The sequence below is a fragment of the Gorilla gorilla genome, chromosome 8, assembly GCF_029281585.2.
Source record: "Gorilla gorilla gorilla isolate KB3781 chromosome 8, NHGRI_mGorGor1-v2.1_pri, whole genome shotgun sequence".
Taxonomy (NCBI): domain Eukaryota; kingdom Metazoa; phylum Chordata; class Mammalia; order Primates; family Hominidae; genus Gorilla; species Gorilla gorilla.
Window position 1 is genome coordinate 145,424,367 of NC_073232.2, and position 109,462 is coordinate 145,533,828.

General features: G+C 58.4%; 1 protein-coding gene and 2 pseudogenes across 2 annotated transcripts; 1 reads left to right on the forward strand and 2 right to left on the reverse strand.

The window, feature by feature from the left end:
- Positions 1–31,352: 31,352 nt before the first annotated feature.
- Positions 31,353–89,492, forward strand: ADGRA1 (adhesion G protein-coupled receptor A1). Of its 2 annotated transcripts, XM_063710593.1 has the most exons (16): positions 31,353–31,637; positions 32,428–32,569; positions 33,295–33,665; positions 38,860–38,954; positions 40,083–40,357; positions 40,915–41,071; positions 41,146–41,257; positions 43,220–43,444; positions 47,229–47,402; positions 52,675–52,939; positions 55,286–55,413; positions 56,673–56,800; positions 58,350–58,473; positions 62,170–62,312; positions 85,172–85,270; positions 86,287–89,492. In XM_063710593.1, the coding sequence occupies exons 1-16, from the start codon at positions 31,416–31,418 to the stop codon at positions 87,467–87,469; spliced, it is 3,843 nt and encodes a 1,280-aa protein (XP_063566663.1). In that variant the 5' UTR covers positions 31,353–31,415; the 3' UTR covers positions 87,470–89,492. The 2 variants fall into 2 exon arrangements, with proteins under 2 accessions (XP_063566663.1, XP_004050349.2); XM_004050301.5 differs by lacking the exons at positions 31,353–31,637; positions 32,428–32,569; positions 33,295–33,665; ... (5 more) ...; positions 52,675–52,939; positions 55,286–55,413 and adding an exon at positions 46,196–46,490 and having other exon boundaries at positions 47,060–47,264.
- Positions 44,042–45,865, reverse strand: LOC134759256 (uncharacterized; annotated as a pseudogene).
- An 8,090-nt stretch (positions 89,493–97,582) lies between the features above and the next one.
- On the reverse strand, positions 97,583–99,275 carry LOC101141442 (large ribosomal subunit protein uL18-like; annotated as a pseudogene).
- Positions 99,276–109,462: the final 10,187 nt, after the last annotated feature.

The following is a 109,462-nucleotide window of genomic DNA, read 5'->3' on the forward strand; positions in this document are numbered from 1 at the left end:
GACGTCGCCCCACACTGCTCTCACCTTCCCGCTTCCCACAGTGACCTATGACCCTGTCATGACTTGGTGCCAGCCCCTTGGAGACACTGGTATCCCTCCAACCCCACAGCCCCAGGGGTCAGCAGAAACGGGAAAGAGTAGAGCACAGCCCCCTCTGCCCGCCTGGTCCCCGGAAGCCCCTCTGACCTGGAGCAGCAGCCGCTCCCTGCAGCCTGTCCGGGAGACCAGGAGCCGCCAGGGGGAGGCTGGAGCTGGGCCGGGAGGCTGCTCTGCTGGACGTGGAGTCTCTGAACCTGCTCGGTGCATGCGCACGCTCCCCTGAGCCCCACTGTTTTCCTTGCAGGACCCTGTTCTCATCACTGGGTGGAGGTGCAGAGAGGCTCAGCCGTTTGCAGGACAGTCTGAGGAACAGAGCCCTGTGGCTTTGAGACTCTGCAGATCTCCGGGACCTGGGGACTGGGTGAGGTGGGTTGGGGGCTCCCTTCTGCAGCCCTGAGATTGGAGCAGACCTCAGGGGAGCCCCCCAGGGCCAGCACTTCCCAGGCCTGGGACTGGGGAATGGGCTAAGGGTCCCATCTGTGGAGCAGCTGTGAGGCCCCTCGCCAGCCCGTGTGGACGCTGGAACACCGTGTGCAGAGGCTGCTGAGCAGAGGGGCTTCCTGGTCCGCCTCCGTGCTGCCCCCAGGGCTCGTCTGCCCGACGGCCTCCCCAGCCAGGAGCACCCAGGCTCCTCCGACACCCTGGGACTCAACAAAGTCTGTGTGGAGTTGAGATGAGATCACGGAAGCCCCAAGCCCCGCTGAGGCAGGAGAGACGCGGCGCCGCCCGGAATAGGGGTCTGTTATCAAAAGCCCTTGGCTTGCGGGGTCATTAGGGATTCTGTGCACACACCTGGAGTGTTGAATAATGAATCAGGCTGCCCTGGTGTGATGAGATTTCATAAATGAGCAATTTGCATATTGTGATTGATCACGGAAGCCTCTGGGGCTGGAGCTGGAGGAGCCGGTCAGGTGCTGGCTTCTGTGTCCTCAGCGGGTGCCTCAGTCCTGCCCCAGGGGCTGCAGGGACGCAGACTCCCCAAGGTGCACGGACCCTGCCCTGGGCAGCTGCTGGACTTGAGACTTGGGGTGGAAGCAGGCCGTGTCCCTCTGAAGGTCCCCGCCTTCAGGGTCGGTCCTCAGCGTTTGTGGGAAGCAGCTGGTGTCCTCTGCCCAGGGGCTGTGCCCTTTCTAGCCGAGGGCTCAAGCCCAGAGGTTGCTGCTGCCACCTGGCTCTGGCATTCTCACACCTTCTGGAAGAATTCCAGCTGTAATGATGGCAGCTGCTCATAGAAAACCTGGGGCAGGCCGGCTCAAGGCGAGTCAGGCCAGGCAGCTGCAGGACTTAGCATCTTCCCACCTGGCCTGAGCAGCCTGGAAACTGCATCCGCCTTCACGCAGCTGACACCAGCCAGCTGTCCCCGAGGATGTGGGATGCAGTGAGGCCAGAGGCACCCTCAGGACAGGAGGGGCACGAGGCGCAGGAGGCCATGAGGCTGCTGAGTGGAGGCGAGAGGGACCCAGGACACGAGTGGCTCCGTGCAGGGGGGCTGAGGGTGAGGTGGGGCAGGGGGCGGAGTCTGTGGGTGAGGTGGGGCAGGTGGCGGGGGGGCTGTGGGCGGGGCAGGGGGCGGGGTGGGGGAAAGGGGGCAGGGGGCGGGGGGCTGTGGGTGAGGTGGGGAAGGGGGCGGGGCAGGGCTCTTCTCCAGAAGTGGACACTGTGACATCCACCGGGGGAGGAGACATGGCAAATCCAGGTCTGAAAGGAGCCCCAGGCCAGGCACCGTGGCTCACACCTGTAATCCTGACACTTTGGGAGACTGAGGCAGGTGAATCACTTGAGCCCAGGAGTTTGAGACCAGCCTGGGCAACACAGGGAGACCCCATTTCTAGAAATAGTAGAAAGATTAGCTGGGCATCGTGGTGCCCGCCTGTGGTCCCAGCTTCAAGGGAAGGTGTGGAGGGAGGAGTCCTCACGCCCAGAAACTGCAGTAAGCTGAGATGGCACCACTGCACTCCAGCCTGGGTGACAGAGACTCTGTCTCAAGAAAAACAAAAGAAAAGAAAAAGGAGGTTCACTTCCTCACAAACCAGCGGAGCAAGGATCAGGGCTGAGCCATTCTCTCTGGCCTTCTCAGGGATCAAGAAAGGGAGCGGGGCCAGCATTGCCAACCCTCAGCCCCGGGTCCAGCTCCCTTCAGGGGTGGGGGGACCCTAGACCCATCCTCCTGGGAGGGGCTCCTTCACGGCAGCCCACCCCACCCACCACGCCTGGTCCTGGACACGTGCACCCTGTGAAACCCTCACCTCCAACTCCCTAAGGGCCGGCAGCTTTCTAGCAGGGCACCTGGCAGGAGTCCGGGAAGGCAGGGTCCGGGAAGGCAGGGTCCGGGAAGGCTGGGTCCGGGAAGGCAGGGTCCGGGAAGGCAGAGTCCGGGAAGGCAAGGTTCGGGAAGGCTGGGTCCAGGAAGACTGGGGTCCGGGAAGGCAGAGTCCGGGAAGGCTGGGGTCCGGGAAGGCTGGGTCCGGGAAGGCTGGGTCCAGGAAGACTGGGGTCCGGGAAGGCAGAGTCCGGGAAGGCTGGGGTCCGGGAAGGCTGGGTCCGGGAAGGCTGGGGTCCGGGAAGACTGGGGTCCGGGAAGACTGGGGTCCGGGAAGACTGGGGTCCGGGAAGGCAGGGTCCGGGAAGACTGGGGTCTGGGAAGGCAGAGTCCAGGAAGACTGGGGTCCGGGAAGACTGGGGTCCGGGAAGGCAGGGTCCGGGAAGGCTGGGTCCGGGAAGGCAGAGTCCGGGAAGGCTGGGTCCGGGAAGGCAGGGTCCGGGAAGGCTGGGGTCCGTGGGTACGGGCAGGGTCCGTGGGGATGGGCAGGGTCTGTGGGGACGGGCAGGGTGTCCCACACGATGCAGCCTGTCCTCATATGGGGACTCTGAGCTCTGAGACTCCCTATGTGAGATGTTTGGGTGCAGAGCTGTGAAGACACAGAAGGAAACGTTGCCATCTGCACCAGGCTCCCCACCGTTGGTGGCCCTGTTTTCCGTGGCCCTGTGGCCTGTGGCCCTGTCTGGCGAGGCCACACCACATTCATGTGGACAAGCACCATGAGCTCCGGGTCAGATGAGAACACTGTTTCCTCCAACCTGACTGCCTCTTTGCCTGGCAGTGTCTGAGCCAGCATCCAGCTGGCCTCGGTGAGGATGACACCAGCATCCCCTTGACCCTCCAAGGTCTCCTGTGACATTGCCCCAGAGGCTTTTGCTGTGGGGCCGTCCAGTTTATGTGGAGTGACCTGCACCCTGAGCACAGCCCAACAGTTGGCCACACCTTGGGGGCCCGAGGGGCTGAGTTCTACCCAGAGCGGCTGGAGGCTCACAAGGGACTTTTCCCACCTTGGAGGGAGCCAAGTTCCCCTGGGGGGCAGGTGGGCTGCTCAGCTCTGAAAGACCTCAGTGCCGTGGAGCTGCGCTCTGGAGGAAGGGTACTGAGCTGATTCCCTGACAGTGACTGTAATAAAGATGGCTAAATAGAGCATATTAGCACATTTTTAAACATTTATCAAAGCGAGCCCTGGCAGACATCCTGAAAATGTAATTTTCCCTCTCACTGAGCGTGTCATCAATCCCGGGCCACGGCCGGAGCTGGGTCGCAAGGGAGATGGCGGCTCCACGGCTCCCCGATGCTGACAGAGATCGCTGTCCCCTGCAGCTCCTCGAACCCCTGAGAGAAATTTGAGGGGGAGCTTTGGCAGCTCTCTAAACACCTCCAGCTCAACTGGAGCCCTCTGAAGTCAAAGTGAAATCTTCCGTCCGGGTTCAGGACGGGGAAGCGTGCTGTCCAGCTCTGCGGCGGGCAGGGGACAAAGCCTGGATGTCAGCATCCTTGAGACCGGCCTGGACGGATGCCCCCCTGCCTGGACACCCCTTGAATGGACATTCCTGTGCCTGGACACCCCCTTGCCTGGATGCCCCTGTGTCTGGACGCCCTCCTGCCTGAAAGCTTCCCTGCCTGGATGCCCTCCTGCCTGGAAACTTCTCTGCCTGGACACCTCTGTGCCTGGAAGCTCCCCCGGGCCGGGACACTGCACTGCACTGAGTTCTGGGCCACATGTCATGCGCACTGACCCTGTGACCCTGGAGCCCAGACACCTTGGAGAGGCCTGGGGAAGGTCAGGTTTGGCCCAAGGAGCAGGCATGAGGCTGCAGCGTCGCAGAACTCCTCCACTCAGAGACCTGGTGGGAAGTCACGGCCCACGCTCACGTGGGCGTTGACCAACACAGCTGACCGTCCCCCGGGTGCTGTCCAGGCTGCCCCACCTGCCCTGAGGTCTCCTTGGCCAGTGGGTGGGTTGGGGAGGTGGAGCTGGATGACCTGAGGGAGTCTGGGGTCAGGGACAGCAGCCAGGCGGTGGGGGCTGTGACCTTCCTTGTGAACGTGGGGACTGGAGACCCCCAGGCCCCCTGCTTCCAAGCTGTATCCCCTGCAGCCCCCTTCCCCACCCCCCAGCTCCCCTCCCCTGCCTCCCCTCCCTGGGGCCTGAAGCTGAACCCCACAGCAGCATCCTAACACCACCCTGTCCCAGGGACTGGGGCCTTATGCCTGCCCCGTCCACCACAGCACAACACAGGGACTCACCCTGCCTCGGGTGGAGGTGGGCGCTGTCCAGCAGGGTGGAGGCATGAACGGGCCGGAGCCACCTTGATCCCAGGCAGGACCTGGGTGCACACGGGGAGCCTCATCCTGAGGCCCCTGGGAGTTGGGGTCAGTCATCGTAGGCGCTGACCTCCAGTCGTCCTTCTCAGGCGCCTCTCCGGAGAAAGCCCATCTGAGTATTCGGCCACAAGCTCCTCGGTAGGGAAGAGCTCCCGCTCCCAGCTCCCGGCTTCTCTAAGCCCAGATGAGACACAGAAGCTCATTTTATTCAAATGCAAACTTTTAATGGATGAAATTCTTCAACAGTGACTTTTTGGCTTTTCATAATGAGAAAAAGATATGTTCTCTCCTGGCAATGTTCTAAAATTTTGCCATGAGACAGCCTTAGAGCCTCAGAATCTGAGGCCGGGGGAGGCTGAGCCATCGTCACACCCAAGGCCAAGGCTGCACACAGGAGGGGCCCAGGATGGGAAAGCCCGGCCCCCCTTTCCCACTGAACTTTCAGGGCGGTCAGTGGAAGGATGGCGGGAAATGGGGGCAGCAGGGGAGGGACGGGCAGCTCAGCTGGACAGTCAGGTCCCCGCTGGCCCAGAGGGAGGCTGCAGCCCGACAGGGCTGGAAAGGCACTGCCCCGGATCTGATCTCACCAGGCCACGGCAGCCACGCTTGGCTGTGCAGGGTGGCGCCTCCCCTGTGCTGGCTGGAAACACCCGTTTGTCAGAACAACTCACAATTGGGCCTGGCCCTGGATCTTGCCTTCCCTGCCCCCATGTCTCTTTGTCCTCCAGGCAGGGGCCCCTCGTTCTGACCGCAGGGCATCTGGCTGTCCCTCAGGCCACCAGCTCACTGCTCCCCAGCTCCTGATCTGCCCCCACCCCATGGCCCTGTCCAGGGTTTGCTGTCCCTCACACTGTCAGGTCACTGCTCCCCAGCTCCTGGTCTGCTCCTGCTCCGTGGTCCTGTCCCGGATTTGTGAAATCATCACAGACCGATGACTCGGAATCAGATCAAGATTCATCATGTCCTGTGTCCCTTGCTCTCTGAGTGGCCTGGGGGTGAACACATGAACCTCTTAAGGCCTCAGAAATGTGGGGAGAAGACATCAGCTGTGACACGAGGAGTCAAGCCGTGGACTGAGGACACGGGGCTGGTCCACCCCCAGACACTGAGGACACGGGGCTGGTCCACGCCGAGACACTGAGGACACGGGGCTGGTCCACGCCCAGACACTGAGGACACGGGGCTCGTCCACGCCCAGACACTGAGGACACGGGGCTCGTCCACACCCAGACACTGAGGACACGGGGCTCGTCCACGTCCAGACACTGAGGACACGGGGCTCGTCCACGCCCAGACACTGAGGACAGAGGACACGGGGCTCGTCCACGCCCAGACACTGAGGACACGGGGCTCGTCCACGCCCAGACACTGAGGACACGGGGCTCGTCCACGCCCAGACACTGAGGACACGGGGCTCGTCCATGCCCAGACACTGAGGACACGGGGCTGGTCCACGCCGAGATACTGAGGACACGGGGCTGGTCCATGCCCAGACACTGAGGTGCCCTGAGCTGTGGTAACACCCACCTTCCTGCTGCTCAGAAAACACATGAAAGCTTCCTCTCTGCATGCAGCCCTGTCCTGCTCACCTGGAGCTCCAGGCCTGGCCCTGGTAGCCAATATCCAAGGTCCGCTCACTCAGAAACTACATTCAGCTGCCCTCTGGGAGGAGCAAGACGATCACAATGTGTGCGTGCATGTGTGTGAGTGCAGGTGAGTGTGTGTACATGCATGTGAACGTGTGCATGCGTGTGTGTGCATGTGTGTGCACATGTGTGCACGTGGGTGAGTGCAGGTGACTGCATGTGAGTGTATGTGTGCATACGTGTGTGCATGTGTGCATGAGTGTGCATGTGAATGTGTGTGCACATGTGTGCATGTGTGTGCCTGTGTGTGCCTTCTGTGCATGCGTGTGTGCATGTGTGAGTGTGCACAGCGGGTGTGCATGTGACTCCTGTGAGTGTGTACAGCGGGTGTGCATGTGACTCCTGTGAGTGTGTACAGCGGGTGTGCATGTGACTCCTGTGAGTGTGCACAGCGGGTGTGCACAGCGGGTGTGCATGTGACTCCTCTCCTCCCCAAGACAGAAAGTCCCCACAGGCTCCACAGGAAAGCGCCTCGCTGCACCCCACCCGAGGATGGCCCCAAGGGACTTGGCGCCTGGCAGGTCTTCGCTTCCTGGAGCAATCGTACATGCCAGGACATTCTAGATTACTCTGCAGGGATGTGTTAAGCTTCAAAAGTAAAAGGAAGAAAAAGCCGCAGGGCACAGTGGGGCATTCGCTGTTCTTTTAAGCAGGAGTCTCTTGAAAGATTCCCGCCAGGCGGGCACAGTCGCCCATGCGTGGTCTCCAGCCTTGGTGCTCAGCGCAGCCACCCGGGTTCTGCCCTCCTGACTTCCTGGAGCTGTCTCCTGCATGTCCAGCCTGCTTGGGCGTTATCTTGAGGAGTGAAATTCAAACTCCAATGACAGCCGCCCGGGGGCCAGCTGGGGCTGCTCAGGTGGTTCTCACAGCAAGTCCCTTCCATGACCTGCTCCACCGCCAAAGGCTCTCGGACCTCGGAACAGGGGCGTCTGCTCTCCCCCGCCCATAGCGTAGCCCCCATGCTGGTGGTCCTGGGCCCCCGAACGAGGAAAACAGCTCCTTCACCTGATTGTAACTCCATGCCTGGCACTCTCAGCAGCATGAGGCCTCTTCAGAACCGGCGGAGCACTTAATTGAATCTGCTCCCAAACTGCCAGCTAAATGTGCACTAATTAAAGTTGCCATTGAAGTGAAGACGCAATTCCATGCGTCGAGGTCCGTGCCACGGTGGCCTATGAGGTGCATCCCAATCGGGGACTCGGAGGCTCCTCCTGCACCTCCCGCCCTGTCCCGTCTCCCAGCTGAGTCACTGGACTCTTCAAAGCTCTATTCATGTCAGAGATAAATTAGCTCTTTTTTTTTTTTTTTTGGTTTTGCTTTTTTCATGGGAGGAGAGCATCTTCAAATGAAAACTGCTTTAGCAAATTAAGTTCAAATCAAGGAATGAAGCTTGAAATTAATTTTTTAAAAAGCCTTCCATGCATTATTGTTCAGTGCCCAGGCTAACGGAATGCAGGGGGCACCGCACGAGGCTGATTTGGGGCTGGCTCAGGAATCGGTCACCAGGAAGGGGGCAGCTCCAGCAAACTGGAGCTTCTGTTGTTCCCTGGAGAAGAAGTCTGGAGGGCTCGGCTCACCTCAGAGACCAGTGGCTGGGAAAGCCCCAAAGCGAGGGTTTGGTTGGATCAAGGAGTCACAGATTTGAGAACGATGCAACTATTTCCGTGTCGAAAGCACAGAGATGGTTTTCTCCTTCAGAGCTCGAGATCCCAAAGGAATTGACCAGGGCGTCCTGGGCAGAGTTGGGCAGTTCTTGGGGAGCAGCTGTCACCACCCAAGAGTCTCAGTGTCCCCCCGATGTGTCCTCCCAGGCGTCCCCCCAGGCATCCTTTCCAGGTGCCCCCGCAGGTGTCCCCTCCAGTCACACCTTTCCGGAAGCCTCCCCACGCAGGAACACAGGGAAGCACGATCCGCTGAGGCCTGTGTGCATCGCTCCGGGTCTCTGTCAGTTCTGAATTTTGATTATTTTCTACTCAGGGCCTCAGAAGCCACCTTGTGATGCTGCCTTCCTGCAGCTAGCTCTGGCCAGCCCCTACCTCGGCTCTGACGTGGTCCACACCTGGAGTCCTTCGGGATAGAGCCTGCCCAGTGCACACCCAGCCCTCGGGCCCCCACTGCCCACTGTCAGGACCGGGGTCTGGACGCCTGGCCACAGCTCCAGGACCGCAGGGCCCAGCACCCCCCACCCCCGGCCCATGGGAGGCTCTCAGATTCTGACGCGCGACCAGCATGTGGCCTCCTGCACCCGAAGTAACGTCCTCTCCCTGCAGAGGCCGACCGCGCACTTCAGCCGCCCCCCTCCAGTGTCACCGGCCAACAGCGCCGGCAGCACGGCTCCATCCGTGCGTGTGCCCGGATCCTGCCTGCACGTAGCCCCATCAGCTATGTCTCAGGCTTCTCAGGGTGCGGCTGTGCGAGCGGCGGCCTCTGAACACACCGTGGCCCCTGCCTGTCAGTGCAGAACCGACTCTAGAGACTGTGATGCTGATGTTGATATTTATCGACGGGGCCATCTGTCAGTGACATCACGCCATCCGCAGCAGCGACATCTTCCCGGTGTGGCCTCTGTCACTCAGTGAGGCCTTTTGCACACAGGACGGAAGCGTCAGCTCCAGCTGCGAGATGCGTTTGAACCCCCAGCGGGGAGCACAGACCCGGGGGCCTGTTTCTGCCTTGTCCCTCCCTGGCCTGCTCAAGGCCACCCTGCACCCAGCCACTGGCTCTGTTCGGTTGTTTCTAACATCGGGCAAATGATTAAGAGGCCACTCACGTGTGGACAGGAGAGAGGAAGGAGCTCACTAGGGCCAGAGCGGGAACTTTCTTCTCTAAGTTCCGAATATCGACTGCACACCAGGAAGCCCGAGCTGAGACGGTTCCTGATTCAGCTCAGAGGCAGCAGGGACTGGGCTCCTGCCCCGTGACCCGGGCTCAGAGTGCAGGCATCTGAAGTGCTCTTGGCAGCTGCTGGGAATCCCACCCTGCACCGCACGACCTGTGCCCCCCATAGAGGTGCTGCTGGCGCAGAGCTGGCAGCAGAGAGGCCCCGGCCTCCACAGGGGCCCAGGCTCCAGATTGCAGGTCCCACCTGCAGGTGCAGCTCTGTGGCCTGGAGGGTGGAGGCAGCAGGAGGAAGCCGTGGGACACGTGGGCTTGGACCTCACCCCCGCCAACCCCACCAGGGACACAGAGCCTCCCTGTGTCCTGAAAATGCAAAAGCTCTGCCGTTCACATTCCCGTCTTCACAGCAGCTTAAATACTCCTGAACATGTCTATTTGTCCTTTCTCATCATCCATTGATGTGGTGGTTTCCTCCAGTTCTGACTGACAAGAAACAGGCCCTTCCCCAGCTGCTTTCCCGGAACAGCAGGCAGAGGAGGGGAGGACACCACTGCCCACCTCCCTCAGCCGGATGCTCCTGGGTGCAGGGCATGGGGTGAGAGAGAACAGGACCCCCGGTGTCAAATGTGTGAGCAGAGAGGGGACAGCGGGGTCCAGAGGAGCAAGGGGCATCCACAGAGAGTGGGTCACACAGGAAGAAGACGGGGCCATGCCTGCGACAGACACCCCACCCCGGAGCTTGCTCCACAGACCCTAGGCTTTCCACAGCTCCGCAGCCCTGACCCCGCACCCCACCCGGGACCCCCACACCCCACCCGGGACCCCCACCCCACCTGGGACCCACAACCCACCCAGGCAGGGAGCAGCAGCCATGGAGCCAAGCCCCCAGGCCCTCATCACCACGCGCTGAAGCCCGTCTCCTGTAACCCAGGGCCTGGACTCACATGGGACTGCAGCAGGAAAGAGGAGCATTCTCTCTCCTGTCTCCCCAGTTCTACCCAGCGTGAGAACCTCCGTGTCCACCTCCCAAAGCAGATCCAGAGTCTGTTGGTTTCCTCTGCGCCGGGAATGCCAGTGTCCAGCCTCTTCCTGGGAGGCGTGGAGCAGATGCTCATTCACAGGGCTCTGCTGTACAAACGCACGTGGTTGTGAAGTTACCGGCTCTGCCCGCCGCCCGTCAGCCCCGTTCGTCCTTCTGAATCAATAGGCAAACCAGCTAACCCAGGGACTGACTGGGCCTTCATTCACCCCTGAGCTCCCTGGGGGCCGAGGGGAAGGGAGAAGCCAGCGTATTAACCTCAATGTACCCTGGAGAGACTTGTTCACGTCCTTCTTCCCTCGACTGATGGTGAGGGTCATGTTGGCCACAGCCACGGAGCAGCCCAGCTCCTCCAACACGGCGGACAGTGCCTGGCACAAAGGCCCTTCTGAGGCACCTCGGGCCGGCCCAGCCTGGCAGGGACCTTGCCCTACAGCAGGGGTGGGGGCCCTGCTGCAGGTTCCTCCTTGAGTCTCCGCCTCCACCGCCTTGCGGACCTACCAGCAGCACTGGTTCCAGGGTCTGGCCCGGACTCTCTTCTCCAGCTCTGGGTTCCTCTCCCGAGAGTCCTCTCGGTATAGGCTCTGCAAGCCCCAGAGGGGCCATGTGCAGTTTGGAGGGCCCTCAGCAGACCAGGAAGTGAGGACCCCACCATGGGCCCGCCTCCCGAGGCTGCACCTCCCAGCTCAGTGCCCGTTGGCGCTGGGAGAGGCCTGGCCCCATCCACGATCTCCCCAAGCCAGCAGGGCTAGGGAGGGTGGCTGAGCCCCAGCTCCAGGAAACCGGCCCTGGGTGGATGGGTGGTCCCAAAGGCCAGCCATGCTGCAGAGGCTTAGCTGCCCTCCCTGGCCATTCCTGGAGACCCTTTCAGCCCAGCTTCCGGGGCCGTGATGGCTCGGAGAGATCGTGGATGGGGCAGGGCCCCTCCCAGCACCAGTGGGCACAGTTTCAGGGCATGGGTGAGGCAGTCAGCGCTCCCGAGCAGCTCTCAGGGCCTCTGTCAACAGAGCTGCCCACCCCCGCCACATGAAATGAGGGAGTTCCCATCTATGCAAAGGGCCCTAAGCCCCCACCTCCACACCAGCGGGCAGCTGTGAGCCTCAGGTGGACAGGAAGCGGGGCTGGCACTCCCAGTTCAATCTGGTCTAAGTCCCCAGAGAACAAAAACTTGATGGACAGATTTACAAGGACACGATGCGCTTGCTGTGGGGCCAGGGCTGTTGGCCAGACCGAGGGCCTGGCCCCCGAGGCAGGGAGGGCGGTGGCTCTGGGTGAGGGAGGTCCCCACTGACAGCTGCTCCGCAGGACGGGCGGGGCCGGGCTGCAGGTTCCCTCCCCAGCCTGGAGCCGGCTGCTGGGCTGGGACTTTCTGCCACCCAATGCTTTCTGATGAGGAGGAGGGCAGGGGGCAGATGCTTGGAGCTGGAAAGGCAGCAGCCTTGCCAGGTTGCAGGCCTCCCCCATATGCTTTTATCAGGCTGGACGGCAATTCAGCTGGGGTCCCGGTGCTGGTGTCTGAATTCCTGCACTGATGTGGGGTCCCGGGCACTGGTGTCAGGATTCCTGTCCTGATGTGGGGTCCCAGGCTCTGGTGTCAGGATTCCTGTCCTGATGTGGGGGTCCCAGGCACTGGTGTCTGAATCCCCGCACTGATGTGGGGTCCCGGGGGCTGGTGTCAGGATTCCTGTCCTGATGTGGGGTCCCAGGCACTGGTGTCTGGATTCCTGTCCTGATGTGCTGTCCTGGGCACTGGCATCTGGATCCCTGCACTGCCTCTGGGACCAGGCTCAGCAGCTCCGTGGCTCCGTTCTACAGGCTCAGCAGCTCCGTGGCTCCGTTCTACAGGTTCAGCAGCTCCGTGGCTCTGTTCTACAGGCTCAGCAGCTCCGTGGCTCCATTCTAGGGCACAGAACACCAAGCCCCTTCCACGTTCGTTTGTCCTCTCCGGACTCACAGCGGTGGCCCCGCATCAACACTGACCACGGAAGTCCAGCAGGCCTGGAAACAGGGATGGGTGGGGATGCGGGTCCTGCTGGGAGGTTGGCCGCCTCACTGTGCTGACTCCAGCACCGAGGTCAGAGTAAGTTATCTCCTCATTCAAATGCAGATTTCACGTGGAACCAAATCATGTTCCTCTTAAGAAATTGCCAGCCTAATAGTGCATGCTAAATTAGAGCAAGATTATTCCAGGTTATTTGAAATCACTTTCTCCATCACGGTTTTCAGAGGAAAAGAGGAAAGCTGACGAGAGCCCTGCCCAGCCCTGAAGTGTGTTCCCGTGTGGCAGGACCTGCGACTAAAATCTAACCGCTGGGCTTCCCAGGACGGAGCACTGAGTCCCCCAGGCTACAGACAGAGGCCCAGCAGCTCCCTGAGGAGGCCTCCTTGTTGGAGGCCCAACCAGGACACACGCTGTATTCATCCATTTCACACTGAGACCAGCCTACCCGCCCCCAGGACACACTCTGTATTCGTCCGTTCTCACACCAAGACCACCCTGCCCCAACCAGGACACACTCTGTATTCGTCCGTTCTCACACCGAGACCACCCTGCCCCAACCAGGACACATGCTGTATTTGTCCGTTCTCACACTGCTATAAGAAATACCCAAGACTGGGTAATTTATAAAGGAAAGAGGTGTAATTGACTCACAGTTCTGCAGGGCTGGGGAGGCCTCAGGAAATTCAGTCATGGCAGTAGGTGCCTCTTCACAGGGTGGCAGGAGACAAAACGAGAACCAGCCGGGGAAATGCCAGACGCGTATAAAACCATCAGCTCTCATGAGACTCACTCACCATGGTGAGAACAGCATAGGGGAGACCATCCCCACAATTCAATGACCTCCACCTGGGTTCTCCCTTGACACGTGTGGATTATTATAATACAATTCCACGTAAGGTTTGGGTGGGGACACAGAGCCAAACCGTATCACACGCTCTGCCCCCAACCTGCTGCCTGAGAGCCCCGGTTGCTGGAGCAGGCGGGCCCAGCCGCTGGTGCTGTGTCTTGGGGGTGTCAGACAGGAGCTGGGGTTCTCTCCCGGCCAGCCTGGGGCTGTGCATTTACACATCAGGCTCCCGGTGGGCAAGGCAGCTCATGGGGGTGCCACATCGCGGAGAACCTGTGTGATATTGGGCACACCGCTCCCCCAGGAGCATCCGAGGCCAGTGTCCTGGGCCTGCCATTCTAGCTGCCTTGGGGGCCTCACCAGCACCCAGCTCCTCCCCACTCAGGTGGGAAGCTGCCAGCAGCGTGGGGCCCTTTCCTCTCCTGAGATGTGGTGGGCAGAGCCAGACGCGCCCTCAGCCCTCAGGCTGGAGGGTCTGGTTTCTGCCTCTGCTTTAAACCCCAGCCCAGCACCTAACGATCCAGATCAAGACCCTGCCTGGAGCCACCAGGGGCCCATTTGCAGCACACATTCTAGGCCCCACCCCAGCCTTGCAGAAGCAGCTGCCAAGGAAGGGCCCCAGGAATCTGCATGGCTGACAGCCCCTCCCACCTTCAGAGACCCCCAAAAAACTTGAGGTGTTACCCAGCCTTGAGGTCACCTGGCTGCCTCCTTCTAACTGTTTGAAGCATGTTGTGTCAGAGAGGAGAGAGGTGTCACCCTGGGCTGTGGTCCCAGCTCGTCATGACCCCGTGACCCCACACAGGACCCAGCCATGACCTCATGACCCGTGAGCAGACCTGGGCCCAGCCATGAACCCCAGGGCCTTGCACAGGCAGATGAATCAGGGAAGGCAGCTCATGCTTGGGACCTGACTCGAGCATCCAGCCTTGGGGTTATTTGCCCCAGCACAGGGGAGCAGATGGGCTCTCAGATGGGTGGATGGGGTCTCAGGTGGGCAGATGGGGTCACAAATAAACAGATGAGATCATGGATGAACTAATGAGATCTCAGATGGGCAGATGGTGTCTAAGATGAGCAAATGGGGTCAGAGATGAGCTGATAGGATGTGCAGATGTGCAGATGGGGTCATGGATGAGCTGATGAGATCTCAGATGGGCAGATGGGATCTCAGATGAACAGATAGGGTCACAGATGAACTGATGGGATCTCAGATGAACAGATGGAGTCACGGATGAGCTTATGGGATCTCAGATGGGCAGATGGGGTCACAGAGGAGCAGATGGGATCTCCGATGAACAGATGGGGACATGGATGAGCTGATGGGATCTCAGATGAACAGATGGGGACATGGATGAGCTGATGGGATCTCAGATGGGCAGATGGGGTCACAGAGGAGCAGATGGGATCTCAGATTAACAGATGGGGACACGGATGAGTTGATGGGATCTCCGATGAACAGATGGGGACATGGATGAGTTGATGGGATCTCAGACGGGCAGATGGGGACACGGATGAGCTGGTAGGATCTCATATGAACAGATGGGGACACGGATGAGCTGATGGGATCTCAGATGAACACATGGGGACACGGATGAGCTGATGGGATCTCAGATGAACAGATAGAGTCACGGATGAGCTTATGGGATCTCCGATGAACAGATGGGGACACGGATGAGTTGATGGGATCTCAGATGAACAGATAGAGTCACGGATGAGTTTATGGGATCTCCGATGAACAGATGGGGACATGGATGAGCTGATGGGATCTCAGATGAACACATGGGGACACGGATGAGCTGATGGGATCTCAGATTAACAGATGGGGACACGGATGAGCTGATGGGATCTCAGATTAACAGATGGGGACACGGATGAGCTGATGGGATCTCAGATGAACAGATGGGGACACGGATGAGCTGATGGGATCTCAGATGGGCAGATGGGGACACGGATGAGCTGATGGGATCTCAGACGGGCAGATGGGGACACGGATGAGCTGATGGGATCTCACATGGGCAGATGGGGACATGGATGAGCTGATGGGATCTCAGATGAACAGATGGGGACACGGATGAGCTGATGGGATCTCAGATGGGCAGATGGGGACATGGATGAGCTGATGGGATCTCACACGGGCAGATGGGGACATGGATGAGCTGATGGGATCTCAGATGAACAGATGGGGACACGGATGAGCTGATGGGATCTCAGATGGGCAGATGGGGGCATGGATGAGCTGATGGGATCTCACATGGGCAGATGGGGATATGGGTGAGCTGATGGGATCTCACACGGGCAGATGGGGACACGGATGAGCTGATGGGATCTCAGATGGGCAGATGGGGACACGGATGAGCTGATGGGATCTCAGATGGGCAGATGGGGACATGGATGAGCTGATGGGATCTCAGACGGGCAGATGGGGACATGGATGAGCTGATGGGATCTCAGATTAACAGATGGGGACACAGATGAGCTGATGAGATCACAGATGAACTGATGAGATCTCAGATGAGTTGATGGGATCTCAGATGAACAGATGGGGTCACAGATGAGCTAATGGGATCTCAGTGGTCAGTCTCAGATGAACAGATGGAGTGGGATGGACATATGAGTTCTCAGATGAGGTCTCAGATGAACAGACGAGTGTCAAGTGGGCCGACTGGGTCACTGATGGGCAGATGGGATCACGGGTGAACAGTGGGCTCTCGCGTTGGTATATGGGGTTATGAATGAGCAGATGGGGTTTTAACTGGACAGATGGGATCACAGATGACAAATGGGTTCTCAGATGAACAGATGGTATCTCAGATAAACAGATGAAGTCATAGATGACAGATCGGGGGGTCACATGGGCAGATGGGTTCTTGGACAGACAGATAGGGTCTCAAATGGACAGATGGCGTCTCAGATGAACAGACGGGATCTCAGGTGGACAGAGAGGACCAGGAATGGGCACTGAGGCTTCAGATGAGCAGATGGAGTCTTTGGTGCACAGATGTGGTCACTCATGGCTTAATGGGGTCTCAGGTAGGCAGATGGAATCTTGGAGGGACATGTGGAGTCATATATGAACAAATGGGTGAGATGATCGGATGGGTTTTCAGAAAGATGTGGTGTCAGATAGGGAGACAGCATCTTGAATAGACAGATGGGGTTTTGGATGGACAGATGGGGTCTCAGATGGAGCTTCCCACAGCCACACACCCCACGGTCACATTAATGACGCAAGAGTCTGATTTATTCCCGACGCCGCAGAGAGGGCACGCTGAGCGTCTGTGAGGAGAAAGGTTTCTGCTGCTCACCTGGCTTCTAGCACCTGGACAAGTCCACAGAGAGGTTGACCTTGGTCCCGTGTTCCCAAGCAACAGCCACACGGCTAAGCACTGGAATCCTTTTCAGACCTTCAGTCCTGACCGCGTGTGCACAGCAGGTGTAGCTTCCTGAGGAAGCCTCCTGGGGTTGGGGGTAAGCAGGGCAGGGCAGAAGCAGGAAACCTCCCCTCTGCCCTGGGCCTTTGCTGTGACTCCCTGGATCTCCCTGGTTTCTCTTTTTTCCTTTCTTTTCTTTTTGTTTGTTTTGTTTTGTTTTGTTTTTGTGTTTGTTTGTTTGAGACAGAGTCTTGCTCTGTTGCTCAGGATGGAGTGCGATGGCGCAATCTCGGCTCCCTGCAACCTCCACCTCCTGGGTTCAAGCAATTCTGCCTCAGCCTCCCAAGTAGCTGGGATTACAGGTGCCCATCACCACACCCAGCTAATTTTTTATATTTTTAGTAGAGATGGGGTTTCACCATGTTGGCCAGGCTGGTCTCAAACTCCTGAACTCAGGTGATCCACCTGCCTCGGCCCCCCAAAGTGCTGGGATTACAGGCGTGAGCCACCGTGCACTGCCAGGGTCTCCCCGGTTTCTAAGTGCCCCCAGGACAGGCTGTGGTCTCCTGTGCTGGCATGTGGGGGACAGCATTTGCTGTGCATCTCTGTATAATCCTCATAGAAACTGCTTTTTGTGCAGTGAGACCTCCTGGGAGAGGACCTGCCACTCCTGAATGACCTCACTGAGGAAACAAGAGGCCCCTGCAGGAATGTGGAGCTGAGAGCTGCCACGATGTGGCTTCCTGAGGGCTGAGGGCACCGTCCGGCCTATGTAATTAAGCCAGGAGGCTAAAGGAGAGACTGAGAAGCCAGGATGGCATCTTCCATGGCTGGGCAGGCTCAGCTGCTGTGGCCAAGGGACAGCAAGGCTGGCCCCATGCAGGCAGGTCCAGGCCCTCTCAGAGGGAGGGGAGTGGATGGGGTTCTGGAGAGTGGGGTGAGAGGGGTCTGGGAACAGTGGTGAGTAGAGGGTCTGCATCCAGCTTGGGAGGTGAGCTGGCCACACAGGACCTGTGGGTGCAAGTGCTGTTGGAGCTGAGAGGGGCTGTGGTCTCCACGTCGAGCCACGAGGAGGCTCTCTGGCCTCCCCCACTGCGTGGGCCAAAGCCACACATGAGGCTCTTTGTTAGATGTAAGGGTCCTAGGAGCTTCCGAAAGCAGAATGGACGCTGGCCCCCAGGGCACAGGCCTGAGGCTGCAAGCTGCCCAGTGAGCTCTGGCCCCTCAGAGCCCCCCTGATAAGCACCGGCCGTCAGACCGGCAGACTCTCTCAGAGATGGCCTGGGCATAGCCTCACAGCTGGGGAGCCGGGGGACTGGGGGCCACAGGCCCAGGACCCAAGGTCATGAGAATGGCCCCCACAGAGAAGGCTATGTCGTGGGGACCCACTGCCCACACACCGGCCGTCCACAAGCTTGTCGCCCACACCAAGCCCCAGCACCTGTGCTGGAGACCAGGACACAGGAAAAGAGGATGGGAGAGAAGCCTGCAGAGGGTGGAGGGTGAGAACATCATCTGTCTCCATCTGTCTAGGACATCCTTGCAAAAGGTTTTCAGCTGAAAGGGCTAATTTAGAAGGAATAAAATAAATGATATCCACCTTGGTGAAAACCTTGTCCGAAATGATTTTCCACTGCCTTTGCACGTCACTTGGAGACTTTGAGGCCCGAGATGAAGGGAGGGGCAGCTGTCCAGGCCACATGGCCAAGAAACCTCTGGCCAGTCAGGAATCCATCACCCAGCGGCCACGGGTCCAAGGGGGCAGCCACGTGGCCACGGGTCACAGGCTCCCTTGCCGCTCTTTAGGAAAAGAGAAGATGGGAACAGAGCCAGGCCTCAGGGCGGGTGCCAGCCGCGTTCTGTGCTTCTTCCTGCACGTGCCTGGGGGCAGGGGGCACATCAGACATGAAGGGGAGAGTGGGTCTGGATGCCCAGTCACAGGGGACCCGGGGGGCAGCCCTTCCGGGGTGGGGCAGGCTCAGGCCCGAGGAGAGGAGTGGCCGTCATGGACATCCAGACAGTGCCAGGCTGCGGGGACTCCAGGGCATCGCCACAGACTCCTGGGGCCTGTGTGAGCCCAGGCTGTGCGCTTGCACCGGTGGACAACCCATCAGCTCAGGGCCTCCCTCCCAGGAGGCTGGCTTCACCCGCAAGTGGTGATGCCCTGTGGCAGGTGCAGAGGCAGGTGAGGAGGGCGGGAGGAGGAACCCCGGCAGGATGAGGCAGCCCCAGACCAACTGGAGGACAGCTTTGAAGGGCTGAGGTCAGCAGCGACCAGCGGGTGGAGGTGCAGTTCGGATGCAGGAGGGGCCGAGCATCAGGTGACCAGCACAGGGGCCCCACGGCCCCTTCCAACCTGGAGCATTGAGCAGAGGACGGAGCAGGTGATTTCACCCCAACCCATGCCCTTCACAGGGAGGAGGGCAGGGCAGGTGTGCACTTCCTGGAGAGGAGGGCAAGGCTGAGTGAGTGCAAATCCCCCTCCACCCCGACAGGCTCCTCCCTGGCTCCCAACTGTGGGCTGTGCCTTGATTTTGACTTTGTTTATCCAGGGCCTGGGAAGAGCGACTTTTAGTCCTATTCATCAGGAATCACTCAAGGCACTTTCTGAGAAATGGTGTATCAGGAGATACATTTTCTGTGTCCTTACAAGTCACACAGTCCTCGTTCTGCCACAAACTTAACGGATTGGTTCTCAGAACCTCATGTCCCTAGATAAGAAGCCAGGCTCTGGTGCCTATGGCCCCAGGGCAGGTGAGAGTATGTGCAGGTGAGGGACCGGGCAGGTGAGGGGCCCCGCAGGTGAGGGTATGTGCAGGTGAGGGACCGGGCAGGTGAGGGTATGTGCAGGTGAGGGGCCCCACAGGTGAGGGTATGTGCAGGTGAGGGACCGGGCAGGTGAGGGTATGTGCAGGTGAGGGACCGGGCAGGTGAGGGTATGTGCAGGTGAGGGACCGGGCAGGTGAGGGTATGTGCAGGTGAGGGGTCCCACAGGTGAGGGTATGTGCAGGTGAGGGACCGGGCAGGTGAGGGTATGTGTAGGTGAGGGACCGGGCAGGTGAGGGTATGTGCAGGTGAGGGACCAGGCAGGTGAGGGTATGTGCAGGTGAGGGACCAGGCAGGTGAGGGGCCCCGCAGGTGAGAGTATGTGCAGGTGAGGGACCGGGCAGATGAGGGTATGTGCAGGTGAGGGACCGGGCAGATGAGGGTATGTGCAAGTGAGGGACCAGGCAGGTGAGGGGCCCCGCAGGTGAGGGTATGTGCAGGTGAGGGGCCCCGCAGGTGAGGGTATGTGCAGGTGAGGGACCGGGCAGGTGAGAGTATGTGCAGGTGAGGGACTGGGCAGGTGAGGGTATGTGCAGGTGAGGGACCGGGCAGGTGAGAGTATGTGCAGGTGAGGGACTGGGCAGGTGAGGGTATGTGCAGGTGAGGGACCAGGCAGGTGAGGGGCCCCGCAGGTGAGAGTATGTGCAGGTGAGGGACCAGGCAGGTGAGGGTATGTGCAGGTGAGGGACCAGGCAGGTGAGGGGCCCCGCAGGTGAGAGTATGTGCAGGTGAGGGACCAGGCAGGTGAGGGTATGTGCAGGTGAGGGTTATGCTGGTAAGTGTGGGTGCCGGTGAGGGGCCCCGCAGGAGAGGGTATGTGCAGGTGAGGGACCAGGCAGGTGAGGGGCCTGTAGGTGAGGGTTCTGCCTGTGAGGATGGGTGCAGGTGAGGGACTGGGCAGGTGAGGGTATGTGCAGGTGAGAGGCCCCGCAGGTGAGGGTATGTGCAGGTGAGGGACCAGGCAGGTGAGGGGCCTGCAGGTGCTCCCTTGCCTCCTCTGGAGTCTCCTCTGCCCTTTGTGGTGGTGCCTGTGGGTTGGTGGTTTTCCTGGGGGGGGCTCTCCGTGCCCTTGGGTGTGGAAGTTCCCGTCCTCACTTCCTCCCTCCCCTCCGTTCCTTTGCTTGCCTGGGTGGTGGCCCCTGGGTCAGCCCTGCAGCGGCCTCGCCCTCTCCTTTCTGGGAATTTCCTGGGATTTCCTCCCAGCCCCTCCACAGGACGTTTCTCACTCCCACAGTTTAATTTTTGATTTCAGAGAGCTCCTTCTTTCTCTGACTTCTCTTTCCTGCTCACATCTTGGTTTTGGTTTGTGGTTCTAACATCATCCAACCCTCGTGCTCTTATGAAGGGTGTGGCTTCTGTGGGTTTTGTTTGCTTGGGGAAGGAGCTTCCTTTTGCCCCACCAAGCTCCTGTGTCTTCCATGCACCTTTTCTGCGTTTTGCCATCAGAGGCTGGACACTGCTGAAGCCAGCACTCCCGGGGTGCCCCTCCCGGCCTCCTCAGGGTGTGGGGCCTGCAGCCTTGACTGACACTGTCACCCCATCACCAGCCTTTTGGGGGATGGGAGGTGGAGGACTTTGATGTGTGTGGTCAGCCCTCCTCCCTCGTATATCATGGCTCTGTTAATATCATCAATTAAATTGCTGATTGAACTCAAAATGTCATCCAGCCTCACCCACTGCCTCTTTACCAGCCCTTTACACAGAAGGGCCACTCCTGCTCCTGTCACTTTGTGTCATCACCGTGGGATGTCCCAAGTCTTGTCTGGAGTCAGCAGCACCAGTTACCTTTATTTCCATTTCTTTTTCCTTTTCTTGAGTCAGGGTCTTGCTCTGTGGCCCAGGCTGGAGTGCAGTGTCACAATCTCAGCTCACTGCAGCCTCGACCTCCCACGCTCAAGTGATCCACCTGCCTCAGCCTCCTGAGTATAATTTTTTATGTTTTGTAGAGATGGGGACTTGCTATGCTGCCCACGCTGGTCTCAAGCTCCTGGACTCAAGTGTCCACCCACCTTGGCCTCCCAAACTGCTGGGGTTACAGGTGTGAGCCACCACGCCTGGCCTCCATTTCCATGTCTTTTCTTTTTATTTCTTCCCAAATGCTTAGTGGAATTTAAAGTGGGATTTACCTTTCCCTAAGATATAGAGCTCTCTCAGCCCCAGGTGAACATAGTGATTTTAAATTACCTGGGGAAAGTGGAGGGAGCTGGGATTTCTGTCCAGAGGGGCCGGACTCCCAGACTGTAGCCAGGGCTCTGCGCCTCCGCCTGTGTCCTTACCGTGTTGAGCACCTCCAGGTGCCGAGGGGGCAGGGCGGGGGGACTCCGCCCGAATTTGGCAGCTGCCCCCCCCCCCTCAGCCTGGGTCTCAGGGCCCTCCCTGAGGGACACGGGTCTGGGGGCATCCAGTCCACCCTGAGGGACTTCTGGTGGCTGCTGCCCACACACGCGGCCTCTGCCCGGATCTTTGCTCCTCATCCTGAAGGAACAATCCGGCTCTGTGTGTGTGGCCGGGGCCGGGGACCTGCTCGATTTTATGTGCAGGGAAACAGAGGTCTTCCAAAGTTACCTGCCCGCCGTGCCAGCTCACTTCCAGAGAAACAAACACACCACATTCACTTTCCATCTTTCACGCTACACTTTGCAGTAAAGACACCCCCCTAATGTACACGAGCTGGGGCTTCAAGGTCGTTCCTCCGCCCCAGGCTCCTGGTCGCCGTCTACGTGGGCAGGTGGGCGGCCAGCCTGGGTGGCAGGAGGACCTCTCCCCAGCCTGACAGCCTGCGGTGCCCACCAAGCAGGAAATTAGGACTGGGAGCCAGGAGACACCCAGCAGTAACTTCCGGCAGGTTCACACCCGCCCCGCCCCAGTTGGGCCCAGTGCAGGGAGACTTGCACGGCCTCTTCGGAGACTCCCCATGCAACACCTTCGCGCAGACAGCAGGTGGGCTCAGCGGCGGATGGTTCTGGTGACTTCCAGATGAAAGAAAGCTCCACAGCTGGCACCAAACTGGCCGTTCCAGAGGCCCAGCAAGGCCACGGGTCAGGAGGGTGGGCAAGCAGGACCTCCGACGCCACTGCCTCAGGGAAACCCTCCCCATGAGCCCCAGGGATGGCTGCAGCTCCCAGTCTGCCCATCACTGGCCTCCCCGAGGGCCGAGGGCCAAGGGCTGGGCAGGGAGCCTCGCTGGGGAGCCCACAGGCGCCAAGAGAGTGCAGGCTTACCCTGCAGCCCAGACCAGCCTGCTGCAGGCTGGGGAGGGCCTGCCCCTTCGCTGAGGGTGGGACCACCTGTGGCCGGCTGGCCGGGTCTGCAACACAGGCCAAGGTCCTCGACCTCTGGGCACACTGACAGGGTGGTCCATGGCCGATCGAGTCACACTGCCTGCCTCTTGCTGGGCACGCCATGCGTGGCCCTGTCCCTGGGACTCCCAGCACAAAGCTGAGCCTGCCGCCCCTCTCAGCTGCCCCTAATGACCCCCAGTTGCCAGCCAGGTCAATCTCAAGCCCCCCAGCCAGCGCCCCAGGCCTCCACGGTTGGGTCAGGCCTTTCCCCTCCTCAAGTCTCATGACACCAGCCTCCCCTGTCAGTCCTGTGCCCTCCCAGCGGGGGCCACCCACAGGCCCCTACGCTTCCTGCCTCTGTGCCCTCCTAAGCCAGGTGAGGGCCCTGCAGGTGCTCCAGGCTCCACGCTCGTCTCCAGGCTCAGGCCCCTCGACCAGCCCCCCTGCCCGGCGTGCAGTGAGTGCACAGGTGATGTTCCGTGTTGGGGCAGCTGCGTGCTCCGTGCACAGGGGAAGACAAAGGCTCTCAGAAACAAAGCCCACGTCAGAGTCCAGCCTCACAGCTGAACCCCATTAAGAGCTCAGTCATCTCTGAAAGTTAAATATGCTGCTGCTTAAAAAATATTCCTATTCAGCTGTTTAGATTTAGGCACCAACAAAAGTTCTGCCCAAGAATGTTCTGTGGCTTGAGGTGGGCCACGCTCCCCTTCATGCTGAATCCTGAATCCGAGGCCTCCACTGCGACCCTCGCCTCCACCCGGCTGCCGGCTACAGAGACGGGGTTTCCTGCTGAAAGTCGAATGGCCCGCCACCTGGCCTCACCCCCTCCTCACAGACAGCAAGGTGGCCCCACTGGCCAGAGGGGCCTGTGGGCGGCTTGGCAGGGCCACTGAGCCTCTCTCTGCCTCACACTGTTTCTCTTCCAGCTTCCAGGCACCTGTCCTCATCCAGGAGCCCATTTGGAGGGGTGGGCCAGACCCTGATTTGGGGAGGGTTTTCCCACAGCCGTGGCTGCTGGGCTGGACTCATCATCAGCAGAGCTGCACCTTCGGCGTGCAGGTGGCTGGGGCTTCACGCTCCCCGTTTTTAGCCACCTGGCCCACAGGCAGAAGCATCAGACCTGGGCCTGCCCAGGGTCACCCTGGAGTGTCACATGAATGGGTCCCATGTCGCAGGCCCTCCTGGGGGTGGAACCCATCCCCGTGGCGGCCCCTTTTCCATTGCTGTGTGGCACTCCCCATGTGCGTACGCCCCAAAGCATTCATTCCAACACTGAGCATTCAGGTCACTTCCAAATGTTGGCTTTTAGGAAAAATACTGATAAGAACATTCATGTCCCTTTCCTTAGCAGACATACGTACTCATTTTTCTTGGGTGATTTCCCAGGATTAGAATTCGGGTCACGGGATATACATAGCTTAGCACCAGTAGACACCACCAAACGCTGTTTTCCAAAATGGGCGTCCCAGCACACACCGCACGAAAATAGCCAGTTCCGGGGGCTCCGCACCCGCGTAGGGGGCGTGTCGGTCCTTTCCATTTTAGCCGCGTGGGGGAGGGTGTTGGCGGCACCATTGTGCTTTCATTCCACATTTCCTCAGTGATTCAACATGTTAAGTAACGTGTCACGTGCCTGCTGGTCGCCGCCGTCCGCTCCTGGGAAGAACCTGTTGACTCAGTTGCCGTTTTACCTCGATCATCCGTCATCTTTCTCTCGAGATAGAGTTCTCCAGGCTTTCTGGACCCGGACACACATGGCAACACGCCCTGCGTACAACCTTTCCCAAAGCCACAGCTTACTTTGTAACTCATCATGGTGTCTTTTAATAATCAAAAATTCCTAATTTTAATGAAGTCCAATATTCCTGATGTTTTTCTGTTACAAACAGTTCTTTTTATGCCTTCTTTTTAAAAATCTTTGTCTTTGCGACTCCTCAAAGATGAGTCGTCTCTCGGTTTCCCCAGAAGCTTCTCTCTTGTCTTTCCCATTATATCTGCAAGCACCTCAGGCCAGTGCCAGGGTGGTGTGGAGTGGGGCTCAGCCCTTTTTCCGTGGGACTCGGCGTGGGTCCAGGGCCCTGGGTCGCAGGCCCCTCCCTCCCCAATCCCACTGTGTGTGCGGGTCAATTCCCGGCCGTTTCCTGTCCCTTTCGTCAGCAGCACGTATCTCACTTCCTGCTGCGTTAGAGGAAGTCTCGGTGTTTGCAAGTAGAAGGCGCCTCTCATCCTCTAAGGTCGTCTTGGAAGCAAGCGGGGTCCCACCTCCAACCCGGGGTGTTCACCCTCGAGAAGGCGGCATTCCAGCTGGGTGAACACACACACCCACTCGAGAAGGTGGCGTTCCGCTGGGTGAACACACACACGCACTCGAGAAGGTGGCGTTCCAGCTGGGTGAACACACACCCACTCGAGAAGGCGGCGTTCCAGCTGGGTGAACACACACACGCACTCGAGAAGGTGGCGTTCCAGCTGGGTGAACACACACCCACTCGAGAAGGTGGCGTTCCGCTGGGCAAACACACACACACACTCGAGAAGGCGACGTTCCAGCTGGGTGAACACACACACACACTCGAGAAGGCGGCGCTCCAGCTGGGTGAACACACACATCCACTCGAGAAGGTGGCGTTCCGCTGGGCAAACACACACACCCACTCGAGAAGGCGGCCCTCCAGCTGGGTGATCACACACACACACACTCGAGAAGGCGGCGCTCCAGCTGGGCGAACACACACACACACTCGAGAAGGCGGCGCTCCAGCTGGGCGAACACACACACACACTCGAGAAGGCGGCGCTCCAGCTGGGCGAACACACACACACACTCGAGAAGGCGGCGCTCCAGCTGGGTGAACACACACATCCACTCGAGAAGGTGGCGTTCCGCTGGGCAAACACACACACACACTCGAGAAGGCGGCGCTCCAGCTGGGTGAACACACACACGCACTCGAGAAGGCGGCGCTCCAGCTGGGTGAACACACACACACTCGAGAAGGCGGCGCTCCAGCTGGGCGAACACACACACACACTCAAGAAGGCGACGTTCCAGCTGGGTGAACACACACACCCACTCGAGAAGGCGGTGCTCCAGCTGGGTGAACACACACACCCACTCGAGAAGGCGACGTTCCGCTGGGTGAACACACACACGCACTCGAGAAGGCGGCGTTCCGCTGTGTGCAGGGTTCAGCATATGTCAAGTAGGTCAAGATGGTAGGTCAAGCTGTTTAGTGTCTAGGTTCTTAGTGATTTTCTTTCTGTTGTTACATTGTGTACCCAGCTCCACTTGCCTTTTCACCCTGTCTCCTGCCAATCTGTACCCTGACTCCCAGGCTTCAGGGACCCTCCCCTCCTCGGGCTGGCCACTCCTCTGCTCTTCCCCCTCCCAGCTGCAGCTCTGTATGTTTCCCCTGTCCACAGGGAGAGGGTCCTTGTAAAAGGGCGGGTGGGCAGGTGGGTAGATGGGAAATGGAGACATATGGGTGGGTGGGGGATGGATAGATGGGTGGGTGGGTGGGTGGGTGGATGTATGTATGGATGGATGATGGATGGATGGAGGGTGGATGGGTGGATGGATGGTGGATGGATGGTGGATGGATGGTGGATGGGTGGGTGGACTGTGGATGGGTGGATGGATTGATGATGGATGGATAGATGGAGGGTGGCTGGGTGGATGGGTGGATGGAGGGTGGAGGGGTGGAGGGGTAGGTGGGGGATGGATGGAGGATGGATGGATGAGTGAGTGGATGGGTGGGTGGATGGGTGGATGGAGGGATGGATAGATGGTGGATGGGTGGATGGAGGGTGGAGGGGTGGAGGGGTAGGTGGGGAATGGATGGATGGATGGATGGATGAGTGAGTGGATGGGTGGGTGGATGGGTGGATGGTGGATGGTGGATGGGGGAGGGGGGAGGGGTGGAGGGGTAGGTGGGGGATGGGTGGATGAGTGGGTGGATGGGTGGGTGCAGGGATAGGTGGGTGGTGGTTGGCAGGCATGGACAAGAGGAGGAAGAACGAACAAACAGATGGCTGGAGAATGGACAGGGCAACAGAGGGAAAGGAACACAGGATGGTTTCACCTTTCAAAAAAAGAGGAAGGCTGGTTCCAAGGAGCAGCAGCCTAGCCTTAAGCATTTATTTTTCCCCGGAATTCATTATGCCTGTGAATACTGACACACGGGGCGGACATTTACGGATCCACATCATAAAGAAATTGTTCTATAGAAATTCCAAAACTGGACGAAATATTAGGAACAAAATTATGTTTTAAGCTCCCCGCAAAGAAACATTAGCTGATAAGTAACAAAGAAGCAGAGGGGCTGGAGGAGGGTTTTCAATTCCCTCCTCCTGGATCAGAGCGCAGGCCGGACTCTGGCGGGGGGGACTCCGCGGCAGCAGCTGGTCTCAGAAGGCCGCACTGTGCAGGCGCAGACGCTGGGTTCAGACGCCAGGGCAGCTCGCTTCATGGAAACCACTGAGAAAGGGAGGAGAAAACTGTGAGAACAAATGTTTTCTCAGTAACTTTCTCTTAAATGAGGTTAAGTATCATAAATATACAAATTAGGCTAACAAAAACAAACGTGTTTGGGACTTCCTCAACTACTTTGTGAAAATTATTCTGGTTTTATGTAAAGAAATGAAAGGTTTAGTGCTGTTTCTAAAAATGGCCATTACTGAATAAGGATGCAAAAGGCAGTGACAGAGCAGTCCGGAAATGCCTGCGGTTCCCACAGCCTGCAGGAGCCGGTCAGCGTGGGTGTGCGTGAAAGACGGACACACACAGACAGGCAGACGCATGGACACATGGGCACGCGGACACACAGCGGGAGGCTTTGCCCCACACTTCAGGGTGCTGTGGCCTGGTGCGGGCCGGGGGTGGGGACTGGGCCGCTTCTCCCCGTCCTAGCTCGGGATGTGCTGCAGTGGGACCACCTGGGAGATGCTGGACCTTCCTCCCGGGACAGTGAAGAGCAGAGCTGTGAGCCCCTGCCTGCCTGCCCCACCCCCATCCCCAGCACTGTGCTGGCCACAGCAGCAGACACGTGTCATGTGTGCTAGAAAGCCTGCTCCCGGAGCCCCCTGCTCCCACCCCCAGCCACCTTCACTCATCAAGTGCTGGCCATGACCCTAGGCCAGGCTCGCTCAGGGACAGATGGTTGGGTGGAGGGAGGCAGCGGCATCAAGCCATCGGGGCAGAGGCCAGGGGCACCCTGGTCTCCTGCACAGCCTGGCAGGTGGACACTGGACCTTCTTGGCCTTCACAAAATGGCTCCACTTAGCCCCACGACACTGGCTGCACCTCACACCTTGGCTGGCTGTGGGTTTGACTCTGCAATGGGAGGGCTGTGCGGCTTCTTAGCCCATTGGCTAAAAGCTGGGAGAGATTCCAGAATGTTCTGCACCAAGGGGCAGGGCACCTGTACCTGGGCAAGTATCCAGTCCAAGCGTCCATGGTCACACAGACGAGAGGCCCCGCCCTCCCCTGGCCACAGCATGGCGCAGCAGAAGCCCCGAGAACTCGGCTGAGAGTGAGCCCGCGCTGGGGTGCACGAAGGGGTCTCTTTGCTCCGTGGGTTGTCAGCTCTCTGTGTCCTGGGAACAGTCACCCAGGGGTCTGCCCCACATCACCCGAAGGTGGCTGGCAAGTGCTGACCCTGTTCAGACCACGCTGGTGTGAGGTCCCTGTTGGCTGCCACCAGGACTGGCCCTGAGATGAGGATTGGCCCCGCCATCTGCCCGGGCTCCCGGCACACCCGGTGCTCTGGGCAGCTCCAGTGCTCAGAGAAGCCTCCCCCTGGGTGTGTGGGGGCCAAATCCCGGCCTGTGGCCCCAACTGTGCAGCTGAGCCTGGGCCCTGAGTCCCAAATCTGCCATTTCCCTGAGTTCTCTGCAGCCCCTGGGGCTGTCATCACTTTATTCTTTTAATTAACTCTGCAATTACAGCCTCCTGTCTCTCGTGCAGAAGCAGATTTGGGCTCTGTGGGGAGACAGGAGAGAGCTCCTCTCTGTGGGTGCCGCCTCTCAAACAGCACCTGCGGCCGGCGTGGCTGGGTTTTAATTATTGCAAAACCCTTTGGTGGCTTTTCATCTGTTTCAGACCAAAACCAATAAACACATTCACTTATGTCTGAGTGAGGCCAGCCCCAAGGGCTCCGTGTGGTCATGGCGCACAAGGACCTTTGGAGAAACCTCATCGTGCCCTTCGCTGGCCCAACCCCTGCGGATCGGCCGCCCCAGGCCTGGTTCCAGCTCCTGCCGGCTGCTGTGAGAGGCCTCAGACCCTGGGACCCGCAGCTGGGAAGCTGGCAGGGAGGCCGAGGGGCCATCAGCAGGTCTCAGGCAGGCCTCTGGGGTGCTCACACCAACCCTGTCCCATGTGTGACCTCAATGGAGCGAAGGAAGGGGTGGGAAGGCGGCTGACGTTTTTCTAGAAGCACTGGGAGATGTACTTGGCGTTCTGTTGTGTTTACAGAGGACGTCCATGTTTTCCTGGAGCAGTGTGAGGAACCTCGCCCGCCTCTGCCCAGGGCAGGCGTGGGAGGGCAGGGGGCCTTAGGGTGCAGAGCCAGGGGCCCTGGGGTGCAGAGTCAAGGGGCCGTAGGGTGCAGAGTCAGGGGGCCATAGGGTGCAGAGTCGGGGGCGTAGGGTGGAGTCAGGGGGCTTAGGGTGCAGAGTCAGGGGGCCATAGGGTGCAGAGTCAGGGGGCGTAGGGTGCAGAGTCAGGGGGCGTAGGGTGCAGAGTCAGGGGCCGTAGGATGCAGAGTCAGGGGGCGTAGGGTGCAGAGTCAGGGGCCGTAGGATGCAGAGTCAGGGGGCCGTAGGGTGCAGAGTCAGGGGCCGTAGGGTGCAGAGTCAGGGGGCCCTGGGGTGCAGAGTCAGGGGGCATAGGGTGAAGAGTCAGGGGGCCCTGGGGTGCAGAGTTGGGGGCGCAGGGTGCAGAGTCAGGGGGCCCTGGGGTGCAGAGTCAGGGGGCATAGGGTGCAGAGTCAAGGGGCCCTGGAGTGCAGAGTCAGGGGGCTGTAGGGTGCAGAGTCAGGGGCCGTATGGTGCAGAGTCAGGGGGCCCTGGGGTGCAGAGTCAGGGGGCCATAGGGTGCAGGGTCAGGGGGCCGTGGGGTCCAGTGTCAGGGGGCCGTAGGGTACAGAGTCAGGGGGCGTAGGGTGCAGAGTCAGGGGGCGTAGGGTGCAGAGTCAGGGGGCCATAGGGTGCAGAGTCAGGGGGCCCTGGGGTGCAGAGCCAGGGGGCCATAGGGTGCAGAGTCAGGGGGCTGTGGGGTCCAGAGTCAGGGGGCCGTAGGGTGCAGAGTCAGGGGGCCCTGGGGTGCAGAGTCAGGCGGCCATGGGGTCCAGAGTCAGGGGCTGTAGGGTGCAGAGTCAGGGGGCCCTGGGGTGCAGAGTCAGGGGGCCATAGGGTGCAGAGTCAGGGGGCCATAGGGTGCAGAGTCAGGGGGCCCTGGGGTGCAGAGCCAGGGGGCCATAGGGTGCAGAGTCAGGGGGCTGTGGGGTCCAGAGTCAGGGGGCCGTAGGGTGCAGAGTCAGGGGGCCCTGGGGTGCAGAGTCAGGCGGCCATGGGGTCCAGAGTCAGGGGCTGTAGGGTGCAGAGTCAGGGGGCCCTGGGGTGCAGAGTCAGGGGGCCGTGGGGTCCAGAGTCAGGGGGCCGTAGGGTGCAGAGTCAGGGGGCGTAGGGTGCAGAGTCAGGGGGCGTAGGGTGCAGAGTCAGGGGGCCGTAGGGTGCAGAGTCAGGGGGCCCTGGGGTGCAGAATCAGGGGGCTGTAGGATGCAGAGTCAGGGGGCTGTAGGGTGCAGAGTCAGGGGGCCCTGGGGTGCAGAGTCGGGGGCCGTGGGGTGCAGAGTCAGGGGGCCCTGGGGTGCAGAGTCGGGGGGCCCTGGGTTGCAGAGTCAGGGGGCAGAGGTGAAGCCACGCCCTGGGATGTTTGACCTCCCTGTGCCAAGGAGGTCTCCCCACAGCCCCAGGCTCCTCTCCACCAGCAGCTCACCCTGTACTGGGGAATCTTTGAGAGCACAGCTTTTCTTCTTCTAGAGACAGGATCTCACCCTCTCACCCAGGCTGAGTGCAGTGGGGCGATCACAGCTCACTGGAGCCTCAACCTCCTGGGCTCAAGAGATCCTCCTACCTCAGCCTCCAGAGTAGCTGCTAATAGAGGTAGACACGACCACGCCTGGTGAATCTCTCCATCTTTTATTATGTAAACATGGCGTCTTGCTATGTTGCCCAGGCTGGCCTAGAACTCCTGGACTCAAGTGATCCTCCCACCTCTGCCTCCCACAGCGCCGGGATCACAGGTGTGAGGCCCTGCGCCCGACCAGAAGCTCTGTTCTGACCTCATTTCCCTCTCTATCTCTGCCCGCTGGCCTTTGAGGCTCGGAGGAGCTGGCCCCGAGGCCCTTACCACTCACGGACTCGCTGGTGTTCCTCGTCACTCTGCCCTGGGCCCTTCCCACGACTTCTCTCCTCTCCTCTTGGTTCCTATTCATCTTTCAAAGCCGCCTCCTCCAGGAAACCCTGCCTGCTTGCTCCTCCCTTCCTTTGCCTCAGGCGAGTGCCTGTCCCTGGTGACTTGAGCCACAGCTATTTCTGTGCCTGTCTCTCCTCAGGGGCCGCCCACCAGGCTCACATCCTGCGTGGGACTTCGCCCATCCACACAGGCCAGTCACCTAGTCACCTATTAGGAGGCCCAAGGAGCAATTTCAGAGATCAACTCCTCCATTGCTCTGCAATCTCGGATCAGAGTGGAGACACCCCAGCCTCTCGGGGGGTGCAGTGGACCCAGGAAGGGGCACCTGCCCGGCAGATGCGAGGCCACAGGAACCACTCGCGGCTGAAATCCAGATGTGCTTCTCTGGGCAACGTCCATCACCGCCAGGCACAGATGGCGCACGGTGCACACTGCCGAGGGGGCCGGACACCACAGTCACCAGACAGCCGGGGCCGAACCGCTGAGGGCCGCACCCGGGACAGATGGACGTACGGGCCCATCGGGGCCCTCATCAACGTCAGCTTTCCCGGAGCAAAGGTGCTGCTGGGATCTGTGGCAGCTTCCCCCACGACCCAAGCCCCAAAGCCTGCGTGCAGAGGCCCTTCCGAGGTGAACTCACACCAAGAAGCCTCCCAGCCAGGGAGGAGAGAGCACGGGAGCTGGGGAGCTTCCAGCACAGAGCTAAACCCTGTCCCTCCTGCTCTCCCTCCCTCTCTCCCTCCCTCCCTTTCTCTCTCCCTCCCTCCCTTTCTCTCTCCCTCCCTCCTTTTCTCTCTTCCTCCTTCCCTCTCCCTCCCTCTCTCCCTCTCCCTCCCTCTCTCCCTCTCTCCCTCCTTCCCTCTCTCCCTTCTTCCCTCCCTCCCTCCCTCCCTTTCTCCCCTCCTCGGGCCTCCCCTCTGTTCTGTTGCTCCCCCAGGGTCAGACTCAGTCGCCTGTGGCCCCCCAGTCTCACACACCCTGAGCCCTCAGTAGATGTCATGAACCAGTGACTTTAAAATGAACCAACTGACTCTCACCCCAGCGGCCAGGCACAGCGGATTCCTTAGCCTGGCTACTGCTATTGCTCAGGGTCACTGGCTGGCTGTGGCTGAGAGTGTCCAGCCACACACTCCTTCCCCAGGATGTGGCCTCCCAGCTCGGAGGTCTAAGGGGGCTCTGAATCACTGGCAGAGGGAGGGCAGCCCTGGGGGCCTCGGGAAGCTGTGGGGTGGAGCACAGGGCAGGGCGATGCAGGCCTGGCCCCAGCCCTGGAGAAGGAGGGGCTCCACAGCTGCTCTCTGGGCAGCAGATGCCCCTGCCAGACATCACATGCCTCCGGGCACCTCAGGGTGGGAGAACGGCCGAGGGCGAGCCCTCATGGGCGTGGGTCTTGAGAAGTGGCTATTTGCAGAGACAGGCTCTTCCTGGGCTTCCCGTCTCCACCCGAGTGGGTGCCTGCTGGTGGCAACACCATCCAGGCAGGGACTCAGGTGAGGCTGGTGGTGCCAGGGGCCTGCAGATGAGGCCCTTCCAGGAGACTGGGGCAGCCATGGGGAGAGTGCGGCCCAGACAGCACCATGGGCCTGAGAACGTCCTCCCAGGCCATAGCCTGGAAGCAGGATGCCGGAGATTCCTGCTGAGGAAGGGGCAGAAGCCTGGACTCCAGAGGGCCGCCCACAGGTGGGACATCTGCCCGGGGAAGGGCCTGCAGGTCCTGGTGACCAAGGACACCCGGGAGCCTCTTCACTGGAGGAAGAGTCGGCTCAGGGCGGAGCCTGGCCACACAAAAGCGGCGTATCCCCCAGGGAGCCCGAGGCTGTGACCAGGAGGCCTGCAGCTGCCACGGATGCTGACGGACCTGCACTCACCACAGGAGGTCCGGCTGGAGGGCGGGTCCGGGCAGGGGCCACCGGGTCTGTCCTGCCCAGGGGACTGCCTGGCCCTGCCTGGTTTGCCCCATCACTGGAGCGCCCCAGTTTGGATGCCAAGTGCCGAGCTGGCACGGGTGACTCTACCTCGCTGAGAACTGAGGAACCGTAAGTGGTGCATTCACAGAATTCACACATCAAGCTTTTTAATTTCATTTCCAATTTAATATCATCTATCTCAGTCTGTTTCTCCTGTAACACAGTCTTGAAAGTTAAGTGGGCGCGACCCACTTAACTGTTCCCACCCCTTCCGGCACGGCACCGGCGCCGTCCTGGGCGCCCCTCAGGGTTCTTGGGACCTGGATTTATTGACCTGCTCAGAGAGGAGCCCAGTGGCCGTGCAGATGGGAAGGCAGCTGCTCAGAAAACAGGGCGTCTTTATTTGTTCCCGACTTTCCTAGGCAACAAATTACCAGAGGCCGCCGACTCGTTTGGGGAAATTGCTTCTGGGAACAGTGTTATTTTTACCTCCGTCTTGCAATCCTCTCACCCACCCGGCACCCCACCGCCCAGCGCACGCAAGCCAAGTCCCGGAGCTGCCATGCTCGTCTGTGAGGAAACGCTGGAGCTGGGTCCCCAGGGCTGCCGGGGGTCCACGAGCCCCCAGGGCCAGGCCGTGAGCTTGGTCGGTGGGCCTATGGCCGGAGGCTCCAGGCTGGTGAGGACCCTGGGCAGCAGGAGCCCCCATTGCCTTCTGGGATCTGGGCTGATGCTGCAGCGCTGGCCCAGTGGCCCCAGGTGGCCTTACGGCCTCAAAGACAAGTGGGTGCCAGAGCCCAGGTCTCCCTGGAGGTCCCAGTTACAGAGGAGTCGCCGAGACCAACGGCGGGGCCTTTACCCACACCCCGTGCAGGCATTTGTTCACAGGTCCCCCTGCTAGTCCTGATAAAGGGCAACGTGTGTGCACACGCGTGCACGGTGTGTGAGTAAAGTGGCAGAAAGAGAGTCATGAGGCGGTGACACCACCGTCCCCACAGCCACCCTCATCTCGCTGACGCCTCCCTGTATGCATTGCTAAAAGATAACGGCTGTGATTTCTTCAAAAATTAGCAATAAAATTCCTGTTTGATCAAGTATTAAGCCTAGGTTCCCATTTTCTGGGTTTTCTTACACTTTGTACAGTTTATTTGTAAAATCAGGACCAGCACAGGCCCCAGGTGTGGCTGGCTGATGTCCCGCCCTCCGTCTGGGCCTGCCGGCCTCCACCAGCCGCCGTTGTCTCCCCGAATACTCTTTGCTGAAGAAACGCCGGCCGGCATCCTCCGGCCGAAGTTCACCCTGTGGACTCAGGGGTGGTGCCCACGGTGCTGTTTACAGGGTCTTGTGGCCCCTTGTCTTTTTTTTTTTTTTTTTTCCCTTTTTTAAAAGACCAGGTCTCACTCTGTTGCCCTGGCTGGAGTGCAGTTCCGTGATCTCAGCTCACCGCAGCCTCAACCTCCCGGGCTCAGGTGATCCTCCCGCTTCGGCCTCCTGAGTAGCTGGGATTACAGGCACACACCACCACACTCAGCTACATTTTGTATTTGTGGTGGAGATGGGCTTTCACCATGTTGCCCAGGCTGGTCTCGAACTCCTGAGCTCTAAAGATCCTCTTACCTCGGACCCCCAAAGTGCTGGTATTACAGCGTGAGCCACCATGCCCAGCCCCTGCGTGTCTTACAAGGTTGTGGCTGTGTCTGAGGTACTGACCGCTCAGAGATGGTGGAGTCTCTCTTCCCACAATGGCTGTTGCCACATCCACTGACCCAGCAGGGGTCAGAAGGCCAATCCCCTCATCTCTTTTTCTTTCAGTGGCCCTGTAGACGCCTGCACAGGCCCCCGTGGTCCGTGGTCACTGTAGACGCCTGCATGATCTCCCGTGGTCTGCGGTCCCTGTAGACACCTGCACAGCACCCCCAGTCCATGGTCCCTGTAGACGCCTGCATGATCTCCCCTGGTCCGTAGTCCCTGTAGACGCCTGCACAGCCCCCCCGGTCCATGGTCCCTGTAGACGCCTGCATGATCCCCCATGGTCCATGGTCCCTGTAGACGCCTGCACAGCCCCCCGTGGTCCGTGGTCCCTGTAGACGCCTGCATGATCCCCCATGGTCCGTGGTCCCTGTAGACACCTGCATGATCCCCCCGTGGTCCATGGTCCCTGTAGACGCCTGCATGATCCCCCATGGTCCATGGTCCCTGTAGACACCTGCATGATCCCCCCGTGGTCCGTGGTCCCTGTAGACGCCTGCACAGCCCCCCGTGGTCTGCGGTCCCTGTAGATGCCTGCATGATCCCCCACGGTCCGTGGTCCCTGTAGACACCTGCACAGGCCCCCACGGTCCGTGGTCCCTGTAGACGCCTGCACAATCCCGCGTGGTCAGTGGCTCCAGAGTCCTCCCGAGATGATGTCAGCAGCAGTGGCCCGGATTTCTGGTGCTGCTGGCCCCCGGCCCCGACACACTCTTCCTGATCCAGCTGGGCATCACCATTGTGCCCAGGGCTCCTTGCAGGGGCTGTGGGCTTTAGAGACCACAGAGTGTTTGCCCAGAGTGTTCACTGAGACTGGGCTATTCATTGTTTAACTGGGCAAACTAGGAAACATGGCGGCCACCAGGGCTGGGGACCCACACTGGAGTGAGGAGTGTGGTGGGGATCACAGGTGCCGGCAGCCTGTGGGGACCTTGGCTCAGGGTGAAGCTGGGAGTCGGTCTGAGGATGCAGACCTAGGACCCGGCCATGCACTCAGAAGCAGCTGCCTCTCAGGAACCTCCCCTCCGATCTCTGTCATGAGCTCCCTGGGGGTGGAGCAGAGGCTCCTGCTCTTCACAGGGCCACCGCAGAAGCCTCAGGCCCCAGCCCTGGCCTGTGGTCACAGCAGGGAACAGCCACAGGCCCCGAGCGCTGCAGCCCACAGCACGCCCCGCCGAGGCCCAGCAGCTGACCTCTGTGACCTCTGTGCCGAGGCTTGGCCGACAGCACCATGTCCAGCCCTGCTGAGGCTTCCGTGTAAACTCCTCAGAGCACGCAGCCCCTTCACCTCCCACACAGCACAGCCCAGTCAGGGAGCCCCAAGTCCACACAGGAACCAGCCATTTTCTCCGGGCGAGCACCCCTGCTGGGCAGGTAGGAGAGGGCAGAGTGGCGGTGGCAGGGCCGCCCCAGGCCACGCCAAGCTGCATGGAGGGAGGAGCAGGCCCAGCCAGGAGCGGTCGCAGTCCCTGTCCACCTGGCAGGCAAGCTGGGGTCACGTGAAATCACACGTGGGCGCCCTCGGTCAGGAAGACAGCACCCACGGGCCAGGGAGTGAGCGTGTTTCCCTGCAGCGTTGCCCTGGGAGGAGTGGACGCTCGGGTCTGGTCCAGGAAGCAGCTGGGGCTGGGGCGGCCCACGGGCAGCAGGGCTGGCAGGAGGCTGGGGCCTGGTCCTTGTGTCCTTCCTGCTGGCCACACACCCACTACCTGGGTCCTGTGGCCCTCGGGGTGTCCTGGGCATGGTACGACCAGCGTGGGGAGATACTGCTAAACCTACTGACTCTTTGAGGAGTGAAAACGGAGGGCAGAGATTTGGGGGAGGAATTTTAAAGTCAACTTGAAAGGCTGGCTTAGTGGATCTGGCTGAGTCCAAATTGCATTTGGAGAAAATTGCTGTGTCAGGAATCTTTTTTTAACCTGCGGATGAGGAAATCTTGTTTTATCCGTAGTTTAGGAGTGACAGGGTTGCGCTGTGTGATGAGGTGAGTGCAATGCTGGCTCCTCATGCCCCAGTGGGGAGCCCCTGGCATCCGTGGGGCCACAGGCAGGGTCCTGTGGGGGTGGCCCACACGGGAAGATGCTGCCTTTTCTCCACCGAGGGCTGCGCCTGCCCCTCGCTCCCCCAGCATCACAGGCCAGAGGTCTGGGACTGGCCTGGACACCACTCCTGACGTGCTGGGCAGCCTTGGACCCTTCTTCCCCCACCCCGGGCACCCTCAGGGCATGGCACAGGTGAGGGGCAAATAGGAGCAGACCACCCACAGCATGGATCCTGCAGATGCAGGCACAGCGGGCCACAGGGTCCAGGAGGAGGACACAGCAATGCGGGGTGCATGGGCTATGGGCCGGGGGCAGCATCTGAGCAGGATCCACCACCTCCGAGGGACACGGGGACTCCTCACGCCCTCTGAGCCCCATCCCTGCACCTCGCTCACCCCTCCGGGTCCTCATGCCCACAGCCCTTGCAGGGCACGTGAAACCGGTCACTGTGGACCGGCCTTCGCCTCCGGCTCTGCCTCTGCCTCACGCCTCGTCCTGCGAGTCTCACGCCAGCTGCTCTGTGGCTGTGATGATGGCTGAGCATACAGACGCACTGGTCAAATATTTGGAGTTTGTGAACTGTATTTTGAAATTAATGAGGATTTTGGCTTTCATAGACTTCCAAAATACATAAACATGCCAGCTTCTGGGGAGGATGTGATCCACCTGAAACCAACCCCTTGTCAGCAGGGTGTTTGTTCCTGGGTGGCGCCTTTAGGAGCCGAGGGTGCCGGGCTCTGCGGCCGCGTGTGCTGGTGCCCGTGTCTCAGGCTCTGCGGGTTCCCCTGCCTCCTGGGTGACGATGTGGTTCCCAAAGTCTCCGCATCTTCTGGGGAGGATGCCTGCGCTGCCGTGGCCACCTGCCCAGCCCAGATGGAGCCGCCGTGCTCAACACCAAGCCCCAGGGCCCCTGACCTGGTCTCGCCGTCTCTGTAGCACCAGCCGCTACCCACAGATGCAGTCGGTTCAAGTGCTTATCACCCCCCAGAGCAATTCCTGAGAGCAGGGCCTTCCGGTGGTGTACCCCCCACCCAGCCCAGCCCAGGAAGGTCCACTTGCTGCTTGTATGGGAGCCTTGTTTGGGGAGAGGGGCTTGTGAGGCTCTGACGAATGCCCTCGAGGCCCCGGGCACACACCGCAACCATCTGTCCATGGCTCTGCGAGCCACTGGCTTCTCCCCTTTCCACAACGCAGGGAGTGGTCCCCACCGAGGGCATGAGTCCCTGCCCCCACTTCAGGTATTAGCTTGTTCTGGGCTTCGGCTATTACCAACAGCTCAAAGCAGGAATCACTGGCTCAAAGATTATTATAAATTTTTAAATAAAAAGATTATTTTTAGGCTCAAAGATATTTTGAAAGGAGAGAAAGCAATGTCTTAAGACACAAAGAACTGAAAAACTGCCCCTCGGCGTGTGAGCAACTGCCCCGCGGTGTGTGAGAAACTGCCCCTCGGCGTGAGAGGAACTGCCCCTCGGCGTGTGAGAAACTGCTCCTCGGCGTGAGAGGAACTGCCTCGCGGCGTGAGAGGAACTGCCCCGCGGCGTGTGAGGAACTGCCCCTCGGCGTGAGAGAAACTGCCCCGTGGCGTGTGAGAAACTGCCCCTCGGCGTGAGAGGAACTGCCCCTCGGCGTGTGAGAAACTGACCCTCGGCGTGAGAGGAACTGCCCCTCGGCGTGTGAGGAACTGCCCCACGGTGTGCCAAAACTGCTAATCCTAGAAAAACCAGCGACTCGGGAATATTAATTTTCAAACAAATAATTATTTTAACAAAATTGCCAGGTGGAACGACTTGCTTCCGACCACATCTAATTTGGTAAAATTGCTTTGGCCCGGTTGCCAGAAGCCTTGGCAGGAACCAGGCTGAGACAGCTGGGCCAGCCATGGAGGGGAGCGCAGCCGACGCAGGCAGGGCCGGGCAGCACCAGGCGGCAGGTGTGATCAGACGGAGCGGGTCCCACAGAAGGGCCAGGGCTTGAGCTGGACAAAGTCTGGGCCAGTGGGTGGGCAGGACCTCAGGGACCAGGCCTACTCCAGGCAGCACCAGGGACAGCTCCCAAGCCGCTGCCGGCTCTGGTCCCCAGGGAGGGGCTGGCTGCACCATGGGCCTGTTCAGAGTCCTCCAGGCCAGACGCCCCAGGGACGGCACCTGGGCTGACCCTCGAAGATGCTCCAGGTGGGTAAGGCAGGGAAGGCTTCATGAATGTCAGGACAGGGAGGCCCCATGGGTGAGCCGGAGGCAGGCGAGGGTGTGGTCGGGAGGGAACGCGTGCTTCGTCCCTCCTTGGTGGTACGGAGACAGGATTGTGGGGCCGCCTGCTTCCTCCTCACTGGACCCGCCCTCTTGCCTAAGCAGGACCCCGAGGGGTGCGGTGGGGGCTGGATCCCCATCCTTCTTGTGACCACGGCCCAGGGATGGCTGGCCAGACGGGGATGGCGTCCCAGCCCTGACAGAGCAGGGACAGGACCAAGAAAGGCCCCAGAGCCACCCCCACTCCTGGGAAGACCCCAACGATGGACTTGGCCCTGGAGGGACCACCAGGCTCCAAGAGGCAGCTCCTGACCCCCAGGATGGAGGCTTTTGTGAAAACCAGGTCATGTGGCTGATTATTCACGTCTGGAAACCAGAATAGTCCCAAAAATGTAAAACCATCTGGACATTCGGCTGTTTCTGTTTCAGCCTTTATCCCACGTTGAGATCAGGGTAGACCTGGGAGACAGCTGTGCAGGCAGCACCACTCTGATACAGAGAAGCTGGAGCCGCGGACCTGTCCCACGTTGAGATCAGGGTAGACCTGGGAGCCAGCTGGGCGGGTTGCGCCACTCTGATGCAGGGAAGCCGGAGCCTTAGACCTAGATGTAAAAGCTCTGTGTTCACAAATCTTCCCGGGGACCCACATTAACTTCCGAGTCGGGAAGGAATCGTCTGCATGAAATCGGGGGTTTCACGGTGCTCCCGCATCTTGGCGAAGATGGCGTCTGGTGGCCGTGGGCTTCACCGTCTGAATTCATGGACGTTAACGGGCAGGAGCGCATGCGTGTCGCTGGTAAGATTGGCAGTGCGGCTCTGTGGTTCCCTGTGATGAGCCCTCATTACAATTCCGGGCTGCATGTGGTGGTTTCTGTGGCAGAGTTTATAAGAAGTGTCCTCGCCCCACGTCTGTGGCCGGGTGCCCAGGCCGCGTGTCAGCCCTGGGAGGGGTGGACAGAGACTCACATCGAACACTCGTGAGCCTGCCTGGAGCAGCCACAGTGCTTGGGGTGCACCGAAGGGGAGCCCTCCTTGGTCTGCTGAACCCTGACTCCTTGTAGAGGGCTCGGGCCTCACCAGGGCTGCCCTTGTGAGTCCAGGGCCATCGGGGGTGGAGGAGGACACCAGGAGGGCAGGCTGCGTGCTTGTGGACTCCTGGAGGTCGTCCACCCACAGAAGCCGTGTTCTCATTATCAACACGCCCTCTGGCAGGACGCCCTGGAGCCAGGGCTCCCTCGGCAGCACCGGGCGCTACAACCAGACCTGGGCACCAGGCAGCCAGCAGCGGGGGCCGTGCTTGGATGCAGCTCTATGCGAGGATTTTGTGCCAGGCGCAGCCACTGGCTGGCGGGGACACTGTGGGTTCCCAACTACTGTGGCCTGGCCACATCCGCTCCCTTCCCCCACTCAAGTGTCCAGACAGAGGCTGGTGGAGCTCCTGGGCTGCAGAGGATTTATCCATCAGTGCGCAGCTGAGGACGTCGGAAAGCCATGTCTGGGGTGGGGCCTGTGGGGCCTCGGGGAGAACGGGTGAAGGCATGTCACCCCCAGTGTGTGAGCAAAGCTACAGCATAGCGGTTGCCCCAACAGCCAAGTGCACTCCTGCCCCTCACAGCCCCCGCCCCTGACACCTGCCTGGCTCCCTGGCCTGCAGAATGAGCAGAATCCCACACCCATCCAGCCCTCCCCACCTGATCCCAGACTGCCCCAGGTGCTCTCTGCCTGGGTCCCGGGTGGGCTCAGTGAGAGAGGAGGCCACGTGGATCCTCTGTGGCCACCGGCAGGAGCCAACAGGAGCTGTGGGGGCCCCAGGCCACACCGGGGACCCCAGAACCTTGTAGGATCGGGGCTTTGCATAGGGCCTCCCTTCCCGTGAACACCCACTCAGAGCCTACTCCTGCCTTCTTTCAATATCCTCCACAAGCCTTCAGCAAAACCGAGGTTCGCGACTTGGGGAGGGGAGGCCTTTATGCCTTTTCCAAGGAGGAGAAGGTATCTGAGGCCCAGCGGTTAGAGGCCTACGAGACCCACGGCCTTGGCCTGAGGTGGGCATAGGATGCTGAGACAGAGCACACCCCTCACACAGCCGGACCCCTGACACGCAGAGTCCGCCCCACAGTACAGGCCGACAGAACCCTGTGCCGTCCCCCTGCAAGCCTGGATGCGTGTGCCAGGGCCTTGCGCTGGACGCAGAGGCCTGGCCGAGGCACCCTGGACGCAGGCCCTGTGCGGTGAGGCCTTCCAACGTAAAACCCACCCAAGGGGCTCATTCTGCGGGGGGGGCCCACAAGCGCCAAAGGGCCTGTTCGCCACACGTGGTGGTCAGTGGGAGCCATGTGAGCTTCCCCGGGGGCCTCCCGCCTCAGAGGAGGGAGACTATCCTGGCCTTGTGTCCTCTCGGGGGCTCTGCTGAGTGCTTATTAAAGAGGCGGCAGCAGTGAGGAGATTTTAGGTTTGTTAATTTTATTATTTGGTTCTCAAACAAGGCTTCACCTCAGGGTAAGCACGAATCTGTTGGCTTGAATCTTGGCTAGGAATGGTCTGCACAAATTCAAACTGACGCTGGGGGGAGATGGCTGGTTGCCGTGGCAACCAGAGAGCCGTTTTTAATTCCGCATGGTGAGTGGCGGCTGCTGCCGCTGTGTCGGGAGGACGGTGGCCCTGGGTCCCGCGCGCTCTGCGGCCAGGCTGCCCACTCCCCGGAGGCTGCCATTTCCCCTCTCGGCGGGCTTCTAAGTTCAGGCTCTCAGAGTCTCCACCAAATGGCTGGAAACGAACAAACGCAAAGATCTCGAAAGTGTTCCAAAAAGAGGCAGGTCCTGCCCGAGATGCCAGTGGCGTGAGGCCGTTGTTGCTCCAGAGCTCCGTATTTACAGCAAGCTCCTCACGCGAGTCCCCGGCAGCCACGGCCCCTCCAAACTCAGGGCTGGGGAGGGGCTCACCCCTGGCGAGGGAAGACGGGGCTGGGGGCTCACCCCTGGCGAGGGAAGGCACCCATCAGCGTCCTGAGCCTCAGGCGTCGGCCTGACCTCCAACTCTGTTAACCTGCATGAGGCAGCGTCATCTCTGGGACTGTTTCCTGTTCTCCCACAAACAGCCTGCAGAACCCAAAGCTACGAGATGCAGAGAAACGTGGTCCCCTGGCTGAGGCCTTGCAGGCAACACGGCCCACTCTCTCTGGGTGGGGCGGGCCCACCCCGGGCCCACCCCCCATTGTTCCTTCCCTACGGAGGCAGCAGCCGCAGCTCAGGCCCCAAGGGGGACTGTGGCAGGAGCAGGCGGCCACCCACGGGCGCCCCACATCTCGTATCCATCAGGACGTCCCCTCAGAGGGAGGAAGCCCACATCCACTACTAAGAGGGCCGAAGGCTCCTGGCGGGAGGCAAGTCTTCAGCCATGGCCCCAGTGTTTCGGAGGAGGTCCCAGTGGCCTGCCCAGTTAATGAGGCCAGGTGGCGGCCTGGCCCCTCCCAGAATAGAACCCCAAACTGACCTTTCCAGAAGGGAGGAAGAATCGCAGAGCAGTGGGAAGGGCTGGGGGGTCCCATGCACCCGAGACCCTGTGAGCCTGGGCCTCGGGTGCCAAATAAACAACAAAGCCCTCAAGAGTCGCGCGCCTCAGAAGTGGGGCTCTCGTTGCTGTCGGGCGGCGTCCAGCAGCTGTTTCTTTGGAAGGTCAGTGTTGAAGGCGTTAGGATTTGCATCAGGAAGAACTGCCCCCACCCCCCTGTGCCAGCCCCACCTCCACCAAGGCCAGCTGGGCTGTGTTCAGACTGCCTGGCCCTCCACAAACCCCTCCGCAAACCCAGCCATTTCTTTTGAGAACATCTTTCCTCCCACAGTGAGGCAGGAGCCACATGCCTGCTTCTGTGTGGACTGTGAGCTGCGTGTTCTTACAGTTTTAAACCATCAGAAAAAGTCAAAAGAAGAATAACCCTTCGTGGCACGTCCATGGATGACGCTTCGTGGCACACAGCCCCACCCCTCGCTGGTGTGCTGCCTGCAGTGCAGAAGCCAGCAGGAGGCTGCCCTGATGGAGAACGTGGCTGGAGGGGCTGCGGTGGTCGGCCCTGGGCATCCGCTTGGCAAGGCTGCTGTCTGCAGTTTCCCATCGAGCACTCGTGGAGTTGCTGCTGAGAAAGGGGTGGTGTAGATGCAGTGGCCATGACCAGCACTTGGCCGTCTGCGCTGTAGGCCAAGGAGGCCTGCCTGGGCCCACCTGGCTGCACGGGGGAGCTGAGCCTCCCTGAGGAGAAAGGAATCGCACCTGGGGCAGCAACAGCAGCTCCTGCCTGGGTCCCTCATGGCCGCATGAGCCGCTTCCTCGCTGTAAAGCTCTTCACCTATGTAGCTATGTATCAATGTAAACAGGAACGTATCCTCCGCCTCTGCATCTCTGGTGAATCCGGGCGATACGTGGTGAGACACCTTAATAAACACCTAGATAGACCTTGCCGTGGTGAGCACCTGCCTCTGAGGGGCAAGCACGGGGCATTTTCCTGGCTAGGAATTCTGTCTTTCTCACCACGAGACTCTTCATGGACTTACGTTTTGAAACAGCATGTTTGGGTTTGTTCGGATTTTTAAATTTCATTCTTCTTTGTCTTGTTTCCATTTCCTGGTCTTATCTTTTTTTCTTTTGTTTTCCTCTCTTGGGGAGGTAAGAGTCAGGGAGGCAGGCGGCACCCTCACCCGTGTGCCTGCAACATGGATGAGACGCTTCCCTCCAGTCGGGACTGGAAAGGCGGGCCCTGTGGTCAGCCGGTGCCGCAGCCAACCCTGCAGTCCAGAAAGCAGACGCTTTGCTGATGAACAGCGAGCAGAGGGCCCGGGGCAGTGACCTCTGGTGGCAGGGCAAGTGCTGACGTCCCCGGGCTGCGGGGCAGACGGCCGCCGGCTCACCTGCTGAATGCCACCCAGAGGCCTGCGTGATCCTCCAGGGGGGCAGCTCCTCATCCTGCCACACGGCGCCCGGAGACTTCTGGAACACACAACCTCAAGTGGGGTCTAACCTGCAACTGGAAGAGCATGTGACTGTCTGTGCCTCGGTTTCCCCATCCCACAGATGTGCTCCCCAGGCCACCACGTGGGACTGTTCAGGAGACAGTGCCCGGTCCCCAGCACCACCCTGGAGATGAGACCTGAAGCAGGTGCCCTCCAAGGGCAGCTCCAGGGAGGGGCTCGCAGAGCAGCGGGAGAGGGGCCCTGGGGGGCAGCTGTGAGTGAGCAGGAGACACCCGGTGCCCCCACCCCTCACAAGGCCGAGCCCCACAGACTCTGCCCGAGGGCAGCTCTGGAACACGTGGCAGTGCCAGCTCCCCCGGGATCTCTCTCCTTCACCTAGGTTAGCACTAGGTGTGGAATGGGGCGGGGGGGCAGCCCTCCCGGGTCCTGACCACCACGTGCGGGGGCAGGAGGACATTTGCAAGCCAGTGGACCTGTCTGCCTCAAGTGCCGGACCCCAGGGCCCCCACAGCACCTGGTAGCCTTCTGTGTGTCCTACCCGGATACCAGCGGCCTCCAGGGCTTTCCCTTGGACAACCTTTCCCTTTGGAGCCTGTGGGGGCCCAGCCCAGGGCCCAAAACCAGCTAGGACTGAGGTGGGCAGTGGGAGCTTCTCTAGGGCCTCCCAGAGCCTGGCTGGCTCCACCACCTCCCTCTGCCCCCACAGCACCTTCGAGAAGTTCCCCCGCAAAGTCCCCATGGGACTCAGGGCAGGGCTCCAGTCCGTGTGCAGGGAAAGAGACAAGCCAGGGCCCCCCGCCCACCGGCCGGGGCCTCCTCTGGGCCCCAACTGTGATGTGCCAGGAGCCTCCCAGGAGACACAGGCTGACCTGTGCTCAGCGTGGTACCCTCACCTGGAGCAGTCTCTGTGGTGGGAGCCACTGGGTGCAGGAGTAAGACGTCAGGGCAGAGCCCATGGGGACCCCCGGCCTGGGGACATCTGGGGCAGAATCCTCCCCTTGCTGTCCGCCTCTTCCCAGCCCTCTTGTCCAGGACCATCACCCAGGGGACACCAGGGGGCTCCGAGGTTCCAAGGGAACGGTGTCCAGGGAGACAGGGCAGCCAGGTCCTGGGGTGCCTGGAGCGTCTCCAGCTGGGAACTAGACCGTCGCCTGCCTGGACCCCGTGTCCCTCAGCTGGAGTTCAGGGACCAGCACAGTGTCCCCACAGAGGGGCTCTGAGAACACCAGCTAGATGGGGCAGTGGGGCCCTGAGCACATCCCGCTCAAAAGCCCCATAATGAGAGGCCGGGGAAGCGGAACGCTGTCACCCCTGCATCTAATTCTGCCTCTGTGAGTCTTCATGACAACCTCCCAATAGTACATCCTTCAGGCCCCTCAAAATTCATGGCAGCAGGGCCTGGGGACCCCCTGAGCAGGTGCCAGTGTCACAGAACCTGGGGCAGAAGTAGCCATGCAAGGGTGGAGGCCAAGGAGGGAACAGGTGGAGGGGTGTGGGGTCACCCAGGGCCAAAGGGGGAACAGGTGGAGGGGTGTGGAGTCACCCAGGGCAGTTCCTGAGACTCTTGCTGAGGCTGCCACCAGGCCAGCACGTGCCCCAGAAAACGGAGTTTGTGACGAAAACTGGAGTGGACTTGGACCCACCTTGTCGGGTAGGAGGCCACTGGGGGCAGGATAGGGACCTGTGGGCTGTGTGCAGAGCCCAAACCTCGCTGCGGGTGGGAGGCTGGGCTGCGCCGCCCCTGGCACCCTGGCCTCCACACTCGCCTTGGCTCTGGATGCCCAGCTCTGTGGCCCAGGATGCAGGAGGGTTGGGGCAGGGGAACAGGGACGCTTTCTGCACAGCCACAGGCCCTGTCTGTCTACACGGGCTGCGGCTGCCCTGCTGACTCACACTCAGACGGGTTCACGACAGGTGCACCTCGGTTCTGGCATATCTGGACTTGAGAATGTTAAATAAAGGATGGAAAATTCCTTCCAAATCCATTTTCTTGTGTATATTTCTGTTCCTGCAGCTTCTCCACGGATGGAGATTGCCTTTGGGAATAACACAGGGTCGTGCAGTCCGCCCGGCGGCGTTTTCGGGCGAGGGTCTGGTGCTGGGGAGCGAGCGCGGAGCGAGGTGTCTCTTTAAATGCGCTCTGCAGTGTGACGGCGGCCGCCCGGCTGGAAGAGCCATCCCCACCCTGCGGCAGGAGCCCGCCCGCCGCCATCGCCCGCCCCGGTCCCCATGGTTACGCGCCTGCCTCCGGCCCCGGGTCCCCGCTGTCGCCGCGGGAGGTGCGCGCAGAGGCGGCGGCGCTGCTGGCCGGGCTGGGCCGCTCGTGCGCGGGGCTGTGACTCACCGGCCGGCGCCGCAGCCCCGCAATCTGTTGATAACTCGGTCCCAGCTCGGCCGCTGCCCTCGCGAATGGAGAGCGGGTCCCCGGCGCGGGGAGCGCAGCGCGTCTGTCTCCGGGAGCGCGGCCCGGCCGCCCCGGCAGCCGCTTCGGCCACAGCAGGTGGGAAGGACGCGTGGGTCTGGGCGGCGGGAGGGACGCGCGGGGCCGCGGCTCGGCAGAAAAGCTCCCGCCCCGAGGTGACGCCGGCCTCGAGGAAAGCGGCTCCGAGTAACTTTCGGCTCCGCTGGGGCGGGAGGCGCCGCGGATAATCCAGGGCCCCCGCCCCGCGCGCCCGGCCCGGAGCTCGAGCCACATCCAGGCAGAGCAGGCGCCGCGGCCGGGCTGGGGCGGGCGGGTCACTCGGTGCCGGTTCCCGGTGCAAACGCCCCGGCGCGCCTCTGGCTTTGTGCAGCCCGAGATGGTTGAGTTTGGCTCCGGAGCCGGGAGTGGGGCGCAGATTGATTTTTAAATATGGAGAAGGAGACGCATCTGCCGCTGGCGCGTTCGGTCCGAGCCCCCCACCGGTCCCCACCGGCACCGCCTCCGCCAGCCCCAGGCGCAGCCCCCAGGCCGCCCGCGGAGGGGAGGGAGCGACAGGGGCCGCGGCTGCTCCCTGGCGGGGTCGGTGCTGCGAGCTGCCCTCCGCGGGGACCCTCCGCCCGCCCCGCTGACCGCTGCTGTCTTCGCAGATGGGAGCAGCTCCCGGACTGCGCCCGCCCCGCCGCGGTCACCCTGAGGCCAGGGGCCCGGGAGCGCGACCTCCTGGCCGCCGTCTGGGACTTTGACCTTCCGGAGGCCATGGAGGCTGGCGGGGAGCAGGGCGCCACCTGATCGCCTCCCCCTGGACGCCTCCTCCAGCGGCGCTCACGCTTCGGTAACTTTGCAGCGCTCATGGTGAGTACGGGGGTCCCGGGGGTCCTGCAGCTGGGGGCTAGGCCGCTGCGGGGGGGCGGCCACCCGTTCGGGGACTCCCAGGCTGGAAAAGTTGTGGAATGGCGAGCTGGTGACTGGGCTTCCGGGCTCAGTGCCGGGGTGGGAGGCTCTGTGGAGTGGGGGCCGGGGACAGGCCGCGTGTCTGGGCGCCTCTGCTCCCGGCGTGCTAGGTGCTGATCATACTAATGAGTTGCAGGCATATGGCAATGTGGAATCATTTAATCAATGGAGGCGACGTCCCTCCCGCAAAGCTGGCATCCGTGCCCTGTGAAAACCTGGTCTGTGCCTGGGCTAGGGTCCCTGCCACCCCAAGCCCCTCCACCCTGGTCACCGGCCTCCCCCACGCCACCCTGCCGGCCCCTTCCCATCAGAAAGTTGATGAAAGGCAGTGCGGACAGACGTAGGTGGGCTTCAGCAGTGGAGGCTGTGGCGGAGAGAAGGCGGCCGCGCACACGGCAGGCACGGGAAGGGTGTTTCAGCGGGAAGGGGCTCGTGGCTGGCAGCTGGCTGGATCGGCTAGCCGGGCCCACGGTGGGTCCCTCCCTGAGGCACCAGCAAGCTTTTGCTGCAGTTGCTGAAGGTCTGGGTTCCGGAAGGGCTGACAGCTGAGTGAACAATGCATTGTGTGTGCTGGTAAGGGACAGCTGACAGGCGGTGAGGACCCAGGGCACGTGCAGAGAATGCCAATGGCCTCTAGAATGTGCGGCCGCCACAGACGCCGGCTGGCGTGCTTCGGAGCAGACCCAGTGTTCGCTGCATAAGGAGCCATCGGTCTGAGTCACTTGCTCATTTTCTTCTTGTTCCGTTCGAAATGTCCAAGCAAGAGAGATGCCTTTGCCAAAATTCAGTATCATCTTCCAGTGGCTGCTTCACCTCTGAGGCTGGCTGAGGTCTCCGCACTTACCTTTCAGACACCTGACAAGGTTGTGTCTCCAGCACCGGCAGCACCTCAGGGGGCAGCAGGCCGGCCCCAGGGCTCCTGCCTGCCCCCAGGCTCCCACCAGCCTCAGGAACCATCGCTGTTGCCCCACAGGTACCACACCCAGCGCAGCCCCAGGCCTCCCAGTTGGCAGGATCTGTGGCTTTTCAGCCTCAAATTCAGACCCTTATTTGCAAAATGGAAAACTGTCATTGACAGAGGACAGTGAACGGAGAAGGGCTTCTGAAGGTGGGGGTGCTGCCGCAGCCCGGGGGTCCCTCTCATCCCCTTCCTCGCCTCCTCCTCTCTAACCCTTGGCCCTTCTGCGAACAACTGTGCAGGGGCCTCCCCAATCCAAGAAGGGCACCACCCCTCGCAGGCTGAGCCTGTTCGTGCACTCTCCTCTCAGCTCCTGGCTCCTGGTGGAGCTTCCTGCCAGCACCTCCTCGGCCTGGGGCCACCCGGTCCCAGCCGGCCTGGCAGCCCAGAGCTCCTGCTCACCCAAGACTGTGAAAGCCTGCTGAGCTCGATCTGCCTGGAGAGTGCGGCATTTCAGCAGCTCACTGTTTTTATTCACGACAAGTAACATTTGCACCTGAGAAAATCTCTGAAAGTGTGAGGAGTTGCCCTCCTGTGCTGCATCAATCTGGTGCAGCATTTTTCTGCATGTGTCTCCAAGTTCACAGCGTAGATACCTGGGCAGGCTCACCCCATGGCCATGAGGTCTTGAGAAGGAAGCCTGGAGGCCGTGGGCAGGGCAGGGTGGCCCTGACTCTGCCTGCCCCACTGCTGTGCTCTGGGGGGCTCCTGACGCCTGCCAGGGACAAGCTGCCTGCTGAGCTCCCAAGTGTAAGGGCATAGGGCACAGGTCACAGGTCAGATTCTTTGGTGGCATCGCTCCTGGCCAGGCACAAAGGCATGAGTCAGCCCTGGATTCTGAGCTGCTGTCCAGCAGCTTGGCTGGGCCAGGCCGTCCTCTCAAAAGGCTGGTTTATCGGCCCATGGTGCTCTACAGGATGGACAGTTTGCTCCCCTCTGGAGGACCTGCAGGCCACCTGTCCAGTGGTTAAAGCTGGGGCACCTCCTTCTGCAAGCTGTGTCTCCGTCACCACTGTTAACAAGCAAAAGCAAACGTGAACTTGCCTGTCTCCGCAACGGGTGCTATCAGGACTTACATTCCAGCAGGCTCCGAAATGAAATAGGTGTCACTTCGCACCCCGTAACTTGCAGTCCGCACACTTAACTCAGAGAACAGTTGTTCTCGAGGGCCTGAATTTGAGGCTGAAAAGCCACAGATCCTGCCAACTGGGAGGCCTGGGGCTGCGCTGGGTGTGGCACCTATGGGGCAACACCTGCGGGGTTGGATGGTGTGGCTGATGCAGTGTGGTTGCTGTGGGATAGGGTGTGGTGTGAAGATGTCGTCTGGCCCTTTGTGGCTACTTTCATTCTACAATTGCAATATTTAGGTGCAGCTGGGAGCATGAGATCATCCTCCCTTCCGGGTTCAGGCCCCCTGCCGACTGTCAGTCTTCGGAATTAGATAAAGCTGCAGAGCTTTTGCTTTCCCTGTGACCATTTCCCTCAGAGGATCTGGGTCTGGTGGCCTCACTGAGGCACCCCACACTCGGCACAGGCTCTCGCTCTCCTAGTAACACTGTTTGTGGTCAGAAATTAAACAGAATAATAAGATTGGCATGACTGATATGGTGTGGTGTGTGGTGTGGCTGGTGTAAGGTGGTTGCTTTGGTTTGTGGTGGTGTGGGCTGGTGTAGGGTGGTTGTAGAGTTGGGCGGTGTGGCTGGTGTAGTGTGGTTTTTGTGGGATAGGGTGGTGTGGGGTGGTGTGTGGTTGCTGTGGGATGGGCAGTGTGGCTGGTGTAGTGTGGTTGCTGTGGGATAGGGTGTGGTGTGAAGATGTCGTCTGGCTCTTTGTGGCTACTTTCATTCCACAATTGCAATATTTAGGTGCAGCTGGGAGCATGAGCCCATCGTCCCTTCAGGGTTCAGGCCCTGTGCCGATGGCACCATTGCCTGGTTAGCATCTGTGTTTCTATGTGGTCATCTGTGAGCTGCCAGCTTTCTGTGAGTAGGGTGGAGGCTCTCAAAGGGGACTCAACCGAGCCCCTTCCAGCTCTCAATTCAGGGCTGACTCTTGGTCATCAGAGGCGCTGTTTGCTGCATCCTGCATGTTCTCAATGCCCGGATTGAGTGCGAGGACAAGCTTGGGCTGGGGGACCCCAGAGACCTGGTGTGTGTAGGGAGCTCCTGGGGTCTAACACTTCCTTCCCCAGCTTCTGAAAGGACAGAGTGCCTTCGAAACCTCCAAGGAGACGAGGCGGGTAGCCGAAGGGTGAAGACCTCCAACCGGAGGGTGACAGGCCCAAGGTCAAGGCCAGCCTCCTGGCGGTGCCCCCAGGAAGGGGAGTCTCGGAAGCCAAGAGTGAGGAGGAGCCTGCAGCTGCTCCCCAAGGCCAGACCCATGCGAAGTCCGCCCTGAAGAGAACCAGGATCAGGTCCTGGCCCAAAGGCAGGCTGTGGGAGACTCGGAGCTCTGAGTTGTTAGGAAGTACGTGAGCCCACATGAGGTGGGTTTATCTCTGCTCAAATTTTACCCCTTGGCCTCTGCCAGGAATGGGCATTCAGGAGGTGGGAGGGGCCCGGGACGCACGGCCTCTCACAGGGCGTAAGGATGGTCGGTCGCACTTACGAACATTTCAGAGCTGTACTGAGTTCTTTTCAGCTAGTTGTTTTTTAGTCTAATATCTAAATTACTAAAAATGGCTACAGTCTACTTCCTTCATCTCACAGATGGAGAGTTTGTCATCCCACCTCACATCTTCCCGAAAATTAAGAACTTTAAACAAGTAACTACCAGTCTAGAAAGAAAGCGTCTATGATATTTTAACACTTTTTTTCCAAATCTCTTCAAAACTTCACTAGCCCATCTACTCCTCCAAGAAGAAAATCATAACACACCTTACAAACGTAATGCCGACTATGGGTCATCTGTGTTCTGGAGGAATAAATTCTTCTCCTCTACCTTCCGCCTTTCCCCTGGAACACATCCATGAAAAGTTGACAGATCAGTAGATGCAATTATTATTTAAAAGGCAGACAAGGGAATACATCAGGCTCTCAGGAAATCAGTGTTCATTGGCACAGAACCAGGAAGTAAAACAGGCAGAACCAGAAAAAACAAGAAAGAGAAACAGGAAGAACCAGGAAGAAGCACCTGAATGAAGAAGGAGAAATAGGGAGGGAGGGAGGAAGGAAGAGAGGGAGGGAGGGAGGGAGGGAGGGAGGGAAGGAAGGAAGGAAGGAAGGAAGGAAGGAAGGAAGGAAGGAAGGAAGGAAGGAAGGGAAGAGAGCCTGAACCTGGAAGAAGGAGAAGGAGGACTGGAAGCACCTGGGAGGATATGTGTTCCTTCCTCAGCCAGTCGGAGCTGCAGACCTGGCCCCGGACACCTCACCGTGCAGGAAAGAAGATTTCTCAGCCAGTCGGAGCTGCAGACCTGGCCCCGGACACCTCACCGTGCAGCAAAGAAGGTTCCTCAGCCAGTCGGAGCTGCAGACCTGGCCCCGGACACCTCACCGTGCAGCAAAGAAGGTTCCTCAGCCAGTCGGAGCTGCAGACCTGGCCCCGGACACCTCACCGTGCAGCAAAGAAGGTTCCTCAGCCAGTCGGAGCTGCAGACCTGGCCCCGGACACCTCACCGTGCAGCAAAGAAGGTTCCTCAGCCAGTCGGAGCTGCAGACCTGGCCCCGGACACCTCACCGTGCAGCAAAGAAGGTTCCTCAGCCAGTCGGAGCTGCAGACCTGGCCCCGGACACCTCACCGTGCAGCAAAGAAGGTTCCTCAGCCAGTCGGAGCTGCAGACCTGGCCCCGGACACCTCACCGTGCAGGAAAGAAGGTTCCTCAGCCAGTCGGAGCTGCAGACCTGGCCCCGGACACCTCACCGTGCAGCAAAGAAGGTTCCTCAGCCAGTCGGAGCTGCAGACCTGGCCCCGGACACCTCACCGTGCAGGAAAGAAGGTTCCTCAGCCAGTCGGAGCTGCAGACCTGGCCCCGGACACCTCACCGTGCAGGAAAGAAGGTTCCTCAGCCAGTCGGAGCTGCAGACCTGGCCCCGGACACCTCACCGTGCAGCAAAGAAGGTTCCTCAGCCAGTCGGAGCTGCAGACCTGGCCCCGGACACCTCACCGTGCAGGAAAGAAGGTTCCTCAGCCAGTCGGAGCTGCAGACCTGGCCCCGGACACCTCACCGTGCAGGAAAGAAGGTTCCTCAGCCAGTCGGAGCTGCAGACCTGGCCCCGGACACCTCACCGTGCAGGAAAGAAGGTTCCTCAGCCAGTCGGAGCTGCAGACCTGGCCCTGGACACCTCACCATGCAGGAAAGAAGGTTCCTCAGCCAGTCGGAGCTGCAGACCTGGTCCTGGACACCTCACCGTGCAGGAAAGAAGGTTCCTCAGCCAGTCGGAGCTGCAGACCTGGCCCTGGACACCTCACTGTGCAGGAAAGAAGGTTCCTCAGCCAGTCGGAGCTGCAGACCTGGCCCTGGACACCTCACCGTGCAGGAAAGAAGGTTCCTCAGCCAGTCGGAGCTGCAGACCTGGCCCCGGACACCTCACCCGCAGGGAGGAAGATTCCTTCAGGCAGCTGGCATTCCCCAGGTTTGAAGAGGTCACTTTCCCACCTCTCACTGCTGCAGAAAGGTTAAGTTTTGATCAGAAAATTCACACATAACTTGACTGACTGCTTTCTTCTCATCTTTCCTCCTTTCTTTTTGTCTTTAACACCCTGACCCACTTGATTTGCAGAACACACCAAAGAAGAGACCTCCAATTAAAATGAGGGAAAACAGAGGAGGAAGTTATGACTAAAGAAAGAGGAGACACAAATAAGCCAGAGCACGAGTCCCACGCACGCCAGGCTCACACGCTGGCGGGACTGTTGGCTCCGAGGCCGGCGGATGGGAGATGGATGCCCGCCTTCCCCAGGGAAGCAGAGACATCTCTGGGTGCCTTCTAGAACCAAGCTGGCATTCCGGCCATTTCATCTGGGCCAAGAAGGTCGGGGTCACCTTCATCCGCCCCTTCCCAGCCCCCTTGGGTCCTTGGAACCGTGTTCTTCACCCCCCAGGAGCCTGGCTGCATTGCGAGCCGAGGGTCCGGGAACTCTGCTTCTGACTTGCCGGCCCACCCCTGTCATTCAGGCTCTGTTCAGCCACAGATCAGACCAGCAGGACTGGGGAACACTTGCAAAGAAGAATCTGTGCATGTGCAAACTTTAAAAGACAACACACGTCTCCACTGCACATGACCCACTTTGAATTTTAAATGTCACCTCTGAAAATGTAGAAAGGCACTGTTGTTAACTGTAATTTGGAGACAAGAAAAAAAAAAGAAACCAAACCAAATCACACATCTGTTTCTTATAAAACATCTTGTTGACCCATGGATCACTGCACAGGTGAGGACCATGGCCCAGGCCGCCAGCTCACGTGGCAGCTCCGGGCGTCCACGCCTGCCCTTGCCACCTCAGTCCGTGTGAAACCTCACAGCTTGGCCTTCAGACGAGAAGCCCCACACAAGGCGGCGTGGCCCTCGCTGTCACTGGAGCTTGGGCGGCCTCCTCCCAGCGCAGCCTGCACCTTGCACTCGTGCCCTGAGACGTTTGCCTCTTGCATGAAAAGCAGCTCTGATTGGGCTTAACCCGAAGGGGTTTGTGTTTGTGACTAAAAGCCGCAAACGGGAGGCTAAGTCTCCTTCTGGCCCTGAGGATGGAGGCAGCGGGACAGGACGCGGCTCGCAGGCACCAGACATCAGGGCACACACTTTCCTGGCTGCCATCTGCGCCTCCGCCCACCGTGGCACCGCCCCCCGCCCCCGCAGCTGAGCAGGAGTCTGAATCCTGCAGGAAGGCGCAGCGGCCACAGCAGCCCCAGGAAGGCCGTGGGAGGACGCGTGAGGGCCCGGGGCAGACCACCCCAGGCTCTTCAACACAACAGATGAGAACGAAGTCCTTGTTCCAGGCGACTCACTGAGGAAATGCTCCGATAGACTCGGAGAGGGCTGGACACAGAGTGGACCCCACTCTCTTGGCTTCTCTCGCGGATCTGGGTTTGCAACGGTGGCTCGTCGGAACTGTGTAGAGTGTTCAGGTTTATTTTAGATCCTGGGTCAATGTCTTGGAGGAAAAGCCATTGACTCTCGTGGAAGAATCCTGGGGACAAGAATCTGGGGCGTCGCTCACGCTAAACCTTCAGTTCTTCTACCCACATGCGGCATTCTCCACCTCCCAGCAACAGATAACTCACTGGATAACCTGATGTCGGGATTTGGCCGGGAAAACATGCTTTTCTGTGACTTTGGAGCTGTTTGCACGTGGCAGGAAGTGGGCGCCTACTAAACCAGCAAACGTGGGACAACCAGCCCGAGCCACGCCAGAGCCCCCATGCATCGTCTCCCGGTGGCAAGCACTCCAGTAGCCAGAACACCAAGGAGGGACGTGCGAGTGTCCACAGTTGGCCGGGCTGTCCCTGGGCTGCTCTCTGGGGGAAGCAGGAGACCCAGCTGGAGCTCAGACCAGACACTCACCCCACGACTGTTGCAGGAGGAAACTGACGCTTCGGGCTCTGGGGCACTCAGGAGAATCTGGACAGAGGCCCACCCAGCTCACCTCTTTACAGAGGGGCAGAGTGAGGGTGGGGCTCTCCTGGGCCCTGACCCCCCCGAAAACCCTCAGGGGCCTCTATCCAGGGTGGGCCTCAGAGCCAAGCCTGAACCACAGGGCGCTGTCTCTCTGTGGGGTCCTGGTGTCCAGGAAGAAATGGGCAGATTCTAAACACTCCCCGGAAAGCAAAGTGTCTGCTGTCACTCCAGCTCTGTGGCCCCACACCGGCACCCGCTCCTCTCCCAGGTGCCTTCACCCTCGCACAGGTCCAGGCTCCTCATCCCGGGATGCAGGGCCCCTCCGGTGCCCGCCTGGCCAGTGCTGTTCGAACCCTGGGGCAGGGGCCCTATTTCGGGCTTTGACTGTCAGCCAGTCCCTTGGCTCCCCGGAGCACCCTCTGTCCATGGTGGACACTCTCTAGCCAGCCAGGGCCTCGTCTTGGCTGGACGGACAAGAAGTGTGGCCTTAGGAGGGAAGCAGGAGCTCTCGGGCCCCCTGGCTGCCTGCGTCCCGACACAGGTGACACTGCCTCTGCCCATGGCCCTTCCTGCACAGGAGGGTCCCTCTCCACTTCCCGCCTCACTCAGCCGGAGCCATCCCAGAAGCCCGGCCGGCTGCCTCCTCCTGCCCCAATGCCCAGGGCAGCATCCATGGTGTGGTCAGAGTGGCTGGAGCCTGGTACAGGTGCAGCGATCACCAGGGGGCGGGGTCAGAGCTGCTGGAGCCTGGTACAGGTGCAGCGATCACCAGGGGGCGGGGTCAGAGCTGCTGGAGCCTGGCACAGGTGCAGCGATCACCAGGGGGCTGGGGAGGGGCCAGGCGGCTGCAGCCCTCACCCCTGCTGGCACCCACCCTGCTCGCCTGCCTGAGGTTCATAACTAAACCCCACACGGTGGGGCCCTGAAGCACAGACATGTTTCCCACAGTCTGGAGGCTGGAAGCCTGAGACGGAGCTGAGTGCGGGCTGGTGCCCTGAGGCCCCCTCCCGGGCCTGTGCACGCATGTTTCTAGGCTGATGCCCCTGAAGCCCCCTCCCCAGCCTGTGCACCCCTCTGTGCTTCCCCGGTGAGCTCACCTCACTCACCTGATGAAGAAAAGATGAAGCTCCATCAGCTCCAAGCCTTTCCAGCTGGGGCGATTTTCCCCCAGTCTACTCTGCCACAGAGAACACACATTCCCCTTTAAACTCTGACCCTGAACACTTTTCTTGGGCAGAGAAGCAGGTGGAGTTAGCGGCCTCCGGTCCAGGTCTGTTGGTGCCAAACAGTCTCCACTCTATCTCCACCTCTCGCAGAAGCTCGTACAGAATCCTCCCGGAAGATGTTGACAAGCAGGGTTTCGACAAGTGTGGGGCTCCCAGTGCGGCTGGGGCCATCCCGTGGTTTCCCTGCCTCTCTGTAAGGCCCATCCAGACCCCACCCGGCCACCCGCAGGCCACGGGAAGAGAGGAGGCTGGAGGCAGGCATCAGTCGGCCGATACATGGCCCCAGGAGCCAGCCTCAGAGCCACATGAGGATGCCTTTGGCCAGCAGAGCCAGTGGAGGGCGAGGACAGACGGCACTCCACGGCCATGTGGGGCCCCTCCCGTGCACTCCCTGAGCATCCACAGACGCAGCCTGACCGTACTGCCCCAGGCAGCCTCCCTTCCCTGAGACCCCACACGAAAATGCCTGGAGCGGCTGCAGGGGAAGCCGAGCCCCAAGGGTAGGCTCAGGCGACGGCGCCGCCCACACAGACCCACCAGCCAGTCACACACGTCTCCTTTGCTTTATCCTCAGGATCTGAAGACAGTGCTCTCCCTGCCCCGCTACCCAGGGGAGTTCCTGCACCCCGTGGTGTACGCGTGCACGGCCGTCATGCTGCTCTGCCTCCTGGCCTCCTTCGTCACCTACATCGTGCACCAGAGGTGAGCCTGGCATGGGCAAGGGCGCCCCCTGTGCCCAAGAAACCTTTTACCTTCAAAGGCAAGTCCCTGAAGGGCAATGCCACTGCCCCCTCCTGTAGCAAGGAGTCCTTGAAGGTACAACTCAGGTCACCAGCTAGCTCAGACCCGCTCAGCAGCCTGGTGCCCATCACACAGCTGAAGGGTGGATGGAGCTCGGGGAAGCCGCGCCTGTCCATTCAGGCCTCTGTCAGGGTCTTCTCCATGGCATCCCCCGTGTCCTTAACTGGGCGAAATAAGTTCTTCCAGAAATGGGTGCGGTGTCAGTCCAGGCACCCTGAGGAGCTCAGGTTCCCCCGGGCAGTCACTATGGCCTGCAGAGCCTGGGAGAGGCACCGAGGACATGAGGGTGTCCAGCCGCAGTCAGGGTGGGCACGCCCACAGCCAGTCATGGGCGGGGGTTTGGCTATGTCTGAGGCCAAGGTCGCCTCGGCCACGGACAGAGCTTGGAGGCACCCAGGGCCACAGTCTCATCAGAGACTCGGGCGCACACGAGGCTGTGATCACAGGAAGAGGCTTGGGCGGGTCCGAAACTGTCATCTCGGTCTGTTTGGGCTGCTGCAGCAGAACACGGGGGCCTCGATGGTTTATCGACGGGAGAAACTGACTTCTCAGTTCTGGAGGCCGAGGTCCCAGATCAAGGCACCCATGACGCTGTGTCTGGAGCGTCTGGAGAGGGCCAGCTCCAGGCTCACGGACGGCACCCACTGCCTGTGTCCCTGCCTGTGTCCCTGCCTGTGTCCCTGCATGTGGAGGGTGAGGCGCTCTTGGGGCCTCTTTCTCAAGGTCCCTGATCCCATCACCACAGCTCTGCCCAGAGGCCCCCGCTTCCAAATATCATCAGCTTGGTGGTTAGTGCCGTCCTACCAACTCGGGGGGGAGGCGGATAAAATACATTTAGACCAGAGTGGCTGTGACTACGGGGAGAGGATGCGGCGAGGCCATGGCCAGAGTCACAGTGGCCGCCATGCAGCCATACCTGTGCTGGCCACAGCCTGGGTGGGTCGGGCCCCAGACATGGTGGTGGTCATGGAAAGGGTCACAGCCGCAGGAGGGCGTGGCCGGCTCAGCCCCAGGCTATAGCCGGGGTCACGCTGAGCCAGTCTAATTACGATCTCTTCCTGATGCGCCAGACACCTGCTCAGAGGGACACCCCATGCTGGGACCCAGGGGGTGCGGCCTCTACCTCTGAGACAGTCTGTGGCCAAGTCCTGGAGTCTCAGGGCCTCAGTGTCTTCATCCGCCAAGGGATCAGGTTGTTCAAGCTTCTGCAAACCCCTTCCAGCCTCAGTGTGCCAGGGTGACGTAAGGCAGAACTTTCCAGTGGCCGTCACTCAGGGCAGACTCGGACGACCCATCTGCTCTCCCCTGACCGGGTCCTCGGACAGCTGCCCCTGACCCCACAGAGAGCCCGGACTTCCCGGGGACAGAGCCTGTGCCCCTGGGGGCTCCCTTCCACGCCTCCCCCTGCAGAGCCGCTGCTCATGTGAAACCCTCCTTTCCCGTCCCACAGCGCCATCCGCATCAGCCGCAAGGGCCGGCACACGCTCCTGAATTTCTGCTTCCACGCGGCCCTGACCTTCACTGTGTTCGCCGGCGGCATCAATCGCACCAAGTACCCCATCCTGTGCCAGGCGGTGAGTGCCGGGGCGCCCTCGTTGGCTCCTCCCAGAGGGGAAGTGCGTGAGCGTCGTCTTGTTTACTAAATAATATTCCAGCGTTTGCTCAGCTATTTCCTGGGAAGGAGGTCGGGCCCTGGCACGTCGGTGTCTCGGCTTCACGCCATGCAAGTCCACGTGCTCCACGTTTGACCCCAGGGTTGATTCCACTGCACGGCCCCCTCCAGGCCGGCGCTAACCTGACACTTACTGTCCCCAAAAGGTGTGCTGCCCGGGAACAGGGACACAGCCTGCCCCTCCAGGAGAAAGTGCTGGGGGGACACAGCCCGCCCCTCCAGGAGAAAGTGGTGGGGGGGACACAGCACGCCCCTCCCAGAGAAAGTGGTGGGGAGACACAGCCCGCCCCTCCCGGAGAGAGTGGTGGGGGCAGCTTGAGGAGGGGCACACACTCTGGTCCAGGGAGGAACCTGCAGATGCTGCCGCCTGAGTCACCAGGAGGGCAAGCTCGTCGTCTGCACAGACCCCCCCACCCCCGGAAGCCAAACAGAAATGTCACTCGGGGAACCCTCCTCCCCCACTGCAGGGAGAGCTGGAGAGCACCAAGCATTGAAAAGAACGACACACAGAAGGGCTCCTCACATCCGGGGGCCCAGCTTGACCTTGGTTTAAAAGGGGGGACGTACACATCACACTCAGTTCCTGGCAGAGCTCATGGTAGAGACCCTTACATCAAAACTAAGCCCCGTCCTCCTCCACTTTGGGCTGTGGCTCATGGCCAACAAGAGGACCTGCCCGGAGCCTCTGTAACCACAGCTCCGGGGCGGCTCCTCCCCGCACACCCAGCCCAGTCCCAGTGGCCACCCCACTTCAGCAGCCATACAGCCCAGTACAGTCACCTCCAGGGCCCAGACACAGCCAGGGGGCAAGCAGGGCAACTTGCCAGGGATCCACCCTGCGGTTTCTGTAACCCTCCCATAGTACCTGGCACTGACATGCACCTGCAGACAGCAGTGGTGGAGACTCACGCAGGGGTGTCTGGGGAGAATCTGAGCTGAGTGCACAGAACCCCCCAGACTCCCCCACAGGCTCCCACACCTGCCTGCCACGGCCACGGGCTTCCTTCCTTCCCAGCACTACACTTCCGTGTGCCAGGCTGGGACGGGCCGGGCAGGCGCTCACACAAACACAGGGCCCTGGCGTCCGGCACGCAGAGGAGACATCATGTCTTGTGACCACACTTCATGCCAGACTGCCAGGAGGCCGTGCCCCCCGCCTGGGCCTGGGCCTGGGCCTAGCATGGCCCCGGCAGAGGAGTCGCTGGCACGCACCTGAAGGTGGCTAAGGTCGGACGTACCTCCTGCCTCCTTAATCGTTCCTCTGGTAAGCTGGAAACAACCACAGCAAGTGCCCGGGAAACGCCATTGACGTCCCCCCTGTAAGTGCCTGCGAGAGGCCGTCACCGTCACGTCTGCACTTTGCCACCAAGTACGCCCCACACTGGGATGAAGCCTGCTGGATCCGCGGGTGGGGCCCCCCCGAGGGCCTTCAGCAAACCCCGCCCGCGCCTTCGGGAACACCTGCCACTGCTTGCCTGGACAGAGCTCCTGGGGCCCAGGCCTGCGGTGACAGCTCGGGGCGGATGCTGGGGTGTTGGGGCTGCAGCAGGCAGGTCTGGAAGGTTCCAGAGGGTTGCAGTCTTAGAGGAGATCTCGCTAAAGCGACAGCCCTCAGGAGGAAATGAGCGGAAAAGATTGTGGCCTGTCTCCAGATGCTGTCCTGATCTCCCAGGGAGCACGGTCCACTCACTCGCTCACTCGGCAAACGTGCTGAGGGCCCGCGAGGTGCCAGGCCGTGCTGTGGGCACTAGGGCACTGCCAGAGACAAACCCACATGGTCTCACTGTGAAGCCGCTTTCCAGAACAGGACGCAAGTGTGGAAAATGAACCGTGGGAGCAGCCGGGGGCGGGAGGTGCCTGCCTGACGCGTGACGCCAGGCTCGGGAAGCGGAGGCAGGGGCCGCAGTGGCTGCAGCTCCAGAGCCACTCGGGGAGCCCACAAGGCGACGTTCTCCGAGCTCCCCGTGCTCTGCGACATGAACAGAAGCCCTCTCATTGATCTAACGCTGAGGCCAGGCCGGTTCCGCATTCGCTGCCTCCGGGTAAGGAGGAGAATTCAGCCACTGCCGGCTGGAGGAAGGAGATCTGAGGGTCTAGTAAGAACTAGACTTGGAGCCCAACCTGCCTGCACATGGGCCAGTGGTGGCCGATCCGCCTTCCCGCCTGCCCCGCCCTTGTCACACCCACCTTCCTGCCCACCTGCCCCACCCACCGGGGCCACAGCTCAGCCCTGAGTGAAACCTGGTCCCAGGCTCTGGATGGCTGGAGAGGACGGACTGTTGCTATGGCAACAAAGAGATGGCCGTGAGCCCCATTCGCATGCTAAGTGACACAGTCAACAGAGACAGGCGCTGGCCCTGGGTCCGGCGGGGTGGGGCAGCCGTGCAGCACCGTGGGACGCTGGTGGCTTCCCTGCAGCCTCTCCATCTGTCCGGCCTGAAGTCGGTGTCCAGGACTCAGAGCTCTGCCACGTACACCTTCTTGTGATCCCCAAATGCACACGGCACGGGTGAGGCTCAGCCCAGTCAGACAAGGGGCAGGCCCGGCTCTGCCACCCTCCTCAGCGCCCCGGGCGGTGACAATGACAGCCCCACGGCTGCTTCCTGAAAAGAAAGAACCCGAGGCCGGGCTGTGGGGGCCGCCTCTGCCCTACTCCTCCACACGGTGCCCCATGGTTTCCAGGCCTCCCTGTCTCCACCAGGCTGCATGAGGCCTAGGCACTGGGATGGGACACGACCCCACACTCAGTGGCCAGGCCGGGGGAAAGGGTGGAGCACCCCGGGGCCTGCTGTGTCTCCTGCCCCCAGCGGCACACAGGGAGCTCATCTGAAACTGCAAACGCAGCCCTCCGATCTTTCCAGCCCACCCCACAATATTCTCATAAATTACTGCAGAGCCTCCTCATCAGTGAAAATTGAGCTCTGGATTTGATAAATCATCATAACGGTGCGACGTTAGCTTTATGCAGCGAATCTCTGTATTCCTTAAACATTGATGTCCTTTCCAATTATAGCAGTATTTTACCTGTCATTTCAAAATGTCAGGTTATTACTCCAAAGGTAGCAGTGTGGCCCTCGTAATCAGCAAATGCAGGAAGTTTCCATAGCAATGAGGAACGGTGACCTGCAGGGTCACACGAATGCCGTCCCCATGGGGGGCTCATCCTACCCACAGTAAGAGCATCCTGGCGTGACCCCACTGAGGACTTCACCTCCTCTCCCTTGGTGGACACCTATCCAGGTCTGAGCTCAAGGGACGTTGGTCTGCAGCTCACAGCGTCCGTGCCTGGGCCACAGGGACCGCAGCGGGTTGTGCATGCAGAGGGGCGTGAGTGCACAGGCCCATGGGTCCCCACAGACTCCCTGCTCCCGTCTCTGTGCAGAAGGGGAGCAAAGCTGAGCCGTTCAAGGGTCTCTGCAGCTCAGCGTCTCCCTGTGAGTTCCGGGCGGCTGTGGGGCGGCCGCCGCCTGCCCTGGGATACAGACGCTCCTGGCCGCCTGCCACTCTCATTCTTGAAGACGCAAGCCCGGGCCGAGGCTGCTGGGCTCTGGGGGGTGGGTGCCTGCCGAGGGCCTGGCTGACCGCTGCTCCCCCACAGGTGGGCATCGTGCTGCACTATTCTACACTGTCCACCATGCTGTGGATAGGAGTGACCGCCAGGAACATCTACAAGCAGGTGACCAAGAAGGCCCTTCTGTGCCTGGACGCAGACCAGCCGTACCCCAGGCAGCCCCTGCTCAGGTACTGAGTGCACGTGGGCGCGAGGCCCCGCCACCTGGGCCCTGGACGCTGCATGCACCTTCTGGGTCTTGGCAAACCTTCTCGCCAGGCCACCAGGGGCCTGAGGACGATCCGGTCCATGGGGGAGGGTCAGTGTTCCCAGGGAGGGTGGAGAGCGGGCAAAGGATCTGAGGGTAGGGCGGTGTGCTGGAGGGGAGGGGCGCCGGTCACTGGGGGTGGGGCAGAGGAGGCCCTGAGGGTGGAGGGTCCCGGGTGGAGTCTGAGGCAGGCGGTGCCCTGCCCTCCACATCTGCAGCTGGAGCCCGGCTGCTCTGGGGCTGGTCTGGGGCTGGCGTGTGTTGGGGGCTGGACAGGCCTCCTGTGCTACCGAGTTGCTGGCGTGAGACCCTCTATGCCCCGCAGGGCAGCCACACTGGGGAAACGGGCTCTGGTGGTTTTGGCTTCGGCTTCATGGTCTCCGTAACATCAAGCAGCTGACTGTCAGCGGGTGGAAAACCTCACACCGTAACATCAGGCAGCTGACTGTCGGTGGGTAGAAAACCTCACACACTCAGGCACTCATTTCAAGGTGGCCCTGGCCTGGGCCCTTCAGGCCAGGAGGCAGGTGTGGTCCCCCAGTGTCTCTGCTGTGTGAGGCCCGGTTGCTGGGATGGGACACTCACCCTCCCCCGCCGCCCCGGCGGCCTGCACCAGCTCTTGGTCCCCATCCATCCTCAGGCTGGGAATGCACCGTGGCCTTTGTGGGAACCATGGGCCTGCCTAGGGGGGCGGACACAGCCCATGATGGCACAGACCTCCCTCCCTCTCTCCCTCAGTCCAGAGCCAGGGAAACCTGGACGTCCACGTCTGGGAGGTGGCAGGAGCTCCTCTGCACCAGCAGGAAAAAGCCGGGTCAGGGAGCCGGGACAGCTGCTTTAGACAGGGGTCTGGCTGCGGCCGTGACCGGGCCGGAGCTCGCCAGGGAGTTCCAGTGCCTTTGCTGTTTCCTTTTCTGAACTGAGACTGAATCCCAGACACAGTTGGCGAAAGCCAGGCTCGGAGCGTGGCCTCGAGGCCTTGGGTGCCTACCTGGCCCATCCTCTGGGGTTCCCTGGGGCTCCCTGAATGCCTGCCCAGAGTAGCACCCTGTGTGAGGCACCCCCGCCAGAGGCTGCTCTGTGGCCGGCGGTCCCAGGGGGTCTTGGAGGACATTCGTCCAGTTGCATGTGAGACGTGACCCGGTGCTGGCGCACAGACACCTGCTTCCTCGGAAGGGCTGTCCAACACTGTCCCGTCCAAAACCGTCTGAAGAATTCATTTCAAGGCAGATACAGCCACGTCCTGTGTTGTTCCAGCAAACAGCGCTCATTTGCACCCGGAGCATTTTCTGACACTGTTTGATTTTCAGATCCACGCAGACACGTTGCCACTTAGCAACCAGGGCTCGGTGGTGCTTCTGCCGCTGATGGGGGCTGGGGAGGTAGGGTTTCATTATCTTGCCTCTCCTGCCAGGGAGGCCCCAGGTCCCCTGGGTGTATAAATCACTCTCAAAATGCATTTCCTCATCTGTAATTGATGGAAGAGCTGCCTGGTTTTGAAGACCAGGCTGGCAGCCGTGGAACACCCCGGCGCTCTTCCATCCGGTGTCTGGCAATGCGCGCCACAGAGCCGTGCGTCTGTCCAGGTGCTGGGGGGCCAGCGGGCCCGGGGCTCGGCACTGACCGGTGGACCCAGCGACGGCAAGGCCCTGCTTGTGGCCACGGTGCCAAGTCGACTGCTTCCTCCTGGGGCTGCCTGGAGACCCCCATCCTCCACCCCCTGCCCTCTGGGCCCCCTTCCTGTGTAAGAAAGGTCTTGACATTGTGGCAGGGGGTGTCCACACAGTGCCGTGTTCCAGCTGTGTTCCTTGGTTCCTGGCCTGCCTCGTCGCTCCGCCTCCCCAGCCGCCCCCTGGGTGTCTGGCCAGGGCTCAGCCTGTGCACCCCTGAGGCAGGTGCAGACTCGGGAGTGGTGGGCAGTGTTAGCTTGGGCTTCGCCGAGGGCCTGCCCTCTCCATGGCTGGGCCTGGGGCTGCTGGGGGACTGTGCTGGGAGACTGGGCTGCACCTCCTCAGGGAGACCAGCAGGCTGGAGCGGGGCCTTTCTCCCCACACCCCGAAGGTGCTCACGGTCTGCCCTCCAGGCCCTGGCCCAGAGCCTCTGCTCACCTCCCCCTCCTCCACCAGGAAACCTCCTCATCAGAGAGGCCCTTCCCAGCGGCCCTGCATCCCCAGCCCCATTCCCAGAACTCTACATGGCCCACACGTTATCAACGCCAGCAGAAATCTAGTTCCTGAGTTCCAAGAATCTTGCGGTCTGGGAGGGAAGGGCGCGGACGCCTCTCCAGGCAGCACGTCGCCCACACCCTCTCTGGCCGTTCCCATCCTGCCCTCTGAAAAGAATGCCCACACCACTTCCTGCCGGACCCTCTGCCGGGACCGGGCAACGCAGCCAGCTCCCACTCACATGGGCAGTGGCCGAGTCTCAGCCGCCGTGCATGAAGGAGCCGTGTGTAAGCCCCCGTCCCCGCCCAGCTCTGTAAGTGTTTAACAAGAAATAACGAGAAAATGGCTGTCCCCGAGAAGCAGCTGCGTGAACTCAGGACGCTCCTGAGCCGCTGACGTTTTGAGAAAGCCCTCGCCATCCTGAAGGCCCACAGCTGGGGTTGGCCCACGTGCGACGGCCGCCTCTGCTCTGCTTCCTGGAAACCAAACCTTCAGAGTCCAGGGAAGATACAGCCACGTAAAATGTTGCCGCGCTGGTGTCCGTGAGCATTTTACACGCCTGAGTCCCCTTCTGTGTGAGCATGGGGGATGCCCCACCTCGGCATGGGACCTCCCCTCTCCACAAGCCAGCCTGGTCAGCAGAGGGGGCGGACACCCCCAAGAGCCCCAACTCTGCAGGGGTTGGACTCCGTGGGCAGGAACCTGCCCTCTGGTCAGGACAAGGTCAAGGAACGGAGGGGCCGGTCCAGGGAGGCCCAGCAGCGAGAAGCCAGCAGCCTCTGCGGCCCAAACGTTCCAGCTGCAGGGGCCAAGGTCGCAGCCGCCGTCCACCTCTCCCCTCAAGCAGGAGTGTGGTCCTTGTTACTAGGACAACCCAAGCCTGGACTCTGCGCCGGATTCTGCCACTTTCTAGATGGGGATTCACCTGGTCCCAGCATGAGCCCCCCATGCATATGGGCCTGTGTGGAGAGATTTGGGGGCACCCTCTCCCACCCCGGTTAGGAGGCACTGCACAGCCAGGCCCTCAGAACTGCCCTGGGTCTGTGGAGGGGCAGTGGCCTGATGGGGATCCCCGCCCTGATGGGTGTGTGGCCTGGAGCCCACACCCGGGCAAGAGCGGTAGGACTGGAGCCTGAGGGGGGCGCCTTGGATCTGGGGGCGCCGGAACCCCTGCTGGCTGGAGCTTCCCTGCTTCAGTCCCAGGCCCATCGCTCCCCTCCATTCACACAGCGTTTTCTCCAAATTCCAGCAGCATCGCAGCCGGTGAGGCCCCTGCTGACTGAATGAGTCACACGCAGGCTCCAGCTCCTGGGAACCCTTAAAGACCCTTTTCCAGCCCCAAGCTGCGGTCCTGCCTGGGACCCTGCCCAGCAACCCCACCAGGATGGGTCCCTCTGCTCTCTTCAGCCCCTGCTGTGCCAGGATCTGGTCATCTCCATCCACCCACATGGATCCCTGTGGGTGTCCCCAGCACAACAGCACTGGGCCAAGGAGGGTGCCCAGGAGGGGCACAGCCTGGCCTCAGGGTGCAGGGGACTGGAGAGCCCCCAGGAAGGGCACCAGCCATGAGATGCTGGCTTCCCCGCATCGGGGGTACAGCAGCAGACACCCATCCCAGATCCTGTCCAGGTGAGGCCTGGGCGAGCGGATGGACGTCACACAGAGTGTGCAGCATGCTTCCTGGAGGAAGGCCATCGAGGCCAAAGACACTCACAGATAAAGCGGCAGGTCATGTCTCTGCACACAGTCTCACCCCCGCGGCTCAGAGTGCCCATCTCGGGCTCCTGGGCAGTGTTTATCTGGGGCCACGCCAGCTCTGAGCGCCACTGGAGTCACGATTGCATCTGAAGGCCACGTTAAGAAGCGTCACCGTTTCAACAGCACCACGTCTTCCAATTCGTGAGCACAGGACGTCTTTCCTTTTATTTAGCTCTTTAATTTCTTCCAGCAAAGCGTTGCTGTCTCCAGTGCACACATCTTGCACCTCCTTGGTTGAATTTTTTTCCCAAGGATTTTATTCTTTTGATGTTATTATAAATGGGGTTCTTTTCTTAACTTTCCTTTCAGATTGCTTATTTGCTTGTGAAAAAAACACAACTGATTTCTGTGTGCCAACCTTGTGTCCTGCAGCTTTGCTGAGTTCCTTTATTGGCTCTAGTTGGTGTTTTGTTAATTCTTTAATATTTCCTTTATATATAATTATCACACCATCTGTACATAAGGATAATTCTACTTTTTCCCTTCCAGCCTGGAGGGCTTTATTTCTTTTTCTTGCCTAATTGTGCTGGCTACAACTTCCAATACAAAATGAGTCTCTCTTTTTTTTCTTTGTCGGTCTAGCTAAAGGTTTGCCAATTTTATTGATCTGTTTAAAGAGCCAGTTTGAGTTTCATTGATGGTCTTTATTTTTCTGTTGTCTATTTTATTTATCTCAGCTCTGGTCTTTATTACTTCCTTTCTTCTGTTAGCATTGGATTTAGCTTGCTCTTCTCTTTTCAGGTTTCTTGTGGTATAAAATCAGATGGTTGACTTGAGCTCATTTTTCTTATGTGGATGTTCACGGCTATGAATTTTCCTCTGAGTGCTGCTTTTCCTGCATCCCTGAGCTGTCTCGTGGGTTTTTTTGTTTCATTTATCTCCACATAGTCATTTCTGCTTTTCCTTGTGATTTCTTCTCTGGCCCGTTGGTTGTTTAAAAATATGCTGTTTAATTCTCACAGATCTCTAGATAGTCAGGGAAAAAACCACCCTGTCTAAAATTGTGCTGCAACTTTTAGTGTCAAGCTGAATGAAGGGAGTCCCCACTTGATCAATGCAGTGTGGTTTTGGGTGGCTTGTCTCTGCAAGGAGATCTTCATTACAATGATGAAAAACATTTTTTCATTTCTTTTCTGTGATTTGGGTACAGCAGAGGGGTGTGAGGGAGTGGGTGACCCTGCACATCCTGCTGTGTGGCCTGCCCTGGCCAGGCCAGCCTTCTTCCCTTTCTCCACATGTGAGGAGTGGAGTGGATGTGGGCACGAGGGGCCAGGGACTGCCTCAAGGTTAGGCCTGGACCAGGCATCACATAGACCTCCCCGAGCACACCTGGGAGTGTGCAGGACCTGCTGCCCTGCTGGTGTCTTCAGTGCAGGCATGGTTGTAGGTTGTGTGTGAATCTGGTCCCTGGCCCCAGAGCTCAGCCTCGGGGCCTCCTGTGGGTGAGAAACCACACAGAACCTGGCGTGAGCCTTTGGCCAACAGAAGTGTCACCCTCAGCCTTGTAGGGGAGAGTTTAGGAGAAGGACAGGTGCAGCCTCAACCGAGGAGTCCATGGACTCTTGGCACTGCTAAATGGGGCCAGGGTGACTCCGTGGAGAAGGAAGCAGGGAGGGACACCAGAAGGGAAGGATGAAGAGGATTGGCAGGGAGGAGACAGGGGTGTTGGACACAGGACCCCCCCAGGCCCACAGAGGCACTGGCTCAGCCACCCAAGCCCTCACAGTGGCACCTCCTTGGATTCAGGCACCCTCACCTTCGACCAACATAGTGGCCACTGTCACCTCCCAATACTCTCAAGATTCTAGACACTAGACTCTGTTGCAAGACTCTATTGCCAGTCCACAAAACACCATTTGCAGTCTGCCCACCAGTCCTGACCACTACACACATTTGCCGCAGCCTCCTGATGCCTCCCTCAGATATCCCAAGACAGCTCAATACTGGGTGCATGTGGCCCCAGCTCCACCCCTCCCCTCACGTCCTCCATGGTCCCAGCTCCACTCGACCCCAGCTCCACCCCTCCCCTCACGTCCTCCATGGTCCCAGCTCCACTCGGCCCCAGCTCCACCCCTCCCCTCACGTCCTCCATGGTCCCAGCTCCACTCGGCCCCAGCTCCACCCCTCCCCTCACGTCCTCCATAGTCCCAGCTCCACTCGGCCCCAGCTCCACCCCTCCCCTCATGTCCTCCATGATCCCAGCTCCACTCGGCCCCAGCTCCACCCGTCCATCAGTCCCACAAAGGAACCAGCTCCACTTGGCCCCAGCTCCACCCGTCTGTCAGTCCCACAAGGGAACCAGCTCCACTCGGCCCCAGCTCCACCCCTCCCCTCATGTCCTCCATGGCCCCGGCCCCACCCCTGCCCCTCATATCCTCCATGGAACCAGCTCCACCCCCACCATGTCTTTGCAGCTCAGCAGCGGCACTGCTCTCCCAGCATTCGTGTCTGGGTGCTAGACATTGTGCCAAACTCTCTACCCCCTTTCCCAGATCAGACCTCCAGGCCCAGGAGTCTTCCCCACCTTTCCTGTCCCTCCTCCTCTCCCAGCCCCTGCTCCCTGGACCTCATCTTTCCTGCTCTGTGGACTGCCCTGACCCCAGCAGGCCTCCAGGTCCCTTTCTCAGCCTCCTGCTCTGCCACCTCCACACCGCCTGGATACTTTTTCTCCCCAGCTGGAAGCCTGACTGCTTGCCCCCACGACCACTCCCCAGACCCCCCATTGCTGCTCAGCTGTGGCTCAGAGCCTTCCTGTCTGCCCCTTCCTGGCCTCACCTGCCCTTTGAGCACTGAGGGTCGGTCCCTCCAGTGGGATGGGTACCTCCCGTCTCCATTCCAGCCTCCTCCCTGCACCTCAGCTTCCTCTTAAGTGAGACCCCTGACCTTCTGCCCGGTGCCCACCTCCTATTGCAGAGCAACTGTCCCCTGACCTCTCCTCCCCTTGATGACAATGACGGGAAGGTCCCTCCTGCTTCATATTCTCCAGGCTTGGCATCCAGCCCCTCCTGATTAAATGTTGAAACCAGAAAGAGACAAACGGCAGGGATGTAGTAAATATGTGTGAAATCAGCCTCCAGGCTAAGCTGGGCTGGATGTGTCGATGGAAAGCAATCAGTTTCATACTTTGTTCTGATGCATGGGTGAGCAGCACACTGCCCGTCATGCAGTGTCAGGCCCCACGGCCTCCTCACACTCAGGGCGGGGCTGGAAGGACTCGGGACTCAGCAGTGGTGGTATTCCTGGGTGTGGTTTGTCTCCACAGAAAGATACACTCAGGGAGGGGCTGGAAGATACACTCAAGACTCAGCAGTGGCGGCTTTCCTGGGTGTGGTTTGTCTCCACAGAAGGATACACCACAGGGCCAACGAGGGAAAAGACATCCAGCAGAGTCCAAGACTCCAGGTGCCGTCTCCAAAGTTCTCCTGTCCTGGGAGACGGCAGGTGGGGAGGATCCACACAGAACCTGCTCCTTCCTCCAGCAGCAAAATGCAGCAAAGTGCACCCCGCACTTCTGCCCAGGAGGCCGCTCAGGCTCAAGCTCCGCATTCTTGCTGGGACGGGTCACTCCTGTGTGCTCTGCCAGCTCTGCTGGCCACAGCTACGGAGCCTCACACTCCAGCGGGAAGGCAGGTGCTGCTGTCAGTCATAAGGTTCATACAAACAGCCCAGGCTGCTGTAGTGCCACATCCTGCGTCCCTACACACAGAGCAGCCTTATCAGGCAGTGACGTGGGGAATGTGCTGAAAGCCACTGACCCAGGCACCTGCCACGCCCCAGAGCTGGCCCTTCTGCAGAGCAACACTGGGCTGCACAGGGTCGAATGTTCAAAGAGAAGCTTCTTGGATCTGCCATTTCTAACTATATGAGTGAGAAGAAAGAAAGAAAGGCTGAGAGAGAGAGATTCGGTAAGAAATATAAAGAAATACTGGAAGAAAAAGAATAAGGGCAAATATTATGCACCCTGACTGACCCTTTCTACACAAAACAGAAGCCAGTGGCCTGATGCCCATGTCTGAACAATTAGCCTTCTTCCTCTATACCCATATCTCACAATCCAGATTTATTTTCTGGAATTCTGTTTTGACCTCTATTCAGCCTCTTCCCCTTCCTTGTCTTTAGTTTCCTGCCCAATCCCTTTGCCGCAGAGTGATGTCTGCATGGGGCCCTGGACACAGGTGCTGCTGGATAATTCAGTGATCCCGGGTCCCCAAGCACCTGCTCCAATGTGAGCACAGCCCACTGAAGGGTTGTTTCTGAATCTGTTAAGTGGAAATGTGGCTGAACTGGGGAGGTTCTGGGTAGGCTGGGCCACCTGCCCACCAGGGACACCTGCCCTCCTAATCCTGCCAAGCCACCTGCCTGCCATGGGCAGCTCCCCTCCTAATCCTGCTGGCCACCTGCCCGCCAGGGGTGCCTCCTCTCCTAATCCCTCCAGTCCACCTGCCCCCCCGGGAACCACCCCTCCTAATCCCACCAGACAACCTGCCCGCCCCGGGCACCTCCCTCCTAATCCCTCCAGACCACCTGCCTGCCATGGGCATCTCCCTCCTAATCCTGCTGGCCAGCCCACTTTGAGGAAGGGCCTCTAAGTAGACAGAACTTTCCACATTTTCTGCTCCCTTTGCCAGCCAAAAGGAAGACACTCCAGAAACAAGCAGACCTTTTGTGATTTCATAGGTGCTGGGGGCTGATTCCCCATTTAGCCATGAATAATGACATCTTAATTTTGCAGTACGGCCACCCTTTCTGATCAAGCGCACCAAGCTGTGTCGGCTATTTGGGGTCTGCGGGCCACGTCGGTTATTTGAGGTCTATGGGCCGCGTCCGTTATTTGGGGTCTACGGGCCACGTCCGTTATTTGGGGTCTGCGGGCTGCATCGGTTATTTAGAGTCTACGGGCCGCGTCCGTTATTTGGGGTCTGCGGGCTGCATCGGTTATTTGGGGTCTGCGGGCCACGTCGGTTATTTGAGGTCTATGGGCCGCGTCCGTTATTTGGGGTCTGCGGGCCACGTTGGTTATTTGAGGTCTGCGGGCTGCATCGGTTATTTGAGGTCTGCGGGCCGTGTCGGTTATTTGGGGTCTGCAGGCTGTGTCAGTTATTTGGGGACTGTGGGCCACGTCGGTTATTTGGGGTCTGTGGGCCACGTCGGTTATTTGGGGTCTGTAAGCTGTGTCAGTTATTTGGGGTCTGCGGGCCATGTTTCGGTTTGGAAGTCCAATGGCACCGTGGCACTTAGATTCCATGTCACGGCCCGGCTTGCCGAGGATGCCTGCTCCCGCCTTCACCTGCCTCGCAGCCTCCCCAGTGCTGGCCAGGCACTGAGGGACGCTTGTCCCCACCCCATGGATGAGTGATTCCCTGGGGCTTCTTCAGCTGGGAACCCTCTCTAGGCCACAGGGCAAACTCTGGAGACTGCCTTGGGCTTGGGACCTGCCCGTGGCCACGCACTGGGCCTGGCTTGGACCCCACTGGGCTGGGGCCCTCGGGCACTGGGGCCCTGGGAATGGCCAGTAGGAGGTGTCCACTCCCTCCTGTTCCATCTGGAATGCGTGCCTGAGGCCAGTCCTCAGGATGAGCTGCCTAAGGGCGGGCAGAGGTCACAGGCGAGCGAGCGACCTAGCGCCTGCCACTTCCAAGAATGTGGGTTCACTGGGAGAGGGCAAGGATGGGGGCGGGTGGGAGGGAGCTGAGGGAGCTTTGTGCAGGGAAAACCCTGGAAGGGAGCAGCTCTGAGATCTGTGAAGCAGCCTCCCGTCCCTTCCCCATGTCCCTGTGGACTCTTGGACGTCAGGCCAGGAAGGGCCTGGGCCTCCCACTTGGCCCTCTAGCCCAGCCCTGAGCTTTACAGATGGGGAAACCAAGGGCCCACAGGCACGGGGACTTACCCAGAGCCCTGGCCTGGCCACCAGGACCTGGCATCTCACACTTTGGCAGTCCCCTGACTCTAGACACCATGAGTACCTCCGTCTCCTGCCCAGTCCTATTGTCTACTGACAGCAGCGCTGGCTGAGGAAGGGAGGAGGTGCCACGTGGTACAACCCCTTCTCCACCCCTGGGAACAGCACCAAGCCCAGTGCCCGCACACTTAGCTCCCCTGAGCAGGAGCAGAGGGCACTGGAGCTTCAAGGGCAGAGCAGGACACACCGCCACTGATGCCTGGGTCCAGGGATGGTCCCTCGAGGCCACATGTGGCCTGACGTCCTGGGACACAGACCTCACCCTGGAACATAGGCACTCTTCACAGCACAAGCGATCCTGCAGACCCATCCTTGGGCACCCACTGCAAGCGGACCAGAGCGGCAGTGCTATGGCATTCAAAGCATCTTGTCAGTCACGAAGCATCCTCAGCTCATATCTGGAGCTGGGCGTCGTGGTGCCGTCTGCAGGGTACAGCTGGTGCTCAGGACAGTGGCCCTGTCCTTCTCCACCTGACTCCTGTCTCGCCAGCCTACCTTCCTCCCGACACCCGCGGCGTCCTCCTGCATCCACCCTCAGAGGTTATCGAATGCCGAGGAGACCAGGATGCACTTCCAAGGCTCAGTGGTGACTTTCCGGAGATACTTAGGCAAATGGACATAAATAGCTCTTGGATCCTAGCAGGAATTCTCAACCTCATTTCTCAGAATTCAGAAGTCACGGTTAACTCAAAGAATGCTAAGCGGGCCAGGGATCACGATCTCACAGATGGGTCCCGTGTCCCAGGGCAGTGAAGGTGCCAGGGCCGTCTCCTGAGCTGTCTGCTGCCCGGCCCTGCACCGCCCGCCCCTGCGGCCCTGCACCACCCATCCAGGCAGCTCCCTGAGGCTGCGGTTTCCTTGGCTCCTTCTGCTCCCTGGGCAGTGCCAGCCTCGGGTCCACACCTGGAATCCACCGTCTTTCCTGTGACAAATGACCTCAGTGCATCGAAGGCCCCCGGGGGCCGCAACTCCATGAGTGCGACTGGTTGGTGGGGCAGCGCCACTGTCCTGGGGACATGCTTCCAGTGGAGGGGTGGCTAGGAGCCTGGGGGGCTTCGTCGAGAGGGTACCGGAAGGGCCCAGTGGTCAGATTTCAGCGGTGCACCTGGGCCTCAGGCGATGGATGAGGTGCACCTGGGCCTCAGGCGATGGATGAGGTGCACCTGGGCCTCAGGCGATGGATGAGGTGCACCTGGGCCTCAGGCGATGGATGAGGTGCACCTGGGCCTCAGGCGATGGATGAGGTGCACCTGGGCCTCAGGCGATGGATGAGGTGCACCTGGGCCTCAGGCGATGGATGAGGTGCACCTGGGCCTCACCCATCGCCTGAGTGGGGCCGTCCCGAGTCCACCCTCAGCCCCTGAGCCCTCCTCACCCCTCGGCCTTCCCCTAGGCAGGGGTGGCGCAGGCTGGGGGCGTCCACATCGCCTCCAGCAGGGCAATGGCACACAGGCTCTGCCCAGCGGTCAGCAGCAGTCACGGGCAGGCACAGGGAGGGGGGAACCCCAGAGTAAAGGGAAACCGACAAGGCCTCTGCGCCTGCGAAAGCCGGGCCCTGGATCTGGCCAAAGAACAGTCCTCACGAGGCCACAGCTGGACTCAGCCTAGAGGCCTGACCCCAAAGGACACGGTGGATCGGGGGTACCCCGAGAAGGGTGGCCCCCAGGCCTGGCCCATGCTTGGCAGAAGGGCGCGCAGCACTAGCCAGCCGCCTCCTTGAAGACTTGTTGGGAAATGAGTAATCACAGGTGGCTCCCCAGGAGGGAGGCCAGGACCCCACAGGCACTGTGGGGACTCAGCACAGCCGAGGGTCGGCTGATGGCGTTGTCACCCCTCCCGGGCCCCTTGAACCACCCACTGCTGGGACCCTTGACACACTGGCTGCAAGCCTCCAACCCTCACTGTCCTCAAGAGGGCCACGTTCCCTTGTCCTCTGAGCCTCCAGGGCCACACATCAGACCCAGCCCCGAGACACCACTGCCAGGTCCTGGTGTACTACAGCCCGCAACCCCTCCCTGCCTTCCAGAGACCCTGCCCCAGGGGAGAGCTGGCGCTTTGCTCCAGCATCCACCCAGCAAGACCCTCTCCCTAACTTATCCCTCCCCCTCACCTCTCCCCTTCTCCCTCCCTCTTTTCCCTCCCCATTCCCCTCTCCCTCCCCCTCACTCCTCCTCTCCCCTCCCCACCTTCCATGGGCTTCAGGCCAAGCCCAGGACTAGACGCATGCCTGGCCCACCCACACCGCTCTGCAGGGGCATTCCTTGTGGAGGCCAGGCCCCTTGCCCCCCTACCCTGGGCTGCTGCCCAGCGCGAGGCCATACGGGGCAAGTGTGGATTGGGTGAAAGACACAGTAACGAAATGTGGTGAAAATGCTCCTGGGAGCCGAGCTGATCTGCAGGGCCTGTGCCTTTGCCTATAACAGTCCCTTGGCCCGTGGGGGACCCCAAAGCTCCCAGCCGCCCTCCCCGCAGGGCCTGTGCCTTCGCCTATAACAGTCCCTCGGCCTGTGGGGGACCCCAAAGCTCCCAGCCGCCCTCCCCGCAGGGCCTGTGCCTTCGCCTTCGCTGTCCCTCAATCCCATAGCTCTTGGCTCCTACGTGGTCCAGGCTTTGTCGGCGCCCCACCCCCACCCCCCGCCACCACCCACGGTCCCTTCAGGGCCACCACGGCTACTCCAGCTCCCTCAGTCCCTGTCTGGGGGGCGTCCCTGGGCCCTGCCCAAACCCTTCTCCCACCCAGACCACACCCAAGGCCGCCCACCAGCTGCCCCACAGGCACACCCAGCCCACCCACAGGCGTCCTCTCCCTCCAGGTGTGGCGGGGCCTGTCACGATGAAGAGACTCAGACACTCAACCAGAAACATGGGGCAGCCCAAGGAGGGCCCCCCTTCCTCAGTGGTGGGGATGCCACCTGTGTGCCAGGTGGAGCCGATGGAGCCCCAGGCTTCCTTCCTGTTGGCCGCGCCTCTTTCTTTCCTCCATCCTCTCCTTCTCATCTGACCCCCCCGGCTCTGGTCAGTTCCGAGTCAGGCAAGGGGTGGGCAGGCGCCTCGAGCAGAGGCTCCTCCAGGAACCCAAGCGAATGAGGAACGCCAGGGTAGTGTCAGCACAGATGCAGGTCTGACCCCCAGTTCGGGACAGAGGGCAGGGAGGGTAGAGGGCGATGGGGACGCTTCTCACCATCGCTGTCCCCATCCAGTCTCTGGAGCAGCTTGTGGAAGGTGGCCTCGGTCGGTCATGCTCTCTGTAGTGGGGTCCAGGGCTCAGTCCCAGGTGCTCTCATGGAGGCACAGGCAGAAGGGGGAAGGGGAAGGTATGAGCCAGCTGGTCGCCAGTGTCAGAGCACCCCGAGTGAGGGGTGAGTGCCCGGCAGGAGCTGTGAGCCACATGCTGTCTGGTCCAGAGCGAGGACTGCTGGCCACCTTTCTGTGAGTGGACAGAGGGACACAGTCCAAGGCACAGAGGCAGCAGTCGGAGCCCACCCCTGCCCACTGCCTGGGCCCGAGACCCAAGACCTGTGCACACAGAGCAGGCACGCGCCAAAAGCCTGGCCTGAGTGAGTGCCCGGGGTGCCCAGCAAACACCCACGGAACAGCCTACTGACGGTGCATCCAGCCTGGAGCCCCACAGAGGCCAAGTGCTCAGCGTGGCCACACCAGACCTGCCCCCTGTGAGGTCCCGTGCACTGTGGACGTGGGCAGGGCAGAGCCCGGGAGACTGCCTGGGCCAGGAGGCCCCAGGATCAGGCCCTCACTAGCCCAGGCACCTGCTCAGGGCTGGTGCTCCCTGGTCCTACCCCTGGTGCTCAGGCCATGGACGGCCAAGAGGAGGCTGCCAGTTGTCAGCTCAGCATCTGGAATGGGCCTGGAGAAGGGGATTGACCGTGTCCCTGACCTCAGCTGAGTCCCATGTGTTTCTGGGTTCTGCACACGTGGCCTCAGTGATTGAAATAACAAGGTCAGCTGGCAGTGACTTAGAGACACGAGAGTGGCTGCTAGGCAGCTTGCAATCTGGTGACTTCATTCTGGGATCCTGGGAGGAGTCCCTGCCAGGCCCAGCTCCCCTGTCACCCTAGTTGCCAGCTCCAGCCAGTGGCCAGACAGCAATCATCCCTGCCCCTCCCTTTGCCCACGTGCTGGTCATCCCCCTGTCTGGAACAGCAGCTGGGGCTGTGGCCAGTTGATTGGCAAAGCTGTGTTTGACAGTGGAGGCTGGGAGGGAATGAGCCAGCTGGTCAGGCCAGCCAGGTGAGCCCTGCGGGGAGCTGGACGTGTCCCCAAACTGACACCACTGCCCCCAATCAGCACTGGCACTGGCTTCCAGAGGATTCTCTGGTCTCACCGTCTTCAGGAACTGAGGCCCCACCAGCCTCTTCTTGCCTCATTTCCCAGACTGCCTTTTCATTAGAGAGCAAAACCCCTTGAGGACCAGCGGCTGTATGGTCCGTGGAGGCCTCAGGTCATGGTGCCCACAGGATTTTTCAGTTAAGGTATGTACGTTGTTTCTTTAGACATAATGCTATTGCACACTTAGTCGACTACAGTAGAGTATAAATACAACTTTTATGTGTTGTATTAGTCCATTTTCACACTGCTATAAAGAAATACCCAAGAGTGGGTAATTTATAAAGGAAAGAAGTTTAATTGACTCACAGTTCCGCATGACTGGGAGGCCTCAGGAAACTTACAGTCGTGGCAGAAGGGGAAGGAGAAGCAGCACCTTCTTCACAAGGAGGCAGGAGAGAGAAGGGAAGAGTGAAGGGGGAAGAGCCTCCTATAAAACATTCAGTCTCGTGAGAACTCATTCAGTATCATGAGAACAGCATGAGGGAAGCCGCCCCCTGATCCAGTCACCTCCCACCAGGTCCTGCCCTCAACACATGGGGATTATGGGATTACAATCTGAGATGAGATTTGGGTGGGGACACAGAGCCAAACCATATCATGTGCACTGGGAAACCAAAAAATTTGTGGCAAATGTCATTGTTGTCTTATTTTAAGAAACTGCCACAGCCGCCCCAGCCTTCTGCCACCACCACCCTGGTCAGCCCCAGCAGCCATCCACATCGAGGGGAGACCCTCCACCCGCAGGAAACTCGGCCATGGCTTGGTCAACTTAGTGTATGAAATAGTCTCAATCCTTTGTTGTCATTTCGGTAATGTCCACGGCATCTTCACCAGGAGCAGATTGCATCCCAAGAAACCACTTCTTTGCTCATCCATAAGAAGCAGCTCCTCACTGGTTACATTTTACTGTGAGACTGTAGCAATTCAGTGCCATCTTCAGGCTCCACTTCTAATTCTTGGGTGGCCAGGAGCATTGTCAACTAGCAGCAATATTTTGAAAAGAATCTTTCTGAGCAGTAGGTCTCAACAGCGTGCTTTAAATATTCGGGAAACCATGCTGTCAACAGATGTGCTGTCACCAGGCTTTGTTGTCCACTTACAGAGCACGGGCAGAGTAGATTGAGCATCATTCTTAAAGGCCCTGGGATTTTCAGAATGGTGAATGAGGATTGGCTTCAACTCAAAGTTCCTGGCTGCGTTAGCCCCTAGCAAGAGAGTCAGCCTGTGCTTGGAAGCTCGGAAGCCAGGCATTGACTTCTCTCTAGCCATGCAAGTCCTAGCTGGCATCTTCTTCCAGTAGAAGGCTTTCATCTGCGTTGCAAATCTCTTATTTAGGCCAAGCGTGGTGGCTCATGCCTGTAATCCCAGCACTTTGGGAGGCCGAGGCAGGCAGATTACCTGAGGTCAGGAGTTCGAGATGAGCCTGGCCAAGATGGCAAAACCCAGTCTCAACAAAAAATACGAAAAATTAGCTGGGCGTGGTGGCAGGTGCCTGTAATCCCAGCTGCTCGGGAGGCTGAGGCAGGAGAATCACTTGAACCCGGGAGGTGGAGGTTGCAGTGAGCCAAGATCACGCCACTGCACTCCAGCCTGGGCGACAGAGCGAGACTCCGTCTCAAAAAAAGAAAAAAAAATCTCTTGTTTCGTGCAGCCTCCCTCATCGCTATCTTGGCCAGATCTTCTGGAGAACTTGCTGCAGCTTCTCCATCAGCACTTGCTGCTTCTCCTGCACTTTTACGTTATGGAGACAGTTTCTGTCCTTAAACTTCATGAACCCACTTCTGCTAACTCGGAGCATTGTTTCTGCTGCACCTCTCTCAGCCATCATAGGGTTAAAGAGAGTTAGGGTCTTGCTCTGGATTAGGCTTTGGCTTGAGGGAATGTTGTGTCTGATTTGATCTTCCATCCAGACCATGAAAACTTTCTCCACATCAGCCACGAGGCTGTTTCACTTTCTTATCATTCATGCGTTGCTGGAGGAGCACTTTTAATTTTCTTCAATAATTTATCCTTTGCATATTCACAACGTGGCTGTTTGTCACAAGAGGCTGAGCTTTTGGCCTGTCTCTGCTTTTGACATGCCTTCCTCACTAAGCGTAATGATTTCTAGTTTTATAAATAAAGCAAGAGATGTCCAACTGTTCCTTTCATTTGAACACTTAGAGGCCATTGTAGGGTTATTAATTGGCCTAATTTCAATATTTCTGTGGCTCGGGGAATAGGAGGGAGATGGGGAACAGCCAACCCGTGGAGCGACCAGATCACACGGGACATTTACCCACAAGTTCACCGTCTTATACGGGCGTGGTTTGTGGTGCCCAAGACAACTACCATGGAAACCCTAAAGATCACTGATCACAGCTCCCCATAGTAATCATGGTAAAGTTTGAAATATTTACAGAATTACCAAAATATGACACAGAGACATAAAATGAACACACGCTGTTGGAAAAATGGTGCTAATGGACTTGCTCAACCCGGGGTTCCCACAGCCTCCACCTGTGAAAAACTCAGGACCTGCAAAGCCCAGGTGCACCTGTGCACGTGTGAGTGCCAGTGTGTGGAGTGTGCCAGTGTGCATGTGTGCATGTGTGTGGAGTGTGCCAGTGTGCATGTGTGCATGTGTGTGGTGTGTGTCAGTGTGCGTGTGTGCAAGTGTGAGTGCCTGTGCATGTCCAGTGTGTCAGTGTGAGTGTGCTTGTGTGTGTGCATGCCTGTGCATATGTGTGTGCCTGTGCGTGTGTGCATGTGAGTGCCTGTGTGTGATGTGTGCCAATGTGCATGTGTGCATGTGAGTGCCTGTGCTTGTGGAGTGTGCCAGTGTGCGTGTGAGTGTGCTTGTGTGTGTGCGTGCTTGTGTGTGTGGTGTGTGCCAGTGTGCGTGTGTGCAAGTGAGTGCCTTGCATGTCCAGTGTGCCAGTGTGTGTGAGTGTGCTTGTGTGAGTGTGCCAGTGTGCATGTGAGTGTGCTTGTGTGTGTGCATGCCTGTGTGTATGTGTGTGCCTGTGAGTATGTGAATGAGTGCCTTGTGTGTGATGGGTGCCAGTGTATGTGTGTGCAAGTGTGAGTGCCTGTGCATGTCCAGTGTGCCAGTGTGTGCGTGTGCTTGTGTGAGTGTGCATGCCTGTGTGTATGTGTGTGCCTGTGCATGTGTGAATGTGAGTGCCTGTGTGTGTGATGGGTGCCAGTGTGCATGTGGTATGTGTTTTCCAGTGTGTGAGAGTGGGGGGGCATGTACGTGTGGAAGTGTCATGCAAGCATACGTGTGTGCACGTGTGAGCATGCGTGTGGTGTAAGGAGAGGCGCAGCATGGAGGCAGAGGCAGTGCTGCTCACCTGAGCCCAGGGACACAGTGTTGGTCTCAGAAGGACTGCCCTGGGTGGCACCTGGGTCCGGGACCTTTTCGCTCAGGCTGTGATGGTGCCACTGCAACCGGGGAGAGGTGTGCAGCATCAGCCATGGCGGGAACAGAGCCGTGGCAGGACCACACCTGCAGTCTGCGTCCTTGCCCCGTTTCCCCGTGTCCCAGCATGTGCTGATTCCGACCATCAGCTCCAACCAGCAGCGGGCGAGTGTGCCAGGAGGGATCACGGAGCCGGCAGCACTCAGGCTGGGCACGGGGCCGAGGGGCTAATGGGCGAGGGGCTGGGCAGGGTCAGCTGCAGGTGCCCCCTCTACGGCGAAGCTCCACCCGCACCACAGGCCTGTTTCTTGTCTCTTTCATCTTTTCTTTCCTTTCCTTTTAAAAATATTTTCTAAATTTAATCATTTTTGAGTGTGCAGTGGAACACTTAGGAAGATGCCAGACACACCAGCACCGCCCAGGAACCTGCTGTCTTGGCCGGACACACCAGCACAGCCAGGAAACTGTGGTCACGACCCGCCGGGCAGAAGCGGGAACCTTGGGGCCGGCCCCACCCCTGGCCGTGCCTCCCTGGCCTGGCCCTGGGGCCTCCTTGTCTTTCCTCCCGGTTCACCAGCCAGGCACACGCATTCCCAGGCACACGCGTCCCAAGGCACACACGTCCCCAGGCACACGCATCCCCAGGCTGCACTGGCTTCGAGCTGTGTGTGCCTGGAGTTGTTGTCTCACCTGGTTTCATAGCAGATTTCTCTGATTTCTTTCCCTGCACGTGTTTCTTTAAGGCCCGTCCTGTAACTGTCGGTAGCTGGAGCTCCCCATGTCCATGGCTGCACGGGACCTGCTTCTGGCGACACCACCGGGCTTTATCCCTTTATCCCTCCTGCCGACTGTGGCACGTTGGTCTCCGAGGGCTCAGGTGGTCTGCAGGCTCGTCCCACCCATGCGGGGCTCAGCTCTATGCCCGCTAAGTCCTCACAAGCCCATCCCTGGCAGGGGCCCCGCGAGTCCCTCTGCGCCCGTCCCTCTGCGCCCGTCTGTGAGCGTTGCTGGCTGCGCTGTCCTCTCCTCTCCTCTGTGAAGCGTGTGCAGGTCTCTTCCGCTCTCTTCTGGGCCGCCCACCCTTCCTCACTGACGGGCGGGAGTCTGTGTTTGTTCCTCACATCAGCCCGAGCGGCAGAGACTTTCCCTTTCGCTGAGTCAGCTTTGGAACCCAAAGTCTGTGATACTGGGGTGCCTCGTGCTTCTACGGATGGTTTAAGGCACCCGTCCTCATGCCACATCCACACCATGTCTCCTCCACGAGGCTCCCCAGTCACCCCCTGTGAGCAGCAGCACGCCCGTCCTGTAACTGTGTGTAGCTGGGGTTCACCGCACAGCTGGGGCCGCACCACCTTCCCATGGCTGCTGTGGCCACGGCGAAAGCTCAGTGGCCTAAAGCAACTCAGGGGGATCATCTGACAGTCGAGAGGCCGTAAGGTCCGAAATGGGCCCCGCTGGGCCGACGTCGAGGTGTGGGGAGGGCTGCCTCCCTCCCGCCGGCACCTTCTGGGGCTGCCTCGGCCACCGTCACTCCTGGGCTTGGGGCCTCGTCCCCCCTGAAAGCCAGCAGCCCTGCGTCCTCTCTCCACTGGGATCTCTGCTCTCCCTTTTAAGAGGACCTCGGTGATGTCAGTACAGCCAAACAACCCAGGGCAGTCTCCACCATTCACCGTCACTCACTTAACCCCATGTGCAAGGTCCCTCTTGACGCGTGAGGTGAAACCTTCACTGGTTTCAGGGAAGAGAACGTGAATGTCTGGGGGTGTTACTCAGCCGACATAGGACCGAGCTCTTGTTCTCCTGTGCGATGCTCATCTACCTGCCCCGGCACTGATGGCCGCTCCTCCCTCACTTGGCCCTGGGTCACGTGGTGGTGCACTCAGGGCTGGTCCCAGGCTCTGCACCCTCCCCGGCCAGGCCACCCTCTTGGGCTCTGCACCCTCTTGGGCTCTGCACCCTCCCCGGCCAAGCCACCCTCTTGGGCTCTGCACCCTCTTGGGCTCTACACCCTCCCCGGCTCTGCACCCTCCCTGGCCAGGCCACCTCCCCTGGGCTCTTAGCAATGTGCTCTGCCGTGAGTCAGCTCTCGCTTTGCTCCTCTGGACACCTCTGGGTCGGGTTCACAGCTCCCAAGGGGAAGCTGTTAGGATTTCACCGAGAGGGTTCAGATCCGCCCTCCCTTTCTAGAAACCTTCCCCCAAAGGCAGTGGTTGGCCTGACTTGCGGAAATCACGTAACCCGGGGATGTCCCAGTGAGTGGCCCTGGCGTGCGAGCCGCTGCCCCGACGCTGGGCACCTGGGCACAGAGGGGTGGGGTGGGCATTCCCCAACCCCCAGAGTCTGCCTGGGGTTTAGACGGGATTCGACGTAACAGAAGATGACGCTTGAGTGACAGATTCGTCAGCGCCCAGAGGAGGAGGACAAGCTGGACCCCTACCCTGGCTGGGGCTTGGAGCCATAGGAGAGGGTGTTCCCAGCTGCCAGACGGGCGGGAACAACTCCCCGGACACAGGTGGGCCGAGGCTGTTGCGAGGGGCCCACGTCAGGCGGTGGATGGTGGATGCTGGACCCAGCGGAGCACCCCCTCCCCGCGGCCCCGGCCCCAGCCCCGCGCCTGCACGTGCACGGCGGTGACTGCCCAGCGGCGGCGGCGAGAAAAGCGGCGGCCTCCAGCGCCCTCTGCCGGCCGACCCGCACGGCTCACCGGGAAGGAGCCCGGAGCCGGTGGTGCGCCGTGGGTCCGTCCTGCACCGCAACTGTGCGCCGTGGGTCCGTCCTGCACCGCTCCTGTGCGCCGTGGGTCCGTCCTGCACCGCAACTGTGCGCCGTGGGTCCGTCCTGCACCGCTCCTGTGCGCCGTGGGTCCGTCCTGCACCGCAACTGTGCGCCGTGGGTCCGTCCTGCACCGCTCCTGTGTGCTGTGGGTCCATCCTGGACACTTCTGCATCCCCTGGGCCCCTCTATCTCACTGTCTTATCGTCTACTTTGCCGGGCATCCGTGTAGCCGCTGCAGCTCTCTTAATCTCACAGTTGGCACTGCATGGCCTTTTCCATCCAGTTACTTTCAACCTACTTGTGTCTTATATTCAAAGTGTTTCTATTCTAGTCACCATGTTCCAGAAGCTTACTATCTATTCTGACAACCTCTGCCTTTGGATCGGAGCTTTTAGCTTGTTAAAATTAATTGGAATTTTGATCTGGTTGGATTTAGTCTACATTTTACTGTTTGTTTTCCGTTTTTACCACTTTAAGTGATTGTTTTGCTCTTTGGAATTCTTCCATTTCTCCTTTACTTCCTTCTTTTGGATTATTTTAATATTTTTTAAAAATTTGTTTTAATGTTTTTGTTTGTTTGTTTGTTTGAGACGGAGTCTCGTTCTGTCGCCCAGGCTGGAGTGCAGTGGCGCGATCTCGGCTCACTGCAAACCCCGCCTCCCAGGTTCACGCCATTCTCCTGCCTCAGCCTCCTGAGTAGCTGGGACTACAGGCGCCCGCCACCACGCCCAGCTAATTTTTTTTTTTTTTTTTTTTTTGTATTTTTTAGTAGAGATGGGGTTTCACTGTGTTAGCCAGGATGGTCTTGGTCTCCTGACCTCGTGATCCGCCCACCTCAGCCTCCCAAAGTGCTGGGATTACAGGCGTGAGCCACCGTGCCCTGCCTAGTTTTTACCTAGTTTCTTATGGTTGCTCTAATGGATTAAAATCCACAACCTTTCCACAGCCTATGTAGAGTAAAATTGTTCTCTTCATATAACATATTTACAGAAAACTTGAGACTATATAGGACCGTTTCCTACCTCCCACCTTTCCTCCTGCAGATACTGGGCAAAGCACCATCCCCGGTGCCCTCCACAAGGCAGTGCTAAAGTTCTCCCTTTAAACAGTCATTGAAAGAGGGAGGAAATTAAGAAGGGGGAGACAAATCTTTTCTATTTATCCTTCAGCGTTTCTGGTGTTTCTCCTTTCTTCTGCACAGTCTAAGTCCCCCCAAGCAGCCCAGGGGCTCCCTGCTGTTCTGGTGAAGTCCACAGCACGGACCCTCGGCCCAAGGCCCACCGTGCAGGTCTGGTTGGGGTTTTCCACAGGTGCGGTGCCTGCAGGAGGGTCCACTCTCCCTCCACCCTGAAGAATTTCATCTAACATGTCCTGAAATACAGGTCGATACACGGCAAATGCTGTTAGTTTTATTTTTATCAGAAAGTATCTTTATTTCATCTTTATTCTTGAAGGATATCTTCTTGGGATATAGAGTCTGGGAAGCACAGGTTTCCTAGGGAGTCCCTGAGAACTACCAGACGCAGGCCACCTCCTCCCACCGCTGCACCTTGGAGCCCACTGAACGTGTGGGGCAGGGGTCTGTGGCCAACCCAGGTGTTCACAGCAGCCAGGGAGACAGCGTCCATGGGGGATGGTCTCTGAGCCGGCCCCTAGGTCACCCATGCTCCGTAGGGCTGGCAGCCAGGGGTTGTCTCATCGGTCCGGGTGGGGGCTGGAGGCGGTGAGCAAGTGCACCCGGTCCGGGACACGCAGCATCCCCCGTGGACCCCTGGGCGCCCTCAGCACCGTTGCCAGGCCCTGCAGAGGGGAAGGTCAGCCCCTGCCCTGGGCTCGGCCCGAGCCTGTCAGGATGAGACTCTACCCCTCCAAGGCGGGGTTCCTCGGTCTGACAGGGAGCAGATACTTCGGCCCTCCGACCTTCTTCCCCTGAGGCTGAGCGGGGCCTTAAAACTGTTTAAAACGGGGCACTGCTGGTCACTGGCCACGCACTACCCGCGGGGAGGGGGCATGACCTGGGGACCCGGTGGGACGCACAGCTCCCTGTGTGACCCCAAGCTGCCCCGGGGAGCAGTCCCGCCTGTAGCCAGGGGCGCCCTGCAGTTGCAGAGGGGTCCGCAGCCAACGGAGCTCTCCCGGGGCCCACCCGTGAAAGGACCTGGTCAGGGCCCTCTCCAGGCGCAGAGGCCCGCGGGAGGCCGGCGAGGCCGGCACTGGCTGCTCCGTCAGTGGTCGGGGGTCGGGGTTCTTGGTCTCCTCCTGCTCCGCCCGCACCCGCTGCTCTCCCTTGCCCCGCGGAGTGGGGGAGGGACAGCGCTGACCCCGGAGGATGCAGGCGGCGTCTGCAAGGGGGTCAACGCCTTCCTCTCCGGCAGGTTTTACCTCGTCAGCGGAGGGGTCCCCTTTATCATCTGTGGGGTCACGGCTGCCACGAACATCAGGAATTACGGGACAGAGGACGAGGACACGGCGTAGTGAGTACCGGGCACCCAGAACCGGGAGCTGGGAGCAGCAGGTGGGCTCTGCCTGAGGTCCCTCCCAGGCACCTGTGGTGGGGAAGCCCAGGATGAAGCAGCAAGGCCTGGGCCTGGACCTGGGGCTTGCCGAGAGCTGCGCCCCTCCCAGCTCGCACCCCCGAGGAGTGCGCAGCGCCCCCTCCTCTCCCAGGGAGTTCAACCTAATCTTTGCCTTTGGACAAGGCAGGCCTGGTTTGCCTTCTATGGGAGGGGCCTGGGGACAAATAGCGATTTGGCAACAGCACAGAGCTCAGCTGAGAAGGGAAACCCCATTGAGTAGGAACGGCCGTCCAGCCATCAGTGCCCAGAGCCAGCCTGGAACCTCTCATTCAGGGCCCTCAGTTCCTTCTGCGGCCCCAGGATGGCCCGCCCGTCTGCCCTCTGCCTGGCCCCGCCCACCCAGCTCCACCTCCGCATGGCCCCGCCCACCAGCTCCACCTCCGCATGGCCCCGCCCACCCCCACTGGCCACGCCCACCCGGCTCCGCCCTCTGCCTGGCCCCGCCCACCCAGCTCCACCTCTGCCTGGCCCCGCCCATCCCACACTGGCCACGCCCACCCGGCTCCACCCTCTGCCTGGCCCCTCCCATCCAGCTCTGCCCTCTGCTCAGCCCCGCCCACCCCACTCCACCTCTTCCTGGCTCCACCCACCCCACACCGGCCCCACCCACCCAGCTCTGTCCTTCCTGCCCCTGCCCACCCAGACCCTCCCTGCACCTGGCCCCCTGCCCGGCTCCGCCTCTACCCGCACCTGGGACACTTTCCTGGCTACCCCACCTCCCAAGCTGGTAGGGCCAATAGGGCCCGGTTCCCATCCACACTCTCAGCGACTCTAGAAACGCCCAAGGCCCCCAAGCCGCAGCTGTGCAAAGCCACTCGCTAGGCCGGGTGGGTGCAGGGCCCTTTGCTCTGCAGGAGGCGTCCTGAGTCCTGGCCATGCTGGCCCTGCTGACACTGACGTGCGTCTCCCCACAGCTGCTGGATGGCCTGGGAGCCCAGCCTGGGCGCCTTCTACGGCCCAGCCGCCATCATCACCCTGGTCACCTGTGTGTACTTCCTGGGCACCTACGTGCAGCTGCGGCGCCACCCAGGGCGCAGGTACGAGCTGCGCACACAGCCCGAGGAGCAGCGGCGGCTGGCGACACCCGAGGGCGGCCGTGGGATCCGGCCAGGCACCCCACCCGCACACGATGCCCCCGGCGCCTCCGTGCTGCAGAACGAGCACTCATTCCAGGCACAGCTGCGCGCCGCCGCCTTCACGCTGTTCCTGTTCATGGCCACGTGGGCCTTCGGGGCGCTGGCGGTGTCGCAGGGCCACTTCCTGGACATGGTCTTCAGCTGCCTGTACGGCGCCTTCTGCGTGACCCTGGGACTCTTCGTGCTCATCCACCACTGCGCCAAGCGTGAGGACGTGTGGCAGTGCTGGTGGGCATGCTGCCCGCCCCGCAAGGACGCCCACCCCGCACTTGACGCCAACGGGGCCGCGCTGGGCCGCGCCGCCTGCCTGCACTCGCCGGGACTGGGCCAGCCACGGGGCTTCGTGCACCCACCGGGCCCCTGCAAGATGACCAACCTGCAGGCCACGCAGGGCCACGCCAGTTGCCTGTCACCGGCCACCCCGTGCTGCGCCAAGATGCACTGCGAGCCACTGACGGCGGACGAGGCGCACGTGCACCTGCAGGAGGAGGGCGCCTTCGGGCACGACCCCCACCTGCACGGGTGCCTTCAGGGCAGAACTAAGCCGCCCTACTTTAGCCGGCACCCAGCAGAGGAGCCCGAGTACGCCTACCACGTCCCATCCAGCCTGGATGGCAGCCCCCGCAGCTCGCGCACAGACAGCCCCCCCAGCTCTCTGGATGGCCCGGCGGGGACACACACGCTGGCCTGCTGCACCCAGGGCGACCCCTTCCCCATGGTCACCCAGCCCGAGGGCAGTGATGGGAGCCCTGCCCTCTACAGCTGCCCCACGCAGCCGGGCAGGGAGGCAGCTCTCGGGCCCGGCCACTTGGAGATGCTGCGGAGGACACAGTCCCTGCCCTTTGGCGGCCCCAGCCAGAACGGGCTGCCCAAGGGTAACTTGCTAGAAGGCCTGCCGTTTGGCACCGACGGGACCGGCAACATCCGAACGGGACCCTGGAAAAACGAAACTACTGTGTAGATGGGGCAGAGGACACGGTGTTCCTGGAGGAGCTTCAGAGCAGAGTGGGGGGCCCATCTGCCACATGAGGTCACTGGGGGCACCGAAGTGACTCTACCTTTCAGAAGCAGTTCACACCCCTGCCCCCTTCCTTGTGAAAGACCTCAGCGGGGAAACGCTCTGGGCCATGCCCACTCCCCTTATCCCAATTCCGCGTGCTGGTCCCCGCACACGGTCATCCGGTTTCTGTCCTGTGGTCTCCAGTCCTGGGGCACCCCAGAGGCAGAGCAGCGGATTCCATCAAAGGACCCACCGAGACCCCAGCATGGCCCTGCCCGAGATGCCCTGCTGCCCACGGAGTCCTGGCTTCCCCTGGTGTGGCCGGGCAGGGCCGAGATCGCAGGAGGGGGCTGCCCTGACCTTTCCCAGTGTTCAATGTGTGTGTCTTGCGTTCTACTCCAGGGGTGGTGGCGGCAGGTCTGTCCCCAGCATTCTCGCTCTGGGCAGAACCCTCGGGACCCTCCGCTGTCCTGTGTCTGAGCCGCCCCTGCAGATTCACAGGGCCCCTGCACACCTCTGCCCACTCAGTGTGCCCTGTGAGCCCTGTCCTTGTCGTAGCCCCAGCCCTGCAGGGCTGAGAGCACCACAGATGCTGGAGGCTGCTCTGGACTTTGGGGATGGCTGTCAGCCTCAGAGGGCCAATGGGGGGCTTTCACGGGCCCAAGCCTTGGGAAAATGCCCAGACATCCTTTAGTGAAGACTCGACTTCCAAAACCAGCCACCGCTGGGACTGGATTCCACTCCAGTATAGGCACTTAGCAACACGAAGGTTTATTCCAAAAAGAAAAGGGGCTGACAGACGGGAGATTCTCATGGACAAAATCCCTTTCCCTTTTTCTCATCTCCATGAACATCTGGGCACCAAGCCCTGACTCAAAGGACAGATGTGGATGACAACAAGCCTTCTGTGAAAGCAAGTGGCCCGTCCCTAGATGGGAGGGAGTCCAGAGGGTCATGGGTGTGAAACTGTGCACAGCTTTCCCTCTCTCCCTCTTCCTCCTTGTCTGTGACACGTGTGCACCCACACATACACACACACACACAAACACGTGCATATCACACACATGCACACACAAACACGTGCATATCACACACACGCACACACACGCACACAAACGTGCATATCACACACACACGCACACACAAACACGTGCATATCACACACGTGCATATCACACACATACACACAAACACATGTGCACACATACTTAACACACACTTGCACCTGCTATGCACATGTGCGCACACACATAGTAGTGTGTTTTCCAGCCACCCACACACCGGGTTTTCATTGGAGATTGTTTCACCCTGCAAACGTCAACGTCAGCAGACTCATCGGTGCACTCTGCTATCCGGTTGGGAGGTCTCACCAGGAGCAGAGCCTCCCTAACGTGCACCTCCGAGAAGAGGGGTGTCGGGGAGCGTTCCCAGCACCTGCTCAGTGGAAGGGCTTTCCGGAGACTGGCACTCAGTATCTGAGTATGAGGAGCCTCACTTCCCGGGGTGTCGGTAAACTTGACCGTGACTCAGTAACCCACAGCGTGCTTCTCCCAGCAAACCCCGTGTGTCCTTACAGGTCGACCAGACCGGCCGTCGGAGGACCGTCAGGTGGCTCTGCCTCTGCCTCACCTTCTCACCTGCTTCCATAGTTGATGTGAACCCGAATCCCCACGCTGTGCTGTGTACACACTGTAGGTGCAGAACCGTCCACACAAAAATACAGTCTTGGCATTGTTTGTTCTTTGTGAGGCTGGTTAATAGCATCCCCGTGTGTTTTTCTCACCCTCGATGGGGGTAGAGGGGCACCTGAGTGTGTGGCCCCCGTCTGTGTCCTGGATCCCGGGGCAGGGCTGCTCTCCCTGGCCCCTCCAGCCCCTCATGAACTTTCTGCCCTCGGTGCCCCTGGCTGAGCAGAGAGGCTTCCCACCATTCAACCAAAGAAAGTCAACATTGAACATTAAACCTCTGTGTGTTTCTATACTGACTTAGCCTCATGAGTCCACTTGGGACTGGTGTTGGGCCATATCCAATTGCACGTAACGTTTTGGAGCATAAACATCCACAGCCCAACCACCCCGAGGGGCTCCTGGCTCGGAGTCAGCTTCCACCAGACCATGAAGCCAGAGCCAGACCCTGCGTTCTGCATCTGACTTTCGTGCCACTTCCTTCCTTGTGTGTGCCCGTGTGCCTGCGTGTCGGATGCAACGGAGCGTGCGTGCATGCTGGCCTGTGTGAGTGTGCTGCCGGTGTGCCTGCGTGTTGGATGCAACAGAGCGTGGGTGCATGCCGGCCTGTGCCAGTGTGCTTGCCCGTGTGCCTGCATGTCGGATGCAACGGAGCGTGGGTGCATGCCGGCCTGTGCGAGTGTGCTTGCCCGTGTGCCTGCGTGTCGGATGCAACGGAGCGTGGGTGCATGCCGGCCTGTGCCAGTGTGCTTGCCCGTGTGCCTGCGTGTCGGATGCAACGGAGCGTGGGTGCATGCCGGCCTGTGCGAGTGTGCTTGCCCGTGTGCCTGCGTGTCGGATGCAACGGAGCGTGGGTGCATGCCGGCCTGTGCCAGTGTGCTTGCCCGTGTGCCTGCGTGTCGGATGCAACGGAGCGTGGGTGCATGCCGGCCTGTGCCAGTGTGCTTGCCCGTGTGCCTGCGTGTCAGACGCGCTGGAGTGTGTGTGCATGCCGGCCTGTGCGAGTGTGCCTGTGTGCCTGTGTGTTGGATGCGATGGAGCGTGCATGCATGCCGGCCTGTGCGAGTGTGCCTGTGTGCCTGCGTGTCGGATGCAATGGAGCGTGGGTGCATGCCGGCCTGTGCCAGTGTGCTTGCCTGTGTGCCTGTGTGTTTGTGAGTCTGTGTGCCTGCATGTCGGATGCAATGGAGTGTGCATGCATGCTGGCCTGTGCGAGTGTGCTTGCCCGTGCGCCTGTGTGTTTGTGAGTGGCTTGTGGGTTGTGTGGGTGTTGACGTGTTAGTGTGTGAGAGTGTGCGCCTGTGTGGTGTGTAGGTCCCTCTGTGGGAGTTGTGTGCACACATGCACGTGTGCTTGAGGGTAAGTGTGCATGTGTGTGCATGCTCTTCGGAGGAACACTGTGAGGCGGCCCCTCCGCCCTGTCTCCCTGCGGGTGTGTGACCCACCACACGGCAACACTGTGATGGCTTTAGTCAGCTTAAAGGACTAGGAAGCAGAAGCCGCCTGTGCCTCCAGACCCTGACAGTTCTTCTCTGGAGCAGTCCCAGCTGAGGAGGCCTCCAGTCCTGGGAGACACACAGTGGCATCTGCCGCGTCGCCCACGAAGGCCCCAGACAGGGCTCAGATCTGGTCGGCCTGCTCTGTCTCTGAATGAGCCACCCCTGCAGGGGCTTTGGGCAGCTGAGGAGCCCCCACCAGTTCTGCGGGGAAGGGGCTGGGTTGGGGGCTGCACGTTCCACCTGCCTGACCAGGACTGAGGAGGGATGCAGGCTGGATGGGAGCACTGGGCCCCTGGGAGGGCCTTGGCAGAAGGCAGCTCAGCAGCCACACGCTAGGCTGCAGTGTCGCCCATCAGTGACAGCAGCTGCAGGAAGCCTGTCTAGGGACCCTGGAAGGAGCTCGGGGCCCTGCACTGATGTGGTGAATGCACCCCATGTGCAGAGACTGGCTGCAACAGGCACTTCCACACCTACCCAGTGCCCAGATGGTGCCTGACCGGTCCTGCCACTTGCTCCCTGACCCTTGGTGCTTGCATTTCTCGGGGGACGCTGTCAGGACCAGCATTGGCCTGAGCTGGAACAGTGGGTGTGTTCACTGTGCGGGGACCGTGGACCCTGCTCCTCCGTGTCTCACGTGGATCCTGCTCCTCTGTGTCTCACCTCATCACACTTCCCTTCCACTGCACTGCCAGGGTTTGTACCTGAGCCTAGAGGCTTCTGCAGAGCCTTTACTGCACAGGCACCTTCGGGCGGAAATTCTGCCTGTTGTATTCAAGGCCAAGGACTGTTCTGTAGCCTTTGAGGTGGGTGGGGTGGGGGTACCTCGGGCGGATGGAGGCCGGCCCTGTGTCTGCAGGGGCAGCATGTGCCCAGGGAGGCAGGGGACGGGGTAGGGGGAGGGAAAGGGTGAGCACCCCGTGAGGACAGACAAAGTGCTGTGAGGCCAGGTCAACGGTGGGGTGAAGGCGGGGCCTGGTGGGCATCTGGGGAGGCTACTGGGCACAGGGACAGAGAAGCCAATTTGGAGGGTCCCTGGGGCCAAGTCTGAGCAGGCATCTGAGTGCTGTGGTTGTTCAGGGCAGGCAGAGCAGGAGGGGCATAGGAGGGCCTGGCACATGTGAGAGGCCTGTCCCTCGGGCCACAGCTAGAAGACCAGTGTCTCCCAGTGAGACAGGTCAGGCTGCAAGTGGGCTCAGCAGCAAGACAAGCCCTTCATGCCCGCCGTGCTGGCTCCTCTGGGCCTGGAGGGAGGGCTGCTGGGTGAGCTGGGGCCCACCAGGGCAACTCCCAACACTGGCTGTCCAGGCCTCCTGGGGGCTGCAGGGCCAGTGCCTGAGCACAGACGTGGCTGCCCACAGACAGTCCTGCAAGGACTCAGGACCCCAGACCCCAGGCTGCATCCCCCCGGCCACAGATCTGCAGGTGGCCGACTTCCAGAGGACAAGCAGCGCCGCTCAGGCCCAAGTGGGCGCCGACTTGGACCTCACACCTCTATCCTGTGTCCCAGGAAATGACTGGGGTTGCCAGGGCCTGCCTTTCCTTCCCACTCCCATCCCAGGACGTGGGTACTGGGAAAACCACTGTTAAGAGGACACTCTTAAACTCACTCTAATTACTTCTTTTCTACATAAATATCAACAACTTCCCCTGCAATCGCAACAGACGCCTTGCTCCCTACTCACAACTCCAACCACACCCAACATAGCCCTTCAGGGAGGCCTGCAGGTCAGAACCAGCAGCAGAGGCACCCAGAGCTCAAGTCCCTCCCTGCCAGCCGCCCCCCAGCCTCTCCCAGACAGGGTCACTGAACAAGCCACAGAGTGGTGCAGGGCTGACATCGGCCAGGGACAAAGCAGGTGAGTACCCGTGTCTGCGCCCTGGTTCAGAGGTTACTCCAAGTCCAGGTCCTAGAGGGGTGAATACCCCTGGTGTGGGATTGGCTGCTTTAGTACTCATGTCTCTGTCATGGTTCAGAAAGTACCCTTGGTCTAGGCCCTAGTGGAGTGAGTACCCTGGTGAGGGATAGCCTGGGTTAGTACCCACGTCTCTGCCCTGGTTCAGAGAGTACTCGTGGCCCACGTCTTCGTGGAGTGAGGAACTCTGGCATGTAGTGCCTCCCTGTTAGGGTTAATGCTTGTATTGGATTCATAGTGAGCTGTGTTGCTGGGTAAAATACTCGAGGTGACAGTAGCAGTCTGTGCTGCTGTAGGATGAGGACACATTTTCTGGGCTGCTTTCTTGGTGCCACTGCTGTGGGCTGAAATTTCACCCTCCGTGTGCCCAGGTGGCGGCGGTGGTGGTGCGTTTGCATGTGGTGGGCTGGAGCTGCGCCCGTGTGTTCTTCTGTGTGTTTGGGAGGCTGAGTTCTCGTGGTCTGAGTCGTCTCAATTGAGTACTAGGTCCTGTGTCACGTGGGCTGTGTCTCTGTGGTCTGTGTCTCCTGGTAAACACTGTTTAAAATGAGTTCCAGGGTCTGTGCCTCCGAGGGAGTGCGGGACGCTGGCGTGGGCTGAGCTGCCGGGGTAAAGACTCCACCGCAGCACCTGTGGCTTCGGTGCCTCGGTGGGGTGGGGCCGATGGCCTGCAGGTGAGCAGTGTTAAAGGAAACATGGTTCAATGATGCTTGTTAAAACACGGCAGACTTCATTCGGGGCCACTGGGTCCCTGGGTGTGAGACAGCCTGGGCTGGTACCATGGGGGAGCTGGTCTCTGGGTCCCTGTGGGGTGGTCTGGTCTCTGGGTCCCTGTGGGGTGGTCTGGTCTCTGGGTCCCTGTGGGGGGGTCTGGTCTCCAGGTCCCTGTTGGGGGGGTCTGGTCTCTGGGTCCCTGTGGGGGGGTCTGGTCTCCGGGTCCCTGTTGGGGGGGTCTGGTCTCCGGGTCCCTGTTGGGGGGGTCTGGTCTCCGGGTCCCTGTGGGGGGGTCTGGTCTCCGGGTCCCTGTTGGGGGGTCTGGTCTCTGGGTCCCTGTGGGGGGGTCTGGTCTCTGGGTCCCTGTGGGCGGGTCTGGTCTCTGGGTCCCTGTGGGCGGGTCTGGCCTCTGGGTCCCTGTGGGCGGGTCTGGCCTCTGGGTCCCTGTGGGGGCGGCTGGTCTCCAGGGCTCTGTCGGGGGCAGCAGGATAGTCAAGTCAGTGGTGGGATTCTCACCCTGACTTGCTCTTTGGACCAAGGTGGGCTCATTGGTCAACTGGGGAGGAAGAGGCGGCAGCAAACCTCAGCAGGCAGCTGGGAAGCCACAGCGGGGCCTCAGCTCCAGGCGGTGCCTTCCGAGGATGCAAGGAAGCGCCGCCCAGGTTGGGACAACCCCACGGGCAGCTGCCCCTGCATCTCAAGCTGCTCTGGGCCTTCTGCGGGGCCCACCTGCCTCCTTCTCAAGCCGCCTCAGCTCTGCAGTCCTCCCCCAGGGCACTCTGGGGAGTAAGGGCTGCAGGGAATTTCTCCTCCTTCTTCAAGGGTGACCCCGGGGGCAGGTCCCGGCGCCTGGGAAGGGAACTTGCACAGCCAAATTCCCGCTGGACCCTGAGGCTGGACTCGCAGTCAGGACACCGACCTCCGGAGCCCCGAGTGGGTCGTCCCTGCCCTGCCCCTTCACTGCCCCTGTCCTGCCCCTGCCCCTGTGCTGCCCCTGCCTTGCCCCTGCCCCTGCCCCTGCCCTGCCCCTGCACTGCCCCTGTGCTGTCCCTGCCTTGCCCCTGCCCCTGCCCTGCCCCTGCGCTGCCCCTGTGCTGTCCCTGCCTTGCCCCTGCCCCTGCCCTGCCCCTTCACTGCCCCTGCCCCTGTGCTGCCCCTGCCTTGCCCCTGCGCTGCCCCTGTGCTGTCCCTGCCTTGCCCCTGCCCCTGCCCCGCCACCCTGGCCTACACCCACTTCTCCATCCGGCCTGGTCTCCAGAGTGAGATGCGGCTCCAGCACGTCCCTGACGCCTCTGACCCTCCAGGGCTGTGAGTCCGTGCCCACTCACACTCCTTCACAGGACCCCTGGCCCACAGGCAAACCGGGGGAGACAGGGCCAAGCTGGCGGCAGGGGCACAGCAGACAGGTGGACATGGCACTGCAGGACGCTAGCGATGGCCTCATGGTGTAGCCGTGGGCCCCAGCCCGCACTCTAGCTCACTGTGCATCACTTACACCTCCTGAAGGCTTAAAATCGATTTCACACACACCCAGCAAGAAGCAGGCTGATGTTGGGGAGGGGCCAGGTGCCTGGGCCTGGCTGAGTAGCATCAGCCTTCAGAGCAGAGGGCAGGGCTGGCGGAGAGGGCCCAGCTGCATCGTGTCAGCCTCCTGGATGTACTGGGAGCAGCCTCAGGCTCGGCTGGATTTCACAGGCAGGACGGTCATCCACGGGAAGCAGAAATAAGAACCTTGTGACTCTCTTGTGTGTCCAGGGCCTCAGGCCTGCTCTGGAGGTGCTGACCCAGGGGCCTCGGGAACCACGGTGGGCTCCACGCCACTCACACGCTGGGTCTCTAAGCCACCGTCCCTCTCCTTCCACATGCCTCCCACCTTAGCGCCGTGCAGGGGCAGTGACCCTCCCCTGCAAGGCTGGGGCCTCTCCAGGTCACAGCGGAGAAGGGCAGGCAGGCCCCACACAGAAATTTCTGGGGCCAGACCCGTGACGCTGCCCTCTGACATCAGCGGCATTTGTGCCTCCCCCAGGGGCCTCTGGGAGCCAACGGAGGCCAGGCCACAGCTTGGAACGCCTCAAGGGAAACCGCATGTCTCGGCCTCAGCCTGCGGCCCTCCTGGAAGGAGGGGTGAAATATCATAGTGTCCACAGCTGGAGCTCCTGGAGAGCACCAGGGACCCCAGCCTCCTGCCCCGTCAGGCCACAGCATCAGGGAAGGACGGCAGCCCCTGTGGGAGGTGTGGCAGGGACGAGGCAAGCAGCCTCCACTGTGAGTACGAAAGCAAGGCTGCCAGGGAAGGGCCCGTGGCCAAGAGCACCCAGTGAGGCCCAGGCCCCAGGGGGAATTAGGTCTAGAGATGGCATCTGTGGTCGGCGGGTAACAAGGACACGCACAGTGCTGTACCATCCCCTTCCCAGGCCCTGGAGCCACGCGCAGGGGCTGAGCCCTGAGAGCATCCCAGCCGGGCTCTAAGGGAATATACAGGGGGCCCAGTGATCCGGGCAGGGTCTGGGCTGGGGCCTCCCGGGTTCTCTCACGTGTGTTTCGGCCCCCTCTGCAGTGTTCAGATGAGGACGGGGCTCAAATCCCCACACTGGGTAGGGGTGGAGCTGGGACCTGTGAGCATCGGGCCCCATGAAGGGTCCCCTCCAGTTCTCATAAGCACATCAGGGCATCAGTGGGCTCCGGGACCCTGACCCCGCTCTGCAGATGGCATCTGGGCATCAGCCAGGAGGAGGCCTCCTGCTCTGAGCTGGTTTTTGGAGAAGCCATTGAGGCACAGAGGAAATGTAGGACTGGAGGACGTCCTAGAGGCTGGGACACCCTCACCGGTGCTGGGATCCGGGGGCCAGACACCCCCCAGGCCTCAGCCTCACTGAGCGGCCACCATCGCCCCAAGGGCCCACGGCACTACCCAGCATCCCGGAGCCCCGTGGCCCTGTTCTGCCCTGGACCGCGCACCCTGCTCCCGGAAAGTCCTGCCTCCACAGACACCCCGTGCAGGCCGGGACCTGCACCCGAGGAGGCACGCACCGAGCAGCCCCTGGTTTCTGCTGCTGCCCTGGGGGCGGGGCCAGAGTGTCCGGGTGCTGAGCATGACCCCTTCCCTGTGATCGGCGCGCCAGCCAACAGACAGAAGAGAAAACGTGAGTGCATTAAGTACGTAGCTGCTTCTCAGGTCTTTTCATCTTTTTCTGAGAAACATATCCTATTTAATTGAATGAAAAGGAGCGTTCCGTTATTTTCCAAGAAATGACCATTCATCCAGGAAAGGTGATGGGCTTTTTGAATTTTATTTACAGAAAACTACAGTATAAGATCAGTTTTGCTGTTTACGCGTTTGCAAATGGCATGGCCGATGAACTAGACACATCTCGTTTGGATTCAGTTTGAGTTTATTCTGGAATTTTGTTTTAAAGATAAACAGTTGTTTATAATGGCTTAGTCTAAGGGCCAGGAAGGTCTCGCCTGGCCCTGCCCTTCAGACACGCCCCCACCTTCACGTCACCCTTCGCCTCACAGCCTGACGGCCACCTGGTAAGGCCCTTTATGGAATCTTCTTCCATGAATAGAGCAAGAGCGACAACAAGCTGTTTTCTTCTCTGCACTCACTCGACACAGAACACTTCTGTGGCCGGACGTGTGTGTCTCCAGGACACCAGCTGGGTGTCCTATAATTCCGTTCAGCCTCTACACCGTCTACCCGGCGATGGTGTCCGGCCCCACAAGGGGAAGCTGTCCCACAAGCCACCTGCACCCCAGGTCCCGATCACAGGTCCGGCCCACCCGGATGCTCCTTTCTGACTGGCTGCAAAGTGGGGTTTCCATGATCCCCTCCTTGGGTTCAATTAATTTGCCAGGACGGCTCGCAGAACTCAGGGAAGTGCTTATGTACATTTACCCGTTTATTCTAAAGGATATTATAAAAGATACAGATGAGAAAGCAGCTTTTATCTGAGGAATGTGGGTCCCTTTAAGTTATCAGCCCAGAGAGGCCCTGGAATAAGAGCGGCCGCCCTCCTGCCTTAGAGACCGACCAACACCAAGTAGCAATGAATGAGCCTGACGTGCCCCACGCCAGGCCGTCACTCAGACCCCAGAGTTCAACAGCCGTTGACTGGTGAGTCAACGGCCGCCCTGTAGACAGAGGGGACTCCTGACAAACAGCTGGTGTGGGTCACACCTCGCCCTTTTTTTTTTTTTTCTGTCTGTAGGTTTATTGTCTTGATCTGAAAAATCCTCATAGGTAATTGTTCGGTTGAGCTCTCAGCAGCTCCTGAGCTCCGAGGAAGCTTGCCTTCTTTGAGCTACCCGAACTTTCTTCTGAGCAAAGGCCATTTTGGGACGGTTCTGCCTCCTCTTTCGAACTTCTTTCTTGGGCTTCTTCTCATAGCCTGGATTCTCTTGTAGAGCAGCATGAGCTTTCTTATCTCTCTCCCCCACTGTGGGCGGCAAGCCAGCCAGGTGCCGAGGCAAGAGACGGAGGGCACGAGCTGATCCAGTGTAACAAAATATATAAAACAACAAGAGTTATGCTAGATCTAGATCATAGATATGATTATATATGAATATCATTCATCATCAGTTTGTAGCAATTACTCTTTATTCCAATATTATAATAATCCTTGCTCTACAATCATAACCTAGGAAAAACCAGGCCATACAGACATAGGAGCTGAGGGGACATAGTGAGAAGTGACCAGAAGACAAGAGTGTGAGCCTTCTGTCATGCCCGGACAGGGCCACCAGAGGGCTCCTTGGTCTAGCGGTGATGCCAGCGTCTGGGAAGACGCCCGTCACCGAGCAGACTGTGGTCTAGCGGTAGCGTCAGTGCAGCGGTCACGCTCCTGGTCCACTCTCATGTTCCACTCTGTACACCTGGCTCCACCCTCTAGATAGCAGTAGCAAAATTAGTGAAAGTATTAAAGTCTTTGATCTTTCTGAAAAGAACATAGAAGAAATAATGACATAAGCTGTCCTCTCTCTCTCCGCCTCGGCTACCTAACAGGGAAGGGCCCCCTGTCCGGTGGACACGTGACTCACGTGACCTTATCAATCATTGGAGATGTCTCACACTCCTTACCCTGCCCCTTTTGCTTTGTATCCAATTAATAACAGCGGAGCCAGACATTCGGGGCCACTACGGGTCTCCGCATCTTGGTGGTAGTGGTCCCCCGGGCCCGCTGTCTTTTCTTTTATCTCTTTGTCTCATGTCTTTATTTCTACAATCTCTTGTCTCTGCACACGGGGAGAAAAACCCACTGACCCTGTGGGGCTGGTCCCTACACCCCACCATGTCTGGAGTTACGCTGTTCTTTATGTATTGAGAGAACTGTTTCTTGTAAGCATCTTCATCTTCTTGCATTAAGTAGCACATGTAATCTGCAACATTCTGGCCCATGATGCCCTTCCATGTACTTCTGCATTAAATTCCTTGTTTTCAGAATCATAACCAGGGAATTGTTTGATACTGTGAGGGATAGACCAGCCTCCATCCACAGCTCCATTCAGGGCGCCAAAAGCTTTATTGCCAGCGGTAGTTTTGGCAAGGCCTGCATCCATATAGCAGGTAAAGGCACCTGGACGACCAGCAATGCTTTCCACGTTGTATTCATCACCAGTCACCTCCACTTCGCCTTCTTAGATCTTGTCTGGGCCAGACCTATTGAGAAGCCTGCGGGCCAGCAGCAGCCAGGACAATAAGCTGCGGCATAATTTATCAGGCCAACCTTCACACTGTATTTTGGCAGGTCATGTGCATACGCTGCGCAGACTATCATACCCCCTCTATCCGGGCATAAGCGATCTGACAAATGATATCTCTGTTTGTTACACGAACTATCATCCTGTATTTGGGTGTGTTGTATTTGTTTTTATCCTGAATCACCAAGCGTTTCCGAGCATAGTAATCAGTTTTACCCTCTCATCACCTTCTAAATTTCACTTGGTATCTCTTAAAGTCAGCCTTATTCTTCACAACTTTAACAAACCCCATCCTGCAGAACAGAGACCTGCGTCTGCGGCTCAACAGAGACCGGCCCCTTGTCCCCTTTTTTGCTTTTAAAAACCTGCTTGTAAGAACCAATGCAAGAAGTCCAGTAACTCAACTGGCCAGAGTGCTGTGTGTCCTCCAAACAACCACACCAGCTCTCCAAGAAGAGTTCTTAACTAGGCTGATGAACTGCCTGGAGTGACAGAAATAGAATTCAGAATACAGCTAGGAGCAAAGGTCGTCGAGATTCAGGAGGACGGCAAAACCCAACTCAAGGAAAATAAGAATCACAATAAAGTGATACAGGAGCTGAAGGACGAAATAGCTGGCGTGAAAAACAACCTCATGGATCTGACAGAGCTGAGTCACACAATACAAGAATTTCAGGCCGGGCACGGTAGCTCACTCCTGTAATCCCAGCAGAGCCAAGTCACACAATACAAGAATTTCAGGCAGGGCACAGTGGCTCACACCTGGAATCCCAGCAACGCCAAGTCACACAATACAAGAATTTCAGGCAGGGCGCAGTGGCTCACACCTGGAATCCCAGCAGAGCCAAGTCAGACAATACAAGAATTTCAGGCAGGGCACAGTGGCTCACTCCTGTAATCCCAGCAGAGACGAGTCACCACAATACAAGAATTTCAGGCTGGGCACGGTGGCTCACACCTGGAATCCCAGCAGAGCCAAGTCACACAATACAAGAATTTCAGGTCAGGTGTGGTGGCTCACGCTTGTAATCCCAGCATAGCTGAGTAAACACAATACAAGAATTTCAGGCCGTGCACGGTGGCTCACGCCTGTAATCCCAGCACTTTGGGAGGCCGAGACGGGTGAATCACCTGAGGTCAGGAGTTCAAGACCAGCCTGGCCAACATGGTGAAACCCCGTATCTACTAAAAATACAAAACTTAGCCGGGCATGGTGGCAAGTAACTGTAATCCCAGCTACTCTGGAGGCTGAGGCAGCAGAATTGCTTGAACCCAGGAGGTTGAGGTTGCAGTGAGCTGAGATCATGACACTGCACTCCAGCCTGGGTGACAGAGTGAGAATCCTTCTCAAAAAAAATTCTTAAAAAAAGAATTTCACAATGCAATCACAAGTATTAACTGCAGAATCAACCAAACTGAGGTAAGAATCTCAGAACTTGAAGACTGGTTCTCTGAAATCAGACAAAAATAAAGAAAAAAGAATGAAAAAACCTCCAAGAAGTATGGAATCATGTAAAGAGGCCAAACCTGTGAATCATTGGCATCCTGAAAGGGAAGGGGAGAAAGCAAACAACTTGGAAAACATATTTCAGGGTCTCGTTCATGAAAACTTCCCCCACCTTGCTAGAGAGGCCAACAGTCAAATTCAGGAACTACGGAGAACCCCTGCAAGATTCTACACAAAAAGATCATCCCCAAAATGTCTGACATAATCGTCAGATTTTCCAATGTCAGTATGAAAGAAAGAATGTTAAAGGAAACTAGAGAGAAAGGGCAGGCCACCTACAAAGGGAACCCCATCAGCCTAACAGCAGATCTCTCAGCTGAAACCCTACAAGCAAGAAGAGACTGGGGACCTATATTCAACATTCCTAAAGAAAAAAATCTTCAACCAAGAATTCGATATTCAGCCAAACTAAGCTTCCTAAGTGAAGGAGAAATAAGATCCTTTTCAGACAAGGAAATGTTGAGGGAATTCATCACCACGAGGCCTGCCTAAAAGAGATCTTGAAAGGAGCACTAAATACAGAAACGAAAGACCAGCTAATACAAAAATGCACTTAAATACACAGACTAGTGACACTATGAAGCAACCACACAAACACGCCAGCATAATAAGCAGCTAACAGCACAGGGACAGGATCACATCCACACAGATCAACACTGACCTTGAATATAAATGGGCTAAATGCCCCACTTAAAAGGCACAGAGTGGCAAGCTGGATACAAAAGCAAGACCCAGTAGTACTATGCTGTCTTCAAGAGACCCATCTCACACGTAATGATACTCATAGGCTCAAAATAAAGGGACGGAGGAAAATCTACCAAGCAAATGGAAAGCAAAAAAGCAGGGGTAGGAATCCTGACTTCAGACAAAACATTTCAAACCAACAAAGATCAAAAAAGACAAGAAAAGGCATTATATGGTAGAAAGTTCAATTTAACAAGAAGACCTAACTCCTAAATATATATGCACCCAACACAGGAGCTCCCAGATTTATAAAACAAGTCCTTTGAGACCTACGAGGAGACATAGGCTCCCACACGATACTAGCGGGAGGCTTCAACACTCCACTGGCAGTATTAGACAGGTCATTGAGGCAGAAAATTAACAAGGATATTCAGGACCTAAACTCAAGATTGGACTAAATGGATCTAACAGACCTATTTATAGAACTCTCCACCCAAAACAACAGAATATACATTCTTCTCATTGCCACATGGCATATACTCTAAAATCACATAATTGGACATAAACCAATTCTCAATAAACATAAAAGAACCAAAATCATACCGCACATACTCTCAGACCACAGCACAATAAAAATAAAAGTCAAGACTGTGAAAATCACTCAAAACCATGCAATTACACGGAAATTAAACAACATGCCCCTGAATGACTTTTGGGTAAAATTAAGGCAGAAATCAAGAAGTTATTTGAAAATAAGGAGAACAAAGATACAACACACCAGAATCTCTGGGACACAGCTAAGGCAGTGTTAAGAGGGAAATTCATAGCACTAAATGCCCATATTAAAAAGTCAGAAAAATCTCCAATTAACAACCTAAATTCACAACTGAAAGAATTAGAGAAGCAAGAACAAATCAACCCCAAAGCTAGATGAGAAATAACAAAAATTGAGCTGAACTGAAGGAAATTGAGACACATAAAACCATTCAAAGGATCAATAAATCCAGGAGTTGTTTTTTTTTAAAATAATAATAATATAGGCCACTAGCTAGACTAATAAAGACGAAAAGAGAGAAGATCCAAATAAAGCTAATTACAGATGATAAAGGGAACGTTAGCACTGACCCACAGAAATCAAAGCAGCCATCAGAAACTACTATGAACACCTCCACACACACAAACTAGAAAAGCTAGAAGAGATGAATAAATTCCTGCACCCATACACCCTCCCAGGACTGAACCAAGAAGAAATTGATTCCCTGAACAGACAAATAATGAGCTCTAAAATCGAATCAGTAATAAATGGCCTACCAACCAAAAAAACTTCAGGACCCGATGGATTCACAGCTGAATTCTACCAGATGTGCAAAGAAGAGCTGGTACAATTCCTACAGAAACTATTCCAAACAATTGAGGAGGAGGAATTCCTCCCCAGCTCATTCTATGAGGCCAGCATCATCTCGACACCAAAACCTGGCAGAGACACAACAAAAAAAGAAAACTTCATCCCTGGGATGCAAGGTTGGTTCAACATACACAAATCAATAAGTGTGATTTGTCACATAAACAGGACGAAAGACAAAAACCACATGATTTTCTCACTAGATGCAGAAAAGGGTTTCCATAAAATCCAATACCTCTAAGAGCCGTCCTGTGACAAACCCACTGCCAACATCATGCTGAATGGGCAAAAGCTGGAAGCGTTCCCCTTGAAAACCAGCACAAGATAAGGATGCCCTCTCTCACCACTTCTATTCAACATAGTATTGGAAGTCCTAGCCAAAGCAATCAGGCAAGAGAAAGAAATACAGGGTACCCAAATAGGAAAAGAAGAAGTCAAACTATCTCCATTTGCAGACAACATGATTCTATATCTAGAAAACCTCATAGTTGGCCCCAAAGCTCCTCCAGCTGATAAACAACTTCAGCAAAGTTGCAGTATACAAAATAAATGTACAAAAATCACTAGCATTTCTATACATCAACAACAGCCAAATCAAGAGCCAAATCAGAAAGGCAATCCCATTCACAATTGCCACAAAGAGAATAAAACATCTAGGAGTAGAGCTAACCAGGGAGGTGAAAGAGCTCTACGATGAGAATTATAAAACACTGCTCAAAGAAATCAGAGAAGATACAAACAAATGGAAAAACATCCCATGCTCGTGGATAGGAAGAATCAATATTGTCAAAACGTCCGTACTGCCCAGAGCAACTTACAGATTCAATGCTATTCGTATCAAACTACCAATGACATTCTTCACAGAACTAGAAAAAAAACTATTTGAAAATTCATATGGAACCAAAAAAGAGCCCAAATAGGCAAGGCAATCATAAGCAAAAAAAAAAAAAAACAAAGCTGGAAGCATCACATTGTCCAACTTCAAATGACACTGCAGATCTACAGTAACCAAAGCAGCGTGGTACTGGCACAAAAACAGGCACATAGACCAACGGAACAGAATAGAGATCTCAGAAATGAGACCACACACCTGCAACCATCTGATCTTCAACAAAGCTGACAAAAACAAACAACGGAAAAAAGACTCCACATCCATAAATGGTGCTGGGATAGCCCGCTAGCCATCTGCAGAAGACCAAACCTGGAACCCTTCCTTATACCATACACAAACATTCAACTCAAGATGGATTAAAGACCTAAATGTAAAACCCAAAACTATAAAAACCCTGGAAGACGACCTAGGTAATACCATCCTGGACATAGGAACAGGCAAAGATTTCATGACAAAGACACCAAAAGTAATCGCAACAAAAGCAAAACTTGACAGGTGGGACCTAATTAAACTGAAGAGCTTCTGCACAGCAAAAGAGACTATCAACAGAGTGAGCAGACAACCTACAGAATGGGAGACAATATTTGCAAACTATGCATCTGACAAAGGTCTAATGTCCAGCATCTGCAAGGAACTTAAATTTACGAGAGAAAAACAATCAACACCATTGCAAAGTAGACAAAGGACATGAACAGAAACTTCTCAAAAGAAGACATACATGCAGCCAACAAGTGTATGAAAAAAATCCCAATACCACTGACCATTAGAGAAACGCAAGTAAAAACCACGGTGAGATACCATCTCACACTAGTCAGAATGGCTATGATTAAAACGTCAAAAAATAACAGATGCTGGTGAAGTTGGGGAGAAAAGGAAACGCTTATACACTGTTGGTGGGAGTGTAAATTAGTTCAACCATTGCAGAAAGCAGCATGGAGATTCCTCAAAGAGCTAAAAGCAGAACTATCATCTGACCCAGCCATCCCATTACTGGGTATATATCCAGGGGAATAGAAATCATTCCACCATGAAGACACAAGCACGTGAATGTTCATCGCAGCGCTGTTCACAATAGCAAAGACATGGAATCAACCTAAATGCCCATCAATGGCAGAGTGGATAAAGAAAATGTGGTACATATGTACCATGGAATACTATGCAGCCGTGAAAAAGGAGATCGTGTCTTTTGTGGGAAAATGGATGGAGCTGGAGGCTATTATTCTTAGCAAACTAACACAGGAACAAAACACCAAAATACCGCACGTTCTTACTTACAAATGGGAGCGAAATGATGAGAACTTATGAACACAAAGAAGGGAACCACAGATATTGGGGTCTCCTTGAGTGGGAAGGGTGAGAGGAGGGAGAGGAGCAGAAAAGGCAACCGTTGGGGCTCCGTACCTGGGTAATGAAATAATCTGTACCACCAACCCCCATGACACGTGTCTACCTGTGTAATAAACCTTCACATGTTAACCCAAACCTAACACCTCCCACGTTCAATGCAGCCCAGTGAAGGGTGGCGGCCGAGGCGCCCTCAGGGCCCAGAGCCTCCTCTCCGGCCGTGCCTCCCTCCTGGAAGCTCCCAGGCTCAAACCCCGAAGCTCATCGGATCTTTTTGCTTGGGGTTTTCTGGAGTGTGGTCTCCAGATCCCTCTCCCGGAGGGCAGTGGGTGAAGCAGAAAGTTCCTACCTGGATCCTATCATTGCTGGTCTCTCTGAGGACCCCCGTCCTGCGGCCTCCCCAGGGGCCCCACTTGTCCACCTCATTGCCATAACCCTGGAGTTATCACAGGGCTCCTCATGAATAACAAAAGACACTCCCGTCACTCAGAATCTTCCTGGGGTCATGGATCCCCATCCCACACACCCCAATAAAACCAAGTGTGTTTCATAAAATACCACAAATAAAGAAAAGAGGGACAAATTCCTGGGGGCAAGGGGCATTAGCTGGGTGTGGTGGCGCACACCTGTAATCCCAGCTACCCGGGAGGCTGAAGCAGGAGAATCACTTGAACCTGGGAGGCAGAGGTTGCAGTGAGCTGAGATTGCACCACTGCACTCCAGCCTGGGCAACAGAGCAAGACTCCATCTAAAAAAAAAAAAATAGTGCCAAAGGAGCAAACTAAAACTCTCTCTGGGGGAAGATAAAGTAACCCTAGGCCTCAAGCAGTTTCCAAGAATACTTTTGCAAACACAGTAGCCAGCACACAATTTAAAGTAATCAGGCACTCAAAGAGAAAAGATCACACCCATAAAAGCCAGCAAGAAACAGGAGACGTGTGGGGCCGCAGCTCATGGAGGTAAGAAACAGCAGACAACAGGAGAGACGCGTGGGGCCGCGGCTCATGGAGTTCTCAGACAGGCTTGTGAAGGTGACCTGTGCTTGCCCACCATGCTCAATAACACACAGAAATCAGTCACTCAAAACCAAAGTCCCTGGAACTTCGCACGATTTTGAGCCTTAAGGAATCAACGACGGGACCTGACTCAGAGGACAGGCAGCTGCAACCTTTGCTCCCTGAATGCAGATCAGCCTTTCCTTGACCGACATTGTTTTGTAAAATGTAGAAAAGTTAAGGCGTCAGGAAGACCCTCCCTCTTCCCCGCTGATCTTCATTAGAGATTAACTCCCCTTTCTTCCCTGACTGACACATAGACCTCATGACTACCACATAGTGTAAGGCTGAATGCTAAATATGCTCTTTTAAATGGAAAACAGAAAACAAACGGAGTATAACTAATCAAATTGCTATCACTCACAAGCCAGCCTTGTATGAAAAATGTTGTAACCCTTTTAAATTTCTCTGTTTTCTGCATATATAACAGAGACCTTAACTTTTCAGTTTCAGAGCACTGACCCCATTTCTTTGGAGTCTGTGTTATCCGGATGGCTATTTTCAGCTTCGTGCTTGAATATACCCTTTTAAACTGGATTCTGATCCTTTTGATGTTTGAGAGTTGACAGACATAGAAACTAAGGTTGAGAATTTTGGCAGAGAATCAGAAACCATCAAAATTTTAAAATAAATAAAAGGCCTGAAAAAGAAATAATGGAAAGAATCCAATGTATGGGTTTAATGGTAGATTAGACATAAAGAGAGTTTGTGAACTGGAAGATGGACCATCTGAAAACATCGAACATAAAGCTAAAAGATAAACTACAGAATAGAGGGCAAAAGACACACAGTGTAGCGTGCGCAGATCCATCACATGTGTGTGCCTGGAGTCCACTAATGCTGGGACAAGCTGGGCAGATTTATCACACGTGTGTCCCTGGAGTCCACAAATGTGGGGAGGAGCTGGGTGGATCTAGCACACGTGTGTCCCTGGAGTCCACGAATGCCGGAACAAGCTGGATGGATCTATCACGCGTGCATCCCTGGAGTCCACGAATGCCGGGACGAGCCGGGGTCCGAGAGAGAGAGAGAACAGAAGGGAACACTGCAACAGCATCTAATGACAGAATGGTGAAAACATTCCCAAACTGATTAAAAACACAAGCCATGGATTCCAGCAGGTCTACAAACTTCCAACTAATATAGAATAGAAATGAAACAATACATTAATAACCAATACAAAATAAGTCAGAAAGAAAAGGGAGCAGAGAACAAGGGGAAAACAGAAAACACTTAACAAATGGTAGATTTAGGCCAGGCGAGGTGGCTCACGCCTGTCATCTCAGCACTTTGGGAGGCTGAGGCAAGCGGATCACCTGAGGTCAGGAGTTCAAGACCAGCCTGGGCAATATGGCGAAACCTGGTTTCTACTAAAAATACAAAAATTAGCCAGGCATGGTGGCACATGCCTGTAACCCTAGCTACTCGGGAGGCTGAGGTGGAAGGATCACTTGAACTCAGGAGGCAGAGGCTGCAGTGAGCCAAGATACGCCACTGCACTCTAGCCCAAGTGACACAGTGAGTGAGTCTCTGTCTCAAAAAAAAAAAAAAAAAGGAAAGAAAAGATAAGAAAAGGGTGAAAATCAGTGAGTTATACAATCATCTCAAGAATTTAGAAAAATAATAACTAGCCAAAACTAGAGGAATGAAATCATAAAGATAAGAACAGTGGCCAGGCGCGGTGGCTCACATCTATAATCCTAGCACTTTGGGAGGCCGAGGCAGGCAGACAGCCTGAGCTCAGGAGTTCAAAACCAGCCTGGGCAACACAGTAAAACCCTGTCTCTACTAAAAATACAAAAAAATTAACCGGGCATGGTGGCGTGCACCTGTAGTCCCAGCTACTCGGGAGGCTGAGGCAGGAGAATCGCTTGAACCTGGGAGACAGAGGTTGCAGTGAGCCGAGATCGCGTCACTGCACTCCAGCCTGGGCAACAGAGCGAGACTCAGTCTGCAAAAAAAAAAAAAAAAAAAAAAAGAAAAAAGAAAGAAAGAAAAAATAAGAACAGAAATTAACAAAATAAAAAATATATATCCTTTAAAAGGCTTCATAAAATCAATATAGTCCTGGCAAATCCAATCCAGAAAAAAGAAAGAAGGCACAAGTAACAAATGTCAGGAGTTGGGGGGCTATTCCTTCAGACCCTACAGACATTAAAAGGTAAAGAGCAGATAGATAATACACGCAAGTTGATGCCAATAACTTGGAAAAGACAGAAATTCCTAGGAAATGTGAAAGCTTTATTTTTAGAGATGGGGTCTCCCTATGTTGGCCAGGCTGGTCTTGAACCCCTAGTCTCAAATGATCCTCCTGCCTCAGCCTCCCAAAATGCTGAGATTATAGGTGTGAGCCACTGTGCCTGGGCTGAAAGCATCTTAATAGTTGTATAAGTATTAAATAATTGAATTCATAATTTGAAACCTTCGTATTTAAAAACAAATGCCTTTAGATCCAGTGATGGCCTCACCAGAGAATTCCACCAGACATTTAAGGAAAAAAATAACAGTAGTTTTACCAGAACTCGAACTCTTTCAGAGAATAGAAAAAGAAGAACACATCCCAATTATTTCAGGAAGAAGCATAACCTTGATACTTACAGCTAACAGGGACATTATAAGAAAGACACATCATTGGCCGATGAAAATAAATGCAAAAGTTCTTACACAAAATATTAGTCAACCAAATCCAGCATACTGAGTAAAGACCCTATATCACAATCAGATGGAAGGAGTGCAAAATTAGTTCAACATCAAACATTTATCCATGTAATCTAACACATCATCAGAATATGAGAGAAAGTCACATAATCATCTTAGTAGATGCAGAAAACACATTTGATAAAATTCAGCGCCTATTTGTGATTTAACAGAACACTTGGCAAATTAGGAAAAGAAGGAGACTTAATTAATCTGCTAAAGGGAGTTACAAAAATGTGAAGCAAAATTACACTTAATGGTGAAATGGAAAGCTGGCCTTCTCTCCCACTGGGAACTCAGCAGAGTGGACGATCGCCACACCTGCTATTCCCTGTTGTTCAGTAGGCCCTGGCAGGGACAGTGAGGAGGAGGAAGAAAGAAACATGAGAAGGATTAGTAATGAAGAAGTCAGCCTGACATTATTCTCAGATGATATGGTTGCTTACATAGAAAATCCAAAGCAACGCGAAGATCAGAATTAATAAGCAGGTTTAGCAAAGTTGCAAGATACAAGGTCATTATACAAAAACCAACTTTACAGGCCAGCACTAAACAGAAAATAAGTGCTTTGCAAAGATAGAATCTACAGTAGCACCACAAAATATCAGATATTCATGCTAAACATAATAAAAGATGCATAAGTCCTTTTCACAGAAAACTACAAAATATCATTGGGAGAACAGGACGGTAATCGGAACGTGTGGAAGGAGATGCACGTTCACGAGTGAGGAAGCTGTGCAGGGTGAGCGCAACCCCAGCCATACTGCGGGGCACATGGCACGCTGCTTCCAGGTGGGTCCGAAAATGCAGAGGACCGCGGGCAGCCAGGACTTTCTTGAAGAAGAAGGAGGTGGGGGAAGAG

Bases quoted from the DNA above. Each gene is read 5' to 3' on its own strand.
- ADGRA1 (XM_063710593.1), top strand. From the start codon at position 31,416: ATGCGAGGCCACAGGAACCACTCGCGGCTGAAATCCAGATGTGCTTCT. The intron at 32,570-33,294 runs GTGAGGCTGGTG...GGCGCCCCTCAG, and splicing joins CCATCCAGGCAGGGACTCAG to GGTTCTTGGGACCTGGATTT. The intron at 58,474-62,169 runs GTGAGTGCCGGG...GCTCCCCCACAG, and splicing joins ACCCCATCCTGTGCCAGGCG to GTGGGCATCGTGCTGCACTA.